The 124,757-nt window shown below is 42.4% G+C and overlaps 6 protein-coding genes across 11 annotated transcripts in view; 4 read left to right on the top strand and 2 right to left on the bottom strand.

The window, feature by feature from the left end:
• Positions 1–3,728: 3,728 nt before the first annotated feature.
• Positions 3,729–7,638, bottom strand: vgll1 (vestigial like family member 1). The gene is made up of 4 exons (XM_083785328.1): positions 7,408–7,638; positions 6,468–6,687; positions 5,009–5,410; positions 3,729–4,671 (listed from the first exon to the last, which is right to left on the bottom strand). The coding sequence occupies exons 2-4, from the start codon at positions 6,664–6,666 to the stop codon at positions 4,640–4,642; spliced, it is 633 nt and encodes a 210-aa protein (XP_083641454.1). The 5' UTR covers positions 6,667–6,687; positions 7,408–7,638; the 3' UTR covers positions 3,729–4,639.
• Positions 7,639–12,495: 4,857 nt separating this feature from the next.
• Positions 12,496–88,384, top strand: LOC310873910 (matrix-remodeling-associated protein 5). 2 transcript variants are annotated; one of them, XM_083786494.1, is made up of 18 exons: positions 12,496–12,561; positions 12,843–13,215; positions 50,504–50,641; positions 51,246–51,373; positions 55,670–55,799; positions 57,926–58,164; positions 59,135–59,286; positions 64,175–66,910; positions 67,650–67,927; positions 70,414–70,726; positions 71,235–71,429; positions 77,563–78,081; positions 78,579–78,750; positions 80,190–80,450; positions 80,654–80,780; positions 81,708–81,788; positions 82,376–83,522; positions 85,119–88,384. In XM_083786494.1, the coding sequence occupies exons 3-18, from the start codon at positions 50,555–50,557 to the stop codon at positions 85,670–85,672; spliced, it is 7,119 nt and encodes a 2,372-aa protein (XP_083642620.1). In that variant the 5' UTR covers positions 12,496–12,561; positions 12,843–13,215; positions 50,504–50,554; the 3' UTR covers positions 85,673–88,384. The 2 variants fall into 2 exon arrangements, with proteins under 2 accessions (XP_083642620.1, XP_083642621.1); XM_083786495.1 differs by lacking the exons at positions 12,496–12,561; positions 12,843–13,215 and adding an exon at positions 42,488–42,645.
• LOC310873231 (E3 ubiquitin-protein ligase TRIM35-like) lies at positions 72,395–73,831 on the bottom strand (the record flags this gene model as incomplete). Its single annotated transcript, XM_083785566.1, has 1 exon — positions 72,395–73,831. One exon carries the CDS (start codon positions 73,829–73,831, stop codon positions 72,395–72,397), a length of 1,437 nt encoding a protein of 478 aa, XP_083641692.1.
• A 1,067-nt stretch (positions 88,385–89,451) lies between the features above and the next one.
• On the top strand, positions 89,452–100,005 carry rab33a (RAB33A, member RAS oncogene family). 3 transcript variants are annotated; one of them, XM_083785253.1, is made up of 5 exons: positions 89,452–89,567; positions 92,851–93,419; positions 96,757–96,897; positions 98,665–98,745; positions 99,768–100,005. In XM_083785253.1, the coding sequence occupies exons 2-5, from the start codon at positions 93,015–93,017 to the stop codon at positions 99,990–99,992; spliced, it is 852 nt and encodes a 283-aa protein (XP_083641379.1). In that variant the 5' UTR covers positions 89,452–89,567; positions 92,851–93,014; the 3' UTR covers positions 99,993–100,005. The 3 variants fall into 3 exon arrangements, with proteins under 3 accessions (XP_083641379.1, XP_083641381.1, XP_083641380.1); XM_083785255.1 differs by having other exon boundaries at positions 89,456–89,567; positions 92,895–93,419; XM_083785254.1 differs by lacking the exon at positions 89,452–89,567 and adding an exon at positions 92,452–92,510.
• A 6,398-nt stretch (positions 100,006–106,403) lies between these two features.
• Positions 106,404–120,281, top strand: guf1 (GTP binding elongation factor GUF1). 2 transcript variants are annotated; one of them, XM_083785502.1, is made up of 17 exons: positions 106,404–106,672; positions 106,892–107,003; positions 107,353–107,501; positions 110,295–110,375; positions 110,888–110,965; positions 111,093–111,176; positions 111,987–112,051; positions 112,303–112,440; positions 113,143–113,282; positions 114,163–114,286; positions 116,175–116,307; positions 116,854–116,997; positions 117,160–117,293; positions 117,520–117,621; positions 119,324–119,443; positions 119,880–119,916; positions 120,020–120,281. In XM_083785502.1, exons 1-17 carry the CDS (start codon positions 106,478–106,480, stop codon positions 120,149–120,151), a joined length of 1,968 nt encoding a protein of 655 aa, XP_083641628.1. In that variant the 5' UTR covers positions 106,404–106,477; the 3' UTR covers positions 120,152–120,281. The 2 variants fall into 2 exon arrangements, with proteins under 2 accessions (XP_083641628.1, XP_083641627.1); XM_083785501.1 differs by having other exon boundaries at positions 112,237–112,440.
• Positions 120,282–121,451: 1,170 nt separating this feature from the next.
• The window catches only part of pigg (phosphatidylinositol glycan anchor biosynthesis class G (EMM blood group)), a 91,904-nt gene continuing 88,598 nt past the window's right edge, over positions 121,452–124,757 (top strand). For both annotated transcript variants that reach the window (XM_083786067.1, XM_083786066.1), the window contains exons 1-2: positions 121,452–121,859; positions 123,814–124,019. In XM_083786067.1, coding sequence (XP_083642193.1) covers positions 121,706–121,859; positions 123,814–124,019 — 360 coding nt within the window. In that variant the 5' untranslated portion in view covers positions 121,452–121,705. The remainder of the gene's footprint in view (positions 121,860–123,813; positions 124,020–124,757) is intronic.

The raw sequence follows: 124,757 nt of genomic DNA, 5'->3' as shown, positions 1-124,757 counted from the left end.
GGAAACTCCTCCCTGTCAGGTGTAAAGGAGCAACTTGGACACTCATGCATGAAGGAAGCATGAGTTCAAGTCCGTTGCTCTCCCCAGGTTGGCGGAGGGTGTGTAGAGCCCAGGATCACGTTAGATAATTGACACAGGGGCGAAAAATGGGTTACAAAAAATCGTGGGATATAAATTTAATTTAAAAAAAGAAGTGAGTCAATTGGGTTTGTGGAGAGAGGGTGCTTAGCCCCCCCTGGAGCCATCCGAGAGAGAGAGAGAGAGAGAGAGAGAGAGAGAGAGAGAGAGAGAGAGAGAGAGAGAGAGAGAGAGATGCATGCATGGGTGTTTATAGGCCTAAGTGGTGCGAGTGTGCACATAGAGATCCTGGCTAATACCACAGTGAAAGTTACAGACATGAGAGTTAGAATGGAGCAGGAATGAAATCCATCATTCTGGCCAAGTGCCAGCTGAGCCAGACAGCTATAGCACAAGTGATAACTCCGCCAGATTGTTCTCTAAACGGATATTGGCTCACATGGCCTTGGTGTGTCCTGAACGACACAGTGTTCCGCCTCAGTCTGTCTCAAATTGCTTGTGTCCTGAGGGATCAGTTTTCACAAAGGTGCCCATATGCTGTGTTAATTGCACACACAGTGATGTGGTTGTTATGAGCAATCTGCCAATCCTCTGTTGTTGTGATACTAATAACTCTCCTCTAACCTTGGGCACCACCACCATGTCAGCGTATACGAGTAGCTGCACGGAAATACTTGGTAGTTGAAGTATAGTATACTGTATAGGCAGAGGTGGACAGTAACTGAATAAATGTACTTAAGTACAGATTCTGTACTTAAGTACGTTACTGTCCACCTCTGACTGTAGGTACAGTGCTGGGATATGGGTTAAGCCTCATGCATATTACAACAGTAACACTGTCCAAATATCAGGACCAGGAGTTGGTCTTGGTTGAGGGATGTTGCTAAAACCCTGGTCATTTAGTTCAAATTGGTAGTTGTTTTCCTTCGAGTTAGAGTCATGAATGGAAGAATGAGCGGTATAATTGGACTAAAGAAAGAGTGCTGGTGTAACCATTTGGATTCAAACATATACAACTCCACCAAACATGTTTTTTAGAATCTCTCTATTGTAACCAGAAGAAACTCATTATCATATTGAATGTGGTGAAAATATTATGTCCTCTCTCTAAGTAAATATTCCCAATATCCCTCTCTACTATTTTCCGTCCCATTCTCCCTCTCTCTATCACTGTCTTTCACCCTCCCTCCCATCATGTAGACAATATATTATGCACCATGTATGTTCATCATATATGTGCCCACATTTTAACATATTTGTCCCCTGCCTTTAATTTGCAGTGATTGTGATGGTTGTGGTATTGCCTTGTTCTCTTATTGTTTCTTCTGAAGTTGGACTCTACTGCAGTAAAAGAAGGGCGTCACTATTATAAAGTTAGATAAAATGCCCCTCTGGCACATGTGTTCACCAAGACGGGTCAGGTTGTGGCCTCCTGGTGGCGGTGTAATAGGCCAATGTGAAAAGGGTGCCATTTCTTCTTAGTCTTGGATGGCAATTGGATGATTTGAGGCATTTTGTTCTAAAAATGTGTTTTGCACAAATCCATCTGTTGGTGGCGCTATAACAGGCCAATGTGAAAAGGGTGGGATATATTTCTCAGCCTAATAGGAAAGTCATTGAAAGATTTCACGTAAATTCCACGCTGCGTTCATGATTTGAGGCTTTTTGTTCAAAACGGGACAATCCTGCAAACTTTGAAAGCCAATGTTAGCCAATTCGGATGGAATATGAAATATCGGACAGATCAGTCTTGAACACATGACTATAGAGTGTGTAATGATTTATGGGATTTTTGGACAGAATCTGGAGGAGTAATATCCAAAAATGTGTTTTTCAAAAGTCAGCCTCCTGGTGGCGCTATAACAGGCCGTTCTGGACATTTTGGGGCAGAGGTTCATTGTTGGCATCCAGGGAGTGTCTGTGCAATTTGGCATCGACCGGGTTAATGGTGCCGGAGATTAGCTGGTAACAGACGGACGGACACACACACACACACACACACGCGGACGGAGTGCAAAACATACTCTCTCCCCATTCCTTCGGCCTGGTGGAGACAATAAACCACATTTAGGCTTGTGGCCATGGCTGCTCGAGTGTTCGTCCTCCATATGTGTCATCATGTGTTACTCAAGTTGACAAGGTTTGTTTCTCCAGGAGTTCCTGTGCTCTGTGAAAGCCCTGTCTCTATATTCTGCCTCCATTTTCTTTCACTCCATGTTCTTCTTGCACTGCAACTTGTTAATCTGAAAACTTGTTTTGAAAGCATGAGAGGGTAAAGTGACTATAGGGAGTGAATGGCGAAGAACATTAAGATGAGTGAGCAGAGGAAGTGTCTGAGTACACCCATTTACACAGCGAATCTTAGCTGGACTGTGTGGTGTTAAAATGGACAGAGCTGAGCAGAGTGACGTGCTAGCTCTAATGGCCCTTCTTCTATAGTAGTTAGTTGAAAAACAACTAGAAGCACTGGATGGGTATGTACAAGATTGGCCTTTTCACACAGGAAAGGCACCACATATGTGCCAGATAAGTAACATGAATGAATGGGGCTTCATCATTTGTATGAAAAGGAAAAAAAAGTGTCTTTATGTTGCGTTGGGCAACCATTGGCTACCAACAGTGTTGGTGTATTGTACACATCTTTAGAACTCTGCTGGATGGAACGCCATTCTAACAAAATATATGACCTCGACCGTGAGGTGCAATGCATTGCACATTTGTCCATCTCCCATACAACAGGTGTTCAATTAAGTTGAGATCTGGCTACTGCAGGGTCCATAGAACATGATTCATTTCACATCCTTTTCATACTCCATGATGCCGTGGACCTGATGCCCTGTGGACTGATTCGTCATCATGGAAGGGGCCACTCCCACCAGGATAACCCCCACTAGCATACAGCGTTCAGGCCCCCTCACTGTAGGTGTCAACATTCAGGCCTGTATCGTTCGCTTTGTGTGCCCCAGTTGCACTCCACCTGCAGAGAATATGGTGACTCATGGTGCTCTGTGCTCATGGTGCAATTAAAAAGCAAACGTTTCGGTCCACCATGAGCTATATGCTATAGCTATAGCACTGACGAAGGTCTGAGGACCGAAACGTTTGCTTTTTAATTGCACCATGAGCACAGAGCACCATGAGCACAGCATGATAAAATAAAATAAAAATATATTTTTCTAGGTGTCAGTCTAAGGAGTTTTATTTCTTTTTCTATACGGTGAGCGAGTCTTTTCCAGTCAAAGTTTTCCTTATGTTTTTGAGACCACCGCTACCGTAGTTAAGTTTGAAGAGAAAAAAAGGACGAAGAAAGGCGCAACAATTTTCTCAGTGCTTCATCTGACAAGATCCCATTTTGCCACATCTCTGTAGCGTGTAGACCAGATAGTGCCTATATGGTTTTTGCAACGCCGCACGCTAAAATGTGCATTTGTCTTTGTAATGAGGGGTCTATCTATGCACTGCAATTCTATTTTAAAATCCCTCTCTGTGTTCAATAGTTGTTGACAGGCTTTTCTTGCCAACAGTCCTGCATCAACAATTCAACATTCTCATTCATCTGTTTTTCCATAGCCTAGTACATACTGTATCACACTAATTCATCACCGTCATCGAATGTGAGCTTTTCTAAATGCATCATGTCACTTTATCATGGATCCAAAATTGAGGTGAGCCTGCTCATCATTTCAAGGCATGCTACAGTGCATGATACTATCTTAATTGCTTACATTTTCAAATAGTATACATACATGTATGGAAGCATCTGCATTCGTTATGTTTCTCCACTCATTTATTCATGTCTTTACCATATCACCTGTCATCTTGGTGTCAATGTTGGCCACTGGATGTCAGTATTGTTGCATACATTCTGGGTAGTGATTTTCTGTTTGCTAATCTCTTACAGTTTATTATATTTGACATGTTTATTTTTTTTGCAAAGTCCAAGCGCAGAATTACACAATAACTATCATTTACACATATATTTCTGGATAGTTAGTTCACCTGCACACAAATATCTTCACAGCAAAATGAAAATAATCCAAGTTGTGAACTCTAAACTCTAAACATAGTTTCCCTATATAGGTTACTGTACACATAAGAAGATTTCATGGTATTCTTTATAACTTAAAAACACTGTACTAGCTATATTGATCTGTAAACGGTTGTCCCTGCTTGACTCACAATAAAATGTCCCTTTTCAAAATCTGCGGCGCACATATTTGTAGGAACAACCTGCATGACTGTAGGCGTCACTGAGGCTTTACGGGAGTAGTGAGATAGTGGATGAACAGGTTTGTCAGAGAACACTGACAACAGCTTCTCTCAGAGGCTGTTTCCAGCTGTTGCGTGTCAAGGTACTGAGGTCATTTCACCGAGACATGGAGCAGGCAATGGAAGAGCTTCTTCCTTGTTCTGAGAGAAGAGGCGGTACTTGTTTGGCAAGAATCCGCCCAAAGCTATACAAGGGTGAAACAGCGAGGCACGTGGCCCCTGTGGCGTCTGTAGCCAGGTGTGATGGGTTGTAAATGTCTCTCTCTTTGTCTCTATCCCCCTGCAGCCCCTCTCAGTACCAATACAGGTCCTTCTTGTCTCGCCCTGAAAGAAGTGAAACAAGTATGAAGAATTTTAAAATGGAATGGAACCCCTCTGGATGAACTTCAGTGGCGTGGACAGACATTTAGAGGGGCAGGTGCTCAAGTGGAACCGTCCGGTTGCCTTAATAGTGTGAGATTTATAGATTTTGGGGCATAAATAATATATTAGAATTGATCAATGTCACCATGGTCCACATACTGTACACTGTACAAAAATGCACCCCCTAGTGTCTATCTGTGCACGCCACTGATGAACTTAACAGGAGCCTAAACTCAACATGGTGAGAGTGAGCGTCTTTGTAAACCTTTGGAACAAAATCTGAGTGAGTCGGACCTACCGGTTTCAAAGCCTACAGCCGGGTCCACGGGATCCCTGTACCCTGGAGGGGCCGTCGTCCAGCTGGGCAGCAGGTCTGTCTTGGAGCCCGAGCCCATGCTTTGGCCCACCTCCGCTCGGTCACTGTGTAGCAGGTTGAGCAAAGAATTGGCGTACTGCTGTCCAACTCCGCTCAGTCCGAACCCTTCGGGGGAGAGGGAGTACGGCATGGGGGACAGACCTGGATGCCTGGTGGGGAAGGAGGGCCAGGGGCCGGGGAGGTTGTCCGCGGGGCCAAGCGGAAGGACAGAGTGGGGCTCCTTATTGGGGCTGCTCAGCTGATGGCTTCCGGAGGCGGACTGAAACTGCGCTTCGGAGTATGAGGTGGACGGAGCAATGCTCCACTGGCAGGACGTTGCTTGTTCTGGAAGGGAACAGAGAAAGGACAGTAGTACTGTATAGTGGGAATATGATCTGTTGTACTCAGTGGTGGAAAAAGTAGGCTACTCAATTGTTTTACTTAAGTAAAAGTACCAATACTGCAATTTAGAACTAGTTTAGAAAGTAAAAGTATGGAATTGAAAATGTACTTGAGTAAAAGTGGTGGACAGGTCAGGAGGAGCCGGGATTGGAACCGCCGACCCAGGGATCATTGGACGACCTGCTCTATCTCCTGAGCTACAGCCGACCATGCCTGTGGCTTCATTTAGCCTCAAAGGAAAAAGACTACAACGGAGAACAGTTTATAGCTCACATGCCTTTTTTGTGCTTTATCCTATTGACAGATCTGTACTGTAAATATGCTATTTTCGTGTACAGGTCAGTCAGACAGACAATATTGTGGGCTGTTGTAGAGACAGTGTTAAAGTCATTAAGTACATTTACTCAAGTACTGTACTCTCTTCAGTATTTCCAAATATTGTGCTTTTACTGCACTACAATTATTTGAAAACTTTAGTTAGGCTACTAGTTACCTATGTATATTATTAATATTATAAAACATACAGGCCTACATTAACCACTTCAGTCCTATTGGCCATTTGAAAATACCCGACCTTTGTAGATCTGCTATTTTCTTTTTTTTTTTAAGATATTTCTTTGCGGCTTACGCCTTTTATTGATTTTTGAAGGGACAGACAGTAGGCTGACAGGAAACGGGAGAGAGATGGGGGGATGACATGCAGTAAAGGCCGTGTCGGGTCCGGGAGTCGAACCCGCGGCACACTGCGACTTGATTACCAGTCCGGTGCCCAGACCGTTACGCTACGGCCTGGGCCAGATCTGCTATTTTCAAAGATCTTATCTTTTTAATAAAATTATAATTTCTTTATTTTATAAACTAAGGTTTCAATCAAGGGTACACTTTACCAATACCTTTGTGCTTTTACTCAAGTATTTTCCGGGCCTACATTCATTGCAGTATTGGTACTGTAAAACATGCGAGTATAGTACAGTATGTGAGTTCCACCACTTGCACGCACCTGTTTTGACAGCCTTGCGGTTCTTTTTGCTCCTCCCCGGGGGAGCTCCAGCTGCCTTGGCCTTGCAGGACTTGCTGAGGGCGCGGGTGAAGTGTGCGTCCACCATGCTGCCTATGTCCCCCTGGAAGTATGTCAGGACGATGCTCTGGGAATGGTCCTCCACCTTTACCGTTATGGGGTTCCCCGAGTGGTCTGCCATATGTCAGCTCTCACTGGGAAACTAGATTCAGATAAACAGACACAAAATGTTATATCAAATATAAAGCTGATAAACTCTTAAAATGTAATAAAAACATTCATTAAAGAAATTTAATAAATAAGGTTCAAACGAGAACTTCTTGGTGCGTTGATGTTTTGGTCTTACACATACATTTGTATACGAAGAAGACATTTCACGTACATGTTTCTAACGTTTATAGATGATTTATATGGTTACAGAACTACTTATTTTCTTGTTGTTTTGCAAAGCACCCAAGTGACATTTTAATTCAGTAAGTTCACACAACTTAACTCTGTTACCATACTGGACCACTTGGAGGCATGCTCATTTTATGTGGAGCCACACTGCAGATTTTAAAATAACCTTACATCAAAATCAAAGTTCCTTTCTGTGTGGGTAATATACTGACTGATTCCCTCCCGGAATCTGACACAATTCATGAACTCAATCTATTCTAGGACAGAGGTACGTCCGTGGCTATCTGAAAACAAGAGAGAGCTGCAAATATTCCTTTACAAATATGAAATGCCACAACATTGTTAGTTATATTTAAGACATATATTGTGTTGTTCAACTACTGTACATCTAGCTATATCCATTGCATGGTGCCAATAAAAAGTTATTCTACAATGGAATTATCACTTTCACAAACACATTCAAAAATCAACAGTTTATGATTAGTATTAGGCCTACATAGTAAAATCGTCAGTGTTCCCTTACCTGACCAGGCAATTTCTATTCAAGGATGACCAAGGACCACGTCCTTGGATTGACCAGCTGATCAAAGCAGGTGTACTTGCTTACATGAGCGAGAGCCAAAATTTGAATAAATGTCCCTTGACTTCGACGTGGACATCAATCGAATCCATTAGATTGAAATAATCAGTTTCTGTCTGCGTTCTTTCCTCTCCCTTCCTTCAGCAGACCAGACCTCGGTTGGTTGAACCTGCACCGTTCTGGCCAGACTGTTTGATTTTGCTAGACGTGGAGGGCGTGATGCTTCATGGCAGGTATGAACAGAATGCCACCCAGCCGGTTCCGCCATGGCAGAATAACCTGAATGACACCTTATAAAAAACCCTCAGTGTCACACTGCCATAATGTTATGCTCTGTTTTACAACACTGACTGAAGAGACTCAGTTACAATAGCGTAGAAAATATTTGTATTATTTACAGAGGAAGCCTTTTTCTAACTTACAATTCCTACTGTGTTTGGTATTCACTTGATGATACTGGACGTCAGATAAAGAAAAGAATGTGTGTGTGTGAAGAAATAATTATACGTACTTACACCAATTTGGACAATGTTTGGTCTCTATCCTATTCAGTAAAACAATGTGGTAGCATGTACAGTAAGTTATAGCCACATAACTTGCATTTTCTTTAATGTAAATCAATTATTAGACATTTGCATGTCTAATAATGAATACCCTAATAAATGTGTGATGGGATGATGTACATTTGCACATAATGGAATTTGCACATACCATCCTAACAATTAGGAGCAGTTTTTTTTTGTTCAGTATCTTGCTTAATTACACTAGGTTACTACACTACGCCAGAAGATTGTAAATGACCTGGGGGTTGTTCCCAAACAGATCTGTACCTCCTGAGCCACAGTCGCCCATATCAAACAGCAATGTAAGACAATGTTTCCATGAAAATGATTTGTAGTTTTTACGCATATGAACAGACGCCTTTAAATCATTTGAAAACATATGTTTAAAGGATCCACTCCTTTAAGGAGCCACTCAAAATGTATTTTATTCATAATTATCTTTTATTTTTTACTAAACCAAAAATAAACTGAAGCTACAAAGCAACTGTAAGCAGACTTGATGCTCAGTGAAATGTAACCATGTGCTTGTGTTGCAGAAAAAAAACATACTTTTTCTGTTGATTTAAGATGGTAAATGCTAGCTAGAGACATGAACCTTCAGGAATACTGTGTATGTGCAAACTCAGACTGGGGAAAACTTTCCTAGTCAGCCAGATGGTAGCGCTGTTCAAATGTTCAACTATATATCTAAGTCCTGCACCATTAAAAAGGGTATCTTTGAAAAACAAAGAAAAGACAATGGTCTGTCCTGATGAAGGTCTAATCGACCGAAACGTCAACATTTTGGCAAGTGTCTGACAGTGTGCGGGACCGCCTTCTTTGTTTTTCACCCTTTTTAATATATGCTCTATTGCCCTACGCACCTGTCACTAGCCTTCTGATGTGTGCATCGGCCTTTTGCTAAATTAGTCCTGCACGATAAATGCAATTGAGATGAAAATTGGTATGCATATTAAAACATGTAATTTTGATTACAATCAAATTAACATTATAAGGCTGGGCGGGAACCCCTTTTGGTGTTAGCATTACGTTATGCTTTAGCTATTAAAAAATATCAGATCTACAAGCTCATAGCGCGCCACCGAGTGGCGCGCTACGAGCTTGTAGGTCTGCTATTTTTGAAAAATCGAAGAACGACTGACATAGAAACATGGCTTTTTCAGAAAACTATCATTTTCAAACAGACATTTTTAGAATCTGATCTTGGGTCAGAATGGGTTAATCATTCCGGCAGTGCTGTCAGTGCTGAATCGGTGGACAAGTTGGAGATCTTCCTGGTGGTGGACAAGTTGGAGATCTTCCTGGTGGTGGAGGAGTTGTTGGAATCCATGGAATGGACTAGTTGGTTGTGTTTGGATCGCCCTCCCTGACTCAAAGACTGGCTCCAGCCTGAATACACACAGGGGACATAACGACAACGATTCACCTTGAAAACACTGTGTGATTGTGGCCTGGGGTTATTGTAATTAGTACAATTGAATAAGAACTCAAAAATGGGAACTCATATCTCAGGGGAGTTACTATAGTAGCACAATGTGCCTGCATATTCGACCCTTTGAAAGGTCACATTCCATTCCTAGATGTCGAGAATTTTACCTGGAACAATCTGTATGTCATTACAGCAGTTTGAATTCATTCAATATTCAGGTCAGGATTGTCGCAGGGTGCCCTTCCCATACTGCCCCAGGCAAACACAGTATACAGTAGGTACCTGAGTAGTCAGTCAGTCTGAACAGTATACAGTAGGTACCTGAGTAGTCAGTCAGTCTGAACTGGCCGCAGCACAGGTGGATTCTCCATTGTTTCCGCACGTTCTCTTTCATCAGACAGTGGAACACAAAAATAAAGAAACCTGAAATGCACAAGCATTTATAGCATAAGCATACTAGACTTCAATATTCACCATGAAGCAAACCAAAATATATCTCACTTCCCAACACATACACATAGTATGCAGTGTGCTGCAATTAATTGCAGCACACTGATTAGTGTTGCTTGATTGGTGTCACACAATGATAATGAGTTGAGTTTGGGGCTGTCAGGATTTAGAAGACATTTGTAGAATCGTTCAAAATGCTAGCGGCAAATTTGCCTTGAAATTGAGAATCATAATTGATTCTATATATTTTTTTACTTGATTCGTATTTGAGTAGGATATTGTGAGACTCTTCCCATGCTCTGCTCTTTACCCTGCAGGCTGTTGAGGATGGCAAACATGTAGAGCAGAGTCACCCTGACCGCGGCCGGCCCCTGGGCAAAGAGGGCCAGGGGCCACGTCAGTCCCAAGAGCACGGTGAGACCGGCCACCGATCTCAGGTGGTGGAGGAAGCCACGGCTTTTCCCCGCCGGATTGTTGGCCTTCATCCTCCTGATCTGCACCAGGACCACGACGAACACGCTGACGTTGCACAGCAGGACGAGCAGGACGTACGCCACCACCGTCACGTAGAAGAACGCGTCGTCATTCTGGAGCCAGCAGCTGGTGGGGATAGGAGGAGAGCAGGGGATGAATGGTAAATGGTGCATTTATATATAGCGCCTTTATCCAAGGCGCTTTATATGGATTGTGCATTACATTCACCCATTCACACGCACATTCACACACCGATGGCAGGTGAAACCATGCAAGGCAACAACTAGCACATCAGGGGAGCAATTAGGGGTTCAGAATCTTGATCAAGGACACTTCGACACTAACTCTGGGGGAGCCGGGGTTCGAGCTGGCAACCTTGCGGTTACCATCCAGCCACTCTACCCCTGAGCCACCACCGCCCTAAAACTTTCACAAGCTTTAATTTGACTCTGTTTTATCCCGGTCTCAGACACTGGAGAGTGCTTATTTATTGTTTGTGTGGAACCACCTGGCTTCGAACCCCACGTCTCCCCGGCATAGACCCCGGCATTCAGTCAAAGGGAACCCCCCCTGGCCGAGGGAGATATGTATATTCACATTCACTGTCTGACTTCTCCAGGGGGTAACATGAACCCAGTTGAGCCCACCTGTATTTGAACCCTGATCTCTCATGTGGGATAAAACGTCAGCCGAAAGGCAATTCCCCATGGCTACGACTGGGCTATACTCTGCTGCATTCACTTATTTGCTTGTTTGATCAATAGCTTGAAATACAGACAACAGAAGCATAGTTGGTCCATTTCTACATCCAGTGTATTACTCTAATCATGCAAATTAGTGTCATTGCTTAAGTCATGAAAAATATCCAACCTGTTTTGGTCTTAGTCTTAATTCAGAACTGGAAGTAGGTGCATGGTCTTGACTATAGGCCAGCTACAGTATACTTACAGAACTGGAAGTAGGTGCATATGGTCTTGACTATAGGCCAGCTACAGTATACTTACAGAACTGGAAGTAGGTGCATATGGTCTTGACTATAGGCCAGCTACAGTATACTTACAGAACTGGAAGTAGGTGCATATGGTCTTGACTATAGGCCAGCTACAGTATACTTACATAACTGGGAGTAGGTGCATGGTCTTGACTATAGGCCAGCTACAGTATACTTACATAACTGGGAGTAGGTGCATGGTCTTGACTATAGGCCAGCTACAGTATACTTACATAACTGGGAGTAGGTGCATATGGTCTTGACTATAGGCCAGCTACAGTATACTTACATAACTGGGAGTAGGTGCATATGGTCTTGACTATAGGCCAGCTACAGTATACTTACATAACTGGGAGTAGGTGCATGGTCTTGACTATAGGCCAGCTACAGTATACTTACATAACTGGGAGTAGGTGCATGGTCTTGACTATAGGCCAGCTACAGTATACTTACAATTGTTCTGAGCTTTGAAACGTATGAAGAACTTCACTAGAGTTGTGTGGCACAGCTTGACCATAGACATCTTTATCTATGATTAATACCAGGATGACGATGACCAGCGGAATACCTGTGAAGACACCAGAAAGTACATTTACTCAAGTACTGTACTTAAGTACAATTGTGAGGTATTTTTTACTTTTAAGTATTTCAAAATGTCAATACTTTTGCTTCTACTCCACCACATCTCAGAGGGAAATATAGTACCGGTACTTACTCCACTACCATTATTTGAAAGCTTGAGTTACTTTGAAGTAACTAGTAACTAACTTCAATATAGGTCTTTCACTTAGTATTCCTACATTGATACTTACAAAAAAATGTGAGTACCTACTACCTACTTCTTCCACCACTGGAAGACACACTGTTTCACTCAGATTGCCATTGCTCTGAGGAAAAAGGTTATGATTTGCTGTCTTTTTGGTCCATGACCAGCTCCATTCAGTAAAGAAACATTGTGTTGCTTTTTACATTTGTATTTCTGTTTACCTTAGAAGGGCTTTGAATACTTTATTGTGAAGGTGGCTACCAGTGCCATTATTCTGAAAACTCTTTGTATTTAATGCGAGTCACTTCCTGTTTGCACCATTTTGATGCAGCAGTGCACACACTGCACAGAGAGCACAGGCTGTTCAGAGCTGTGAGCCTAGAATCCCATCTAACACACATGGAAGCATTTTAGAGGCAATGCCGTAAGTTGTGGTGTTGTTTTCAGTTATGTTGACTTTCTGTACAACTTTGTGACTTTTTGTACATGTTTATTTGTAAGAAGAAAAGTTATTTCTTTAACAATGTTTGCTGCTGTTTGGTGTTTGCAGAGCATAGTAGCCTAGAGTGCACAGGTGTAGGGCATCCTGCTAATTGCCTTGATTTGTGTGCATGTATGTCATTTAGCTACTCACCTGTTTTCTTTTTACTGTGAAATGATGTCGATTAAGAACAAACCCTGAATGTTTGTATTATTATTTTGCAGTTTTCACCGTCATGTTGATGAGGAATTAAGAGCAACAGTAAATGGTCCACAAATTCAGCTGAATGGAACCAACCCATCCTGGCCTGTAACTTACCCCATCCCAGGGCACAGAACTTGAGCATGTAGAATGGCACATAGACATTGAAGACTTTGACGAGGGCGAAGTACATGTGGACGGCCTCCACGCCCATCCAGGTGAAGGACGCCAGGAGGAAGTAGTGGAGTGTGGCGGCGGTGAAGATGCACAGGCCGTAACTGGGGAAGGACGCGAGCCAGGAGTCTAGCAGGAAGACCATGTTCAGACCCAGGAGAGCAGTGGACAGGTTGATGAGGATCTTTGAAGGATAGTCCCGACGCAGCTTCCTACAATGAGGTGAGAGCCATACAGAAAACACAGTTAGGCCTATATATTTTTGAGGGTATTTGTTTTTAGTTAAACAAACATTAATAACGCCATTGATAATGGACAGAGTTTAATGTTTGTTTAGTCACTAACAAACATTAAATGCCATTAACAAAGAGTTTTTAATGTTTGTTTTATCTGTTTGTTTTACATCAACATTACATCAGCTAATCATAGCAACATGAGTTAGACTTTAATATATTAGCGCCCCTCACTTCACACAGGTGTGATTTTTGAGGGGCCGTAGCCTCTCCTATATACAGCTTTAATGTTTGTTTTTCAACGATGCTTGTTTAAAACACCATAGACAATGAAGAGAAATGTTATGTTTGTGTTGAGGACTAAAACAAACATTATGTTGTAATTTATCATTTATGTAAGATAAGAGCGCCCCTCACTTCACACGGATGTGATTTTTACTATAACTACTTATGCGCTGTTTTATAGTTTGTTGTATGACAGTGGCATAAGAAAATAGCAATCATCAGAAAATAGCAATCAATAGCACAATCACAACACACGTGTTGTGATGTGGTGCATTGTGAGCTTGTGTTTTTAGAAAATCTGTGTTCCCTGTATGACGGTACGTATGTATGAGGTACGAGGGACGTGGTTATATTGAAAAATATGTGATTATTTCCGTTGAGTATCACAAAGAAGTACAGCATATACAGTAGAGACAGGCAAACGGTCAAATAAAATGGGTTAATTTGAGCGTTCGAAAATACGTATTTGGCTGTTGTGTCATACAGTATATTGTATAATAAAGTCTTTGCTCGGTCGACTTGACTTACTCAAAGGCTATGTACGTGAGCAGAGTGATCGCCAGGAAGATGGAAGACATACCACAGCCCACATAGGAGATCACTGTGAGGATCTCCTCATCCTTGTCACTGAGTGGCTCCCCAGATACATCCTGCAACAGCACACAGTTCAAATAGTGCCTCGTGACATTCAAATCAGTGGCGTGCACAGACATTTAGAGGGGCAGGTGCTCAAGTTTTTTTTTTTGCCAAGAATTGAACATTGTCACCATGGTACACTGTTCAAAAAAGGTGGTGCAGAGAGCACTGATATGAAGGGGCATAGTGTTCATGTTGTAGCAGATTTAGTTTAGTAGTCTGTTGAATAAAATGTCATTACATTTTTGTTATATTTTAGTAATCTGTAATGCTTTAGTTTTAGTCTAGTTTTAATCTAAATCTACAGTTGCTTTAAGTGTATTTTGGCAGGCCTTGGTGGCAGATTTTTCACTTGGTATGCATGCTGAAAATAGCCAATCTACAAGATTGCAACACGTTGTGAGCTTGTAGATCTGCTACTTTCAGAACACCTGAGCACAACCAACGCTAAAATAACCTTTTCATCATAGTTTTAGTCGACCAAATTTACACGGCAGGTGCTTAAACTCGACAAAAGGGCACATCCGCGTGCGCCGGGTTTTAGTGTGGTCTTTTTGTGGGAGTCCCTCGTGCCATCTCGCACCAGAAATGCATTAGTACACTTGGCTGGCGTATCTGTCCGGGGAACGGGTTCGGATCCCGATCTGGACGACATTTGCTGAGTGTCACTCCCTATCTCTTTCTCTCCGCATTTCCTGCCAGATACAGATGCAACTGCAAACTGTCAATAAAGGCAGAAAAGGCCAGAAAAATACACAGCCCTCACGTCCAGAGTCCAGAGCAAGTTCATATTCACAGAAATGTTACTCAACTCAACTTTATTTATATAGCACATTTATCATGACCAGGTCAACCAAAGTGCTGTACAGGTTAAAAGAAAACAAATAGCAAACAATGCAATATAAACAAACATCTAAAAACATAAAACTTAAGCAGGCATTTGAAATAAAAGCAATACAATATAGACTTTATTGGCTATTTCCCCTACCATGAGCCCTCAATGAATTGCATTGAATTGAATGGAAATTAAATGGGGCTATGGGGTGTTGTGCTAATTCTATCAAAATAAGTAGTAAAGTGTGCCGCTTGGGATATTATTTACAATATGAAGAGAGGATATATACAAAAATAATTTAGCAATGGAAATAAGCGAATTAGCACAACACCCCATAGCCCCATTCAATTCCCATTCAATGCAATTCATTTAGGGCTTATGGTAGGGGAAATAGCCAATAAGGAGCTTTTGCACAAAATAACACCTGGACCTCTTTGGTGGGGACGTAACAATTAACTACAAAGAAAGGTAAGAAAGCCTTTTTAGTATGGAATTCTCCTTTAAGCAGAGATTTAAAGGTAATTATGTCAGCTTTGAAAAGGCAAAGTATTCCAGAGCCTGAGGGCAGCTGCCGCAAAGGCCCTTTGATCGTTTGTTGGTCACATCCAGCTTTAGCTGGTCGGCCGACCTTAAAGCCCTATCTATATACATTAAAATCAATGCAGAATCGAACCGGGAGCCAGTGAAGCGAGGCTAGGACTGGAGTGATGTGCTCATAGGCGGCGGGTGCGTTTTACCTTTGGTTAGGCTACAGAATTGCGTTGGGGGGGAGGGGGGGGGGGGATTGTCCGCCGCTGCAGATTTATTTATTTCCCAAATGGTCTAAAATGAGTTACTTAGCATACTTTTACCAATGAATTAGCCTATACACAGACAACGACTGATCAGCCTATTTTGGACGATATGGGTCTTTTCTCGAGTCAGTGTGTAGTCTCACTAGTCTGTGTAGATTACCCGGCGGTGTTGCTGCCCCTCCCGACAGTCCCGGCTCATGGCTCTTCACAGACGGCACAGAGACAGCAGCCACTCCGCTGAACGTGTCAGTGTTGCTGCAGTGGTGTGAACTGTGAACCGTGCGGGCACTGGTGGTGCTGAATTCTGACAGCCGACTCACAGGAGTCACAGCTTCTTCTTCTGAATTACTTTATCTTTGCCTTGATAAATATGATGTGCTCTCGCTTCTTAGGTCCATATGAGGAGACGGGGCAGCTGCATTTTGGATCAGCTGTAAGCGCATCTAGATGAGATGAATGCGTGGATGACCCTCTCCAGGTCATTATGGGAGAGATATGGTTTCACTTTAGCTAGCAGTCTAAGATGAAAAAAGCTGGTTTTGACGACCAAGCTGACCTGTTTGTCCAAATTAAAGGCTGGCCACTAGGGGCAATATGTACAGTATAAACAGGATCAGGCCCAGGATCGAGCTCTGTGGGACTCCACAGGTGAGAGGGGCTGTGTTGGATGAGAATTCCCCGAGTTGGACGGAAAAGCTCCTAGCAATTAGGCATGGAACCATTTTAATTAATTCCTACCCAATTTTCAAGGCCGTGAGGTTCAGTAACACCAGGACCGCTGGGCTACCAGAGTCAACAGTTAGGAGGTCGTTAAAAACTCTTAGTGAGTGCCGTTTCCGTACTATGACCTGTTTAAAACCGGACTGGAACTTTTCATTAAAAACGGTTAAAAACGGTTGGGAGTTGTGCATAAACTGTCCTTGGGGTAAACTGAAAGGCTTTCTTGAGGCTTGAGGCTTTCTTGAGGCTGCACCACGGCATGTTTAAAAGAAAGTGGGACGCATCCTATTGCCAGGCATTTATTAATGGCTGTTATAATTGTGGGTCCAACTGAACTCAACTTGAACTCAACTTATACATCCTTAAGGAGGCGAGAAGGAATACTGTCGGACGGGCAGTTTGTTGGCCGAAGGTGACTGACTATATATCTGACAGTGCAGAGACGGATATTGGATCAAACCTATCGAAGGGAGCATGACGTAAGGATGGCATGGGCAAGCAGGTGTGTGGGCTGACCTGAGGGTTGAGATTTTATTGATAAAGGGAATCAAACGAATTAAAAAGAAATTGGGGTTTGTGGCATTTTTTTTTAACTAAAGTGGAAAAACATTCTTGTTTTGGCACTGTTGACAGCTGTCTGATAGTCTGAGAGGCACATATGGAGCTTATCGGCCAACCACTTCCTCTCTGCTCACCTGCGTGCCCGTCTGAGAGCACGGGTTGAGTCATTGAGCCAAAGTGCTTTGGTGAGTGATCCTGAGGGGGGCAACAGTGTTTAAAACAGTGTTTTAAATCATCATCATTGTAAAGGGTGTGGAGCGGTGGAGCATTAAAAATGTCAGAAGTGTGATGGAGTCGAAGGTTTAATTGCACGCAAGTGGCGTGCGGGGGCCGGATGATGTGAGCTCTGAGCAGGGAATAGAGACCGTGAATAAAATAGGAATGTGGTCGGAAATGGTTGTCGAAAGGAGGGACAATACAATTGGGGAAACAGTTAGGCCATGGGACAGAATGAGGTCCAATTAATCAGTTTGGGAACCCCTTTTGGTGTTTTAAGCAGTATGTTATACTTTAGCTATTGAAAAATAGCAGATTTACAAGCTCATAGCGCGGCACCAAGTGCCACGCTACGAGCTTGTAGATCTGCTATTTTTGAAAATCGTGAAAAATCTTTATATATATATTCTTTCACAGCAAACCTTTTTAACTCAAATCTTTGCTTCTGGGGGGTCCCTGGGACAACATATTTTCAGATGGGGGTCGGTGGCCAATTTCATATATTTTTTGTGGTCCTGTGCATGGAAATGTTTGAGAACGACTGACATAGAAACATGGTTTTTTCAGAAAACTGTCTGGATTTAGAAGGCATCGTCCTCAGGTCTAAATGGGTTAATAATAGTCTAGTTTACGATCTAGTACTCAAACACCAGAATGATCTGTTGACATACAGTATACAAGAGTGGTCTGTATATGACCGGTTGTCTCTTCGATGGTATATTAAATCAGCAGCGAGTACGTGCAGCTGTGTGAACGAGGCAAACTAATGACTCACCAGAAGCACACCAAAGTGTGTAAGGTGATTACAGTGACAGCTGGTCTCATAAGCAGAGGTGTTCTCCATGCTACATCCACTGCTGTTCCAGCCTCCCTGGCTACCTGACACACGCACACACGCACACACGCATGTGCGCACACGCACACACACACACGCACACGCACACGTACACGTACACACACAGGGAGACTCACAGAAACACAAACATGCACAATTGATGAATTCCACTGCTGCTGTAAAAATAGAGAAATGGAAGCGCTGCATGCAGGGATCTGTTTAGTGGCTCTTAGATGGGTGCTCTTTGGTAATACAGGTAGAACCGTATATAGACAAAAAAGGTATTTTTAAAAAAGGAATCCAAGGCACTTGAAAAAATGTATATAATTTATTGATGAGTAAGGCAATTAAAAACAGGACCTACTGTACGCGTAGGTCCCGAAAGGTCTTCGTCAGGGTCTATCTCAGATAGACGTGACGAAGACCATTTGGTCGAAACACGTAGGTCCTGTTTTTTAATTGCCTTGCTCATCAATAAATTATATAAATATTTTTTCACCAAAGACGGAGTGCCTTGGATTCCTTTTTTCTTTGCAAGTCTGCAATTTACACCTTGGAAAAATACCTTCTTTTTCTATTGCTGCTATGTTTGCACACCTCTCGCTGTACCAAACCAAGAACCTCAGAACATCTTTAGAACCTTAATTTAATCTAAATCCCTATTTGTAATTATTCATGCAAAACAGTATTTACAGTACAGTATATGCGTGGTATGAATGAAAGGAACTAACCATGTTTTAGAAAGTCCCAGAACACACACTGCACCTTCTGGTGTTTCTGTGAGGGGAACAGGACAGTTGTATTAAAGCAGTATAGTTCACCCCAAAATGACTTTTTTTTCCTATGGATTACTCACCCCATGGAGACTTGAATTCATGGATATTTTATTTTTTGTCGCATTTCTTCCCAGTGGTTCCCTATGGAAACACAAAGGAGGGTCTTTGTGTCTCCATAGGGAACTGCAACGTAGTTTAATGCAATCAGATTTCTGATTGAATGTATGGGCTGTCAAGCCAGAAAGTAGCTTTTTGCTTCACGTGCATGGGGGGGGGGGGGGGGTTGCTGCTCTGTATGATGCAGTGCCGCTCTGGTCTTTATATTAGTTTCACCTGAGCGGGACGGCGATGGCTGAATGTCACCACCACATGTTGCCCCTTGTTGAGGTTGGTGACACGGCTGTTGTTTATGCTGGCAGATACTATGCAGGAATTCAATGTCCAGTTGTTCTCGGGTGTCTTACTTATCTCTGCGTCCTGTTTAAAGACAAGTAGTAGTAGGTGAGAAGCCAGTTGTAGCAGTGCTGTACACTAGCGATATAAATGGTACGACACCCATTAAAATCCTAAATGTAAATTTCACTCTAAATTAAGGCCTATACAAATCCTGACCACATTTTGGGTCCAATTAATTGCGAGAATAGCGTATGATATGTTACGTATATGTTCCATTAATAACTAAAGTAACAGAATTGATTATGCTGCACTTCACAGTACTCGTCGAGTGCTGGCTCCAGGAGCTTGTCATAAAAAAGTCAGACAGACCAGACAGACAGACAAAGCTGTGCATGTGCTATTCTAAAGAACAGAAGAGTATGCATAATTTATAAGCAGAACGCGTACATTAAAGAGATCCTGTCTCCCATAGAACTGGAACTGTACACGTGCTCTGTTTCCAACTCCAGGCTGGAGGAAGTCTTGGAGCACAGGTGGCAGAGAGATGGTTGTTACCGTTTCAGGGAACGGTTGGCTCAGAAAGCTATCATTGAGAAAAATCTGCCGGGGAGGATGGGAAACGTAAATGACAATGCCACATTGTAACACACAAATACATATCTTTATATATATGTCGCACAAAAAAATTGTGTGTGTTTGGCGTTGACCAGTGACCACTGTCTGTGTTGAATGCTGAAGTGTGACAGTGTCTCTGTCTTCTTGAAGCTCAACCTACCATGATGACCCCTCGAGGCCACACAGCCTGTTTCACAACACTGTGTCAGGTATATAATCACACTGGCCCTGCTTATCTATCGAATCAACCAAGCAATTGTTTACACAAAGAAAGTGGCCCAGAGCATATATATAATCTGCTTGCACATTCCACCTTTTGCAATTTGCATCACAAAAATATGTAGGCCTACTCCTGAAGATTGACTGTTGTATAAGCATATCAGAATGTTCTGGGTATCTCACCTCAGGCTCAGGTGAAACGGAGGTGACACCAAAAGTGAGACCTTTGAACTGGTCTGGATTCACATTGATCATGGACATTGCTAGCAGGGGGACGGTCACGTTGGCCGACTCTTCTGAGAATTCCATCATGTCTCCCAATTTTTCTGTGAGATTCAGGATACTTTTTTGCAACAAACATACAACAAACAAAGAAATGAAACACGGATGCATAGGACGTAGGCTACAGAGCAGACCCAAAAACCCAAACTAAATAAAAATACTATTTTTCATAAATATATATATTTATGAAAAATAGTAACAAAATTTGTGTGAAAATATGTTGAAATAATGATAATAAAAAGGAAACGAAAAGCCACAGGCTAAAAAGTTTGGGAACCGCTGGTATAGACTAGACTAGCGGACAGGATTTAAATCAGGCATATTAATTGAACCCTCTGCCCTCACTTGTTGGCAAACGGAGCAACATCAGTCTTAGAAGCCAGGATGTCGCCAACGATATGCACTATGTCTGTGCCGAGGGTAGATGTGAGGGGGCCGGCCGCCACCACTTGATCCAACTTCCCCACCACCGTCTGCAGCTGGGAGGCAGATAGATCCCCCTCGCCTGCCCCAAGCTCTTCATTTATGAGGTCCTGAATCATGTCCACAACTTCGTCCACATTATCTGGAAGAGACAATAATGTGATTTAAAATAGAGATTCCTCCTTCCTCCTTTCCGACTTTATTAACTTTTTTGCAGTCGAAACAAGGAGCGAAGAAAAAGGAGTTGTTGAAAATAACTTTTCCCGCCCATCTATCATCTGTTGTTTTCAAAAATGTCTATTTTAAAAGATTTTCTAACTGTGTGCACACAAAAAAGAAATGAATTGCAGTGGTCAATGTTAAATGGTTATCGATGTTGCTCCTTACCAGCCGTGACACGAATATCATCCAGGTCTGAGATGGTTTTGATTGGATTGCATTCTCTCATGTCTGGCTCAGCCCAGCTGGTTGTTTCGGTATCCATGTGCAGCTTACTGCAGAGGACAGTCATAGGGAAGAACAGGAGCAGAAAATGAGAGAGAATTTTTTTAGGCTCCTCACCTGCCAGTGAGGAGCCCTCACCAGGAGGACATAAAGCCTTCGTCCTACTCCTCCCGCCCAACACTCCCCGCTGACGGGTGCCACTGCCACCCCAGCCTGTAGGGTTACGTGCAATGACCAATATCGCCCTCCTCCCCCCGAACGGGGGCCAATTGTGTTCGTATATATGTGCCCGACAAAGTCTGATGCGATATAACACATTGTTCAATTATCTAAAGTCCAGTAAGAGGCTGTACACAGAGATACAATGGAGCCTAAGACATGGCATATTTATTGTCCCTGCATAATATCAACAGCAAATGAATATAAATAAAAAACAACATACATGGGGCTCCCCAGCAAACGCAGCGGCGCAGCTCTTAGGTGTCCGGAGAGATTTCTCACGTGTATCTCCTTTTCCGCACACTATATGGAACTGTGCTTGTCTGTGACCTTGCCACTTTACAGCTACTGTCAACACTCTTTTAAATAATGGTTGATGCTCTAAAGGTCTTTTTACCATCAAAACCCACAACCTCCGAGGGGCATGGTGGCACACTCTGTACTAGTGCTGTCGCCTCACAGCTAGAAGGTCCTGGGTTCGATTCCCACTGGGAGACGCTGTGGGCGTGTTCTCTCCTCCGCGTCATCAGTGCCCATACCCGAGGCGGGGTTGGCGAAAGGGCCTTTCTGTGTGGAGTTTTCATGTTCTCCCCGCTAGGGTAGGTAGGCACCCTCACCAAAAACATGCAGTAATCCTGGTCTCTAAATTACCTCCCCCTGGCCAGCCAGCGCGCCTGATGGAGGGGAAAATAACTGGTCGGAATAACATGTCCTTCCTCGCGCTACGTCTGGCCGGGGAAACTCTCCCCTGTCAGATGAAAAGAAGCAGCTTGGACTCCTCATGCATAGAAGGAAGCATGAGGTCAGTCCGCTGCCCTCCATGTTGGCAGAGGAAGTTTAGCGCCCAGGATTACATTCGATAATTGACACTGGGTGAAAAAATGGGTTTCAAAATTGTGGGATAAAAATAAAAAAGTAAAAAACAAAAAAACACAACCTCCGTGGTAGGCAAGACGATGCACAGCGCCACCCAAGCGCCAAGCTTTTTTAACCACAATTTCATATTATATTAATTTCTTCTTTCTTAACTTGAATGTGACTATATTTTTTTACAAGAGGACGTAGAATACGCACATCGACAGGTGGTGCTGGGCTAAAGAGACTTCAGTTAAAAGATGGATAGAGCCCGCACACCATTTATTTAAAGTACAAAAAAAGAGTTCTTTAATTAATTGCTATCATTTTTTACAAACCATTTCTCACAATCCATCTGTCAAATTGGATCAGACTCCTACATCAAAGAGTGTAAAAGAGCCCAGATGATTTGATCTCTATCGCTGTACAATTATATTTCCGTCTTTGCTGAGCAAGGTCATTCTACCTCCAGTTGGAGGATGAACAAGCACCTCATCTTAGCAACATTTACAATCAAGTGATTGTATTGGAGTCTTAATAAATGTCAGACAGTGCAATGTTTCACTACACCAACATGAAATTGATTCTTGTTATCGCCCGGACATTGGCACTATCTGAGCGATATTATTAATGTACAACTTGTCAGACGTGATATAAGGATAACCCCTTCATTACAGTAATGATCAATAATTCACTTTAAAGGAAATAGATTTTTTGCAGAGGTAGTCACTGTGCATCCATCAGTGTTAGACATGCAGGGATGAAGCTTTTGTATAGGGTGGAAGGAGTGGGTGTATTACGCTAGTATTACATTACTGTTCTTTTTCATATCTAGCTGAACTATTTCTATGGAAACGGGTAACTTCATGATACGCAAAACATGTCTCCGTGACTCCTCCTTATCGTCTATGACATTTGTTTACCGTTGCCCTGTATTGCTGATGTTTCTTGTTTTGTTTACTTCTTCTTTTAAGATTTATTTGGGGCTTTTATGCGTTTATTGATAGAACACCGACAGAAAATGGCAAGCTGTCAGGCTGGCATTGCAGCCTAGGGGCCACTTGAAAAAAGCTACACCCATTGTGAGCTTGCGTAGCTTGAACCAGACAGTGGCCTTGTGGTTAGAGTGTCCGCCCTGAAACTGGGTGTTCGGGGTTCGATCCCCGGGCCGGATCATACCAAAGACTGTGAAAATGGGACCCAATGCCTCCCTGCTTGGCACTCAGCATCAATGGGTTGGATTGGGGGTCAAACTAAGGATTCCCGATGCTGCGGCTCACCGCTCCAAGTGATGGGTCAAATGCGGAGAACACATTTCTCTGCGGTAACGTGTGTGACTAATCGTACAACTTTGACTTTGTAGATCGGCTATTTTCAAAACATTTATACATTTTATACATTTGAAAACGTGTGAAACAGGACATTCTGCATAATGAGTATACTTTCTACTTTTGGTACTTTAAGTAAATCTTTATACCAATACTTCTACTTAAACCATTTAGGCCTGACGTCGAAATAATTATTTTTTTATTCTAATTTCTGACAGTTTTCTGATTAACCTCATGTTTCTGTATCAGTGGTGCTCAATATTTAATGTCAAGGACCCCAAAAATGATATGTAATTGGCCACCGACCACCATCTGAAAATATGTTGTTCCAGGAACCCCTCAGAAGCAAAGATTTGAGTTAAAAACATTAGCTCTGAAAGAATATATATTTAAAGATTTGTGCCATATTTTCACGATTTTTCAAAAATAGCAGACCTACAAGCTCGTAGCGCGCCACTCGGTGGCCCGCTACGAGCTTGTAGATCTGCTATTTTTCAATAGCTAAAATATAACACACCAAAAGGGGTTCCCGCTCCAAAATGGGGCATTTCTACATTGATTGCAGTATTGATACTTTTACTTAGCCTAAGTAACAAATGTGTGTATGTTTCCCGGCACTGATTCCATGTACATAATATATGAGAGAAAGAACGACACATTTTTGGGTAAATGTTGTCTTACAAGTAACACAACCAAGGCTCGGGCCGCGGCCCATAATGTAGAGCAGATGATTCCCCCTCATGTGGTCTTTTATCAAAACCTTGAGGTAAGATGAAGGTATTACTGTCTCACCATAGCCTGTAGGCTCTCTTGGATCTGGGACGCACGCACCCCATCCTCTGCTCTTGCTGCGGAAACGATTCAGGCCATTCGTATAGTCCATAGATGGTCTCTATGGGGTCGCTTGGACAGTTGCCGGGCACTACATAAGAATAAATACAATTCACACAATGGTGTGAAATGTATTTCAGAGAACAAAAGCATAAATTTCTCTCTTTAATCTGAAATCTGAAATTGCTCATCTTACCAATGTGCTTGATGGTCAGCTCTATTATTTCAGTTAAAGCAATGCCATTAATGTCATACTTTGAGGCCAATGCATCAGTAATGAGGTCTACAGTTTCCTCAACAGCTGGTTTGTTGTCGGCTTGAACATGGAAGATGCATTTACATCTGTTGATGAAATACTGGGTTAATTGTTAAATAACGGACTTGACTGAGTCAGAGTGATTGAAGCTAACACAGAGCTTTCAAATGGTGATACATTTGACCATATTCACACAGGCCATTTTGCTCATACTGTACTTCATACTTCCCAGTTCCCACCCTCCAAGTATTATCAAAATGGCCACGGTCTGAATGTGGTCAAATACATGCACATGATGCTGTATGACAATGAACAAATGTTATTATGAGGAGCACCTGCTAATGGTCGGTATTATCTTCAGATTCAGTACAGCCATGGTACCATTCTGCTCCAGTGTTTCCTTCAGCTATTGCCCAAAGATATAACACAGCATAAGCATTTAGCAGTGAATGAATGCCTTTTTAACCCATTGAAACCTAAGGTTTATTCAGTTTTCTGAAAAACATTGTTGCTAATCAGTGGTTCTCAAACCTTTTCATGTCAAGGAAAGAACCTAAATTAGGCCTGTATTTAATTGGCTGCCGACCCCCATCTCAAAATATTTTGTTCCATGACCCTGATAAGTAAAGATTTGACTTAACAATGTTAAAATAGTTATACAAGCTTATAGCACCGCACAAAGTGACACGCTATGAGCTTGAATATTTGTTTGTAATATATTTTTGTATAAAATAACAGTTGTTAAAGTGGTTAAAATATAAAATGACAGGAGCGTTCCCGGTTTTAATAGGTTAAGTATGTTAGTGCAAATGTGTTCAACCTCTTACCCATTTCCTAATGATAACCCTGGGATTTTGGGGAGTACCAGTCATTCCCACGGTCACATTAACCCTGAAGAACCTATCTGATGTGACTGCACGGGAAGGAGACATTTAAAAGACATATTATCATTAACCCGACTAACCGCTTAAACCCTATATAAAATTCAGGCTGTGTGATGATAGGTTACTGACGACAAGGTTACAAATGGAATTTAGTCAAACAATCAGTCAAACAATCTCTAATAATCTCTATCTATACAATCTCAATCTCTAGTATTACAGCTAATGAACCACACATTAGTTACCAGAAGTGGTACTGTCATTGAGAGGAAGCAGAGGATCTTCCGTTGTTGAACTGTGAGTGGGGCCAGATGGCGTGCCATGGCTCGTAACTAATGCAGGATGAATTTCATATAGATTAATATGAGAAGCCCCAACGGCACTATTTCTGTTGTAATCCTTTGGTTAATGTTTTGATAGTCTCATATTGTGGTAATGCAACGGTATAGTCACAATCGCATGTAGATTTTCTTTGCTAACCTGATATATTGCTGCCTGAAGTGGGTCGTGGGTCAATTTGCACAGCTGGAAGGGCCTCTGAAAAGGACACAAAGAAGATTTCAGACCTAGGTAGGGGGGGGGGGGGGTGTGTGTGTGTGTGTGTGTGTGTGTGGTGTGATATTAGGAACTCATAACTCTACATATTTCATGTTCTTGGACAAATGTACTCAGCTGTTTATTCAATAGGTCTGGCTGGCTGGCTTAATTATGCAAGTCAGTTCGTCTCCAAGGCCTGTCTTTGTTCTACTGATATGAGCAAATGGTGCAAATGGTTGATCAATGGGTAAGCATCTCGTCTTCAGAGAAGCAGTGAACACGCCTACATTCTCACCTCTGTCGGTGAAACTGTACTTAATAATACCATTACTTTGTATGAGGGTCAGTCAGTCAGTTGGGTCTGCCCCTGCGTGAGCATATGCTGTGTGGTGCTGTGCTGTACTCTGAAATAAACACCAAGGAAACATCTCATCTGCCTGTCGTGCCGTGTCACAACTTTCTCCGGGGCTCTCCCAGTTTTAACAGTATTTCGTATAATAGGACTATAGAGTGTATGCCTGGTATAATACCAGATACTACATGTGTGTGTGCGTGTGTGCGTGCGCACGCGCGCGGCACATGCGCTATACTCACCAACCGGCTGTACACTGAGGCTTTGAGGGAATGCCTCGAGGGTGTACGATGCGTTGGAGAAGGCATGACTCAGTTGCTCGGAGATGTAAGCCTGAACCTCTTCAACGAGAGTCTCTGGATTCACAATAACATAGACCTCACTGCTAAAACTATGGACAGTCACATATGACAGAAAACCAGGAGATTGAGCTCAGTCAAAGCGCGTCTGTGTTTGCATAGTTTACTACATTAATATATATATATTTGTCCACCAGGATGGCTTTGGGCAGCAGCCATCAAGAGCACCAAGTCAAATAATCTATTCCTGACTCTTTTGCATGTGGCTCAGCTGTGTGAAGAAACAGTACTAGCTTGAATTAATCTTACCAGAGTTTAAAGGTGGAGTTCTTTAATTCCCTCGATTCCTGGAACAAACAATTATACGGTCATACCTTTTTTCAGAGTTGTATGCTTTTCTTATGCTTGTGTTTATGTATAGCATGTATTGGCAATAATTGCATCTGACCTGGAAATCATGTAATGTCCTTTATCTATAAAAGAAGAACTCATCACTTGTTCTATTAGTGGCTACCATGTCTTTGTTTTCAAAAGCCGGTAAAAGTACTGCTTACATTTTTCAAATAGGATATTGCTGCCTCTACCTGCGGAAAATCAAGCGCTCTCTTAATAATGTACAATAATGATGTACCTGAGCTTGCATTACAACAGTATTATTACCCTCCCAGCAGGTGTGGCTGTAAGACAACACAGATAACAGAGATTAACACAGTAGACTAATTTCCTCATTGTGCTCATCACAGTATACCATATGGCCACATACACAGCACAGCAAATCAGCAATGAGTCTGCAAATAATTCAAATTTAATTCAAATGCAAACTATCTGCTGGCACACACAAAGGTGCACGCACACGCACACACACACACGCACGCACACACACACACACACACACACCTGAGTTCCAAGAGGAATAATGTTACCTTTCTTTTTTTTCTTTTTTACTCTTTATTTTAGGATTTTTGAATATGCAAGACAAAAAAGACAAACAAGACATACAATAGGACAGAAACATCAATATGTTACCTTTCTGATGACACAGAAACATCATGCGTTGAAATGTTTTGAGAGAAAACGCTCTCGAGCTGATGGAAGATGACACAATATGCAACTCATTTGAATACATCTCTGCAATTTCTTGACTTTAATATCAGTCACTGATTTTTATTAACACAATGACAAATTGAACTGGTCATGGTACTCTCCATACCCAGCTTCTGATGATTGTCTCCAGGGATATGATGGGTGTTACAGGCTTGCGATGATGCTGTGCAATGGACGCCCGCATTCTTATTTTGTAGAGCGGCCATTCTGAAAGAATTTTGCAGAATTTTTTTCAGATACAGCAAATTGAATGTAATGGGTTGGGGGCATAATGTGCAATATTCCCCTGGGGAAGTAGTTAGATAAATTGGTTTGTTCTGACAGGGACATGGTTCCTAAACATACACCCCCACATATGTTCCAACTATGCGGTAGGTTATTTCCCTGTAAATGCTGAAGCCTCATTTTGTCAGATGACCCTGTTGCTCACCGAAAACGATTTATGACACGTAGCCTGCGGAGTTAGTTCAGTCAGTCACACTCGATGGAGTTCATGCCGTGCTCAAAGGCGCATACTATACTCAAGGGGTTAACATGCTGCATTACTATGTGGGTGTATTCAGTGTGTGCAAGACCCACAAGTAATTCGCTGATGTGGCAGTCAGCTGACCAATTGGGCGGGCTACTTAAGCTCACTAGTCTGCATGCTCTTCCTGCCTTCCTTCTGCTATGGTTCCTGGTTGTTATGTGATGTTTGCTCCCACCACCACCCCAGTACCAACGGTGGGCTCTGTTATGGGGGTTGGGGGTTTTATTGTAGTAATCTTATCTATCTCCCTGCTCTAATGTTTTATGTTGGTGCTTAATCGGGCCGAGCAGGGAGAAAATCCAGCAGAGCCGAACGCCAAGTCAAATATCATACATGCACACTTGTATTCTCATTCTATAATAAATATTGGTTAAATCTATTCGTGAGTTGTCTGACTGAATAAATAAATAAACTAGATAAAGTGCCAATCGGCACAGGTCTCCACCAGGATTCTTCCTCAGCCTAGTGGGAATATGCGTGCACAGGGCGACTGTGGCTCAGGAGGTAGAGCAGGTCGTCCAATGATCCATGGGTCGGCGGTTCGAATCCCGGCTCCTCCTGTCTACATGTCGAAGTGTCCTTGGGCAAGACACTGAACCCCAAATTGCTCCCGATGTGCTGGTTGGTACCTTGCATGGCTTCCGCCGCAATCGGTGTATGAAAGGGTGAATGTAATGCACAATCTATGTAAAGCGCCTTGGATATTTTCCTTGGCCTCTAGGGAGTTGGCATACAAAGTTATCCACAGATCCGTGCAATCAGAGGTAAAAACACTTTTCGGCCAGTTATAGCGCCACCTTGAGGCTGAGTTGAAATTGTTCATGTGGCATTTCGTCCTCGGCCTAGTGGGAATGTGCGTGCACAATTTCACGGAAATCACGCGATGTGTTCATGATTTGCAGCATTTTGTTTGAAACTGAGCAGTCCTGTGAATTTTGGAAGCCAATCTTAACCAATCAGGATGGAGTGTGAGAAATCTGAAAGACCGGTTTCGGTTTGGTTGAATGGCTCTAGAGAGACTGTGTACCAATTTGCGTGATGTTTGGATACAATCTGTAGGTGTACTGTGCAAAAACTTGTTTTGCACAAAGCGGCCTCCTGGTGGCGCTATAACAGGCCATTCTGGAAAGTTTGGGGCAGAGGTTCATGGTTGGCATCCAGGGAGTGTGTGCGCAAAATTTGGCATCGACCGGGTTAACGGTGGCCGAGATTAGCTGCTCACGGACGGACGGACACACGGACGGACGGACGGACACACGGACGGACGGACACACGGACGGACGGAGTGCAAAACATACTCTCCCCCATGCCTTCGGCTGGTGGAGACAATTATGGTTTATTTTTACCATTATGTTTCCAGATCAGTTCAGTGTATAGGGAGACAGGAAACCAAGGGCAGAGCTAGAGGAGAGACATGTGAGGGCAGAGGTTCTCAGTCATAAGGGGCATTAGGTCTTTGCACTAGCGGGCTGATTTTCTCTTTATGTGTCCTATGATGAATTTGCCTATAAATTAGGTTTACGGTAATTCGGTGTACAGCTCAGTACAGACTACAATAAATCAGAGCTCAACATTGGAGCGTCAGAATGAAGGGCTAAAAGGGCAGCATAATGAAGCAAGGCAGAAAGTGTATAGTCATTCACCACAGCGAAGCGTGTTGTCAGGTCGAGCAGAGCATCTGTCACTGTGGTCCCAGTGTTGGTAGTCCCATCTCACCACGTCTCCATCTGCACAGCTGTGTCCGTTTACTTCCTCAGTGCTCCACTCTCTGGCCCACATCCTGAACCTGCCGATCTCCCCGAGGAGGCTTGTTCCGTCCTCTGGTTTCAGATGTCCACTCTCCACGTTGTGAGACATCCCCAGAGTGAGGGTGCCGTTTTGGGCCAGCCACAGGGGGGACGTGGCATTCAAAGGCTTTGTGTAGCCGGTTCCGTTGACGTATAACTTGAGCCGCTGTCTTTGGCCGGACCACGTAAGACATAACGTATGCCAGACATACAGCCGCAGATCCAGTTTCACGGACCACTGTTCCCCAAATAGGACTGCCACCACGTTCTCATGGTTGCCACGCAGTCCAAGTTCAATGCGACTTTCCCCTGGACCTTTGTAGACAAAACCAGTCCACGATGTAGTTAAATTGCGGCGTAAGAGCACACAGACCGTCAGTTCCTCTAGTGCAGGCACTGCAACCTGTGGGTCCAAATGCCACAAACATGATCGACCATTGAACACCACCTTTTCACCCCACAGACTGGGCCTGGCAGAGAGGGCTGAAAACGGCACAGAGTTATAAGACAAATGATTTACAGCTAATTGTGAATGTGCTGGAAATAGCATTACCCTTATTTTTTTCTATTTTGGTCAACATTATTACTTATTGTTTAATATTTAATTGTTTAGTAAATTTAACATCTATAAAATCAAGAATATAATATTCAATAATGTGTAATTACAAAACATATATACATATACCTGTGCCCAGAATACACAGAGAGAGTGGTATATAGAGGCAGATGAACATCGCAAAGGGGTTGCTGACTGATTCCATGTGAACTCTAACAGATAAAAAAGGGAGAACTGATTAACATTGGAAGGAATAGGGAACGAATGTAAAAAATAATACAAATTAATTTCCTAATTTGCTGTGCACTAAAGGTACGACTTACCAGTGTCACGGCCCCTCCCCTGACCCAATCGATCTGTAGCTTAAGAAATAAAAGTATTCCAACGAACGGCACGATCCCTGCGATGCGGAGAGCGCTCATATGTATGGGGCTCCTTCTCTATAAGCAGACCTCCCCGCCCTGTCTCTTTTGTAACCAGAGTTACTCATTAATCACTGGCAATAAACATAACTAACATAGGACCCATGACGCTAAATCCATTATTTCAGTCATTTCATTCTTCACTGGCAGGTGAAAATGTAACTAAGTGACCATGTTGTTAGAGCCCAAATCAGGTCAAATGGACACTAACATCAGGTCAAATAGCCTATATGTCACAGCTATTTGACCTGACTGTGTCTAGTCTGAGTATGCCAGTACTGTAGGCCTAGTTCTATGTCTTATATTAAAAGAAGGAATGCCAGCACTTGTCCTTTTTCACGTTTATTTACCTCTTCTTTAAAATTTTATCCCACGATTTTGTAACCTGCATGAGTGTCCAAGTTGCTCCTTTACACCTGACTGGGGGGAGTTTCCCTGGTTGGATGTATAGCGCGTGGAAGGAACACGTTATTCCAACCAGTTCCTTTCCCCTCCATCAGGCTGGCCAGGGGGAGGCAGTTTAGAGACCAGGATTACTGCATGTTTTTTGTGAGGGTACCTACCCTATACGCCAACGTACGCGTTTTGGCCAGATGGGCCTTCCTCAGCGTTGTCTAGTTCTATGTCCTGACTTGGGCATGTCATAGGTGCAGATTAAAACATTTCCAAACACAAAATCATTGTATTCAAATTTCAAGCATTTTGTCAAATGTAAAATTAAATGATTTACAAGCAATTGGCTATATTTTTCAAATGTGTCATTGAGTGATTAGCGGGACATGCATGATGGGACAAAACAAAAACGATCTTCATATTGACACAGCACACAGGTGTGACACAACTGCAGTCTGGCAGACATCATTAAGATGACGTTTCAAAGCAAGAAGATAAGGACAAGGGCTCTGATGCTGCTTATATACAATCAGTACATGCATACAGTAACTAAGATTATTAGCAAACACAAGCCTTATTTGAGTTAGACTGTGTGTGTGTGTGTGTGTGTGTGTGTGTGTGTGTGTGTGTGTGTGTGTGTGTGTGTGTGTGTGTGTGTGTGTGTGTGTGTGTGTGTGTGTGTGTGTGTGTGTGTGTGTGTGTGTGTGTGTGTGTGTGTGTGTGTGTGTGTGTGTGTGTGTGTGTGTGTGTGTGTGTGTGAGAGAGATATGGCAGGCTGCACAGATAAATGCAGTGTAAACAGCTGTGGTTCAGAATGAGGCATCACTGATTGCTACTCAAAATACATTAGCTTTCCAGTGTGAAACCAAACCCGTCTGCTGAGCCTGTGTTGCTTGGTCCTACTCCTATACAAGATAGGCCTATATTCAAACCCCCTGGTTGGGTTGTCAGGAAATGTGCTTTCCTTATAGGAATACTTCACCCCTGACTGGGTCTACTAAGGGTCCAGGATTAACGACAGCAAAAGCATCAAACTAGACCTGTGTTCCACGGAGCACAGGTTAGGATGGAATAAGAAATATCGGACAGATCCGTCTTGATCACATGACTATATATAGAGAAATACTGCGTACCGATTTTTATGGACGGACGGACGGACGGGGGCGAAAACATGCTATCGCCTGGTGGAAAACACAAATCCAGCTCTGAGTCTCTTGTGTCCGGTTGTACTCATTATTTCTGAAACACGTGCATTTTCACTGAAACTATACCACTTAAAACACTTCTGGGATAAACCATCTCATGCACTAATCGCACTAATCTGACAGTACAGAGCTATACACTGTCGGCACTACCTGGGCGACAGTGGGTGTGCCTGTGGACTTCAACACAGGTGAGTTCAATTGCACAGACATGCCAGGCATGTGTGTCATCACCAGTGCATTAGATTGTTTTACTGCCATGTGTTAAAAATAGTAAGGTTTATGTGAATATGTGGTGTTTTGGAGATAAGGAGGATGTGGACCGTATACAAGACACTTGCATTACCTGTATACTATGAGAGCTAGCTATGTTTTGTTGATATGATTCGTTTATTTGCTGTTGCTGCCCCCTTATTTTCTTCAATTCATTAAATATTTGAATACTTGATGAACTATCCAAAAACAAAGCCCCATTCACTGTTAAGGAATGAGACAAAAACTATAAACAAATGGTAAAATGGTGCATTTATATAATATAGCGCCTTTATCCAAGGCGTTTTACATAGATTGTGCATTACATTCACAAACTATAAAACTATCAAATCTAGGGCTTCACAGGGTGAGTATTGATATATTTTAGTATTATTATTATTATTTTAACTACTTTTCGATAGCTGTACACCAGCCATTAAATAGCCTATTTAATTATCTTTCTAGAGACTAGCTAAACAAGATTAACTTTCTTACTGACCTGATGAGAATGGGTGAAATTCATTAGGAGTGCTTGGTTATATGCACATTGTTCGGCCTCCATTCATTACATGCAGTATCAATGAACAATAAAACGTGCAAGTCCAAACTCAATTTTATTCATCATCAGACATAATGGGAAAATTAAACACAATTGTCGTATGTAACACTGTGTACATTTTATCATGACAATATTTATTCATCAGTGTGGTGCTAGTCATCTTCTCTGTGGTTGCCTGCACTTCCCCTTTCCAGGACCAAATTAGCCATTGGCTGTGGCCCAGGGGCCCTTGGCTCTCAGGGGCCTTTTTGGGAAACAGACTGTGCAGTACTGGGTTTGAGGCCCTGATAAGGGCTCCTGGGACTCTTCATTGGCCGTTGATTCTGTTAAATTTAGGTAAAAATTATGATTATAAAATAATAATTTAAAAAACGGGGCACAGGGTCCCCAAAGAATTACCGGCCCTGGGTCCCTCATAGGGGTTAATCCGCCCCTGCAACTCCTGCTATCTTATCTGCTATCCATACACTAGAAAACAAAAAGGAGAAAGTAGGTACAGTATTTCATAATGTCCAGATACACTGTTGCTGTGACTTGTTGCCTCATCCTAGCCCACCCTAACCATTTGAGTTACCCCATGACCTTTTGTTTAGCGCCACCCTGAGGCCCAAATGTTAACTTGATACACAAGATATGGAAAATTGCAGGATGAGCCCTACTGATCTTGGCTTCAAGTGACTCTAGCAACAGCCCTTAGGATTTGTAGGCTACATATTGCACTCTGGTGCTCCTTTACTAATATGAACCAACTAGGTAATACATTACTGTAGGCCTAGTATTCACGTTATCCATTTATTTGGATATTTTCCAAATAACTAACTTTGCCATCTGGTTTATGGTAATCCTCCATTAGATAATAATTTGGTACTTTAATACTTTCCTATTATATTTGATTGTCATCTAATGTCGTAGTTGGGTAAATATCACTATCCATTCGTTTTTCCTACTTAACAATGCTTGATGAGATTACCGCATCCACTTAAATTCATGTAAATAACTACAACTGGTGATTAGGGCTTCTTTTTGAAGACCCAGAATGTCCTATCCGATTAGTAAAAGGTGTTTTGAATTGAGTATGGACAGTGGACACTGACATTTGTGTAGCTCTCTACTACCACTCGGTGGTCACACAGTAGGCCTACAGTGCCAGTGCCACTAACCTCGCTGTGCAGGGTTTCCACCTCGGCGGAAAATCCCTTGCAGTCGAGTGAGTCTATAACCTACTGACTATGGATCATTCATTGATAGCCTAGAGGGAAAACATGAAGGGAGAGACAGAAACATAGGCCTACCTAGTACCTACTGCTTAATATATTCCTCTTTTTTTCTTTTCTCTTACTGTTTTTCTCGTTTTACAAACGGGACAAACAATACAAACAAACACAAAATCATTAATACAAACATGTTAATATTAGGCTACAAAGATGTGTAATTCGCTACACTTGCCATTTTGGTTGCAGTGTCCAGTCTATTCCACTGGGTGGCACGAATGCATGTAAAAGTTCACTTTTATACAGTTACCTAACCAGAGTCCTTAGGACCACTTCACCACTTTTCAACCTATCTTCATATAATGGGTCCTCACTAATAATCTTGAAAAGAATGGCGCAATTTGTTTCTACTCTGTCTGTGTCTCATAGGAGGGCTGTGGGCAGTTCAGAAACCGTCTTCCAGTGACATCATCAATGGGGAATACAAGCTAATAAAAACTGCAGGCTTTCTAGGCCTGAAAAGTTGCAATGCGAAAATGGAAGCCATGAAAATCTAAACATTTTTGTAAAAATAATCTGCCTAATGATGATATCACTGGAAGATGGTTTCTAAACTGCCCAGTGCCCACAGCCCTCCTATGAGACACAGACTGAGTAGAAAAAAATCGTGCCATTTTATCATGATTATTAGTGAGGACCTATTATATGAAGATAGGTTGAAAAGTGGTGAAGTGGTCCTTTAATTCATACAGACACATCAGTGGTGTAAAGTAAATTAAGTACTGCACTTAAGTAAAAATGTACTACATCATGACAAACAAAAAAAACATTACACACAAAAAACCCATGGGAAAGTGCTTCTTGTCCTAATAACATCATTAAAATAAGCTCTGGTTGCAAAAGGGGTGAATTGGCCCTTTAACTAAAACATTTTAACAGAGAGATAGCGAGCGACATGCAGAGAGAGAGAGAGAGAGAGAGAAAGAAGGGGGGAGGGGGGAGAAGAGAAGAGGGAGCAATAAGGGTCAATCCTACAATAATCATAACTGATTCAAAAGCTGGCCCAACAGGTATTTGTCATCTCTCCGTCTTCCTCTTTCTTTCTGCTTCACTTTCTCTACATTTCTCAGATCCTTATACTGTAGGCCTGTTCTGAGCATTGAGCTATATGAGTCCTCTGTAAATGTATATCTTGTATGCGTTTACTCCTGTTCGCGAATGGGTGTGCCTGTTCGCGTGTGTGCGTGTTTGTGTGTAATGGTTAGACCAGATGTCCCCTACAGGTCTACCAGTACACAACACAACCCCACATAGACGGGGTCAAATCCACACACACTGTGTGTGTGTGTGTGTCAGCGTGTGAGACAGCTACACCCGAGAGACGCGATGGGCCTGATTTATAGGTATCCCCTTCCAGACACCACCGCCTTCAATCCCCCCCTATTCTCTGTCTGTCTGTCTGTCTGTCTGTCTGTGTTGGACCTGTACAACCCATTTTTTCACCCAGTGTCAATTATCTAATGTAATCCTATACCTGGGCGCTACACTTCCAATGTTTCCCCGGCCGGACGTAGTGCGTGGGAGGAACACGTTATTCCGACCAGTTCCTTTGCCCTCCATCAGGCGCCCCGGCTGGCCAAGGGAGGTAGTTTAGAGACCATGATTACTGCATGTTTTGTAAGGGTGCCTACCTACCCTAGGGGACACGGGGAGAACATGCAAACTCCACACAGAAAGGCCCTTTCGCCAACCCCGCCTCAGGTATGGGAACTGATGATGCGGAGGAGAGCACTTCTAGCTGTGAGGAGACAGCACTACCGACTGTGCCACCTATACTATTGTTTTTTAAACCTTATTCGTGGTTAAATTAGCACAGGATTTGGGCGGGCGGGCGGGCATGAGAACTTGAACTCTCCTCAGTATTTGTGTCAGCTTGTCGGCTATTCTGCATTGGAATGTGTTTATGAACACATTTCAACTGCTCTCTTTTTTTGTCTTTTACTCTGTCATTCTCTCATATCTCCATCTGGAGATACAACAGGTAATGTTAAGCATTCAATCAAAACCTCTTCACAGTGCCTGGCCAGGAAACTATACAATCTTAAAATGTTCAGCAAAGCTCTAATAAATACTTAAATGCATGACTGGCCAAATTACAAAAAGTGCAAATGTTCTGTACTGTGCAAATATTAATAAGGGCCAAATATAGGTAGGACCGACCTCTCTGTTACAAGTCACAATGTTATACATTTTCAGTTAAAAAGTAACGACTCATTATAGTAATATTTTCTGTGCCACTGAGTTGTTCATAGGAAACCTGAGATATATAGCAGTCAGGCAAAATGGAATCCACCTCGTTTGTATGATTGATAGATCGACACAGGTGAATTCCAATGGCAACCGGTTCACCCAAGTTCACCGCAGCATGTCCTCTTATGGGCATGTCAGGCAGAAATAAGGAACACTATTTAAACCTAGTATACTCTTTGGCAATTTCCAAAATAATTTGAACAGGGTCTTTGACTTTGGTCCAAATAGGACAATCTTTGAGAACCTTACTGTTCAAGGGGTTATGTCTTGGCGTATTTCCTGTATAAAGAGTTCTACAGAAATGCCAAAATTCGAACACCATTATGCTCAGAACCATGATCAGAAATCATGATGTTTGGATGTTGGAGACTGTGCTATACTTGCTGATTAACATTTATGATAATTTAAAGTTTGTGGCCCGAAGTTGTACATTTCCATAGCTATGAGATAAGCATGCATGGGTGTTGGTGGCTGACTGTATTTCATCCATAGCCAGCCAGTATGTTTTGGCCCTAACCCTCTAAGACCCAGCGTTGCTTTTTAGCAACAATCTTATTTTAATTAATTACTAAATTATTATTATTTTTTTCTGTTCTTTTTTCACCTAAACGTCATCAGTGATGTTCATTGCAATGCCATTTCAATGCCATTGGCCATTTTTTAGTCTTAGTCCTAGTAGTACAAAGTAGTAGTAAGGTTGAAATCAATTTTTTTCAAGTAGAAATTAATGCGGGTGTTAGAGGTCTAAGGGCCAAATCTATTCTGTCAAGAATCTGTCTCTACTTGATTTTTTTTGCATAAAGGACCGCAGTGGAAATTAGAAAAAGTGCTCCTCGGAGCACAGGTCTCCACCAGGTCAGGAACACCAGCGGTCAACCCTTAAAGCACACTCCTCTCTGCTGGGCAACGAGCGATACAAAAACAAGAAGACTCTCGTCATAACTGCCAGTTGCAGCAAAGAGACTATGGGTTTTATCTGATACGGCTTTATGTTGCAGCGTACTAGACACTAGATGTGTTTTATCTCCCATTAGAGGCGCTAGAGACAGCCAATCATGAAAAAGTGTCCACTAGGTCTCACTAGTCTCAACCTTGACAGTTTAGCCAGGTTGCACCTGGCTAAAAAAAGGATTCATGAAGATCAATTCAGCTGCAGACCTCCTGTTCTTGTCTGTTCTCGTATAGCCCTGTAGCTGTCTAAAAGACTAACTAGCTCCAGAAGTGTATCTTGTCCATAAGCCAGGAGGAGGATTTCCCTGGCCTGTATCGTGGTTATATTCTCACGCCATTACTGTACATGCACGCTCCATTACACGCTCAGCTATTGTGATCAATCCTATAACGTGAAAACATGTGAACGCCATGTTTTTCCCATCCATTTTGGAGGTGTGTGTGTGTGCAGCTCCGCTTTTAGGGTAGATCGAATGGTGTCGCCGCACAGGGCCTTTTTTTTATTTTTTTAGAAACACTTTCCATCTCAGAGTCAGAGCTAAAATAGGCAGGGGGCGATTATTAGTGCTATACACACGGCGGCTAGAAGGCCCGAGAGTTCTCCCTGAAAAATGTCGCATCGCAGATCGCAGCCCGTTCCGTCGCAGTTGATTTTTCACCTATTTAAGCTGCGCGTCGCCTCCCCTTTCCAACCGCCGTCACTTCTTCATCCTACCGTTTAGCGACGCGTAAACCTCTGTGTGTGTGTGCGTGTGTGTGTGTGTGTAGCGTCGAGTGAAGTGAAAAGGTATGCTGTCATGTAGGACTGTGTGTGTCTTTCAGTCTCTCTCTGTCAGTCCAGTCAGTCAGTGTCATGATTTCACAATTTTCTAATTGAATTTTGAATTTTGATCGATCACAAACTGTCTGCAGGCAATCAAGCAAATCAAGCAAATGTGATACTTAATATTTATAACAAATAACAGCAACACAAGCAGCTGTTCATTTTACTTTTATAACCAGTAATTTGAGCTGCACTGCAGGGCAGACTGGTTGGGTGGTGGTTTTATATCAGTTATGATCAGCAACAGGTTTGTGTTCCATTGGTATTCGTTGTAGAGTAATATATAGACAAGTTAAATTGCTCATATAGATATTAACTATAGCTTCCTTACAACAAATAAAATAACACAATGTGGAGGACCACAATCTCTGCATTCACACTGTTAAGCTGCTAAATTAGGCAGTGCATGTCAATTTCTTACTCATTGGAGATGAGAACCTGGCATAATATTTGTAGGAAAGTGAAGACAAAAGTAAGTATTAATTAATTAATTCAAAAATGTGTTCCCCCCCGACATCTCGCACGGGGCCTCGCATTTCTCCCAGACGCCTCTGTGTGTGTGTGTGTGTGTGTGTGTGCCTCCGTGCATTTGTGCACGCATAGTTGATGAAAACATCAAGTAAAAGTACAGTAAGCATGTATATGTGAGTGATTCAGTGCTGACTGACTTCATATACAGTAGTTGGTAATACAGTTCATAAAAACATGTAATCAAAAGCTATAGTCAACCAAGTGCACAATCTTTATGAATTCCCTCCAAGCTATTATCACTAAAAAAATAAAGCGAAAGTCAGTTTAGCCACTGGGAGAAAAATGTGGAATCAAAAACAAGTTACTGCTGAAGCAAAATGTCAAAACAATGTGCATTTTACAGTCTCTTGGCTGTGTATGAAGTGATATCCACAGATGGGTTTTAGGTGAACTGAAGTAAAGTCATGACACAGATGGTAGATTAGATTTCCAGAAAGCTTCCAGACCATTGCTGTCAGGGAACCTTTAACTATTGATATAAGAGTCAATATATGCATGGATTATAGCTGATTGTAGCCATTCACTGTTGTGGCTCGGCTCTAGGCCACAACAGATGAAGGGGAAACCAGGTGTCTTACCTCTGACTCCTCCAACCAGCATTGCAATAGAGAACGCAGCAGTGTCAAAGATGGTTGATTTTTAGGAAGATATATATAGGCTACCCCATCCTGATTGGAGAGGCAACATGGTAGACAAATCCTGGTGTCTGAGGGCGAATCTCACGAACGTCCTATACTGACTGGTGCTACTCCCGTGAGAGTATATTGCTGGGACAGAAAAAAGTAGATTTTCTCCTGATTTGTGTCTCTGAAAAAAGCCATTTTAATATGACAATCTAGTGACAACTAACCGCGTTAAATGGTCAGGTGGATGGGCTAGGAACACGTTTGAGGTTTCCAATGGGCTGAGGTAGCAGGACTATACACATGATATTCGACTGGGTTGAGGTATAGTGGACAATACACATGCGATACGACAAAGGAAAGACAAATGGAGTGCGCATAGTCCGTTAAAGGAAACTTGGCTTAGTGTTCCAGCGACTGAAGAAGAGAAGAGTGCGTGACAAGAGCTGAGGAGAGAAACCGGAGCTTCCACCAAACTTGCTCTTTGCTCGTATCACTTATAACAACTCATCACAGCTGTGCAATCTTTGTGCCATGCTGATAATCCCCCTGGTTCAAATGTGGCACAGCCCACACTGGATTATCAGAGGGAGAACAGCTAGATCCTGAGCCATCTCTTCTTGAGTTATCAGTCAAACAGAATCGGGGTCGACTAACTAGTGATATCTGATATTCTCGTGCTTTTAAAATGCTAAAGTCACTATAGTACTGTACCACCACAGACAACTGCAATCACTTCCAGATAGATAGGCAAGTGCACAAAGTGTGTGTGTGTGTGTGTGTGTGTGTGTGTGTGTGTGTGTGTGTGTGTGTGTGTGTGTGTGTGTGTGTGTGTGTGTGTGTGTGTGTGTGTGTGTGTGTGTGTGTGTGTGTGTGTGTGTGTGTGTGTGTGTGTGTGTGTGTGTGTGTGTGTGTGTGTGTGTGTGTGTGTGTGTGTGTGTGTGTGTGTGTGTGTGTGTGTGTGTGTGTGTGTGTGTGCACATGCATGCACACAAGTACATCTCTGTGTCAGAGAGAGAGGATGGCACGGGAATGCCAGAGATAGACTGCATGCCAGTGATTATTTTTGGCCCATGCCAGTGGCACCAGTCATCATCATCATCTGAGATGAGCTGTTGACAGAGGAAGGTGGATGAATTAGAGCTGAGAATGAAGGAGGGAGGCCAAAAATGGTAAAGTGCTGAATGAGGCAAATCTGACAGCAGTACAAAAGTATGGATTAGAGGAAAAAAATGAATGAAATCTCTGTAAATCTGGGACAGTAATAACACAAATATGTCATGAAAGGTTCCCTATGAGGCAGCTTCTCAATACAGGAATGTTCCCACTGGAAACCACTTTATTATTATTATTTTTGGTCACTTAGTTCTTCTCAACCTGCGGGCCGGGGGTCCCAAACTGACAATTTCATGACATTTTATTTTTGGAAGTACAGTAGGTAGACAGGAAAAGGAGAGAGAGATGGGGAGTGACACGCAGAAAAGGCCGGATTCTTCTACTATTATTCTTCATTTAATGCTTTCTTTCGTTTTAGAGATTTTTGCCACTGCTCTAGAGGGGGAGTGTTCCTACTGGTTGCAAGCTTTCATTCATAATAACTTGATGTCATTCACTTGGTGTGAATATTAATAGTGGACGTGAGCTGACATGCACCGCTACTGTAGTAGCCTAAGGTATGAGTGCATGCTGGCTAAGCATCAACTGTTCTGTATGCACAAGCTGCAAAGGTGTGTGTGTGTGTGTGTGTGTGTGTGTGTGTGTGTGTGTGTGTGTGTTGCTTCCTGGAAACGGCAGATCTACAAGCTCACAGTGTGTTGAGTAGGGAGAGAGAAAGATGAGATCTCTAAGCCAGCTAGTCTTCAATGTTTTTAATCACTTAAACCCTGTAAGCTTCAACACTGCCTCTGTTCTACTCGTTTTCCCTCTAGAGAGAGAGAGAGAGAGAGAGAATAATGGAGGGGTGAATGAGGGAGAGTAGGTGTAGGAAGTGATGAAGAACAGCATTCCTCCTTGCAACGGCCCTCTCTCTCACACACGAACACGAAAACGCACACACCCACGCATGCACACACACACACACACACACACACACACACACACACACACACACACACACACACACACACACACACACACAATATGCATGCATATTCACATGCACACACACACAGGAAGAGAGATGGAGAGGTGGGGAGAAAAAAAAGAGTATAAATCTGAGAGAGAGAGAGAGAGGTTGATCTGAAATCCAGATGCCTTGAGGACCAACAGTGGGTCAAACTAATGCACACACGCTGCGCACCCACGCACGCACGCACACAGACACACAGACAGCTCACACAAACAGCGCTCTCCATCTCCAATCTCTCTTCACACAGACCAGAGTAGTGGTGGCTGCACAAGTCAGCAAAAACAATCACAGGACTGAAACAACTGGACTACTTTTTATATACCTCTGTTTCTTGTAAAACTCTCACTTTCCACCTCCCAGTTCTCATTACAGGACTCGTCATTGGAGTTCTTTATTCATATTTCTATTTATATAGGCTATCTCCTTTCTGCAGACATTTTCAGGTGAGTTTCTCACTGGTTTTTAAATACTCCCAGATGTTGAAATCACAGTGCATGTGAGGTTAAACCGTAGTTCTTCTAAAAGCTTGAGAACATTGCTACTACAGGATTCCTTAAGTTGTGAGATATGGATTAGTATTGTGTCCATATATTGAAGGAAACTTGGTATTTCTTGTCCATAGGCCTATGAATGATCTAATCTAACCACTTGTTGAGTCATTTTCTGTGGAAGCTAAAACAAATCACCACCAGTTGTTGTCTTTATGCTGATAAACTGCCGTCAAAGTGACAATTTTCTGTCCGGTCTCACTTAAGAGCTAATTTCACACTCACTGTCATGTAGTGAAGAATGTGGTTTGTGTCCATGTTATTGATTGATGTGTGCTAAAGTGGAAAATAAGATCCAGCCACACAAGTGAGATGTTGGATATTTTGGCTGCAATCGCGCTCAAACAACTAAAGGTCTGCTTTAGTGGTTCTTTGGTTTTCGTTCATCCTTTTTCTTCTCAGATAGATTTAGAGCTTTTGGCACTGCATGCAAGGTCGATACAGCGCTGCAGATAAAAACAGATTTCCACTCTACAAGTAGATTTTGGAATGAGAAGTAGTAATTTTTTATTTTCCCCACTTTTGAGCGAACTCTCATGGGACACCTGAACTTGCTTCATTGCATGGTAATCTACCATGCCACACTGGCAGGGAGCTCCTCATCTGGAAGGCAATTGAAATCAATTTCTCTGGTTTAAAAAATATATATACAGTATATTATGCAAAAAATATGAAGCTGGCTTCAAGAAACAACAAAGTATATAGTCCAAAATGGTTTAATCGTGAAAGAGACATGTTTACTTTGAACCTGAACTGTAAGTAAGTAATTAAGGACAACGGAAATGCTGGGAGGTCTTTCTGATGTTATGTTGTTGTTGGGGGTTAGCGTATACATTTGGGGGTCCTTGACATGAGAATGTTTGAGAAACACTGCTGTATTGTCTGTGATTTCTGCACTAGAGTGCATGTACTCAAGTACTGTACTTAAGTACTTTTTTATTTCATTTGATTTCTTTACTTTGCTTGAGTTATTTCCAATGTCCAATACTTTTACTTCTACTCCACTACATCTGATAGGCAAATATTTATTTAGTTTACTTGTTGCTTTGATTATTATTACAAAACATTCATTAAACACTTTAAGCCTATATACGTAACTTGCCTACCCCCTCTGGTTATTTGTTTTTCTCACTGGTCAGACTGAATTAAATACATGTATTTCCTCTCGGAAAATGAAGACTGTCCCATGCGTTTGATATTCATGTTTATGTTACGTACAGTACAGTAGCTCTAGCAAAGAGCAGTTTTCAACCAGTGGTCCTTGAGGGGGGTTCCAGGTGGTCCCCAGATAAATCATGAAGAGTTGCTAACAAAATGTACCGTCAATCCCTCATAGATCTTTAACTCTTGAGAGCATAAAATTAGGGTCCATTTACGCCATTTATTGGTTTCATTTTACGCTTTGACTCAAGAGTAAGAAATTATTGTAAAACATCTGCATTACTTAATTTACAATAAGTCTACACAATTACAGAATGTAGATGAAATGTTATTTTGATCAATGCCTGTTGGTAACGCCTAATGGTTCCAACATCGGTGCAGCATGGAATTGTGGACAATATCCAACAACAACATCATATATACATTTGTCTTCTTTTTGTCTTGTTTTGTGTTCTTTAGTGGTCTGTGGCTCAAATGCAGAATAAATAATGGCCCTTGATAAAGGGTATAGCAAAAAAGGGTTGAAAAACATATTTCTATAAAGGGTTTGTTCAGTAGCAGGTGTCTGCTCATCTCTCCAACTCTTGAGTAAAGGGAACATACATGTTCGGGTCAGACTATAAAGGGAACTCACGATATAGGAAATAAACCAGACTTCACTTATACCTCCTTTAATTAAAATAATCACACCCGTGTGAACTGAGTGGTGCAACTCCGTGTGGGGGTCCCCGGTGGGTCCCTGGAACTTCCAGACCCACAGGAACTCGCCCAGGGTGCCGGCCCGGTTCCGGCGATCCGCCCCGCGTCGACCGTTTCGGAATTAGCAGACATTAGCAGACACCTCTCCCTCTCTCTCCCCCTCCCCCCCTCTCTGTGTAATTAGCAGGCAACAGTGCAACACTATCTCTCTCTCTGTTAGCACAACAGCGCCACTTTTTCCCCTACTGGTACTCTAAACATAGGGACATAGGGTCACGTGTACACGTGGACATACAGGTAGGGACATTGCTGTTCCTTGGAGTGGTTGCACTGTGGTCTCCCTTTCAAATATTTTATTGAAAGTGATATTTTATTTTACAGACGCACGCACACACGCACACACGCCGCACACTGTGCATGCTATCGTGGACATCAGCATGGGAACCATGTGTGAATCATTGCAGGTTGCCTGTCCTTTCTGTACATGTGTTATCTTGAATCGGGCAGCTGTGGTCTTGGCTGCCGGTGAGCTTCATCTTTCTGACACAAAGATGTATTGGCTCTAACGCTGATGCACTTAAGACACAGCCTGCATGCCTTCCCTGCCCTCCCTTTCCCCTCCCGTCGTGCATTCAAAAGTTTGCTTGAATGAGAGTACAAACGTATTGGCATCAACATAATTATGCTTATCCACATAAGTACTCATCATTATGCAGATTATGAATTAGTAAAGCATTCTTGTGTTCATGACTTTAGTGCAATGCGCTGTGAGCTTGTATATCGGTGATTTTTGCTGAATGCTCACTGCCAGAATAGGGATGCTGGGGTTCAAGAGGTTAACTGTGAAGTATTTTCAATCTGTCCTAAATGGAAATGGACATTCTGTCAAGTTTTCCCTGTAACATATTGTATATCAAGTGGGGAGATTTACATATTTACGTATCATGACATAGATGTAAGGTGTAATGTAATGCCCTGAGCCAAAAGTTGGAGAACCACTGGTTTAATGTTGCAGCTGGTAAACCACTGAAATAAAAGTGTCAATGAACACATGAATATGGTTATTCCAGGCAGAGGCTGGACACCATAGCACCACATAATTTACCTCAGTCAGCTGACAGACTGAGAGGCCAACCAAGTGATTTGTTACCACTGGAGACTTAGCTCTTCTCTTCTCTTCTCTTCTCTTCTCACTCCTTTACACTCTCCACTGTGTTGACATAGAAACCTGTTGAAGTCATCAGATATGGAGATCAGAGGTTCTGAGCTAACTACATGACACCATCTTCTGTTCTTGTGACACCTACCTTAGCATAATTAAAGCCATTCAAAGGCGGTAGTTTTCAAGACATTTCAGACGTTTTGGAAGTTTTGCATGGACCGACTGACATAGCCCTCCTTTGGTACTAGTGTGGGGAAAAAAGGACCAAAAGTTCTAGATAATGACGCTGCTGTTAACTAAATGACTGCTAGCAATGAGTTCCGCAGCCAGCGAGCCAGATATGTGTGTGCATGCGTGCGTGCGCGCACATGTGATTCATCTGTCTGTCATTGGCATGATAATGACATGATTCCCCAGGTCAGATTTTAGGGCAGCTTCCCTTCCTCCACGCACGCACGCACGCACGCACGCACGCGCGCACACACACACACACACACACACACACACACACACACACACACAGCTGCTAGGTGAATTAGTTCCTCATTGAGGAACACAAAGACAGACATGGAAACCAGACCCTCAAACTGGCCTCTAATGGTTTCTAATAAGTGTGTGTGTGTGAGAGTGAGCTTGCGTGCGTGCATGCGCGTGTGTGTGTTTTCCCTCGTCTGTATGTGGTTGTAATAAGATCGCAGACATTTCAGAACAACAGGCCAAGCCACCTGGCCTTGTAGCAAAAGTTGTATACATATTTCACCCTATATAACTTTTTTGCAAGTCCCTGAAAAGACGCAATGTGATTGGCCAGTAGTCACTTGAGAATTGGTTGGTGATTGTCCTTCCGCACTTCCGGCGCACGTCCGCCCTCCCAACGCGATACAGGTCGCTCCAATGAACTGCAGCAGCAAATGAGGCATCTTTTTGTGTATCTATGTAACACCATGCCAAAAATCTAAAACCTGTTTGCCTAATTCCCCCCCAGCAATATCTCTCAACACCTTGCTTACTCACACTAGATTACTCTCGTTCCTTCTTTCACTCTCGAATTTCTCCTCATAATCTATGTCCTTCTCTCTCTCACACACACACACACACACACACACACACACACACACACACACACACACTCACACTCACACTCACACTCACACTCACACTCACACACACACACACACACACTCTAATTGCATGTGCAGGTGTACCAGCTGAGGTGTATGATGCCGTGATTTTCTCCCCTTTATTTTTTATGTGCTGTATTTTGCAAGGCATTATGTTAATGTTATCTTTCATCACATCCAGCAGAAGCGTGTGTGCTTGGAGGGAAGCAACCTGCATTCGGGTCATCCCCGTGCCAAGAACTATCACAGTGCTGAAAGACACTTTGATTAAATACAGTGAGAAACTAGCCCTTTGATGTTCTGTGCAAGCAGGCTACACCTGTAAGTTCTCTGTGTAAGCCTGATAATATAGCCTACTTTGTATGATGTACCGTCGCCCATAATCCATGATCTCGCCCTAGTTGTTTTCCACCGACCTCAAGCCGACCGCTATAGGTGTGGCCGTTCTTGTATTCTTTATTATGTTTTACTGAGAATAAGGTCAGAAATAAGTTTAGGGTTAGGCATAGGTTTACTGGGGTTAAGTTTAGGAATAAGGTCAGGTTTAACCGTTTAAGCATAATTTACTTAGGTTACTTTATACCAGGCAGCTAGAACAGTTCTGCCAGCTGTACGCCCGGAGCGAGTTGGTAAATGGGCGACTTGTTTGGTATTCGCTTACTTTGTCTTACAAAGAAATTTAATTGTCAGTCTAAATACACACTTATACTTAGATTTCGTTTTTATCGTTTATTTTTATCACAAAACATCACACTGTAATCAAACATTTCTCTCTGGTGGATCGAAAAGGCATAGGCTGAAGCTCAAAGCTTATTTATGCCTATCCATGTGTTTTAATTTATAGCATTTACAATGTTCGTAATGAACAAACACAAAAAAAAATCTTTCAATACTTCATACATATAGACACACACAAGCACACACAAACCTAGATTATACTGTAGAATAGATATACAAACACTCACACACAGCCAATTACATTCACCTTTATGTCGGTTTGTTTACTATTGTTTAGCCTGAGCTTGTTAGGTTTTTGGTCTAGAGGGGCGGGGCGCGGCTGAGATTTGCGCACGCCCTGATTGGATCTCACCGATCTGTCCGTCAGCCCTGGCTCCTCCTCTCCCACCCTAGTACAGCGCTACGTCACATCATTTGGAGCGACGCCCACTCGGAAAGGTTGACTTCCACTTCTAGCCCAGAGCAGCCAATGCGTTCCCCCAGGCTTTCATTTTTTTCGCCGACAAAAATGAAAGCCTGCATGGGTACCGAGGTACCTGTTGTTGAGTGAGAAAACAATATTGCACATTAAAGGGGAATACCGCTCATTCTCAACATTGTACATTAATATAACTTATGTTGTGGAAATAATAAATTCCCCCGCCACCATCTTCTATGTTTAGCCGTTTCTAGAACTTGGGGTCATGTGATCAGTGACATCACTCATAGACATAGAAAGGTTAACAGACACCTCCTTTGCCGCAACTGCGAGATTACATCAGAGAGTTGGGCTAAAAGATACAGGCTCAAATTGGCTGAGGGTGGCAATGGGAGGAGATAAAGGGAGATAAAGGCAGTAGGGGTGTGAGCTGACCTGAGGGTGGTGATTTTAGCAGTAAAGTAAGTAAGGAAATCTTCACAGGAGTGGGCTCAGCGGGGATTGATGATGGAGTTGAGAATGTTATTTTTGGAGACTAAAACAGAAATATAGTTGGTCTTGGACAATTTGACCGCATTCTGGTAATCGGAGAGACAGCCACATAGGATTTCAATGGAGATCTGAAGTCTATCCTTCTTCCATTTTCTCACAGCGTGCCGGCAGGCGCATCTGAGAGAACGAGTGGAACTATTGAGCCAGGGCTCTGAAAGTGCTTTGGTGCTTTTAGTCTTTAATTTAAAAGTCTTTAATTTAAAAGAAGGAACGGAATCCAATCTTATGGAGCATGTGGCATCAAAGAGGCGATAAAGTTCCTCAGCGCTTATGAGTGCTGTCAGAAGGATAAGGAGGGGAATTATTAAAAGTGAGGGAAAACTGGGAGGCCGTTGTACTGTAGAGGTTATAACACGCTGATGGCGAGCAGGGGCACAAGGTTTGAGTGGCAAGCAGGGGACTGAGACCGAAAATAAAATTGGGAAGTGGTCTGATATAAATTTTATATGTATTTTATATGATATACTGAATGATGAGCAGATGTCGCTGACAGAGATGGAGAGTCCATATGATAACATGCATAGAATAAACTCTATGCATGTTTGTTTCAGTTTCTGGGACACGCGTCATAACATCAAGCTGGCTGTCGGTAACCAGTAACGCCTAATGGGGTTTAGGCGCTACAGTACTCATTAAACAGAATGTCTCATTTAAAGTTTTTCAAATGTTTAACATATTTTGAAAATAGCACATCTAAGCTCACAATGATGTGTCTCATCGCTACGCATTGTATCCTTCACCCTGTCAAACATTCAGTCACTCGTTAGATGACGAGCCAAGGGAAACGCTGTGGATGGTGTTTTAATTATACAGCAGGGTGCAGCCTCTGACATGATTGCCGTGGCATTTAAAAGCACGCGCCATTGACGCACAACATGGGAGGCAAAACTGTATCCAGGCCCGGTAGCCTCGGAAACCCAGATGTTTTTATTTCCAGGGAAAAAAAAAGTCTGGGACCGAGTCCACTTCAATTTGGCATAGAGTAGCGCAAACGTCGATCACTCTCTGCTGATTTCTGATCGTCTGCACCTTTGTTAAATTGACGCACACATGTACATGTACGCACACACTCCTCTCTCTCTCTGTCGCTCTAATTAATTAGTCTGATGTCGCACAGCTGCGTCATGAGACTAATTCATTAATGTTTTCTATGCCTATGCCATAGAAAACATAGGTGGACCCCAGGCTATATGTCCGGTGGACCGACCTGTAGTGGGCCGGCCCGGTGGCTTGTGGTGGGCCGGTCTGGGACAAATGTTATCTTGTCTGTTTCACGGTATAGTTGTCTGTAAAAGTGGTGGTATTAAGGGCTTATAGTATCTGCGCTGTTTGTGGTGGCCAGTATGGGCCAAATTCCGCCAACATATCGGGGCCGAATCTTTGTCTCAGTCCAGCCCTGACTGGATCCGGAGGTTTGATGAAATACATTGGTCATTGGACTCAATGCCAATGAATACACACTATTTCTGAACGATTAACGTCTTTGTCAGTTAATCGGTTCAGGAATATAAAAAAAAGACATAAGACAGGTTGTTTTCGAATCCCTTGTTTTTTGTGCTAACTATATTTTTATTGAGGCATCTAAACAGTGCCAGTTTCAGGCTAACTAAGACCTAGACACAGAACATACTGAACATAGAGTTACAGAAAATGTAAATCAGGCAAACAAAAACACCAAAACCAAATGAGGAAGTAAATGTCCAAAGTTCAAGGAGTGGGCCTGCAGTACATCAATGCAATATAAATATCACACCTGCTCCCTGATAGTCTTCTGTTGGGAAGTTTAGAGCCGATGTGTTCTGGTATACTATATGGACACCTATACCGGATGACAAGAGCCCTACTGTACGAAGCTCAAAGTGTCTTTCAGGCTTTCAGTCTTGCCTTATTCCCTTTCCTCAGGTGTGATGATGGCGTGAAGGAGCGCTGGTCCAGGCCGCCATCCATCCAGTCATGGCTTTGTGGTGGTGTGGCGTCCTCCTCAGCAGGCTGGGGGCGCTGTGGCTTCCCCTGCTCCTCTCGCTCCCACTTTGGCACATGGTAGGTGGTCTACATTATGTCTACAGCAGGGTGCATGGTTTCTCAAAGTGGGTGCCATGATGCAATTCCAGGGGGGACTGATAATATTTCCATCAGAGAATGCGTTGATAATTTTTCAATATCACTTAAGTTTAACCATTTAGACCCTCTATACTTAATAGAAATACATACCACAAAACCAAGTATTGATACTTTTACTGAAGTAAAACATTTGAGTACTTTTTCTTTCCCACCACTGATGGATATGTCATTACCAAGCCCCCAGAGCGGCTGGCCAAGTTGAAGCCACTGAGACGTAGTGGTCAAAGCTGGAACTGCTAAACTGCATTTAGCATGAGTAAACCCCGTGCAGCTGGGGTTTAACATGGATCGCTCGTTAGTACTTCCACATTTAACAGTCCAAATAAAAAGAAAGCGTAAGTAGAGCGCTCTTCCGGGTCTTTCAAACGCCACTGAGCAACTTCCATTGAAATTAACTGTGGGGGTGGGTGGGGCTGTCCGGTCTCTAGATTAATGAACTCTATGGTCACTACAGGTGAAAATGTCCAAAACGGTACAAAGTGTTCTTTTCCCCCTCCTCCTGCTGTGTCCTGTGGGTCTCCAGGCCCACGCTGTCCCCTCCTGCCCTCGCAGCTGCACCTGTCCGGGGGTCAAAGAGGTCCACTGCACCTTCAGGCATCTCACCGCCATACCAAAGACCCTGCCCAAGGACACGGAGAGAGTCAACCTGGGGTAAGAAACTGTGCTGATTTTGACAGCGAATTTTGATTTAGTTTGTCATATTTTAGTCACCTGAAATATTTTGGTCGATTCTTTTCAGGAATCACTGTTCTATTCTAATTCCTGTGCCCATGTGGTGTTGGGTGGTGGAAAAAGTACTCACATTTTCACTATTACTTATAGCTAAAGTATCAATATTGTAATGTAGAATTACTCCGTCACAAAAAGTCTGGAATTCAAAATCTACTAAAGTACAAAAGTATTGGTATAAAAATGTACTTAAAGTACCGAAAGTATAAAATACTCATTATGCAGAATGTCCCGTTTCACTAGTATTCAAAATGTTTTGAAAATGTTTGATGTGTTTTGAAAATAACAATGATCAAAATCTACAAACTAGATACTATAAAGTTTTCAAATAAATGTATAGTGGAGTAAAAGTACAATACTTGGATCCGGAGATATGTACTGGAGTAGAAGTAAAGGTATTGGAAATTGGAAATACTCAAGTAAAGTACAAATACCTCAAAATGACCTTGTGCTTAGTTACTTTACACCACTGAAGCCTGGGCGCAGCCCCAGCAGCAGGTCATTATGCCCATGGTTGCTCAAAGGGAGACAAATCATTTCCACGTGGATCTTTACATCTTGGAACGGAAGTTTTCCCTGCATTCCAGGAGCATTACGGTTGTTCAGGGAAAAAGCCACAGCTGCTGTTTAAACTACTGTATTGTGAATGCATTTAATAATGAATTGCTATGGAACGCAAATTGTACCACAAACGGCAACCAACAACCAGCACCTGCCAAGAAGCATTTAGTGCTTAATGAGTCTTCACATCAGGCTTACTATTTGCATATGGTGGGAAAATGCTCTCGGTTCATTCTGTGTTTTACAATTAAAATGTACTGTAGAAAAAACTATGTTAAGAAAACACTTTCAGGCCCAGGCCGTAGCGTAACGGTCTGGGCACCGGACTGGTAATCCAGTCGCAGTGTGCCGCGGGTTCGACTCCCGGACCCGACACGGCCTTTACTGCATGTCATCCCCCCATCTCTCTCCCGTTTCCTGTCAGCCTACTGTCTGTCCCTTCAAATATCAATAAAAGGCGTAAGCCGCAAAAAAAATATCTTAAAAAAAAAAAAAAAAAAACACTTTCAAGCTGGTGTGGTGTTCCTAATTTGGCCATGTTATTACTGTATAGTAGATGAAGATTGTCAAAACGTCAACGTTTGTGACATTATAGTAAATCTACAAGCTCATAAGTCATAACATGTTGTGATGTGAGGCATTGTGACACTATCTGTAGTTGTCACAGAGTTGTTAAAACAACTTTTTATAACGTTGCATAATGCAGGGGTTCTCAACCTGGGGGTCGCGACCCCTCAGGGGGTCCCGAAATTATTTTGGAGGGTTCCGAAATTATTAAAAAATGTAAATAAAAAATTGCAACTGAATTGCTGGAAAAGGTAAATTTAGAGTTTACATAGTACACTTTTGTTAATGATCATATCTGGTTTCAGTATTTATTTATGATGTATTTTCTCTATTATTGAGGTTATTGTAGCGGTCATTTGTATTGGTGCTGGGGAGGGGGTTGCAAGACATGGCCAAAGCATTTTCCGGGGTCCCCAGCTAAAAACGTTGAGAACCCCTGGCAAAATCATGTAAAGAGCAAATTTCCACAAAAGCCATTTTACGTAATCATCACAGGAAACCATTATGTCCAAAACCGTCACTTTTCCAGAAATGAAATGAACCAATGTAGTTATTATTTAGTCATAAGCTCTTGTTTACACTGTTCATTATTTATATATAGTTGCAACAATAGCTCACTAGCAATGTGACCCGTTGCTATGAGCTGCACACAAATCCTTTGGGCTTTTCATTAGGGCTTGTATAGATCGGCTAGTGTGTGACACTGTCACACAGCGAAGAAGTGCATGAATCAACGAAAATAAACATAGAAAGTTGAAATGATAGAGATACAAGGTTTCTGCCTGTCAATGACGATATATGTGCTGACAAAGGCTTTTCCACAAGACACAAACCACCTCCATATGGACTACACTGTATGGAGTATTCTAGCTGATCTTTTAAACACGCAACTTGAGACAATTGGCAAGGAATTGAATCCAGGCACAGAAACGTTAACTTTACCCGCTTGAACCCCAGCAACAACATAAAAATAAATTAACCAAATATAAAACGATTCACATGACACACGCGTGTGTCGGGGGGAGGGGAGATATGGGGGGGGGGGGGGGGGGGGGGGGGGTGGGTATTGGTTGTGAGCTTGTAAATCAGCTATTTTTGGCGAAGGCATTTTGTGATGACTGAAGGCCATCATGGCAGCCGTGGGCCCTCCGTTTGGCCCTTCCCTGGGGGCTTGATGTCGCTCCAATGAACTGCAGCGGCCAATGAGGCATCTAGGTTTTTATATCTATGGGTAAAGAAGTTGGCTCTCATCACCAAATGGGATTAGAGAGCCCATGCCCTCTGGTGTGTTGGACTCTGTCTGAACCTGCAGTAAAGTCTCCCCAAATTATCCTGCAATGTAATGTTGTTTTTGGACCATACAAAAGCCTTTTTTTACCACTTCTGTAGATATCACACCATTCATCCATAATACATTTCCATTGTTTACATTCTAGCTGTATTGTATTGTCCTACCAGGGCACTTCCATTTAAAAAGGCACGTGCTCACATTAGATAAGGTCTGTTGTTCTACCACTGTACGGTGGTATTGATTTATAGTTGGTGGTGGTACACACATGTGTCCGGCAGCAATCCCAAATCTCCCACGTGTGTTCAATTGGGTATAGGGATAATAATATCCACATCCTGTGTTATGTGTTTCACCAGTTAGGTTTGAGGAATTCATTTTGCCTGATTCCCTTTAAAGGCTTGGCTCCCTATACTGGAGCAATCCATCATGGTAATGCAGTCCTCTGCATTTTATCTTTAACGATTTTCCATTGTGTCTCCGTTGTGAGGTAATGTATTTGCCCCGGGATATACTATATATTGTACATCTGACAAGGAACTGAAAAAACAGGGGAGTATAAAAAGGCATAGGTAACAGTTACAGGACACAGGTGAACTGATAATCAACACTGGGATAGGCTACAAGACTAAAAGGACACAGGTGGAGCAAACTAATAATCACAGAACTGGTGAGTCAGGTAACAACTCAGGGGACAAAACATCCTACTTTGAATGCGCCACGTCTCTGCATACGTGTGTGCGTACTGTACGTGTGTGCGTGTGTGTACGTTTGTAATGCACGTAACTCAACAAACGTTTTCCCCACCGACTTCACATTTGAGTGATTTGACACACGCGTTCCACACCCCCAACTCCTTTCACCTGGGCCAGGCTCTGCCAGTGGGCCTAATGAGGCCAACTCCTTTCACCTGTGCAATTTCCAGCCTCTACCTCAGCCAATTGAGGCTCAACCAATCAGGCTCTGCCAGTGGGCCGAATTGATTGCCAAGTACACTTTTCAGTTTGCCGTCTTCACACGCACAGGCACACAGATCTCCATGTGGGACACCGGCTGACAGTTAAAACGGGTGCTATGACAATGTATATCATATCAAACCCATGCATGACCTTAATTGCGCTCGAAAGGCGAGAGCTCTGCCGCTATACCCGCTACCCGGACACATACAATACGATACGATCGCAAACTATGTTAAACAACGTTAAACTCACTTCTCCACTCACTTTATGCACACTTTTATACCCTCTAGTCACATAACGTGCTAGTACCAAGTGTAATGGGAACCTTTTTGACAATTGATGTACAAAACAGTCTGACAGTCTGACTGTGTAAACCGACTGTGGCGTGGGTGGTTAAGTGTTGTCTTCGATGGTCCATGCATACCTTGCCTACGTATATGCGCTGCTTGTCATATGAGTCGTGGGGAGAGGGAAGCTCAACTCTGGTGTTTTGCTGTGCAGTTGCTTGCATACATGCAGATGTGCTGAACTGAGGATGTGGGGGGCCCATGCTGAAATCCTTCAGCTGCGTGAGGCAGAGCAGAGACTGTGTTTAGAGTTTTTCATCACGTGTGTGTGTGTGTGTGTGTGTGTGTGTGTGTATTGAAGTCACTGACCTTCTCCCCTCAGTCCCCTGTTACACGCACAAGTAGACCAAAGGCAGTGTTGAAGCTTACAAGGTTTAACTTTGAAGACTCCTAGCTGGCTTAGATCTCATCTCATCTCTCTCTCTCTCTCTCTCTCTCTCTCTCTCTCTCTCTCTCTCTCTCTCTCTCTCTCTCTCTCTCTCTCTCCCCTCTTCAGGTATAACAGCCTGACGGCAGTGGAGGGCTCCGAATTCAGGTCACTGCGACAACTGGAGATGCTCATGTTGCACGGGAATGACATCAGCATGGTTCAGCCAGGGGCCTTCTACCCCCTGAGGTCACTGCAGGTACTTACGTATATGCACATATCTTAACCCAGCTGGTATGTACTGTACATGAGGTCAGACATAAGGTGCATAAGGTGGTAGCACTCCATATATATTTATTTTCTTTTAAATCTCTGGGACCCCAATGCACACTGTAAAATCCTCAGTGTTGTGCTGTGATTCCTCCTCCCCTAAAACATGATCATCAGGTTCTATGATTATACTAGATTTAATTATTATTATTATTATTTTTTCAAATACATATAGAAGGAGAATAAAATCTGCACTCTCAGCAATAGTAGTCTTGTTTAATAATGATGAACAGGATCTGCAGCAGCAGTCAAACCAGACCGATGCGTTCCGGCACGCAGGCCTTCCTCCGTGTAGGAATTTACAAGCGGAAATGACATGATTACATAGAATTTCTGATTCATTGACAAACCATACAGCTGTGTCTCATTATTAAATGATTAATAATAAAAAAGCCTACAAAGTGGACGCTTTGCGGTCTCCGCACTGAAACTACCAAAGATCTCTGGCTGTATACTGGATTCAAATGAACATTGAGAGAGTGTGCAGATCATGCAGTGACCGTGAAGTGATGTTGCCTATATTGTTCTTTTGAGGAATGTTATGCCTTATGACCCTTTTGCAGAGAATTTGTTATGACTAAGTTTACAGGGGGGATGTATATTGTATAACTAAACAGAGGGGATGTAGTGATGTGTGGTAGGAACTGATAATGCACAGCGAGCGTACCGGACATATATCTATGTAACACCTACCTCTGAATATGCCGGTTCTGTAAACAACAATTCTCAAGTAAAGTTTCAGTCCAGTCTTAACAACCCACTGTCTTCTTTACACAAATAACACGAGATCTACTGAATGTGTCAAACTGACATATTGAGCCTATTACACACAGTGTGGCTTCCCTCCAGTAGGCTACCTTGACATTCAATAGATCCTGTGATCTTCTGTGGCCAGATGTAATTTCTTGGGGTCTAGTAGGACTATAGTAAATAATAAAATAATAAATCGCTATAACATTTAGTAATAAAATACATATTTAGCCCCATGCTCGAATGCCCCCACCCCCCTGTCAAAAAACAGCTAAAATCCCTAAAACTCTTTTACTTTCTCTAGTAACATGAACCGTGGTTGAAAAAAACTAAAGTTGTCCTTTAAAACATTTTTATATAAAGAAATGTCATTTTAAATGTAGAGGAAAAAAGGCATTTCGTGACCCACAAATGGGTCCTGACCCACTGTTTGGGAAACAAGACCCACTGTTTGGGAAACAGTGGATTATACTGTACCTACTGTATACTCAAACTCTGTTGACACACCTGTGCTGCCAGAGCCTGATGTTGAGTTGCAACAAACTTCCCTGGAGCAAGTTACATAATTCGACACGTCAGTTGATAGTAGATGTTGGAATGGAATCATAAAACATTGCCCGCTTGGCCCGATAAAAACCCTGATCAAATGTTGTCACCGTCTTTGAGAGTCTGAGAGAGGATACAGTGATATTGGTCCTTTAAGTGTAAGGTGCCCAAAAGGTAGATCGTGATCTATACCAGTAGATCACAAAGGCTGTGCAGGTAGATCACATGACATGCCCCTAAAAATATATAACTTAAATATAAAATATATATATTTTTGGCATCTGCCACTTGAATTAAGGTGACTTGATTGATTGACAAAATATAATTGGGCCTGTCAGCTCAAACCCATAATGAAATACTTGCACACAAACATCAGTAGCATTACAAGGTTATTAAAAATAAAATAAATCACACCTGTGTGAAGTGAGGGGTGCTCTTATCATCGTACTTCATCATGACGTAAATTAGACATTTTGCCGATTTGCTCAGACACTATGATGTAACATTCTCAATGGGAATGTAATGGTTGTTTTAGACGAAGTTTGTGACCGCATCAGCATTCCAAGCTGATGCGGTCTTTCTCTTCCTAGAAAGCATGCTGATAGAAGCCACTGTTACAGTAGACAGACGTCTTCTCATGAGCATTGGTGAGGACCGATCATATGAAGAAAGATTAAAGTTTAAAATGGGTGCAGTATGCAGCGATCGATCGATTGATGGATTGATTGATTGATTGATTGCCTTTTTCCCTACACCCAGATCTTGAAGCTCAGCTACAACAAGCTAACGACGGTGAACGCGGGTCTGTTCGAGGGTCTGGCGGGTCTGGTCCGCCTCCACCTGGACCACAACCTCATCCACTTTGTGGAGCCGTACAGCTTCTCTGGCCTGGCCTCCCTTAAGCTGCTCCAGCTGGAGGGGAACCTCCTGAAGGAGGTCCACCCCCACACCTTCATAACGCTGTCGCTGCTCGGAGCCTTCTGGACGTCTGGCCTGAGGTGAGGCACCCGCTCTCCAATGCCATCAATGCCTTGAAAAAGGGACAAAATCATGTTTAATCAGAGCATTCAATGTGCTCCAGTAGACGCGTCTATACCGACCTATACCAGATCTCAGTAGGCTGCATTCTGTGCGGTTGATCACGGCTACCAGCGACGACGTGCATTGTCAACTGACTACGTGGCCGGTTAAGACTGATATGAGGTTAGGGGACTTACATGGCTGGTTAAAACTGATATGAGGTTAGGGGACTTACATGGCTGATTAAAACTTATATGAGGTTAGGGGATTTACATGGCTGGTTAAAACTGATATGAGGTTAGGGGATTTACAGTACATGGCTGGTTAAAACTGAAGTGAAGTCTTACATCTCTCATGAGAAACAAGTTGAACTACATGTTTGAACCATTAATGCAAAATAAACCTAAAAGAAATGTCTGAAATTCATTCCTGTTTGCACCAGCAGAAGAACATCACTTTGAAGATCTCATGATCACATTTTATTTTGTCCGTTACTGATTGCAGTGTTCTAGACAGATCTTGGGAATATGTATTTAACACATGATCTTATAATTCCACCTTCAGTAATATCGTTTTTTTTTTTTTTTTTTTTTTATGTTCTGTTTATTCATTTTTGGTTTTTTACAAATATAGAAGTAAATTGAGAAATAAAAACAGAGTGACAAATACAAAAAAAACTAAAACACACACAATAACAAAACACAAATTCCAAATCAAGACAACCAAAGAACATTCAAAACACAAAACAATAAAAACAATATATAAAAAATATATATAAAAAATATAGTCCAATATAGTCAATATACATAGCAGATCATGGTCACAAACATCATCCAGACAAGACAGGTTGGCCAGTCAGGCGACAGTTATTCAGGTTCAATCGGGGGCACAAGTTTAAGGCGGTCCTTATAGTAGTAATATAGTTAATTCTGTATGATTCTTCTCCAGGCACCTCCATCTGTCAGACAACCTGCTGGAGCGTCTCCCTGCCGCCGTGCTGCAGACGGCCCCCAGACTGGAGCTCCTCTACCTGCACGGCAACCCCTGGTCGTGTGATTGTCAACTCCACTGGCTGCTGGAGTGGAACTCCAGGCACGACGGTATTTGTTAAAGCCTAATTTATGCTTTGTCGATTTCGCAACGGCGGTTTTGCGCCGGGGCAATAGCAGACCAGCATGAATTAGACTTAATAAGGCAGTGACTCTCAACCTTGTTAATTCCAAGGATCCCCCAGGTTTGATATGCATATGGCTACTTTTGTCAAACCTCTGGGACCCCACTCGTGACTTCGACATACGCTCAGGGCCAGTTAAGACCAACCCGTGGCTTTGACATACGTGGCCGGTTAAGAATAACCCGTGGCTTTGACATACGTGGCCGTTCAAGACTATTTCTGTCTATTTCTCTCTGTCTATCTCTCTCTCTCTCCCTCTTTTTAGGCCGCAGACCTTCGTTTGAAAATGTGTTGTGGCAGGGACCCCAATAAGGGCCTTTCTCGGCCCCACCCCTCTCCTATTTGTTTATATTGTGTTTAGGATCCAAGATGGCCGCAGCACCATGAGGGGGTGGGGCGGAGGTGACCGGGTGGGGTCGACATATGCCCTTACTGGGCTGCATTCACACATTCAAGACACCTGTCTTGTGTTTGTCTTGTGTCTGTGTTTAATGGCCGCTCCAATGCATTTCCAATGGAAGCCCATATGGTTTGACCAAACATTTTCAAGGTTCAAAGTTCAAGGTTGTCTTTATTTGTCTCCCTTGGGAGAAATTTGTCTTGGAGACAGAGTCACAGCTGCATACAAATAACAGACACGTTCACATACGAAAAGGAAAAAACACCATGAAACTCCCAACATACACAAAACAGAGATATTGCACACATTCCCTTGATAAAGTGCAACTAGTCAATAAAGTGCTTTTGGCAATCCCTGAATCTCTGAGTCAGTAAAGTGCATTCGGCAACCTCTGATTGAGCATTTTGATTGACAGGGGAACAAAAGAGTGTTTAAATCTATTATACACATACCGTGGAGTTCTATACCTCCTACCGGATGGCATTAGCTTGTACTCTCGGTACAACACATGCAAGGCCATGTTTGCTAGCCTACTTATTTGAGATTTGTACTTCACAGTTAGATTGCCAAACCAGCTGGACATACCGTATCTTAGGATTGACTCTATACTAGCTCTGTAAAAGGTCAACATGATATTTACACTGACTCCAAAAAGCCTAGTCTTCTGAGAAAGTGTAGACGCTGGTGTATCTTAGAACACAGTGTTGTAACATGCGTGTGCCAGCTCAGGTCCTCATCGATCTGTACTCCCAGGTATTTATACGAGGGGACCTGTTTTATGTTACGGTCATGGACATTAATCATACTGTGGTCTCCTATGGACCTGGGGTCCACTATGACCTCCTCTGTTTAGTTTACATTTATTTTCAGATGGTGTAGATCACACCATTCTATAAACTTGTTTACTCCCTCTGTATGGCTGAGGATGTTATCGCTCTTGAAGTATCACGGTGTCATCTGAAAACTTGATAACAAACTAATTTGGATGTGAGCTGACACAGTCGTCCGTATACAAGGTAAACAGAAAAGAGGAACTGACTGTTCCTTGGGGCACCCCTGTACTACACAGTGTCTCCTCTGAGAACACGAAGTTAAATCTCACCCTCTGTGGTCAATGGGAAAAAAATACCATTTTATTATAAAGAAACACATTTAACTGAGGTAATTTACGCAACAGAAAGTCTGGATGTATAGTATTAAAGGCCGAGCTGAAGTCGATAAAAAGTAATCTGGCGTATGCTACCTTACTCTCCATGTGTTTCAAAGTGAGATGAGCTACTGTAGATATTGCATCGCATGTACTGCGTTTCTTAGAATATGCAAATTGATACTGGTCTAGTCGAGGTCCTACCTTCTTTCGGAGTTCCTCTGTCAGGATCCTCTCCAGTGATTTTACTACATTAGATGTTATAGAGACAGGCCTATATTCGTTATTCTCTAGTGGACATGCTTTCTTCGGGATTGGGACTATCACTGATTTTCTCCAAATCACAGGCACTGTATGTGAGTCTAGTGACAGCTGGAAAAGCCTGTGCCAGGCTGGGGCTAATTCCTCAGCACATGTTTTCAACAGGAAAGCATGCATTCCGTCTGGCGCTGTTGCTTTATCGGTCTGTATGGTTTTAAACACTTTACAGACGGTGTCCTGATCATCCTGTCATTAACAGCATCACAGTTCAATTAATTAATCACCTCGTAGCATCCCTGAGAAGTATCACATTCAAATTACATAAATAAATGATTAAGCTCATTCGCTCTGGCGCTCTCATCTAGAGCAAAGATGGGCTTCTTCATATTAGTCATCTCCCTGATGGAGTCCCAGAGTCTTTTTGTGTTCGAGTTGGCCAAGTCCTGTTCCGCTCGTTCCTTAAACTTCTTTCTGGTTTCTCTCATTTGTATATTCAGTTCCTTCTGTGCAGCCTTTAAGGCTGCACAGAAGGAACTGAATCCTGATCTGATGTACAGTATACACTCCTTGATTTCATTCGTGAGGTATGGTCTATTATTATTAAACTTAGTTATTACTTTCTGTGGCACTATCATTTCAACACAAAAATAAATATAAGCTGTAATAGCCTCGGTGGCTGTGTCAATGCTATAGCATCCTCAAAGAAAATGTCCCAGTCAGTACATAGGAAGCATCCTTTTAGCTCCTCAGTTGCGTCCCTAGACCACACATTTACTGTCTTTTTTACCGGTTTACTGGATTTAAATATGGACCGGTACGTTGGCATGAGATAGACAGTGTTATGGTCGGACATGCATACAGTTCTATGGTCGGCTGTGCCGAGTGGGGGCCTGGCCCTGGCTGTGTATGCTCCCCTAATGTTACCATAGCACTTATCCAGGATTTTATCCTTCCTTGTGTTACACTTCACATACTGCTGGAATCCTGGCAGAAAGGTCTCCAGTTTGCAGTGGTTCATGTCGCCCAGAACCAGCATGGTCGTGTCTGGCTTGTTCTGTAGGTGCTGATGCACACAGTCAGCGATCCGACTCGCTGCTCTGGTGGCGTTAGCATCTGGTGGAACATATACGACACAAATATGTTGGAATGCTCTCTTGGCAGGTAGTATGGTCGTAATGTGATGCATAGCAGTTCAAGATCGGGATTGCATATCTTGTCTCTGACCGCAACATTACAGCACCATTTGTCTCTGATGTACACAGAGTCCTCCCCCTGTTTTCTTTCCGGAGCTAGCCCGTCTATCAGACCGGAAACTCTCCATTTCTACCAGGCTATCCGGTATATCCTCATTGAACCACGTTTCTGTGAAAACTAGCAGCCCTGACTCGCGTTACTCAAAGCTGATTTTGTTTGATGGGGGGGAGGGGGGCAGAACACATCCATCAAAGCTGTGTACAGACACAAGTCGGGTGTCAAACACAAGGGATGTGGCTTGAATGCAGCCCAGTGAGGGCATATGTCGACCCCGCCTGCTCAACTACGCCCCACACCCTCCTGGTGATGCAGCCATCTTGGATCCTAAACACAATATAAACAAATGGGAGAGATGTGGGGCAGAGAAAGGCCCTTATTAGAGAAGATGCTTTTTAATGTATTTTAATAAGATCTAGTACAGGAGTCTGTATTGTAGGTTCGGAGAAGACAAGTCCCCCCCCCCCCACCCCAATTAGAGAAGATGCTTTTTAATGTTGGATAAGATCTAGTACAGGAGTCTGTATTGTAGGTTCGGAGAAGAGAAGTCAATAGACATGCTCTCTCATCCCTGGAGGTTTCCCTGGAACCAACTTGGAGAAGCACTACTCCAGGCAATCTGAGGGGGTTCATTAGTTCACTGTATTAAACCTGCTCAAAGATCAACATTTTCAACATGTATAGCCCTATGGTTTAAATCCCTCGTTCATTTCCCAAAATGTCATTGAACGTAATTTGGTCTACAATGTTTTTTTGTGCCGTAACGCGGCAGCTATGAAGAGTCGGTAGAGGCTCAACTGAATAACGGAGGATTCTTTTTCAAATAGGACTATAGGTTTGCATGGTGTTTACATGGTGATACATCAATGCATAAATCATTTGTGGTAGGGAGGGAGGGAGATGTTTAAGAAACAACATCGGATTCATCTGATGTTTGGTTGTGTTAACGCAGCAGCACAAAATGATGACCATATATCCCGGTAATGGATAACTAGGCTTTAGGCGAGATTGTCCTGTGCAGGCAAAAACATAGGAACAAGGAAGGACAATAGGAACCAGCTTGCAACAAACTCTTAAAAGGGTTGTAAAATGGGATATTACGTGTGTGTGTATATTGCACATGCAATAATGTGCACAATGAAGGGAAAGAAAATCAGACCTACAGTTCTAGGACAGAACGTTTTTTAATTATTTCCACACAACAGCTCTAAGGTATATTAATGACATAGTAAAATGTTATTGACCGGTCTCTACTGCACAGCTCTTTTTTGATGACCGGCTCTGCCTTTTGTTTTTCTTTGCCCTTTTTCTTTTGCTGAGTCTGCAATGGCCATTATGCTATGCATGCACTCAAAGTGAAACCATTTATCTGCCTGTGTTTTGTTATGTTTTAACATATCAGCCATAATCACTTCCACATGTTAGATGTTTGTACCAGTATAACAGTAATGATAATACATCATTATGTTTATGACACGCTGAAGATATAGGTGGGTTTGAAAGCCAAAACACATATTTACATGAACACATCACATGAACTACATCTGAACTCAGATTTAGAAAGAGGTTAACACTTAAGATCTTACCATCTTAAGTATTCTGTTCTGGACTTTTATAATTCTCAGTATTCGTTGATATTCACGCATATTTCCCTTACTCACAATCTGTTCTTATTCTTCCCTCCCCTGTCTTTCACCACTTCTGACCATTCCCTCACTGTTTCTCTCCACCTCTCTTCCTCTCTCTCCCTCTCAGGGGTGATCAAATGTAAGAAGGAGCGTGACCCAGGCGGTTCCATTGAGACGTGCCCCCAGTGCACCTCTCCTCAAGCCCTGAACGGCAGTGCCTTTCTAGAACTGACCCCTGAGAAGTTGCCCTGTGAGCGCCCGGTGCTCCGGTCCCCTCTCAAGCAATGGGACAGCCCCGTTTGGGCCGAATCCGAAGTGGAGCCCGATCTCCCGTACACCCGTGATCTCGAGAGGCCGCTAGGCCACCTGACTTTTGTTCTCTCCGACAGCCACGGGAACAGTGCCAACGTGGCGTGCGACGTGCGCCGGCCCGGTGAGAGCTCGCCGATCACCTGGACAGAGAGTCCGCGGACACCCGGGGAGGTGACTGTCAACGCGTCCCTGGTGACCGTCCTCGAGTGTGAGATTGACCGGGACACTTTGCAGAACCTGTGGCGGCTGGTGGCGTACTACTATGAATTCCCAGCGATCTTAGAGAGAGGCTTGCAACGGGGAAATGCCACCACCGGGGCCACCTATCAGTACGACCAGGCCGTCAACGAGAATTCCCCTTACTTCACCGAATTAAAGGGTCACCTAATCGCCGAGCCCTCGTGGCTGCTCCAGCCCAAAGTCACCTTGCAGCTCAACAGACGTCAGACCACAACCAAGAAACTCGTCATGGATTTCACCACGCTAATCTCCAAGCAGACCAGCGGCCGCGGAGGACGGGAGGATGACAGTGACGACACCGCCTTGTCCTGGGCTCTGATTCGCAGAGGTACGGCAACGCGGGTAAAGGCCACCCTTGAGGGCTCAAAGGTCAATTTAGAATGCGAAGTCATCACTGGAGGGTCGGAAGTGAAAGTGGAGTGGATGCTGCCAGATCTGTCCATGCTTGAAGATGCCAATGATAAGATGGAAATATCTGAACGAGGAGAACTCATAATTCTGAATGCCACCGCGTCTGACTCTGGCCTGTACCACTGTCTTGTCAGAACCAAAGCTGGAGTGGACTTGGTTCCTGTTCGGCTCACTGTCAAAGAACACTTACTCATCCCTACAGCTTTAAATGGGCAAAAAATGATTGTCGAGAAAGGACACTCAATCAGTCTTCCTTGTGAAGTCACCTCCGCACAGCCCAGTAAAACGATCTGGTACCTGCCCCAAAATCAGGTCCTTCTCCCTACGCAACAGACAAGGAGGGCAGAAGTGTTCGTAAATGGGACTTTGGTGGTAAAGAAGTTGACCCAGGATGATGCTGGGGAGTATAGCTGCATGGCGTCCAACCTGTATGGAGTGGACATGTTGTCACACATGATAGAGGTCACCAGGGAGAAAGAACCTGAGGTTCAGGCCGAGAGCGGGCGGACAGTCTTGTTGGTCGGCGAGGAAGAAGGTGAGGGATCAGGGGATTTTCAGGAAATCAAACCACCATTTGCTAGCCAGGCTCCTAAGAGGGCAGGAACACATCAGAGGACTCCCGGGGGGGTTGTGAAAGGGAGGAGATTGAAAGATTCAAAGAGAAAGCCTAATATGTCTGTTAAAAACGTAGACCCAGACCGGTGGGCACAGATATTGGCTAAAGCTAATGCTAGAGTGACCACTGCTCTGCCCACAGTGCAATTGCTAACAGAGCCTAGCAGTTTAATGACTACTGTGATGGAAGAAACCACGACTCCCAAACCTACAACTGTTATTACCAACGCTGTTACCACTCATTTAGCTCCTACTACCAGCCTTGATATGACTACCAAACCACTAAGAGTAAGAGGTCAATCTGAGGAGCACTCGAGTTCCAAGCCTGCTTCTGGTTGGCCAAACAGGAGAAGGCCACCTTATAGGCGCAGGAGGCCATCAATGAGAGGCGTCCCTCCACACTTAAAACCCTCCCACCCGTCATCAAACAAGCCCCAGACGACTCTCCCTCAGCCCACCACAATGACAACAACCCCTACTACAACAACAACCACTACTACCACCACCACCACCACCACCACTACTGCTGCTACTACAGCTGCTCCAACCACAACGGAACACGAGGAAGTCTCCACTGAATATGATCAAACGCAGGAAGAGGTTGATTATGATGACGAGGAGTACGACGAGGATGTCGAGACTGATACATTCAACAGAGAAAGGGACAGAGTTGACGAAAAACCTGACAGAGGCCAAGGGTTTTTAAAAGCCACGGACGAGAGACAACAGCAATCTAGAACGGACAAAGAAGGGAGAGAGATGGAAGCGGGGAAAGCCACAAAGGAACAGGTAACAGAAAGCCAAGTCACCCGGCATACGACCCGAAACAGGCCGCTGCCTTTTCCAGAACCTCCACGAGAAGACAAAACCACAACGCATGCCGTAACATCCATTTCCAATGCCGTTCCTTCGCAAGAGAACGTCCTGAGGCCATCACACACAGATGGAGACAGAAAGAGACAAGAGGGTGGGCATGAAGAGGAGAAGGAGAGAGAGAATGAAAAGTCTAAAGTAAGGGCTCAGACTACCGCTTTCCCCGGGAGGGATCCAATTCACCCCTGGCTCCACCAGGACAACCAGAGAAGAGGGCAGAGCCCCTCATCCAGGCCAGCACTCTCAACCCCGGACAATGATGGAAAGAACAAGAAAGGGAAGGGAGAGGAGAGGGGCGGACGATTTCCTCAGCTTTCCCATGTCGCCCCAACTCCATACAGGCCTTCCACTCGTCACCACCACCGCTACCCCTTCTTGCCAGGTCAAAGGACGTTTCCTCGTCCTGAACAAGGTAATCAAAATGTCATGGGAAAATATTTGATGCAATATAGGAGAGGAATGTATTGCTTTAAAAGGATTTACAGAGTTGATTTTTACAGCAAATTTAGATTTTAGTTTTAGTTATAGTCTTTTGAATAGTTTTAATTTAGTTTTAGTCACATTTTAGTCACCTGTAATGTTTTAGTCTTGTTTTAGTCGACTAAATAGCATAAGATTTTAGTCGACTAAATCTACAGTTGATTTAGTCGACTAAAATGTATTTTGGCGGGCTTTGATGCTGTCGTAATGGCTGATTTTACACTTGCTGAAAATCGCCGATCTACAAGCTCACAACGTTGTGAGCTTATAGATCTGCTAGTTTCACCATGCAACCAAGTGTAAAATGATGTATACTGGATCTCTTGTCCATTAGTCTCTTCCTAACATTTTAGTCTAGTTTTTATTTGTTGACGAAATTGTCAATATATTCAGTCCCAAATTGACACAAATTCACCCACAGACCCCATTAGAAAATATATGCCAAGGACCACCATGAGAGAAGGCTCTAGCAGTGATTCTCAACCTGTTTAATTTCAAGGACCCTCAGTTTGACATGCATTAGTCGACGGACCCCCATTTAATGGTATTTCTATTCTCGGACCCCCAATTTATATTGTAAAATCAATGTTAATTTAACTCCCCCCCCACTTTGGGAACCTGTGTTACAGTACAAAATAAATGTATGTACAAGACATGTTCTCTTGACCTAGAACCTGGGTGGGTGCCTGTTCCCACCCACCAAACGTGGCTCCAACCGCACCTCTGGGGTCAAGGGTCACGGGCCACTAATAGACCAGAGATCACAGCGGAGACGGTGAGGCCCACGGCCGGCGGTCCCAGGCGCTCCGGATTTGAACCCACGACTCCGTACCCGTCGCATCATCGCTATCACAATGTTGGCGGGGGGGGAGCACATGTGATCCCAGGCAGTAAGAGCTCAACCAGGGACCACCTGCTTCTAACCAAGCTGCGGAACAGATATAGACAGGTATGCCTTACTTTACTGTGCGTGCAGTGGCATCAATTCAGCAAAAGCTAAGGTATGGCAAGGTCACGTGACAGCATTAATGTCAAAGGTCACCAAACCCAAGTGCTGTCTTACCTTTTTTTTTTTTTTTTTTTTTTTAAGATATTTTTTTGCGGCTTACGCCTTTTATTGTTTTTTTTTAAGGGACAGACAGTAGGCTGACAGGAAACGGGAGAGAGATAGGGGATGACATGCAGTAAAGGCCGTGTCGGGCTCGGGAGTCGAACCCGCGGCACACTGCGACTGGATTACCAGTCGGGTGCCCAGACGGTTACGCCACCGCCTGGGCTGTGCTGTCTTACCTTAAGATGAACTTGAGCTAAAGGATAGTCCCTTGAGTTGCAGCAACTCATTTTTAAGGGGGTCCTCAAATTCTGGGCATCTGTACTAATCCATGCACTGAACCGGGGAATCTACCATTTTCCAAGATAGTGGGGATACAAGTGTTGTGGAGAATATGCAGTCATTCGTAATTCCTTATTACTTGCGCAAGCAGAGCGCGCAAGTAATAGTTTCGCCCGGCTCGTATCCACCGTCCCAGCCAACCCGCCACTTTTGATGCGTATGCAAATAAAACAGCAAATTGTGCCTGATTTGCTTGGACCAGATTACATGGTGTGTATATGTATAACTAGCTCTCAATGTTGACGTAAGAAATATGTGGATTAAAGCACCCAATGCCAGAGTGTAATTGGTTTTCGATGGTGACGTAATGACGATATGTTTTAGTGTTGGGAGGATTAAAGGTAATGCTCCTGTGTATACATGTATGTAATCTGGTCCCAGCAAATCAGGCACAATTTGCTGTTTTATTTGCATACGCATCAAAAGTGGCGGGTTGGCTGGGACGGTTTTTGGCGCAAAGTAACCACAGTATACCGCTAATCAACTTACAAATTACATATATATAGTATATGTATAACTAGCTCTCAATGACGATGTAAGAAATATGTGGATTAAAGGACCCAATGCCAGAGTGTAATTGGTTTTCGATGGTGACGTAATGACGATATGTTTTAGTGTTGGGAGGATTAAAGGTAATGGTCCTGTGTATACATGTATGTAATCTGGTCCCAGCAAATCAGGCACAATTTGCTGTTTTATTTGCATACGCATCAAAAGTGGCGGGTTGGCTGGGACGGTTTTTGGCGCAAAGTAACCACAGTATACCGCTAATCAACTTACAAATTACATATATATATAGTATATGTAACTAGCTCTCAATGATGACGTAAGAAATATGTGGATTAAAGGTCTCAATGCCAGATATGATAATAGGAGATTTCAATGAAGACCAATATAGTGAGAAAGGTAGAAGTATAAAGACCTTCATGTCAAGATTAGGCTTTAAACAATTAAATACAAGTCCAACTACAGATTACGGAAGTATTTTAGATCATGTATATTTTAACAAATGTGAAAGTATTATTACAGAAATTGTTAAGTTAGAGACACATTACTCTGATCATGATTTAGTATTAATATCACTATAGTCCAAGATGAAATACATTTAAAACAATTGACAATTTACAATAAATAATAAAATAATTATACTGTATAACATATTTTAATTCAGTTTATATACCTTTTTTCATCACATATCAATGATTTATTCTTCTTTGAAAAACTAAAAAGGGATCCAGAATATTTCTAAATTGATAAAACTGTATTTCTTATATAGATAGAAACTTAATAATACTAGGTGTTTACATGCATAAAGTAGGTAGGTAGCAAATAGTTACACCTAATAATTAGACATTTCAAACGTTCCTTCACAGAGATACTGAGATTTGACAGTTTACAGCGGTCTAAAGTACTTGCGCGCTCTGCTTGCGCACTAGTTGGCCATTTATAGCCTACTAGTGTGCAACAAGCAAGTATGCACTCGACAGAGTGCAGTTCTAGTTTGTGTCTGCGGTCACTTTGTTCTAATTTGCATTTTATTTATTTTACAGTAATTAATCGACGCAGAGAGATACATTCATGAATGTATTTTCAAGAATACATTTTATTATATAACTTAGATTAAATTATTTTATTACATAATTGACACCTGTGTGTGCGTGTGTGTGTGCGTGTGTGCACGTGCGCGCATGCGTGCGTGTACTTGTGAGGGCAAAAGGATTTGGGAGTTAGTTTTGCAATTAGGAAAAGTTTGGGATTATAAATTGCATTTATAAATTAACTAACCTAAAATGTTGATGTCCTCATAAGTATAGTAATAGTGTGTCTGTGCGTGCATGCGTGTGTCCATGCAGTCCAATATTTTTGTGCATAACTGTGATTATGATGACTGTATTGAAATAGCAGTGCAAGGCAAGCCATTCATTACCTGTAAATGCGTCTTTGGAGTCCTAATATGGCCATATATACACAATACGCGTGAATTCAAATCCTAACGATGAAAATGTGAATTGTAATTCAGATGGATGTGTGGGTCATTTCAGGCACAGCTCGAACGCATCGCTCAGCTAGGAAGGAGGGTGACATTCCCACTGACTCCCAGGCCTAAGATGAGCTACCCCCACTCTCCATCTTCCAACGTACCCGTTCCCCATGTTCCACCATCACCCACATCCTATGCACCCAAACCAGCAGCAGCCACCGTGTCCCACACCTACACCCCGAGACCTCCACAACGTGCTTTACCCACCACATCATCATCACTGTTGTCGTCCTTCGGTCTTTATCCAACGGCTTTTCCCCCCCGCCCCTACACCACACCTGCAGTAATGCACGGCGGTCGATGGTCCAATGGAGGTTAGTAGTAGTAGTACCATGCTAACAAATTGCCTAAATGCTGCCATCTGGAATTTTCTAATTGACAAAGTTAACAGATTCACATTTTACTAAAGTAAAAGTATCAATTCTGCAATGTAGAAATACTCATCAACATGTACTTAAAGTACAAAATATAAAAGCACTCACTATACTGATTATATTAATCTGTTTAAAATAGCCGATCTACAAGCGACGCATTGTGAGCTGGTACATTGGCTATTTTCAAATGGCCAAAATATGTACATACTGTAGGGCTGATAGTGGTTTTGTAATAATCAAAATCTTCAAACAACTAACTAAAGTTTTTCAAATAATTGTAGTGAAGTAAAGGTACAATATTTTCCTCTGAGATGTAGTGGAGTAGAAGTAAAAAAGTATTGGAAATTGGAAATGACAAATACCTCAACGTTGTATTACAGTAAAAGTACTTGAGTAAATGTGCTTAGTTACATTCCAGTACCACTGTGTGTACCTAACGTTCCTGCAGGACGTTCCAGCTCCCGGCGACCAACCCCTGCGCCGCCGTTCCCAGGGCTTATGGGAACAGGAGGCGGAGTTAAGCCCCATATCACCACGGTAACCAGGGCTAGCGTGTCAGTGCTGGCAGAAAGCGATGTGTTCATGTCCTGCGAGGCTTCAGGAAACCCCTCCCCGAACCTGGCATGGACCAAAGTCTCTACAGGTGAGTAACTACCTCTGGCGGCAGTGGCTCAGGGGTAGAGTTGCCGGTTGGGAACCTGAAGATTCCTGAAGGTTCCCAGTTTGATCCCGGGCTCCCCCAGAGTTAATCAAGTGCTCAAGTGTCCTTGAGCAAGACTCTGAATCCCTAATTGCTCCTGATGTGCAGGTTGGTGCCTTGCATGGTTTCCTCCACCATTGCTGTGTGAATGGGTGAATGTAATGCACAATCTATGTAAAGCGCCCAAGCCGCTATATAAATTCACCATTTTCCATTTATTTTACCATTTACCTCCCCTGCATCGACCAAAGTCTACAGGTGAGAGATAAACTTTCCCAAATAATGGGCTGTGGCATATGGAATGTCAGAACAGGTTCTGACATATGTACAATTGTCCATATATGGAGATCTAAGGCTTTGAGGTTTGAGGTCAGATGTAGAGTTGCTGGCTAATATTGATGGGAAATGCACGATTCCATTAAGTATGCCTGGTTTGCCTGGTGGGTGGTGATGGGTGGTGATCCACCTGAACTGAAGCCGCTCCCACAGCTGTAGTTGTATGATAAAGAGGGAGGGGTTAGGGGAGGGGCTGATAATGTGATGTCACTATATTACTGTTTATTTCATTGGCCCGTTTGACTGTCAAGGGTTCAGCCTCCAGGAAGAAACCCTAAATACAAAGTTAATACACCATTGCACATAAAAACGACTCCAGGGTGTCTAATGAAGTACTGTCACCTCATAGACACATGAAAAACTGGAAAAATACAAAAATTGTGGCACTCCATCTTTAATCGTTAATCATTCAATCTGACAGTCCATCTCTCCGTCTGTCCTCAATCGTGATTCAACACGGAATGATACATTAAAGAAATTATTGTCAATGTCAATTCAATTCAAACAACCTGTCATAATTAGTTCTTATCACCATGGAGAGTTTAACAGGGTTTTATTACATGCCATACGTTCTAACTGTGGTCATACAGAGTGACATGGATCTTCCCCGGTAACACCTTCAGAGACATATCATCGGCATCCTCATAATTGCTAAAGACCGGAAACAACCTCCCTTTGAAGGTGTGTGTGAAGGTGTGTATGTGTGTGTCAGCATCAGGATCAGAGAAGGACAGCACTCCTCGGTTCCAGACCAGCTGGACTCTGATCCTCCGGGGTTTCTGCCTCACCGACAGAACGGTCATGCAAGTTAAAGCCCCTAGGCCTGGCGAGTAGGCAGCTCTGTATTCACCTTGATAGAGCTCTATCTGCCAGTATCTAGCGTCGTTTTCTCCCTGTGTCGGGTGAGACTCTGCTAACACACCCACTGTCCAGTTTTTATTGTGTTCGACCTCAACATCCCAGCTATGAGTCCCTGAGTTAAAGCCCTCAGAACCCAGGACATAGTCATAGTCCAAAAACCTCTCTGCGTTGACAGGAAGCTGCTGCTCACCTCCATGTCTCACACTGGTCAGATCATCAGACAGGATGTATTCTGGATGTGCGGTGTTGGGGTCCAGGATCACAGGAGTGTAGGAGACAATGTCCTTCATCTTGTCCCAGACTTTGAAGGCCAGGTTGCCCAGGTGTTTGGCCTCATTCATCAGTGGTCCCGAGACCGGCTGTGGGTCCTGCAGGGTGAGCTGGATTCCCTCCATCGTGGTCTTGTAGTTCTGCAGGAACGAGAAGTAGTCGTCGGCTCTCAGCTGGTCTTCTGTGGCTTTGATTGCATCAGAGAGGGTCGCCATGTCTCTGTTCAGCTCCTCAATCCTCTCCTCTATCTCCAGACTCTTATGTGCCTCTTCGACCCTCAGAATGGCAATCCTGGTCTTCTCTTCCTCTCGTAGAAACCGATGAAGGTTTTTAAATTGTTCCTTAATCTGTCTCTCTGTGTTCTGGGCCTGAACCTTGATGTGTTTTTCTGTTTGGTCATAATTTTTTTTAACTTCATCAAAGTCCTCCAGTTGCTTCTTTACAGGCTTCAGTAATTCCTGGACTTTCTGTTTGCAACGAGTCAACGCTTCGCCCACGGGTAAGAACTTGTGTCCGGTGTGTCTTTCTGAATCCCGACACACGAGACACGCCAGCTGTTCATCGTCCAGACAGAAGAGCCTGAGCTTCTCCCCGTGTTCGTCACAGAAGACCTCTGAGCTCACCGAAGAGTCACTCTGGCGTTTCTCCTCCACAAAGTTCTCACACAGGTTCTTTAACACCAAGTTTGTAGGAGGATTGCCACTGGAGGATGTTGTTTTACAAAGAGGACATCCGTGTGTTGGTCTCCCTGTCCACCATTCCTGCAGACAGCCTTTGCAGAAGCTGTGGCTGCACGACAGCAGAACAGGATGTTTAAAGATGTCACGGCACACAGGACAGGTGAGCTCCTCTTCCAGACGAGCCAGACATGAAGCCATGTTGTCTGCCGTTATCACTCTTCTGACGTGGAATGTTCACTGAGGCTGTTACAGCTGGAAGACAATTCAACAATGATAACATTATGAGTATAGTAGTATTAAGGCTACTTCTTCTAGTTATACAGTAGTTCTCCACCTACCCGGCCCTCAACTGCCTGTCATGGTGTCTGAAGCAGCTTGTGTGTTGAACAACATCAAGTCCACTAACACTTTACAGCTTTACACACTGAGTTGTTTATTAGAGATGTTAGTACTGACTGTGCAGTAGCCTACCAGTGAGAGTGATAGTAGTGTCTCAATTAAGTTCAACAACTACTACTACTAGTTTCAGCAGTAGCAATACTGTTGAGTTGTGGTGATGGCATTATTAGATCAAATGTTTTAAACCTGTACGGTATGTGAATACTTAACTGCATCTGATGGGCAGCTGCATCACCATGAAATCACATTTGTATAATATAGGAAATCATTCACTCAAGCTATTCACCAGACAACCAGCCTGTTTACATCGATGTTTAAATCAGGCAATCTCTAGTAAACATACAGTAAACATGCCGACACTGAGCAAACATGTTGAAGATTGCTGCCCTGCTGCTGCCGACCCGTCCATCTGTATTAATAAAGTTTAGCACTAATTAATTATCTAGCAGAAGGATATAGGCCTACTTCCTCCTGTAGAGCTAACTTCATGCTGGCACAGACAAAAACACCACAATGAAACAGTATTCAAACGTACCTGCTCGAATGGAATAACTTGAATCCCTTCTTGACTTGAATCCGTTGTCAATAGTGAGAATATTCAATTCACTTTCTATCTAGCAAATCTTACTTAATGCATGAACCTTAAAATAGAATCACCAGAGTGAGAACCAGACGTGATGTGACCCTAGAGAAACACCTTTCTTCCAGCATGCAGGATGATTCATCCACCATCTTGCTACAAAATATTTATACACAACACAGAAAGGGGAGGAATTAGATCTGTGAGTGACATGACACAACAATAGCCTCTCTTTGTTAAAAGCACACTGATTAAATCAAGTGCAGTCAGTTGACAAGGCAGCCATGATCAAAGGCCAATTGTCCTTTTCTAATTAATCATTCAATATACATATATTCTTCAACATAAAGGATTTTCAGTCAATTCAATCTGGTTGTTGGTAAAACTGAGAGACAGCAGGATGCAGAAATAACAATGACTTATGCTATTGAATCACTTTATGTAGCCTTTTGTGGCTTATTTCTAACCTAAGATGCTTTCAGATACATATTTTAGCTTGCTGATTAAGTTTAAAATGACTAATACACTGTCAGATGTCATCTTGAATGAGATTAATGAATGAGTAGTTCTCTAATCAAAATCAGCTGTGCTGATGGAGGAACGTGCAGACGGTGCACAAATGGGACCGGGCCGCGCTTCGTCATCACGCAACACGTTTTCGTTCAAAGGAAGTCATTAAATTTAGATTTTTATGGGCTGTTGATGTTAACGTCACCAAAGACCAGCTAGAGGACCCTGGCACATGAAAGAAAACGCCCAGCAGGGCAAACTCAAAATCTGATTGGTTAACACATTTGATGCTATGAAATGGTATACTCATCCAATTAAATATTTTTTTTGTTATCAAATTCTTTCATATTCATGACAAAAACAGTACAATTAGGCTATAAGTATACAATAAGGATGTATACTTCAGTATATATAAAAACAGGATGTACTGTATTTATATAGTTAAAGGAAAATAAGAAACAAAACACACACACACACACACACACACACACACACACACGTGTGTGCGTTTGTGCGTGCGTATGTGTGTGTATGTATGGTGCTCACTGCTCATGCATGTGTCTGCTGTTTCATGCTGGACAGGGGGACATTAGACAAGCTCCGCCAGAGGATTCCACACATAAACCTTTACAACTTGAGACTAATCACAACTCCTCTTTGTTCTCTCACACGTCGGTGGTAAATGTGTTTGCTTTCTGTGTGTGTGTGCCTGAAACTGAAAGGGATTCACTGCTTAGGATGATTTAGTATGACTGTTATACTGTATGCTATCTTCCGCTGCTCCCCTCTAGCCAGCTATATCTGCAACAGTCTTCATATTCAACAGAGTCTGCATTTCAAAATCAGAATCATCTTTATTGTCACTGTAAAACAGTGGGTACATTTTGTTTTTGTGCAAGCTCCATTGTTTTTGATAGTTTCCAGAAAATAGAAAGAAGGGTTGTGTGTGTGCGTGTGCGTGTGCGTGCGGGCTATAAGGTTTTCTGGTTAGGGTACATTTCCGAAGTTAAGGATATCTTTAAAATATATTTTTTAGTTTTTAAACAGATAGCTACACATACTGTAGGCTTAGACTCATTTGGTTTCCAGTAGAAGTTAATTATGTACATGACTGCAGCAACTGCAGCAGCACGGAAGTTAAGTGGGTTGATAAGTTAAGTGGGTTGGTAAATGACAAGTTTCAAGAGCTTCTGAAATAAGCTAATAAGTTTAACTTGGAACTTCTTTAGGAAGGAACAGAAATCTACGTCACTTTATCTGTCCAGCTATTCCAGCTGGCAGATTGGTCACACTGCATGGGGGAGGCAAACTGGAGCCGAACGTTGGATTGAAGTCAATGAGAGCCAGGTGGACCAGCTAAGAACACACCATTTGTGAATGACTGCGATCTTTGTAAAATAATCGTGAAAAAGAAAACATGTCATATTTTCAGCTGTCAATTGTTTTTGGATTTGCACACTATATCATTTTATTGAGGTATCTAAGGAGCACAGAGTACATTTCGCCTGCCAGGCCAGAAACGATCATGCGTTGGCACAGATACCATTACATAGCGTGCACATTGAAAAACAAGTGATCAGAAAACAATGTGTGATTATTATCTTATTTTGCGGATTATCTGACCCAGGTTGCAATCATTCAAAAACAGTGATAATAAGCCGGTCCATCTGGATCTCACTGACTTCAATGCATTCCCTTGAACTTCCGGTTCCAGTTTGCCTCCCCATACTGAGGTACACAATACACATGTCTGGTGTGGAGTGCTTCCCTTCCTTCGTAAAGATGGAGTGCTATAGTTTTGAATGTACCTTTTCTAAGCGGCTTCCCATGTGTATTGTGGCGCTAGCCCCTCCTATACACAGGTTTAATGTTGTTTTGTAAACGCATTGACAATGAATGGAAAATGTACATCATAATGTGCCATTTACGTCATATTGTCTCTTTATTGTTAATGGTGTTTAATGTCTGTGTTTGCACCAGTTGTTTTCACATCACCTAATCAACATGAGTTAGATTTTAATATATTAGCGCCCCTCACTTCACACGGTTGTGATTTTTGGTTTCTTCCTGAAAGCTGAAAACCTTTGAGTCAAAAGGCCCAATCGAAATACACCTTTAGTGACACACTAAAATCATCCCCTCCAATAACCACTCCCCAACCCCATTGCCATTTTCATACAACTACAGCTGTGGTGGGCTTCAGTTCAGGTCAGGTGGGTTGTGCTAAGGTGCTACCTTTATGAACTGGTGGCTGTGGCCACATTATCCACATAGTAACATAATTTGAACACTTTCTGTACACCTTTTTGAAGTAGTATAATCAATAATACCTGATGATCATGTTTCTGTCTTTAAATACAACCTTGACTGCGAAAGCCTTCGAAAACTGTACGTCTGTATCCAGAGACTACTCTCACATCCCTCCATTCCTTTACCCTAGGCGCCACCATTCCTGCCAACACCAAGCATGGTCTCCGTTTTGAGGTCTTCCAGAATGGGACCTTCGTCATCAGAAATGTACAGCTCCAGGATCGCGGTCAGTACCTCTGCACGGCCCAGAACCGCTTCGGATCGGACCGAATGGTTGTAACGCTGGCCGTGCAGACGCAGGCCCCCAAGATCACACCTCCCAAGTCCACAGAAATGGCAGTGTACTTGGGGAAGAGTGTCGGTCTGGACTGCCTCGCTTCGGGGAAGCCACCGGCGCACATCTCCTGGATTCTTCCTGACAGAACGTTCGTGCGGGACGTCGGCGTCGTTCAGGTGCACCTCTCCGCTCTGTCTCTGCTCCACAACGGGACCCTCCGAATCCAGGCGGCTAATTTCTCCAGCAAGGGGGACTACAAGTGCATCGCGAGCAACGCCGCGGGCGCCGACACGATAACCTACCATCTGCACGTGGCAGCGCTGCCTCCGAGCATCAGCGAGGGCGTGATGGACACCGTGATCATTCAGCCAGGTATGACTGACTGACTGACAGACAGACAGACAGACCTTTATTGATCTCATGGGAGAAATTCAGCACTGCAGTAGACGCAGGACATGCAGATGCAAGGGGAAAAAAAGATATACAGCTATCAATTTAAAAATTAAGAAGAAGAAGAATAGGCGTAAACAGCTACAGGGATCTAGAATAAAATACCCAAGACCAATGGAGATTCAGAGTAATGAACAGTCAATCCACAGTGTAGTAGAGTGTATACAGTACAGTATGAGTACGTGTATACATACATATCAACCGGGGATCCAAATGGACCCTTACGGGTAGCCTGCCCTACAGTATGTAACTCTGAGAGTGGACAAATGTAACCAAATTGGTGGTTCCATTCATACACAGTTAAATTAACAAGTGGGGGCCTGTGGATTAATAATGCATACAGTATCAAACCGGGGGGTCCTTAAAAATTCAGAACGCTGAGAATCACTGGCCGAACCCTTTACCTCTTCTATAACCAGGGAGGAGTGTGTATGTCCATTGCTCTGCCAAAGGCCAACCGGAGCCTGTGCTGAAGTGGATGCTACCAGCAGGGGTGGCCGTGAAGCCGTCCCAGTTCCTGGGTCGCAGGCTCTTTGTCTTCCCCAACGGGACGCTGTACGTCAGGAGCGTTACACCGGCCGACGCTGGGAGGTACAGGAGGAGTCACCTTATTTACTTATTACTTGTTACTAGAGGTTCAGGACACTTTCTGCATGGAGTTTGCATGTTCTCCCTGTGTCTCCTATAGTATTAAATGTTATTGTCTTTTTTTATGTCCAATGTATTTGTATTTACTTCATAAAGTTAACATAACTATAACTAATTGTCTCCACCAGGCCGAAGGCATGGGGAGAGAGTATATGTTTTGCACTCCGTCCGTGTGTGAGTCTGTCTGTGTGTGTGTGTGTGTGTCCATCCGTCTGTTACCAGCTAATCTCCAGCACCGTTAACCCGGTCGATACCACATTTTGCACACACACTTCCCTGGATGCCAATGATGAATCTCTGCCCCAAATTGTCCAGAACGGCCTGTTATAGCACCACCAGGAGGCTGACTCGGACTTGTAAAACACATTTTTTTATATTACCCGCAAATCGTTACACAGTATCTCTATAGTCATATGTTCAAGACGGATCTGTCCTGTCCAATATATCATATTCCATCCTAATTGACTAACATTGGCTTTCAAAGTTTGCAGGATTGTGTGTGTGTCCATTCGTCCGTCTGTTACCAGCTAATCTCCGGCACCGTTAAGCCGGTCGATACCTTCCCTGGATGCCAACTCTGCCCCAAACACCACCAGGAGGCTGACTTTTATAAAACACATTTGTTGGATATTACTCCTGATAAAGTTCCCCGAGGAGCACTTTATCTAGTTGCATTTGAAATTAAATAAAAAAATTACTTTTCGGGATTCCAATTAAAAGTAGCAAAAATAATTATTCGGGATAGCAAAAATAGTTGATCTACAAGCTCAAAACTCGTCGCAGTTCGACACATTTTGAACATTATATGCAATGTGGCCCTCTGGAGTGAGTGTGGAACTATAGTGGCCCTCTCCATATTCAAAGTTGCCCACCCCTGCCCTATAGTGTAGGTACCCTCACAAAAAACATACAGTAATCCTGGTCTCTAAACTGTCTCCCCTTGGCCAGCCGGGGCGCCTCATGAAGGGGAAAGGAACTGGTTGGAATTACGTGTTCCTTCCACACGCTACGTCCAACAGGGGAAACTCCCCCTGTCAGGTGAAAAGAAGTGGCTTGGACTCCTCATGCATTGAAGGAAGTATGAGGTCAGTCCGTTGCTCTCCCTAGATTGGCAGAGGGAGTGTAGCACCCAGGATTACATTAGATAATTTACACTGGGTGAGAAAATGGGTTACAAATCGCAGGATTCTTTTTTTCTTCATGATTCATGAGTTTTTTTAATTGGTTCTTTATGAAGACATTTCATGCCATGACTTTTGTACTTTGAGTAAAATGTTGAATACAGGACTTTTAACAAAGTATTTCTAAATTGCATTATGTACTCTTCCAAGACTGGAATAATTACCTTTTAAATCCCCCGTCTATCTACCTTTGCCGTCTAGATACGAGTGTTTGGCCACCAATCCGGTGGGTGTCGCTAAGAGAACTCTCCAGCTGGAAGTGCGAGCGGATCTGTCGCTCCCCGCCATCCCTCCTTCCAGCCGCTACGGCGATGGCGGCGTGCCGCCACGGCCCTCCCAGCACCACTCGGTCTCTGCTATGTACGGATCCACAGTCTACCTGCACTGTCCTGAGTCCACTGGCTCCACGAGAGGGACCGTCTGGCAGCTACCCTCCAAGATCATCATGGAGCATCGGTACAGGTAAGAGCCCACAGCTGTGTGTGGGTGTGTGTGTGTGTGTGCGTGCGTGCGACTGACTGACTGACTGACTGACTGACTGACAAGCCAAATTCATAGCAGTTTGGGGGTCCTTGATTCCTTGGCATGAACAAGTTTGAGAACCACTGGTTTAAGATGTCAGATATGTGTTTCCACCTCCCCTTCCTCTGGCCTCTCTCTCTCAGCCCACAGAGACCAGTCACAGTGTTTCCTAACGGCACTCTGAGGATCTCACAGCTCACAGAGTTGGACGGTGGAAACTACCTCTGTGTCTTCCAAAAACCCAACGGAGAGGACATGGAGCTCTTCCAGGTACAGTATAGGAATAGATCAGGAATTGAATGGAAGGTGTTTTGGGGGGGGGGGGGGGGGTTATTTTCTCATTTTGCCCTTAAAATCCCAATGTTACTATACGCCAGGGTTTCCCAAACTGTGGTGCGTACGGTGCACCCCTTGTGGTGCATGAACGCCCTCTAGGGGGTGCGTGACATGAAAAGGGTAATGGCGGTTTTATGGTGTTATTTAACACAAATGGCAAAGTCCAGTAAACACTGCTGTAAGGAGATGTATAGAGCAGCTGCGTGTCTCTCAGTGCAGTGACATTCCACGATTATTTCCATCCATCCATCCATCCATATGAAAACATTTATCATTTTTAGCCAAATACAACGGAACTGAACGTTGGGGGGTGCGTCAGCTAGGTCAGGAGGTAACAGGGGGTGCACGGCCAAAAAAGTTAGGGGACAGCCCCGTCAGTGTACTCTTTGGCCTGCAGAGTACACCTTTGTGATCACTGATCACATTCCAGTGAACTTCCAGTTCTACGCTAAACGCTAAAGGGGTTATATTAATGACATAATTCAATGTTGAAAATAAATGGTATACCCCTTTAAAGTGTAATTAGAGGTTTGGGTTGTGTAGTAACCCTGCAATAATGTACCTCCAGATATGTTCCATAGTCGGTGTGTTGATTGGAGAATGATATTCCAAAATGCTCTGGTGTGTCAAAATATTTTTTAGCACATCAATGAACACCAAACAGATTCAGCCAATATTAACTTGACATTCCACTGTGCAATAGATTGGCTGTTTTCGCTATAAATTCATGTTTAGATTTCGACTTGCCCATTGGCCTTTTGAAACATTGTACAGTACATTTGAAATAGGGTGTGAATTAGTTTAACTGCAGTGATTTGTTTGCTCATTCAATGACCTTCTATGCGTTTGTTCTGATGTGAGGTGGAGGTTCTGATGACCCCTCCAAGGATTGAACACCTGAGGACGCCTCAGGCCACAGTCGCCTTCGGACAAAACTTCCAGGTACTCCATACAGTATATCAGCCCTTTACACTTTGTCGTACAATGCATAGTTGATAGCTAGTCTTGCGTAGCCAGACAACTATTCCACAACTTCCGAATGCTATAGAGTCTGGAACTACACCCCCCGAAATCTGAGTAAGGAAGCTGCCATTTCCATTCACGAAAATATATTTTAAAATATCTTTACATTTTATTTTTGTATTTCCTTTTCTGCTAAGCAACAAGCTATATGCTTAGGTGATTTCTATTTATATTAGGATAAATTTGTGCGACTGTAAAGACGAAAGAGAAGTGGGGAGGAGTCTCCACGTCCGCTTTATCGCTTACTCGTGATAGAGCTTCCGTTACTCCAGACTGCATGACAGAAGCATTTGACAATTGCGAGAGGCAATAGTCTAGTTGATAGCCGATCTACAAGCTCATAATGCAAAGCGATGAAATGCATTGTGAGTTTGTAGAGCTGCCATTTTTTTTGCTGTTTTTGAACAGCAAAAACTTTTTTAATTGTTTCAAAACATTCTGCCCAAGGCCATAACACACACAGATGAATTCATACACTTTTTTATGTTTCCTTTCCCGGTGTGTAGGTGGACTGTGTAGCGACAGGACTCCCTGACCCAGAGGTTTCCTGGAGCCTCCCAGACGGAACCTTCATCAACAACGCTCTCCAGTCGGACGACAGCGGCCTTCGGAACCGCCGCTACGTCATCTTCGGCAACGGAACGCTGCTTCTCCAGCAGATGGGCAAAAAAGACGAGGGCGACTACACCTGTTATGCCGAGAACAAACTAGGCAAGGACGAGAGAAAGGTGAGCGTCAAAGTGGCACCTGACGTCCCGAAGATCAGCTTCAAATCACAGTCACTGGTGACAGCGAGGCTGGGAGAAGCTGCTAGGCTGATTTGTCACGCGTCGGGGGATCCCAGACCTCGCATCGTGTGGATCTCGCCGGGAAATGAAGTGATATCGGCCTCGTCGGATCGCTATCAGGTTTTGCACGACGGCATGTTGGTGGTCAAGAGGGTGACACTTTCCGATCAAGGGAATTATGCGTGTGTGGCTCGAAATCCGGCCGGCGACGACATTAAAAACATGCAACTGGAGGTGGAGCCCCAGGAACCGCACATCGACGGAGTCCGAGGGGAGCACGCCACAAAGGTCCTGGCTGTAAACTACCAAACGACGATGCTGGACTGCAGAGCGGAAGGGAAGCCAGAGCCAAGGGTCTCGTGGGCCACACCTTATGGTGTCTCACTCCCGACCCCCTACCTAGGTGGTCGCTTCCAAGTTCACCGGAACGGGAGCTTGGAGCTGAGAGGAGTGAGGAAAACAGATGCCGGAAGGTACGCGTGTCTCGCCAAGAACCGCCTGGGCGAAGCGTCTCTGTCGGTCGAGCTAGAGGTAGCGGCAGTGGCGGAGAAGCCGAGCTTCGTCACGCCCAGTATTGAAATCCTTCCCATCAAGCTAGACAGCGGCGAGCTGACGCTGGAGTGTCCCGCCCGTGGCAAGCCGCACCCAGATTTTCTGTGGATCCTTCCCAACGGGAAAGAGTTGACCCCAGGCGTCACTCTCCAGCGTTTCACCCACCACCCCGGAAACGGAACTCTCGGGATTTCCCAGCCAGTCGCGAGTGACAAAGGGGTGTACAGGTGCGTGGCGAAAAATGTTGCGGGACAAGCCGAGAAGCAGTATGCCCTGGAAGCAGGAAGGAAGCCCGTGATCAGAGGAACTCCAGGTAACTTATTTTGTTCATGTTTCACACTTGCATACTGCCAACAGTTTATCTGACAATCCAAACTAAAAGCTGCCCCATTGATAGTGTCACTCACTTCAATTCCTAACAAGATACAGGTTTTCACCGTGGGACCTCGTTCTTCTCTCCACGACCCGCCTGTGCCAAAACGAGGGACCTCTTTCTTTAATTTCATTTAATCGAGTAAAATAAATAATAAATAATATATATATATACCGGTGTGTGTGTGTGTATATATATATTTATTTATTATTTTTTATTATTATTATTTATTTATTTTGCTATTACTCACATGTTAGACAGCCTCCACACAGATCTGACTTGCACGCAGCCGCGCACACGCTTAATAGTCCTTTTTCTCCTCAAAATGAGACAAACTGTGATCTTTGAGACGTTATATAAGTCTAAACTTTGATCACGCTAAGAAAGCGAAACCATTCCACTCCGATGCATCGCCTGGAATGAGAATCTGGATCAAATATGGACGGCTATCACTTCCGGGGCAGGCGGACGTGACCCGTCTTGTAAGCTCATAGGGCGGATATCTATGGCACTGGCGCCACGTTCTGGCTTCTAGGGGTATCGTGTCATTGTGTTAGTTAAACTGTTCCTCATTTTGATGTGGATCCCCTGGCTGGCTTCCTTCCCCGCACCCCAATTTCGGAACCAGGGTTTTGCGGGACACTATCAATTGTCCTGAATTTGCTGTTGTTTGTTAACTGGGCCCTGGTTGGTTATAGCCTGGTTCCAGACAAATCTGGTTGGCCGTCACCATTTCGGCCGTGAATTGAGTGGGGACAGACTTAATCTGCCTGGGCAATTGCAAAGGCAGATGAAGGCTGGCTACGCGAAGCTACCCATTAGCTACTACCAGCAGCTACTCTTCCTGGGATCCAGGAAGATACATTTCATTATATAATATGAAAACATTTTACATATTTGTATATGGTGTTAGTACAACATTTCATAAATATAACATCTAAGTGATATCTCAACAACCATAATTAAAACTTTAAAAAACATTAAATATTGTGCAGTAGGCCTATGTGTTAGCCATAATCAAAAAGCAGATTCCTTGAGATATTTCTTTAATTTATTTATTTTTGATCTGATTTACTTGTTGCCTGTATGAGTTGAGTGGTGATGGAAGACTATGTGGCACTTTCATTGCTCTATACATTACTGTGTATAGAGTGTGTTGCATTACATTAGGCAAGCGTAAAGAGACCTTGTGATGAATGTCTGGTGTTGCAGGTGTGTTCATCAGAGCTAAACTTCAGCCTGCGATACAGGACAGCCAGGACTCTAGATGAAATAATGCCTCTGTCAAACACAGCAGGGAAATATGAAGTCTATCCTCCACCAAAGGGCAGAGCAGAGCTTTTTTGTGTCTGAAATGTCTTTATTAGGAACAATCCCTGAGTTGAACCATCTCATTTTCAAGGGGGTCCGCAAACGACATGGTTCATCTCAAGGGATTGTTCCTACAGGATTTGTTTTGCTGTGTGAATAGGATCGGACTATATTATCAACAATTGTCATTGTCATTGTTGTTCCCATTTCACACCCATTGTCCAGGTGGCATTAGGATCGCGTACGGCCAGAGCCTGACCCTGCCTTGCTCGGCAGACGGCTGGCCACAGGCCACCGTCACCTGGACCCTGCCCAACGGCCTCGTCATGGACAGACCCCAGACCGTTGGCCGCGTCTCCTTCCTCGCCAACGGGACGCTCCAGCTCAACGAAGTGGCCACGTTCGACAGGGGGACGTACTCGTGCAAGGCCTCCAACGCGCTGGGCTCGTCCACGCTGGCCTACCCGGTCGTGGTCATGGTTTTCCCACCGCGCATCACCAGCGCGCCGGCCTCCGTCACCAAGGTGAACCGAGGGTCGCCGGTGAGGATACAGTGCGTCGCCAGCGGCATGCCCAAGCCGGACATTTCGTGGACGCTGCCCGGACGCACCACACTGGTGCCCCATAACCGCTTCTCGGCGCAGGGCGGTATCCACATGACGGAGGAAGGCAGCCTCGTCATACAGCACCCTGTGCTCACGCACTCTGGGATTTACAAGTGTAACGCTCGGAACGCCCTCGGAACGGACTTTAAAGCCACATACCTGCAGGTGAACTGACATTGACAGACAAGGTGAAAAAGAGGTGTGCATACATAGCTGAGTTGCATAGCGGATGGCCTTTCATGTGGACTGTGTGGGTGGTGTGTTTTAGCCCACGGGCACCTCGAATATCCTCAGCTCGAGACCCAAAAGAGAAATTTGGTGTCCCCTCCCGGGACCCAAACATACGAAAAAATGGTAATCGATCGGTACGCAGGTTTGGTCATTTCAAACAAGATTTCAAATTTTATTTTTTATTTTTCTATTAATGCGAGAAAAATGGCTTCTATTATAGCTTGCCGTTTCTATTGGCTTGGATTCCCCATCGATAATGTCTCTGGTAAGTGGGTTCTTTGGCACACACCGAGTAGACAAATCTCGTAATGAGATATTTTCATATATATGAAAACATGACCTCATGTTTGGGAACCACTGTTTTAGCCCACATTTGTTTTGGAATATTCAGCACCCTCTGATGGACAGACATTTTACAGACAGGGTGACATAATCTTGTGCTTGGAGTACATAAGCAGACAAACTGACAGCGTCTTTCTATTAGGGTGTGAAATTTGCCACAAGCCCCTTAGAAGGGTCTGGAGCTGACAGCCAAATTCCATTACCCAAAATCTCGGCCACTCGCTCACTCACACTCGCTCACTCCAGCATGGCGGTGTTATGGTGAAATTGGTGACCTGCCGAAATATGTGACCATCTTGTGGACTTCACGTGACTTACATGGAAGTACTTACGTGGCCTAAATACCGCTAGGTTGAACTCTGCTAAACAAACTGCAACGATTTACATTCGGAAACTGATAGATTATGTGATTGTCTACACGATTGTCACATATTTCACCGTAACACCACCATGGTGGAGCGACAGTGACTGAATGTGAGTGATCGAGTGGCCGAGACTTTGGATATTGGAATTTGTCTTATGGCCTTTATTATTTTATGGACCCCCAGTTTGATATGCCTTACGTCACGGATCCCCATTTGATATGTTTCCTATTCTTCTTCTTCTTTCTTTCTTTTTTTTTCTGCAACCCTGATCTACACTGTAAAATCCTCCTTAATTTAAACAAACATTTGTACAAAATGACAACCCCCTATAAAGGGTGAATCTTTTAGCTGGGGTACCCATGGAACCCCCTCAAGGTCCCCCAAAGGTTCCCCAGTGCTTTACACTATACCTACAGTTGCCATGAGAGACTCTCTAGAAGAGTGTTTAAAGGACAACTTTTTTCCCCCTGTCAAAAATAGCTAAAATCGTTAAAATGAAAGAAAGCAGCAAATGAACAAAATGTAACGCTCATCTTTTACTTTCCCTAATAACAACCTACCTTAGTTGAAAATAACACAAAGTTATGGGGATATTACAGACACATAAACATTGTCGACAATGTATTTTTAACCATTATAGTGCACTTTACAAGATGATTGTCCTTTTGTGTGTGTTCTGTTTTCAGTGTGAAAATAAAATACGTTTGAGTTCGTGATATTTTTAATCAACTTAAAAGTGTCTTAAAAAAATCAGATAATTTCTGTGATACTGTGTGAGAAACTCATACACAATGCCTACAATTCAACAAGAAGGAAAAAAACATATTCGACAATAGGCTAAGGCTATACAACTAGTCTAAGCCTTCTTATTTGTGATAAGACATTTTCAGTAATGTGTCAAACACTCAGCCTACATATTGTGTTCTATGAATTAATGTTGGAATAGGATTTGATTCAGAATCTAGCAGTGGTGGAAAATGTACTCACGTAAAATGCAATGTAGAACTACTCTGTTACAAGTGAAAGTCCGGGATTCAAAATGTATTTGAGTAAGTACAAAAGTATTGGCATCAAACTGTACAGTATCAGTACCAAAAGTAAATGTACGCAGAATGTCACTTCAAGTATTCAAATGTATACAAATCTTTTGAAAATAGCAGATCTGCTATTTTTATATATAGGGCTGAAGTGGTTAATGTATGTTTTGTAATAATAATCAAAATCTACAAAGTAACTAGAAACTAAAGCTTTCAAATAATTGTAGTGGTGTAAAAGTACCATATTTGTCTCTGAGATGTAAAAGTACTGGAAATTGTAGTACAGTACAGTACAGTACAGTACTTAAGTAAATGTACGTATAGTTACTTTCCACCACTGGGAAGTCAGTTAAAGCATTGTAATGAGGTCTAAAGAAAAAAAGGAGGAATTCTATTTGTATTTTGTTAACTTTGTGTTGTTGGTTGGTGAAGAGTTTGGATCAAACTAATGCAGTTGCAGGGGTGATGGAGCTGAATAACAGGACCCAACATTGTACTGATAGAATCAACTTAACCACATGAACCCTAGCATGCCTTGACATGACGTCATCAGAGGTGACCATTTGGCAAAATAAGCGGACATTCAGCAAAAAAATCTACAAGCTCACAGAACTTGTAGATTGGTTATTTTCGGTGAAAGTATTCCGAGGAAAAACAGGATGGAACCTATTAACCTTCTGTATAGTGTTAAGTTGAGTTGAGGCAAAGTTGTTCCTTCGCAGACTCTATTGTGCTAATTATTATGGGCTTCATAATGGGTGGATAATATGGTATATTACTTGTGTTTGCATACAATTTGCTAAATCTACTATATGCCCCATATGCCTGAGGCTGGCCTTGAGCAGGCTGCGGCTCTGTCGAGAAAATACTATTTATGCTGTCTTCTGTCATGTCATTTTTCTATTAAACACATATCAAAACACTTGTTTAATATGTTTCCTGGCGACACCCACAAGGATATTGTATTCCACTATATGCATTGCAATACAGTACAATATACAGGTATGCAGTGGATGGAAAGTAATTAGGTACATCATTTACTTACCGCTACTTAAGTACAAATATGAGGTATTTGTACTTTACTTGAGTAATTCCAAATTCCAATAAATTGTACTTCTACTCCATTACACATCTCTGATCCAAATATTGTACTTTTACTCCACTACAATTCTTTGAAAACTTTAGTTACTATAGTTACTTTGTAGATTTTGATTATTATCACAAAACATACATTACCCACTTCAGCTCGGCCCCTACAATTCGGCCATTTGAAAATGAAGCTTGTAGATCTGATATTTTCATATGATTTTTGAAAATGTGTGAAATTGGACAATGCACAATGAGTAATGCAGTAGTGCATTTTGAAACCCAGAATTTAACTTTTTCCGCCACTGTGTATGCCGCCTACGTATGTGCGTTTGTTATTGTACAAGCAGTCAAATCCTACAAACGGAATGGACCCGTTTGTTAAGAGTCCATTCTTGCTCTCAGATTTAAATCAACACCAGGGAGAAATGCTGCGCACGCATTTGTTCGCCACGTTGGAGTGTCCATTTGTGTTTGTGTGTTGCACACGTTGTGAATGCCCTCCACTAAGGCCTTGGCCTTCGCACAGAGCAGGCTTTTGACTCTGGGTGGAAGAAGGGATCTTTGTCAGACACAAACATTGGGACTGTTCGAACGCACACACACGGGGAAAGAACGTGTGGATTGTTCCGTGTGTCTGTGGGTGTGAGACTTGAGCTCCCATTTAAAACGTTGTCGTACGACGGTGTCACGTGGGAGAAACGCCCGAACTACAAGGTCACGACGCATCGCATCGCCAAGGTGTGTGACCTTGTTGTAGATCGGATGTTTTCGGGGCGCAGTGACACCATCGTACGGTGGAGCTATAGAGGAAGCAAGTTAGTGTATGTGTCTGAGACGGAGACTGTTGTGTGATTGTGTGTGTGAGTGGGTGCATGCATGTGTGTGTAGTGCTCGTGCACACGCGTGTGTGTGTGTGTGTTAGGATTGTTCCACAGAGAGCTAATCAGAGTGGCAGACCAGCCACACACACATTCCCTCAGCATCTCTTCTCACAACACAACCAGGGTGAGTGAACGATTGTTTTTATATCCATGCTTAGCCGATATAAATACCTTTTGTAAAATTAAGATAATAAGCAGGGTACAGTATCTGCACATTTCTTAAGTACAAATTGAAGGACTTTTTAAGACCAGAACAGGAAAAGAAAAACATAACAAAATAAATCCACAAACAGCCATACAGCTGCGGATGGGGATCATTCATTTTTTTTTTTTTTTTAAGATATTTTTTTGCGGCTTACGCCTTTTATTGATTTTTTAAGGGACAGATAGTAGGCTGACAGGAAACGGGAGAGAGATGGGGGGATGACATGCGGTAAAGGCCGTGTCGGGTTCGGGAGTCGAACCCGCGGCACACCGCGACTGGATCACCAGTCCGGTGCCCAGACCGTTACGCTACGGCCTGGGCGGGATCATTCATTTTGACATGAACAATACTACTACTACTATAATAATAATAATAATAATAATAATTGATATCACTACTTTTCTATTATTTGGTGGAAAACAAGGGTGGTGCCGATGCGACACATGTGAGCTTATAGATCTGCTATTTTCAAAAGATTTGTATACATTTGAACATTTGAAATTGGACATTTCTGCACAATGAGTATTTTATTGGGCTATTTTGATGCCAATACTTTTAAGTGCATTTTTAATTCAGAGTAGTTTTATATTGCAGAATCGATACTTTTACTTAAGTAGAAAATGTGAGTACTTTTTTTTTCCCACGCAGTGGAAATAAGTGAAAATAGCAGATCTAACAGATGTGTCGCAATGAAATGCCTATGAGCTTGTAATGACACATTTGACTATTTCTTAAAGAATAAAAATGTATGAAATAAAACAATGTCAGAAAGGACAGAAATGGCCTGGCAAACAATTTTGTCAATAATTTACAGTCCCACATATAGGCTGTATTATAATGTCCAAATAGAGAAATTAACACTTGAAGTACCTTTATTCATGTTGAAGGTGAATCATAGCACTTTGATTATGCTCTGGCCTGCCATCTAGTGGCAGTACTTGCCTGAATTTACCTGATATTATAAATTTATAATGGTCTTAGTTCAAGCGTTTTTACTGTCAATGCTTTTATTAAAGACAACAAAGTCTATTTAGTTGGACTGGAATGTAAAGGAAAAAAAAAAACCCTCTCACATATTAGAAGGACAATATCAATGACTTAAGTAGCCTGTACTTATATTTCAAATGTCCACTATGTTTTACTTCTACTCAGAGGCAAATATTGTACATTTCCACTACAATTATTTGAAAACTAGTTAGTATAGTAGTTATTTTGTAGATTTTGACATTATCCATGCACTTCAACCGTCCATTTGAAAATAGACAATCTAGTGCAAGCTCACAATGCTATTTTCAAAGATCATTATACATTTGAAAACTTTAAATGGACATTCTGCACAATTTCTACTTTTACTTTTGGTACTTTAAGTACATTTTGAGGCCAATGTTGTACTTTTACTCAAGTTAATGTTGAAATCCGGACTATTACTTTTAACAAAGTATTCCTATTGCAGTATTGATACCTTTACTTAAGTAAAAGTTTGAGTACATTGTCCACCTGCACTGGTCAGGGAACAACAATGACTGACGTGACCAATGACTCTTTCTGACAGACCCTCACTGTGACAAGCGTAAACAGAGATATGTCACATTGCATCATTACATGTTAAGTTGTTTTTTTAAACAAATAGCAATTCTTTGCAGTCACTTTGGGACAAGTGGCAGCATTTTTATACTATTTAAATATAGATTTAACATCTGTTTAAAGGTAGCAGCTCTGTTTACATGTGCAAGGTCCAGCGGTATAGGCTACTTGGTACAGATAGTATAGTCCTTAGGGTGGTTGTATTCCATTGGCTATCCTTCTTTTGTCACAACAGTTCACAAATGCTGCCATGTTTGCACATTGTTGTATTTCTCTCAATAGGTATGGAGTTTTTTTGTTATTGGTCATAGTTTCAAACTCACGTTGTGTGTGTGTAATCTGTGGGAACTATGGGCTGTATTTTGCGTGTCTTAAGTACCAGGTCTTATTCCCTAACTTGAGTAAACTAAAGACCTAGAGGCGTGATCAATGCCATTTGGCTATTCTGAGTGGCCAAAGAGCATTGATCACACCTCCAGGTCTTTAGTTTACTCAAGTTAGAGAATATGACCTGGTACTTTACTTATAAGACACGCAAAATACATGTCTGATGTCTTGGTATAGTGGGCAGGTGGTCAGAAAGTGTAGCTCTGTTTCCACCACATTTTGTGTGCAATGGGTGCATATAATCTGTCTTCCCTTCATCCCTTGGGAGCAGGGTCTGTCTGTGGTGGCCTTTCTCTATTGCAAGGCTGTGTTCACTGAGTCTGTCTGTACCAGGTCTGTCAATGCTTTCCTAAGTTTGGGGTCTTTTACCGAGTTCAGCCAATGTATATTCTCTTTTAGTGATATAGCATTCCATTTTACTTTGGTTTTGGGTAGTCTCTTTCCAGTATGCTAGGTAGCTTTCTTTTTGTTTTCTTATAATCTGGTTGCGTCCAATGGGTTTTCCGTCTGGTGGTTGTGCTTGCTTGTGCCCTGGACCAGCTGACTAAGGGGGCATCCCTGTAGGTTTTCCCTAAAGTAAATCATGTGGTCAGGTCTGATCCAGTGATCCTATGGCCCTGTCGGTCTACGAGGCTATATGGAATGTGATTATGATGTGATCAGCTGGTCAAGTCACATGACAGTGTGACGACCAAATCACAGAAAATTCTACCCCAGTGTGAACTGTCTGTCTCCCAACCCCCCAACCCCCCCCCCCCCCCCCCATCTCTCTCTATACCTGTGTCACAGTAGAGCTACCTCATCACAATGTCACCTATTCTCTTCTGTTTCAGTCTTTCAAGCAGAGCTCTCTGCATGAGCTCCGGCAGAAAATCTAAATGATGCTATTGTGTGAGTTTTAGTATAGCCAGTGTGTGTGTGTGAGTGTGTGTGTGTGTGTGTGTGTGTGTGTGTGTGTGTGTGTGTGTGTGTGTGTGTGTGTGTGTGTGTGTGTGCGTGTGCGCGTGTGCGCGCGTGCGTGCGTGCTATATTAAAGTCATCGCATGTCAGTGATGTGCACATACTGTATAGGATAGCCTAGCCGTTCGGCCGTTCCAACATGTGTCCTAACTTGAAGTCGTCACCAAATTATTAATTATTCGTTATGCTAAGTCTCCAGAATGATATTCTTAATGCTTTCTTCTTGCGTTGTTGTCCTCCCTTTCTCTGCCTAACCGCTTCGCCTTGAAAGAATCGCATCGCCGTTTATACTGCATCTCGGGTTTCCTCCACCAGTTCATCCATCCACTTATCATCCTCGGACCCTCCCACCTGCCACCACCACCACCCCGGTGTACACACACACAGTGTCACACACGCACTCTGCCTGGCGCAGCATCACTCCTGCCCGGCATCATGACCAACGATTCCCCGGAGGACATCCTCATCACCTCCACCACCGAGGCAGGAGGAGGAGGAGAAATACAACGACCCAATGACAATGTCACCATCCTCACGTCCTCCATGGATCTGACGAGGAAAAACACCCCCACGCGGAGCACTAATGCTCGGCCGAGCAACAACAACGACATCGGCGGCGCTGGATCCGGCAGCCTGTCGTCCTCCATGGAGCTGAGCGCGTCGCTGGACACGAGCATCCAGACGCGCATCTTCAAAATCATCGTCATCGGCGACTCCAACGTGGGGAAGACCTGCTTGACGTTCCGCTTCACCGGGGGGAGCTTCCCCGACAAGACCGAGGCCACGATCGGCGTCGACTTCAGGGAGAAGGCGGTGGAGATCGAAGGGGAGACGATTAAGGTAAAAACACAACACAAATAACGCGTAGAAGAGAAGAATGCCATGCACTTTCGCTTCTTTGTTTCGATATGAAGTAATTCTGCTGTCAAGTGTCAACCAATTCAACCTCTCCACAATAGGCTAATAAATAACAAAATTATGATGCAAATCAGCCTTTGAATTTAGGCTACCTTTCTATTTGCCATGGCGGTTTCATGATTGTAAACAGTAAAGTGAATGGATAAGGATAAAAATATATCCAAATAAATCCAAGCTCTATGGGCCATCAGGCCAGTGGTTCTCAACCTGTGGGCCGGGACCCACTGGTGGGCCGTGCAATTGCAAGTGAAGTGCATGGCCCAAAATAATTTGTCAAAACAATAATAGGCTCTCCTCTCATGCAAGTAAATTGACAATAAAGTCACTATACCAACTTTGATGATGTAGAGGCAGTATTGCTTTGTTAGAGCAAGGTTTTCTTACATTTCTGAATGATGTATATTTTTAATTTCCTGGAAAATAAACATTTTGGAGAAGGTCGTTTATATATATATATATAAATTGTAGTTGTAGTTAAATTTAGCCATCTGACATGTTTTGGTTTTAGTCAAGTATTAAATATCAGGCAATGGCATAAGTGTATTAGTCAACTAAATCAATAGAACTAAAACATGTTTTTGGCAGGCTTCAATGGCGTCGTAATGACTGTATACCTACCTGCCTGCCCGAAAAAGCAGATCTCACAAAGCGACAGTAGTCACTCCCTAACACGTTCGTCTAGTTTTGATTTGTTGACAAAATTGTCATCATATCTTAGTTTTTTAGAAAGTAACACTGACCGGAACACGATTGATTGGTCATTAAAATGAACATGCTCTGAACATGCACAGATTTCACACACACATACATGCATGCACAGACACACACACACACACACACACACACACACACACACACACACACACACACACACACACACACACACACACACACACACACACACACACACACACACACACGAGTATCGGCCTGCCCTATATAGTGTATAAGTCTTGTGGTTGTTTAATGATGATTTTTATAGTATCTGACTCCTTGCCGAGCTGCCTATATACTGTATGTAATAAGTCTGTACTGTACTGTACTGTACTGTACTGTACTGTACTGTACTGTACTGTACTGTACTGTACTGTACTGTACTGTACTGTACTGTACTGTATGCACAGTGACAGAAATAAGCTAAAACAACACGTTTTATTTACGTAATGCCTCTGTGGGGGGTATTTATATGCAAATAAATATCATGACCAATGTCATTGCAAGACTAAACAATGAACATCAATGATGATGAATGAAAAATATTAATTAATTCATTAAAATAATAAATAAATGTTATAATAGTACAACCGTGGGTCTTAGACATGGATGTTTCAGCCCGGTATGCAGTAAAGGGCCTTCATTAGACTGTAATTCTGTTTGTATGAAATGATTCAAGCCATTCTGGGCTAAACTAAAGCTGACTACAGAGCAGTGTTGCCAGATTTAGCAAGAGAAATAAGTAACCAGGTCTATGAAAACAAGCCCAATAGAAGCGACTAGCTGGCTGGCTATACAGCTAATTGAAAAAAGCTGATCTAAATCTGACAGTGTCAGGCGTGAGATTGTAGATCAGTTAGCCTGTCATTAAAATGATAAACAAATAATAATAATATTTTTTTTAATATTTTCCAAGCGACTTTAAATAAAAATAAGGCTGGCAAACATGGCAACACTGATACAGAGATATCTTTGATCCAAGTCCCATCAATGCAACATTCAAACGCCAATGCTAATTAGCTCGCTTCATCCCTTTCAAATGGTAACACTAGCTAATTGAGTCATTGGTCAGACAGAGGCGGATTTGAGGATGGAAGGTTCACATTAAGTCAATGTCGACTAGGGCTGTCACATTCATGATGTATTTACTTGACAATTAATTTGTTATACAACACATTACAAAGAAAATAAATGGTATACAAACAGTCACTACGTACTACTCAAACTCAACTCAAAGTATATTTTATGAAGCACATTTAAAATGACAGAAGCCAATTAAAGTGCTATACAAGCTAGTCTTGCGTAACTATTCCACAATCTCCCAATGCGAGGCTGGAACTACACCTCCCGAAATCCGATTAACGGATTACGTTCACAAAAATATATTTTAAAATTATCTCAATTTTTTTTATTTCCATTCCACTTATATTTGGTTAACTGTGTGCGACGAAACGAAGGCTTCACATCTGCTTTCTCCCTTAATCATCAAAAGAGCTTCCGTGCTCCAGACTGTATGACCGGAAGCATTTGAAAATTGTGGGAGGCAATAGTCTGGCCACGCAAGATTATATACAGGCTAACAACAACAAAACAAAAATGTGGGGGGTCCGTGTGGGGGGTCCCAGGAACATCCAGAGCCCCAGGAACGACCCAGAGCTCGTACTGTATAGTGTACTTGCTGTGTCCAAAACTCTTACATGTACTTCTCACGATTCATATAAATTAAATAGAAAGAATATATCCGAAAACCAAGTTTTGAGCTTGTAGATCGGCTAAGTTTGCTACATTTGTGTGGCACTATTGTATTTTGTGCAGGACGTTGCTGAAAATGAGCACTTGTGCTCAGCTACTACCCTGGGTAAATAAAGAAAAAAAAATGACGAAGTAATACATAGGCTACCATTCGCTAACAAAAATGTGACTGGATAGCCCTTTGTCCATGCAAAGTGATCAAACATCTTCTGTTTCTTTTTGTTGAATTTCTAAAAGAGATGCCCGAAAAAGGTCTTTGACCGAAACTAAATAAAGTGCGCATATTGCAAGTGCAGACAGTGTGCGGGTCTTTGTGCACTGTATGTGCATTTTGTCAGAATGTCTAAAAGAAAAAAATCTGTTTAATCTTTTGAAAATAAAATTATAAAAGAAAAAATAAATTGCTGTAAAGGTATAAAAAATAAATCGCTATAGACCTAGAGCATTCAGCACGCCTAACCCGTGGAAAGTAACTGGGTAAAATTAAGTACTGTACTTACATTTTTTAGGTATTTGTACTTCTATACGCCACTACATCTCATGATCTCAGAGGCAAATATTTCACTTTTACTCCACTACATTTATTTGAAAACTTTAGTTACTACTAGTAGTTACTTGATTGAATTGATAAGTCCCGGAAAAGACACGCTGTGATTGGCCAGTAGTCACTGTGAGTGGCAGCGGCGCAGTGTGCCTTCCGTACTTCCGCTTGACTAACTCCTTACGCTGGAGACACATCCAATGAACTGCAGCGGCCAATGAGGCTTTTAATATCTATGGTCTCCACCTCCAGGTGCAGGTATGGGACACGGCAGGCCAGGAGCGCTTCAGGAAGTCAATGGTGGAACACTACTACCGCAACGTGCATGCCGTGGTCTTCGTTTATGATGTCACCAAAATGGCCTCCTTCCGCAACCTACAGACATGGATACAGGTTAGTCGAATTTATTATAAAATGGCCTCCTTTTGTGCTGGTTCTGGACAACCAGCAATCCGACAGACTTGACACCGGGCACTGCACTCCCTGTGGTGGTGTGGAACGCGTGTGTCAAATTCGGTGGGGCGAACTGTTGTCGAGTTATGTGGATTACAGACGTACGTACACAAGTAAACACAGAGACGTGGTGCATTTATATTAGGATGTACAGTACTAATAATTCACTTATGTTACTGTAGGGGTTGAAAAACTCAATAACATTACACAACATTGTGACAACTTGTGGGATGTGAGCTTGTAGATGGCTATTTTTCGCCACTTGACACTGTTGCACGACAAAGGCACTATTGATTTGTATGAGCTACACAGTACCTAGATACAATTTTCTTGAAATTATTTGGCAACATCTCATATTAGCAGAGCCTACATAGTCTGTTCTCACTCTGCAGGATTGGGCCAGTGACCGAGTGAACCAGTTTCAGTCGCAAACCTGGCTGCTCAATGCTCTAGTCTCAGAGCTACTCTACTGCTGTCTTGAAAAAGACCCCTCACTACACAGCAAATATGCTTTGTCTCAGAATTAAAAAGCTGCACTATTCTACCACGGATTTGAACTAGGCTTCCCGGCAAGACACTTTTACCATTGAGCTAATAGAGCCTGCCTGCATCATTTAAAGATTCGTGTCAGATCCTGTGTCTTGGTGAGCCGTGACGGGACGTCACAATCTACAGTAAACATCTCTATGAGAGCATACAGGGAGACTAAATGCAACCACCCCAATTGTATGAAGTTATATATGTCTTAACATACTGTACAAAAGTAATTAATTAATTACAAAAGTTACATTGTGCCACTTTAAGCCCCATATAAGCTGTCATGTGACAAATGGCGAAAGTAGCTGATCTACAAGCTCACGTGTCACGATGCAAGTGTTACATATTCTGATAGTAAATATAAAAAATGTAAATGCTCAAAAATGTTTGTTCGATAACAGGTCTCTCCAGCTCTTTAACCCATTCTGACCTGAGATCAGATTCATACGAGGTTTCCACTGGACACACACTGGTCTGATTAATAAACAGAAAATATATTTTCAGGTCAGGAAACCAATTTCATCCAACCAGGGGGAAAGGCGTATAAGTGACTAACAAGTGGAATGAGGACACAAAGGAATGAGCAGACAAAATTGGAACTGGCACACTACGAAATTTAAGCTAATGAATGGGTACTCTGTCCTGATTAGCTTAAATTGGCAACCTACCTGGAAATTTATTTCTTAAATGAAATGTGTTTCTTAAGCAGCTGGAGAGATGGGGAGATTCCTGTTACTGAAAAAAAGAATCCAAAGAATATCTCTTACCCTATCTTTAATCCATTAATACAAGGGAAACATCAGTGTCATTTTAGATTTACTTTAACCATTATTCCATACTTTGACTATTCAAAAATAGCAGATATACAAGCTCATAGCGTGTCACATACTTCGTGGTGCACTATGAGCTTGTAGATCTGCTATTTTTGAAAAGTTGTGCAAATCATTGAATATATATATTATATTTTTAAAGTGTTAAAACTTTTTAACCGTGGGGTCCACAGCCAAAAACGGTCCACATTTTGTAGTATCGGCCTCATGGGTCTTAATGGGTTAATAAGCAAATTGTTGTTGTTGTTTTTTAGTTTGTTGTTGTTTTTTAAAGGAACATAAAAAAGTTCTCATCATGTGTAACGTGATTGTTTGTTCCGTTTGTTCCGTCGGGCTCCAGGAGTGTAACGGTCATCGTGTTTCGGCATCGGTACCCCGTGTCCTGGTGGGAAACAAGTGTGACCTCGTGGACCAGATACAGGTCAGCATTTTTTTTAATGATTTGTGCATTTAAAAACTGTTTATTGGTGACTGTAACTATAATCTAGCTGATCTTGAGGCCTACAAAAACGGGGGGAAAAAACTTTTTTTCTTTCTTATCAACTAGTCAACTAGTACCAACAAGGTCAACTAGTGGATTTACTAGTCGACTAGTTGAATAGTCGACTAGTTGCCTTCCAACCCATATAACAGCAGCACTCACTCAACGTATCCACCTTGTTCACCTGTAACCTACAGTTAGCAAACAGTCATCAGCAGTAGTATTTTTCTGTTCAGAGTTTGTTTTCTCTCGCTTTCCAATCATAATCATTTATGACACTGTGGTATCACTAGGTTTAATATACATATCTCGTAGTATAACACACTGGTTCCCAAACCTTTTAGCTCAAGACCCCAAAAAGATATTAGATGTTTGACCGGGAACCAAACTAGTGAAAATAGCTGATCTTCAAACTCACAACGCGGCGCTTCGTGCCACGTGGTTTCACAAGCTTGTAGATCGGCTATTTTCACTACTTCTTAAATATTTGTTTTCTAATTCATGGAATTTTCTGTGATTTCTTCATGAAATCACTGAAAAATATTTATATATTGTTTTATTTCTTTATAATTATATATCTTTAATAAAAATGTAAAACAAAATCTTTACAACCAAAAATAAAGGGACGCATACAAATGTGTCCGTGACCCACAAATGGGTCCTGACTCCTGACCCAGTGTGTACAGTGGCATAACACAGCTTCTCATGTATTAATGCTTAAGGTTCCACAAATAGTACATTAAATTCAAATATTCAAATATTGAAAATATTACATTACATTGGCATCAGCACATTGCTGACATAGTTTACTTTAGTTTAGTTGAAAAGTAATAGTGCAAGTTAAAACAAATCCAGGATATAAAGTCCAGGACTTTGTGATCCTCTTGCACATAACTTCATGTGACAGTCGTTTACATTGACATAAAACAGCCCTAAACATGAACTTATACTGTGGAACTCAGGTGCCCTCCAACATGGCGCTCAAGTTCGCCGACTCCCACAACATGCTGCTGTTCGAGACGTCGGCGAAGGACCCGAGAGAGAGCCAGAACGTGGACTCCATCTTCATGTCACTGGCCTGCCGCCTCAAGGCCCAGAAGTCCCTCCTCTATAGGGACGTGGATAGAGAGGACGGCAGAGTGAGACTCACGCAACAGACTGAGACAAAGAGCAGCTGTCCTTGTTGAGGAAAAGGAGGAGGAGGAGGGAGAGAAGAGAGGATTAGCCATCCATGCCTATAAGAAAGAGTGATAGATAGTGGAGAGAGAGAGAGGGAATAGGGAAAGTGTTGCTAACGCAAGAGACACACTGCTGTATTTTGCGTGTCTTAAATACCAGGTCTTATTACTTAACTTAAGACCTGGAGGCGTCTTAAGTTAAGTAATAAGACCTGGTACTTAAGGCACGCAAAATACAGCCCTTAAGAGCTAATGGCCTTTATGGGAGAGAGGGAGGAGGCGAGTGACAGGACCAGGAGCCTTACCCCTTATGCCTAAACCTTTTTTTTTGTATGTTTTACTATTTTGTAGAAACATTTTAACACAATCCCCGCCAGGATTCATTAATTAATTCACCTCGTATTGCCAGGGATTTCCCCCAAAAACCTGGGGCTGTATGTTATGTTGACTAACTAGTGTGTGTGTTGTCGCATATCATGTCCGGTGCTGCGATGAGAGCAGAGAAACTATGATTGCGAGGACCACAGAATTGACTATGGGCCGTGGATTGAATAAACCTTGTTTTGACCAGGAATTCCTTCTGGGACAAGGAATTGGAGATGAATGCGAATGAAAGAAACAGATGGCCGCGGACGTGTGCGGCGATCAAGATGGCACGCAGCACGCTACAGTGTTGTTGACATCATCCCCTAGCAAACCAAGACTAACGTGAGTTGCATTATCGATCAAAACCACTATAAAAGAACCAATTGGCGATGGGTCAGATTAATTCAATTGGCGTAGATCTACACCAAAGGCAGGGAATTTAAAATAGGATCTCGAATAGTCGATCTACAAGCTCACAATGTGTCCATGTAGATGGGCCAGTTGAACTATACATTCAGGCATAAGGGGTAAGGCGGAGCACAAGATAGGGCCCCATGAGCCAATGTCTGTTGTGAAGGATGAGGAACAGGGAGACGAAAAAAAGATTTAAAATCAACAAACAGTCAAATGTAATATGGAGGAGCTAGGAGGAGAGAGAGTCAGTATTCACATGGCAGTCATCATAGTGGGATTTCCGACCCTCTGGTGTGACGTTAAGGGAAGAATGACTGATTTGTCAATGTAGTAAATGATGAAGCTCGTGCGAGGATGGACACCTGCTATCCATGTATATATATATGTCTGGAACACAGTAGTGCAGGGAGTTCCCAGTTTTAGCAGTATCTTGTTGGGACCAAGGCACATGGGTGCCATAATGGGTATCCTCACCAACCCATTATGGTGGTCCAGGGTATTTGTCCATTACGCCACGTTTCAATGTCACATAATTCTGCCTTCATGATGCGGACCAACTATATTTTATGATCACACTTATAATCCTCAATGGGCTTATATGCACACAGAATAACTCTTTCTACTTCCGGGCTAGCTTCCGGGCCCCTTCCCTACTTCCTTCACAGGTGTTTCCGATGCTAATAATTAAGGCTCTGTTCCATTTAGTGGGGAGGCATACTATGGTCCGACAGAGCATTGGTTCGACATGCGTCCGCACCTCGGACTAGCGCCTGCTCCCGTGCTTGCGGTTATGGTTAGGTTAGGGTTTGAGGTGGGTTGTCGTGTTTCGGAAATTCGGACCAATGACTTGTGTGCATATAGAGCGTCGCAGTCCCGCCCCCTATCAGGGAGCAGGAAATGATTCCCCATTAATTTTCCACTTAGACATTTCAAAATGTATTTATTTAAAGACCTTTTAAGCCTCGTACAACTCGAGTTGTGACGAATCATGACAACAAACACACTTTTTTTGTTGTTTTTCTTCTTTGTAATTATTTGTTCGGCCCAAAATGATGTGTTTGTTGTCGCAACTCGAGTTAGCTTTTTCCGTGGCGTAATCGTCTTTAAATAAATACTTGTCTATGAGAAAAATGAATGAGGAATTGAAAGGGGGCGGGACTGCAGCGCTCTATAGCCAATTCCTGATATCCACATTGTGTTTGTCCCAGCTAGCCAATCCCAATCTGTAGTCTATATATAGCTCACTGTCTTATAATAACAACAGCGCTGATTTGAGATACCCGTTGTGGTCAGTTGACCATAGTATTCATCACAAGGTCAGAGAAGTCTAAAATCACTACTGTTTTTGCTGTATTTAAACCACTTAAACCCTGGCTTATACTGTATCTACAAACACACAATGCGTCGCGACATGGCCCAGAATAGGGTTCATGTATTTAGTAGTTGAAACCTGAGCTGCTTTCGTTTCGGTGGCAAAGTAGTATAGATGCAAAGAAAATGCTTGTAAGATGGATGGGGAGAGACAGATGATCTAAATCAATGTGAGCTACAAGTATCATGACAGAATTCAAGAGTGGAGAAACGGCACTCATCTGCGCATCGTCCTAAACATTTTCTGCCGATGTGCGTATTTAGAGTATGGCCTTAATGTACAAAAATACAGCTTAAGAACAGACGTTGCAGTGGAAGACCATGAGGGCTAGACTTCCTGGCAACACAACAGCTATAGTTTCTTTAGACAGCATTTCAGATATTGATTTGGGAACAGTAGTATAGTCTTACCCTTATGGGGGAAGCTACTCTCTCTCTTCTCAGCTGCAGGCCAAGGCCTCCTTTTTCTCATCTAGGCTGAGTATGAGCTCAGTACACCGGTAGTGTAGGTTAGTGATTCTCAAACGATGCATTAGTCCGCGGACCCCTATAACTCAGAGAGTGTACAAAATGGAACCACGTGTACAGACCTATGTATAAAGGGTCCATTTGGTTCCTCCTAACTATCAATCATTTTAACTGGGATCCCACTGGAGCCCCCACCGGGACCCCTGGGGGTCCCCAGATCACCACGTTGAGAACCACTGGATTAGATCACCTGAACATGCCATGGTGGTGGATGTGGATGTGGAGTGGAGAAAGACTGCTGCACATGGGAATATATCTTACCCTCCGCTTGAATTGAATGGAGAATGTCTGTTCTCTCCCAGTATCTGTGTACAATAAGATAATATGCAACCATTATACTCTCTCTCAAGCCATCCTATAGTGACAGCATTGGACCCTTCACGCCGTTTTAAGATGTCCGATAACTGCGGAAGTGCCGCTCTCAAACCCAAGACGCAGAAAGGGCTCTGCTGAAAACCCTGTTAAAATGACGGACTTGAGCCACGGGAGCACGGGTCATCAATATATCCGTACACGGACAAATGTGTCCATGGCAAAGACTTGGTCTTGTCCATGGCAAATTTTAATATAATGCTCTTATATCATAAGACCCAATTCCTGAATGTCAGTCTCCAGGTTTTCTTCAGAATATGTATGACACTGATTTACTATGGCACATTAGGCCGGGCGTCCAACTAGTACTAGAACTAGTGGTTCTCAAATGTTTTATTTGCAAGTACCTTAACTCTGAGAGTGTACAAATCCATCCATTTGAACACTCAGAGTTACCGACTTGTTATGGTAATTCAGGGCTAGTTCTGAGATTGTACAAATGAAACCAAATGCCATTTGGTTCCATTTGAACACTCACTTTGAACACTACTGTAGCTCTATTTGTTTCTCATAATTATTATTGTCCTCGCATTTTGTATGTCCGTGGAAATAATTTAATTTTGACAGAAATGTCCACCAATGGCCGACATGGTGATGACCCCTGCATGAGAGGCACCGGCGAGTGGCCTGCTATGCGAGCGAGTCACCATGGTGAATGTTTCGAAGTCAGCTTCAGCCGTATAGGAATAAAGAGAAATAATGTTTTAATCGTCAGCATGCGACGTTAAGGATACCCCCCGAAACGTCGTGGCGTAAGGTCACATCCATTCTCATGTTGTCACCCGTTTCATGGCTTGAGAGTGAGAATGCATTGTAACATGACATATAATATAATGTAAATGAACACATTCCTTGTTATACTAATACTATGCCACTGGAAGTGGCGATGAGAATGAATAGTGACACACATCTACGTTAAAAGCTTGTGGGCCAGTATAACTGTTCTTTCTGGACTCTATACTGCCTCAGATAGGCTAGGAGAAACTATGACCCCTGTGAAAAGAATGGACACATCTTTACACAAACTTCTACACCTGTCCTACACTGTCTAATATGTGTGAAGGGACGTTGGCAGTTGTTATTCTTCTCTGACAGTCTGCGTAAAATATGTATCCATTTCTTACAGTATGACTGATGCTCAGATTCCATGTTCACCACTGTTTAAGAATCGTTTATTTCAAATAGCCATTCAACCTGGCATGTACTACAGCTGAGCCTCAACATCAAAACATGAACGCAATGAAATGTGACTCACAGGGTTGTGCATATATTTAGACATTTTCCGTTTTTCTGGAAATTCCAAGTAGGCCTATTTCTTCCCAACTACTGCCCAACTATACTGCCCCGTCCTTTCTTCTAGGTTAGTTCATTGTTCTTCTAGGTTAGTTAATTCATAACACTTTAGGATGTATTTGTCACTTGAGTTGAAGAGCCACTTGTACGGTAAGTAAAACAAACTGTATTGTAAACCAGGGGTGAGATCGGCGTGAATTATAACTGTAGGCTACTTATTAACTGTCCTGTCATGTGTGTGTATATCCACCAATGTTCTGCTGCAGGAACATGTAACTCTGAAATAACAGACATGAACATGCAAATCAACACTCATTTCTGCTTATTTTTGGTGCACTTAAGAAGGTTGCAACGGTGTTTTGTAAATTATTGATGAAAGTGATGGCCAGAGTATGACCAACTATATTCTATATTCTCTGTCATAGCTGACACATCTACAAGCTAAAGAATAAGAGTAGGGGCTATTGCGTCGCCCCTTACCAATTACACATATTTGTCATGTTTTACTATTTTGAAAAACCTTTTAAAATAGTTCAAATAGCCGCTCTACAAGCTCATAGCGTGTTGATACACAAATATGGCAAATACGTTTAGGGGTAAAGGGCGGCGCAAGATAAGGCCCTCTATTTTTTCTTCTTGGCAAGCAAATACAAATCAATAAAGCTTTACTCCTGCAGCAACCATCTGATCTGATCTGAGCATTCTCTATTCACTGTCATTCTATAAGCTAACCTGTTGTGCCGAGTTGGGCAAACGCCAAACGGTGAAGGACATGGGGACTGATTTGTCAAGATCTACAAGAACTATGTATTATGTATTAACACTACAGCTATAACGTGTGTGTATTATATACTGCAAATCTGGTGCACTCCCAAGTCAAAAGATATATTATTAGTCTCATAATGTGCCTGCGTTTTCCTTCATTAACCTACCCTAACCCTGCATAATAATGCATTTATAATTGTATAATTTCTTAGCATATTTATGTATTATTTAAAAGCACCAAAACAGATGTGCTGATTGTGTTAACCTTGCTTTCAACTACCACCACTGACTATAAAACTATACATTAAATCATAATTTCACATTATTTCACACTAAGGTACATTAAAAAAGAGCATTTTTCACAGCATTCCTCACAGTATTTATTATAATTATGCAATAATTATTACTTATCAAACTCGCTGGATGTTTGTTGTTTCCTGCTATTTGAAATGTATATTTTACCCTGCTCTGAAAGTTAGGAACAAATATGTCTAGTCTGTCTCCATGCATATATTTTGTATTCTGTTTTGGGTTTTTGCCTTTTATTGTTCATTTGCCATCATCTTTTGAATAACCCGCCTTTTTACTCTTAAAGGGAAGCCTTTGAATGTTGGTCTGTTATTTTCTCAATTGTCACAATGATAGAGGCAACAAGTTCATTAGTTCATCAGGTAAAGAAATAATGTTTAAAGTTCAAAATCACTGGTTATTCCGGCCTTAAGCAAGCCTTAATGGAAGTATTACTTATTGTGCCCATGATATCATGCTGTTATAGACAGTACCATACGCTCTGTCATACAACGTAACAACGGTATTGTGTAAAAATAGCAATATACAACTACAAGCTGCTATTCATCCGTGAAACGCTGTGATATTGTATGTTGCCTATTTTTAGCACGTGACACCGGCCTATGATCAAATATAAATCAGAATCAGCCATTACTGTGTTCATTTCTTTTCTATGTAGGCTCTTTTTTCAATTGTATTCTATTGCCTGTTTGAAATGTAACATGGTTGTTAATGTCACAATGTTTCAAAGGCGTTTCGAATAAAGACATTGAATAAGGTTATCTGAGGTTGATAGCTTTTATCATCATCCTGATGGACTGTCTATCAGACTTCAAAACGTCTTTCAAGTTTCAAGTACAGTAGTAGGCTATGCTTCGTCATTCTTCATATCTGTAGTTACAGAAACTAACCACAGGATGGCGACAAACAACAAGAACTCGACTGAGTCAAAGAGATTCTATAGTCAACCACATTTCCCAGAATACATTGCTCGTGACCTGTCACCCCAAAATGGCAGCCTTCATGCAGCTCTTGGCGTTGGGTTCTCTGGCTCTGCTCTCCTTTTATTAATCTGCTGATCTCAAGTTTTATAAAACATGTCACTTTGCATTTTGAATCGATGGTACGAAATGCCAATTTTGAGACGTCTTTTAGAGTTCAAAATGTATAGAAAGAAGCTTCACAGCTATAACACGACCCATACAATGTTCAGACACAGATGGATAAAAAATCTACCAATATTCTCAAGCAGATTCAAACTGATACACAGTGATGCAACACAAACACCCAAGGTAAGGAACGCATGAAGTTCCTTATGAATTAAATGTTGTTAATGTATAACTAACATTATTGTAATATTATATGCAATAAATGCATATTGACAGAAACATCCAATATCAGCACAGATGAGTGATAGAGAATATAAAAGACTAAGCTAATGTTATTCAAAACACAACATATGTTTATTTTGGTTTCTTCTATGCCAAATTGTGGCACTGTTTACTTTGTAGGATGCTGTTGACCTGTCCAAGTTCCCTGTTGAAAGAATCAGGAATTTTAGCATCATTGCTCATATTGACCATGGAAAAAGCACTTTGGCTGACCGACTGCTGGAAATTACAGGTAGAGGTTGTTCAGAATCGTTTGCATGTTGGGAAAATGCTATATACATTAAAAAAAAATAGCCGATCTACACGCTCAACGTGTCACATTGTGACAGAGCTTGCAGACCTGCCTTTTAAACATAAAAAAGATCAAATATGACCCAGCCCCATTTTAGCCTAGGCTTAGTTCATTATTTATTTAGATTTTTGTCAGTCATTTCTTTGTAATGTATATTTACGTTATTTGTCTGCCCTGTGCAATTTTTGTTAACACAGATTTACACAAATAAATCGATAGTCACACTTAATTGTATGACATTAATCGTCAAGTAAACTGTCAAGATGGTGACAGCCATATCTCTGAACAGGTGCAATATCAACGACTGCGAAGAACAAGCAGGTGCTCGACAAGCTCCAGGTGGAGAGAGAGAGAGGTATAACGGTTAAGGCCCAGACGGCCTCGTTGTTTTACAACCACCAGGGTCAACAGTATCTCTTGAACCTTATCGACACGCCAGTAAGTCAATTGTAATAAGTCTCTTATTAATCTATATCTGTCTTTCCTCTCCTAAATTGTTTAGCTCATTGAAACCGGGTCAGCATCTGTGTCATTTTAGATTTCCCTTTATACTTTGACTATTCAAAAATAGATATACAAGCTCATAGATCGTCACTTCGTGCCACACTACGAGCTTGTAGATTTGATTTCTTCCTGTTGTACCTATTGGATGTTTCTTGATGCAGGGTGCTTGCACACGGCTTGAAAGTCGATTCCATAGTTGGACGACTATGGAATTATGAATTACTGTTTTCCAAACCTGGAGAAATAGGGAATTTTGGTGACAAAATGCACAAAAAAGTATTGCAAAAGTTCAACAAAAACAAACACTGCCTTATTTTCAAAACCTGAAAATTGTCCACATAAGCACATAGTGTTCATTGTGAATTTGTTATAACTGCGTGGATGCCAGCTTTTAATCAGTTTTCTGAAAAACATATGTTGTTATACCAGTAGTTCAAAAAAAGTTTTCATACCAACGTCCATTACGACCCCAAAATTATATGTATTTGACCACCGACCCCCATCTCAAAATATTTTGTTCCAGAGACCCCCAGAAGCAAAGATTTGAGTTAAAATGTTAACTTTAAAATGATTTGCAAAAATGTTGAGCTGATAGTTTTGAATAGCAAGTATAAAATATCGTTTAAATCAAAGCTAAAATGACATATGGGTTAATCTGGGCAACAGTTCTAATTCAATAAAGGTCTGCATAGTATAATTATTGCATTTAGTGAAATTATGCAATGGTTACATTGTGTCTGAGCCAGCACGCCCGGTAGAAGAAACTAAAAAAGTGTGAACATGAGTTGTTTTTTCAAGCTTATGGCTCCAACACCACAAATAAAGTATTAACCCATTAATGAGGCCGATTCTACAAATGCCTTTTAAACCCATAGTTCATATATATATATATATATATATATATATATACACATACACTGTATACACACTGTATATATATCGTTTTTAAATAATAGTACATGTACAAGCTCGCAGCACAGGGTTAAAATCTCAACTGCTCTTTTAACATACAGTATATATATTTTAATGGCCGTGGCTAGCAATTCAGGGAGTGGCACCAGGCTACCTGACTCCACTCCAACAAAAAAAATGATACTGTATACAGTCTTGTCTCAGAAAACAAAAAACAAACATATTAGAATTTATATTTGCCTTGATAGGTACAGTGATTGGACGGGAAAGGGGGAGAGAGATGGGGAGTGACACGCGGCAAAGGCCGTTGGGCTGGCTTGGCAGCCTAAATGTAGGTGCCCAGACGGTTGAGCTAACCTTCCGGGCGTAACGATACATTTTAACAGCGATACGATACATATCACGATACATGGTTGACGATACGATACATGGACAATATTGGTTCATTATGGTGATACGATATGATTCAATGATTTGAAATCGATACAGTAACTATTTAAAATACATTGACATTATTTTAAACTAAGTAATTAAACCCCTCTTTTTCTTTTTTCCTCTAAAAATGGCTAAATACCTTGCACAAAAATGTAGTGTTATTTGCAAAACTATATGATACGATACATAGTCAATGTTGCTGTTTTCATTCGATATACTTCGATACTATATCGTTACACCCCTAGTAATAAGTTTGTTTAAAAACTGATTCACTTAGGGTTTTCTCTTATAAAGATTCAACACAGTAGCTTTATATAATACTGTTTATTATACATTATATAATAGGCCAAGAATTGATGTACAGGTATGTGCCAATACAGTATGAACAAAACCAGGTTAATCATCCTCCTTTGACATTAGTTCTCATAAACTACAAAAAAATATTCAATCCTTTTTGGATTGTTTATTGTTTGATTGTTTATTTTCTTTATTGTCTCCACCAGCCGAAGGCATGGGGAGAGTATGTTTTGCACTCCGTCCGTCCGTGTGTCCGTGTGTCCGTGTGTCCGTCCGTGAACAGCTAATCTCAGCCACCGTTAACCCGGTCGATGCCAAATTTTGCACACACACTCCCTGGATGCCAACCATGAACCTCTGCCCCAAACTTTCCAGAACGGCCTGTTATAGCGCCACCAGGAGGCCGCTTTGTGCAAAACAAGCCCGGTCGATGCCAAATTTTGCACACACACTCCCTGGATGCCAACCATGAACCTCTGCCCCAAACTTTCCAGAACGGCCTGTTATAGCGCCACCAGGAGGCCGCTTTGTGCAAAACAAGTTTTTGCACAGTACACCTACAGATTTTGTCCAAACATCACGCAAATTGGTACACAGTCTCTCTAGAGCCATTCAACGAAACGGGTCTTTCAGATTTATCAGACTCCATCCTGATTGGTTAAGATTGGCTTCCAAAGTTCACAGGAGTGCTCAGTTTCAAACAAAATGCTGCAAATCATGAACACATCGCGTGATTTCCGTGAAATTGTGCACCCACATTCCCACTAGGCCGAGGACGAAATGCCACATGAACAATTTCAACTCAGCCTCAAGGTGGCGCTATAACTGGCCGAAAAGTGTTTTTACCTCTAACTTTTTCTAGTTGCAATTGTAATGTTTCATTGCCTGTAAAACATGATTTTTTTGTTTTGTTGCATTCCTAAGCCAATAAATGTATGACCAGAGACTCTTCAAATGATTGGCTCAGGAATGCAAATACAAATGTCCATGAATTCAATGCTTAATGAGGTGTGTAATTGATATAAAATAAGTCATTTATTTATTAGGTGAACTACTCCTTTGATACATATTTCCTCTGCCCAGGGTCATGTTGATTTCAGTTATGAGGTGTCCAGATCAATTTCTGCATGTCAAGGAGTTCTACTTATTGTTGATGCCAACCAAGTAAGTGCTATGTCCTCAATATGTTTGGTGCTTTATTTAGTTGTTAATTAACCCATTTAGATCTGAGACTGATTCTAAACAAATGTGCTTCTAAATCCTAACAGTTTTCTGAAAAACCTATGTTTCTGTCAGTGGTGCTCAACCTTTTTCATGTCAAGGACCCCCGGAATTATCTGTATTTGGCCGCGGACCCTTATCTGAAAATATGTGGTTCCATGGACTGCCCAGAAGCAAAGATTTGAGTTCAAAACGGTCGCTCTGAAATAATTTATATGTTTTGAAAAAATAGCAGATCTACAAGCTCATAGCGCGGCACTCTGTGCTGTGCTATGAGCTTGTAAATCTTAAATGTGTTTTAACACCAAAAGGGGTTCCCGCCCAGAATAGGTTAAGAATTGAATTGTGGGATAGTGTTGTGCAGCCACTCGTGCTCTGTTTTGTGCTCTCTCGGTTGATTGATATGATAATACACAGTACTTTTGCTAACCATAATTATTTATTGACATGTGAAGGGCATTCAGGCACAGACGGTGGCTAACTTCTATCTGGCTTTCGAATCTCAGCTGACAATTATCCCTGTCATCAACAAGGTACACTCTAATATCCATCTGCCATTCCACTGGCATTCAGATCCACCAGTGATTAGATTTTCAATGGTACATTTTTTGAATAGAGGCAAGTCATTAACCTAATAACCCCTGACATTTTCTTCTTCAGATTGATTTGAAGAACGCTGACCCAGGTAGGGTCGAGAAACAGATTGAAAAGGTGTTTGATATTCCATGCGAAGAATGCATCAGGGTGAGTTTGAGTATGCACAAACACAAGTTAATTCCCCTCATTCACTATTAACTTTCCCCATTTGTAGTTATTGATATCAGTAAATCAGTCTTTTCTCCAGGGACTATTTTCGCCAATACCTTTCAAATCAATCTGTGCTTTACAGTGCATTTAAATGCAACAATAGCGTAACTTTCACAAATACTTACTGTGTAGCTATATTTAGCGTATTGCGTACAGAAACCACTGGTACGTGTACCTGTGCTGGTACTCGGGACATGTCCCACTGAGAATCTATGACCGTGCGTCACCAGGATCAATGATAATAATAATAGCTACTTGACTACTAGTCAACTGTCTTCCTTGTTTTGGTACCGTGATGCGTGACTGCGACGCACCCCTGCCCCCCATGCTGGGGGGTGGGGGTGCATTTTATGAACTGTCAGCCGGTCCTTGGTAATAGAAAGGTTGGCATGGGAACCCCTGGCTTACAGTCTATCTTGAAAAGTTGAACAAATGAGCAAATGAATGGGAATCAGTGGATTCCTCGAATATCAAACGAACCACAGTATGCTCTGGAAAATGGTTAGCCTTGACATTATTGTACTGTTCAATAGGTTAAACATGCAGACTGCTGGTATGGTTCTTTAGGTTCTAATTTACAACTTTTACTAACTGTAATCTTATTTCGCTGTGTATCATTGAAATGTTGCTATGTTGTTTTTTGCCCCTTTCAAATTTTCGGCTCGGCTTGTGTTTGCACTGTACACTGCCATAACATGCAACACGGTTTTAAGTTTTCTGTGTAATAACATTGATTACATTTCTAAGATTTCAGCTAAACTCGGAACAAATGTTGAACGAGTACTGCAAGAGGTTGTCCGTAGAATTCCACCGTAAGTATTGCTGATTTGCTTATTTATTAAATGCTGTAATGAATGGTTTTACTGACTGAAGATGGCCTTAGTGCTGCATCATTTCTTTCTTATACTTTGTTATGCTCTTTGTGATCTACATTTTCTGCAGTCTTTCAACTTTGAACATGAAATAATTTTTGTCCATAAAATTTGTCCATTCTCAGACCCACTGCTAGACGTGATGAGCCGTTTAAAGCTCTGGTATTTGACTCCAATTTTGACCACTACAGAGGTGTGGTAGCTAACATTGCTGTGTGTGGAGGCCATGTCAAAAAAGGGGACAAGATTGTATCAGCGTACCTTGGCAAAAGCTACGACGTCAATGAGCTGGGCCTGCTCCGACCTGATGAGTATCCAACGGACGGGTTGTAAGTAGCTTTTATCCTCTTTTCACTTTTCTTATTTAGCACATTCTCATCTCTTAATCCCAAACCACACCAATGCATCTCCTTGCAACTTCTATTGTTGACAATGGTTCCAAGTAGTTGCATGTTGCAAGGAGTTGCATGGCGGCTTTAGAGTTGACACTCTTGACATTATCAATCACCTCGTTAAATATATATTATTTTGTATTATTGTCCTAGAACTGACATTTCGTCACTGCTATTGCTACAGTATGAACACCTTGTTCAATCTATTTCTTTCTTTCTTTTTCTTTCTTTCTTTCTTTCTTTCTTTCTTTTTTTCTTTCTTTCTTTCTTTCTTTCTTTCTTTCTTTCTTTCTTTCTTTCTTTCTTTCTTTCTTTCTTTCTTTCTATCTATGTTTTATTCTGCTAAATACCTTTTAGGATGTGCATTTCCAGTTGTTGGGTCAAGTTGGTGCTCTTCAGAAATCAGGGTTCTAAATTAATTCTAGCCAAATAAACCAGGCACAATACCACTAAGAGAAATAACTGAGTTCATTGAATTGTGTAATATTCTAGAGCAGTGGTTCTCAATGTGGAGTCCAGGGACCCTCAGGGTTCCTTGGGGGGTTTTATGGGGGTCCTTGAATTTTTTTTATTTTTTATTATTGAGAACCACTGTTCTAGACGAGTGTAACTCACTTTCGTGTCTTATGTGATGTGCAGATATGCTGGCCAAGTGGGCTACATTGTAGCAGGGATGAAAGACGTGAAGGAAGCCCAGATTGGTGACACTCTTTATCATCAGCACAATCCAGTCGAGTCCCTTCCAGGGTTTAAGCCTGCCAAAGCCATGGTGTTCGCTGGTGAGCAGAAATGGTTGCTTGAGTTCCACTTTTTAGAATTGGAGATCAATTCACTGTGTTTGTTAATTTACCATACACTCCAGAGAGACTGTCATGTGCAAGATCAGAGTAAAGTTTTGGCATGAACACTAGTCAACAATAATGTCAGCCATGGTAAAAGGTCTCATAAGTAGAGGGCAAAGAAGACAATGCATAGCTGTGGTTTGGGCGTTACAATAATGAAACCAATCACCGTGCCACATGCCATTGCCTTTAAGAGATCCATTATTCGTTGCCCGTTATGCCCAGTGCTATATTGCTTCATAGCCTATGCTCACTGTGGTTTACCCAACTTCTAGACCAATCAGTGAACGGGGTGATGACTCCAGAGTGAAAAGACTTGTCTGATGTGATAGTAAAAACAGACAGATGGGTCTGTGTCCGCGGTGATAGCTGATCATCACAGCGACTGACATAATGGTGTAGTTTTCCAACCCTTTAAAAACTACACCGCGGTGATAAGCTATCACCAAAAACTGGAGTATGTATGAGCCTTTATAGTCAGCCCTTAATGAATCTAGCCATGCACAAAGCTTTTTACACAAAGCAAAGCGGTTTACTGCATAACAATTCTTATTGTGCTTGTATTCTAGGCTGGAATAAAGGCTATAGACAGGTTGACATAATGTACCTCTTCAGTGTTTATTCAGTGTTTGTGTTGAATAATGGCTCCAGCGAGGAGCTGGTTGGCAGTCTGTACATTCAGTGGTTTGCAAATAAACATTGCATGGACTAATGGTTGTTGCTTATGTTCTCCCTCTGACACACAAACACGCGCACGCACGGCACACACACGACACGTCTTCTTTGATTCTTATTTTCCTTTTCTTTCTTTCCCCAGGGTTGTACCCAATGGACCAGTCAGACTATACTGCTCTTCGCAGTGCCATTGACAGGCTAACCCTGAATGATTCTAGTGTCACAGTGCAGAGGGACAGCAGTCTGGCTTTGGGAGCAGGTTGGAGGTTAGTAGGCACACACATGCAGCACACATGCAGCATATCAAACACATTTCAGAATAGTTATACACAGCTCTTATGTTTTTTGTACATTTTGCAAATGGCTTAGAATTTGAGTTGACATGATCTTTTTATTATGACTAGACTTGGGTTGCTTAGGACTTTGCCCATATATGACTTGGGACCTATTTACTCGATTGAACAAAGCTGACATGTAGTCTCATCTTTCTATTGTACTTCATACCAACTCAGGTGACTAGAAATTAGATTGAACTTGGAACGATGCAAGTTGGAAATGCAAGCCCACCCAGTTACTATGTCTGTCTCCCTTTTATGCCCATATATGGAGATTTCTCTATCTGTCTTTCTGTGTCCTTTTATTCCTATATATGGATTTCTGTGTCAGGCATGCCCAAATATGAAGCGTTAACTTGTGATGTCAGAACAGGCCATATACTGTAGGGGTGATCAGGTCCAGAACCCACGGGCATTTTGTGGCAGTTCTGGACAACCGTGGGTCCGACTGACTTGACACCGGGCACACTGACCCTGGCACAGGCCTGTTGTGGCGATATGGAGTCTGGCCCAGTCAGAGGCCTTTTGTGGCGGTCCACACCGTGCACTGCACTTCCTGTGGGGGTGTGGAACGAGTGTGTCGAATTTGAAGTAGGTGGGGCGAACGGTTCTCGAGTTACGTGGATTAAGCCAAAGGGTCACCATGCAACTCCTTGGGTCCAAACGGTTGCAAGGAGTTAACGCTAAAACCGTTTTGACCCTTCACTGTGGTTTGGGCCATTGAATTCCATCCATTGAATCACTAGGGTCAACGTGGGTCAACGTGCAACAAATGAAAAGGGAAGTGATGTGCATATTTTACTATAGTTTCAACGTGCAACAAGACATATCACACCGGAGGGACAATGCTAAAACCGTCTTGACTCTTTGGTGTGGTTAGGGCTTAAGAGACGTACAGAATACAGACGTACAGTGACTTGGTGCATTTATAGTTAGATATTGCATTTTGTTAAATGTACAGTTTAAAATAAAAGACAACTCATTCATGTGGAGTTTCTCAGTCTATTCTTGTTTACAACAATGATGAGCTGGTGCTGCTGTAAATGCAGCATTCTTTCAGGTTATGGCTCCGTTCAGGTGTCACAGGGGTAAAGTTTCTGCCCATCACCGTGGTTTGACCCAGGCAGGGAGGAGGTGATATCTGTTGCTGCACTAGCTAATTTCTAGGTTGACGAGGTAGCCTGTGTTCCTCTGCATAGCGTTACAGCCTCCTGGCATTTTTATTGATTGATTGAAATATTTATTAACAGTTTGTAGAATTTACAGTACATTTTAAGCACAAACTCAATACAAAGACTGTTAACTGTGAGTGGACGACCCAATTAAGCATTACACTTGTTTACAACAGGGTCCACATTGTTCAATTCAGCAAAAACTCATCACTGTCAGGTGAAAAGAAGTGGCTGGTGACTCCATGTGTATTCGGAAGAGACATGTTGTTGTCTACACCCTACACTACTGTACTCTTGGGTTAGATTGGTAATGATTAAAACGAAATGGAAGAAATACAAGACGAGGTCTAATATTGGCATGGCTTCCCTGTACACAGTATGTGGAGGCCAGTCTGGAGCCGTACTCCATATTTGCGATGGCTGACCCCTTTGCTGCCATGCTGTATAATACGTATGTGGGACAGGGGACATGCAGGCTTTCTGATTTATTGTTGGCATTGTATGCTTTATTTCAGATAGGACAATGATGAAGGAAAATACAGACAATACAGGCTATTTGCAAACCAAGTATGAATATCAGTATTATATATATATAATATATATTGTAAGGCCCCCTCTTTATTAAGGTCTTTTGATTCCCCTTGCAGAATTGGCTTCCTGGGTCTTCTTCATATGGAGGTGTTTAATCAAAGACTAGAGCAGGAATATAATGCCTCTGTCATAGTAACAGCGCCCACTGTACCCTACAAGGCTATCCTGTCCTCTGCCAAACTCATTAAGGTAAGAGCCAGTTTCAGCTCGTATTGTGTATATTGGACAGCAACAGTGATATCAGACGCTACACTTTTTCGACTAATTTACAAGATTGTGGTTAAAAGGGGACTTCTGCCAGTTTTATAGCATGGTTCGTGTTTGAGAAGTGAAAGCCTGTTGAAATTCTTACTTTAATCACATTTTTCTATCTTAGTCTGAGGTAGCTTTGCTGAAGGACTGGCCTTTACGTTAACCACTAACACCCTTTATACAGTACTTTGTTGATTGGAGTCTAGACTTGCAGGTCTATACTTGAAAGTTCTCTTCTCTTTTTATTTCCCTAGTCTACACAAATTATGAAAATAGCTAATCCACAATGTCACAACCAATGACTCAGTCAGAATGCGGTGCGTTGTGAGCTTGTAGATCTGCTATTTTCACCTATTTGCGCTGAATGTTTGCCTAATTCGGACATGCCTAGGATTGGGACCCTTGACTTTAAGTGGTTAAAAAAATTAATCCAATATTTTAGCTTTAAGTCGTGTGCTTAAATAACAGAGGTTATTCTTTTAGCATCATGGCAGTGAGGAGATCACGATAGTCAACCCTGCTCAGTTCCCAGACAGATCGGTGGTGTCAGAGTATCTGGAGCCCATGGTGTTGGGGACTATCCTTGCTCCAGACACTTACACAGGGAAAATTATGACTCTCTGCTTGGTAAGCTCTATACTTTCTGTTTGCATTGATGTGTCAGCTTCCTTCTCATGTGAATCTGAAAGAAATGTATACATACATTTTTGGACAAATACAAACTCAATATTGATGGATGCAAAAACATATAGTCTTAGTTACATACTTGATTTTGTTTTTGTCTCAAAGAACCGCAGAGCGATCCAGCAGAATATGGTATACATCGATGACCATCGTGTTATGATGAAGTACCTCTTTCCTCTAAATGAAATAGTAATTGACTTCTACGACCTTCTCAAATCAATGTCATCGGGATACGCCAGGTAACACTAAAGATTGTGCTATAGCTATAATCTGCATTACACAAACTATGAATTAGTGGGATTTTTTTATGTTATATTTAACCCTAACCTTTTGATCATCTCATTCATAGTTATGTGCGCATGCATTTCTACTTTTAGAAGATATTCGTTATATTTGTCATTAGTTTAGTTTTGCAGTTAACTTCTACCTTCAAATAGGCCTGATTTTGTTTTTTATTCTTCATAGCTTTGACTATGAAAGTGCTGGTTATCAGCCAGCTAACTTGGTTAAAATGGATATTCTGCTGAATGGTCAGCCAGTGGAGGAACTCACCACAATTGTGCACAAGTAAGTGTCAAATAGTGGTATTTGTCTTATGTGTTGTACAATATCACAGTTACTTTCTTCGGACAGTCTTTTCTCAGCCTGTGTTACTGTTGTGTACTACTGCTTTTACATGAGTGAGTGATACATTAGACTCTTGAATCTTAAATCTATCAGTGAACCATATAGCAATCAGTTCTAATGTGATTTATTAATATCACAAGCTCCACCAACGTAATTTCATTAGTGAGATGGATTAACTGATGTATATTGTATGGCATAGCTATGACACCATTCATTGACTTGGGTCATTGAAGGGTACAGTGTTTCTGAAATGGTGGCTTCCACTAGTCTCACATAGCCAGACAACTCCACAATCTCACAATCTCCGAATGCTATAGAGTCTAACTACACCTCCTGAAATCTGAGTAAGGAAGCTTCCGTTTCCGTTCATGAAAATATATTTTAAAATATCTTTAGAGCTTATTTTTATATTTCCATTCCTGCTAAGCAGCATTAGGTGATTAGAAGTGGGGAGGAGACACACTTATGCTTTATATTTTACTCATGATAGGGCTTCCGTTGCTCCAGACTGTATGACAGAAGCATTTGGAACAGTCTGGCAACGCGAGACTACTTCTTTGCCAACTGCCAACATGTGCTATTTAGACCTTCTACACCTAGCTAACTGCACCAATGGCTTTCTGTTTCAAAGGCTAATCTGTTCGGTCAGATACCAACTAATGTTTAATGTTATGGTCATAATATATTGTTTAAGTTTAGGTATTGCATTTTAGCTAATGGCATTTTAGATTTTATGTTAGTCCCTCCACGCGCCGGATGGCACGCCTAGTACCGGCAGAGTAGTTCTGGAGCAGCGGATTGTGTGTCCCTGGTTTTTCCCTAAGGGACTGATCGAGGGTAGCTACTGGGACAGAAGTCGGGACTTGATCACCCTGGCTGGGTCACCCGAGTGAGGGGTATGATGTTGGAAGACCCGAAACCCCGAGGACCTTGGGACTGAGGATACGTCCCAGTTCCAGTTGCATCCTAGCGATGTTTTTTAGTTCTTAGTTTCTATTTATAGTGACTCATGGGAATAGACTGTGACAATGGTTGGCAGCCGGAATGTAGACGGCAACCTGGTAAGCAGTTTGGGTTAGCGTTCGCAGTGAGGAGGACGCCCAAAAATCCCACGTGAGGCCTTTAGGAGGGCCATTCAAGCCGCAAGTGGAGCCTGCGGCACCACTGTTGCCTTGTTGGTGGAGCCTGCAGAATCCACCACTCCCGAATGAAGTGCCTAGTCCCTCCACGCGCCGGATGGCACGCCCAATAAATAAATATACTATAAAAGACATTGACACAGTCTGTAACATGGAAGTTCAAGTATGAACATGTGGATTAACAATACATTAGACCCAATGTATTTGTAATTGTGACCTTCTCTTCACTTACAAAGATTACTATTGTTTTACTTTATTTTTATTTTTATATATACCGGTATATATAACTAGAGAAGTTACAGATGTAAGTGCTCTTGAGCTAGGCTGGCCTTAGCCAGACTGATAACGTGGATTCACTCACATGTTCCTCAGAGCAACGTGTGAGTGAATCCATGTTATCGGTCTGGCTAATGCCAGGCTACTTTTAAGCAGCATTGAATTTGAAATTCCAAACGGCCAACCCCTTGCTATGATAAATACATGAGTATATACTTTGATTACAGAGAACGGGCGTACATTGTTGGGAAAGCCTTGTGTGAGCGCCTGAAAGACGCCATTCCAAGGCAAATGTTTGATATTGCTGTACAAGCAGCAATTGGGAGTAAGGTTCTTGCTAGAGAGACGTAAGTACATGGTTTGGAATTGGGTAAAAAACAAAACTACACTATACTGTAGCACACAATAAAGTCAGTAAATGTCTCATTGATGCGTCAACATGTCAAGATGTGTTGAACTTCAAATGGTGTGTTGAGTGAATTTTGTTAAATGAGATGTATCATTTCAATGAGCATTGTGAAACTGATATCTAGTAACAGGTCACTAATATCAGTGATGCAGTAGGATTGAAACTTCAGTAAATATATACTTTTTTCTACTTGGGCACCTTTAATATAAGAAGCTTCAACTGTCTGAGCTGCTCCAGTATCTTCTCTACATAATGCTTCTCCTGTGATGCACCAGGCTTGCATACGTTTGGCTGAGCTGTGGCAGTTGACTCCATTTCTTCTCTACTCTGTCAGTTCCCTTTGATGTGATGTATTTGATGCATGTCTCTTTCAGAATTAAAGCGTACAAGAAAAATGTCCTTGCAAAATGTGTAAGTAGAACATTCTTCTTGAAAGCTTTGAATCTTTAACACCACAAGTTCCAAACAATTAGCAGATGCTATAATGGTAACACTTTTTCTTTGTTTTCTTTAGTATGGAGGTGACATCACACGGAAGATGAAATTACTGAAAAGACAGGCTGAGGGTAAAAAGAAGATGCGGCTTATAGGCAAAGTGGAAGTTCCCAAAGACGCCATCATAAATGTTCTGAAGACAAAAGACTAATAGAAAAATATTTAATGTTGCTGTTATTTAAGATGATTCGCTGCTCAATGAGTCTTTGTTATGAAAGACTTGTCTGATGGATGAATGAATAATGCAAAGATTATTCAATGAAATAAAGTGGTTACTTGTGCATTGGTTTTAAATACAGTTTTTGTTAATGGCATGTCCCACTCACTAGGACAGTGGTTTTCAACCTTTAGGCCCATTATTTATTCGGCATTTGAGCATGGACCACCATTTGATGACATTTAGACTCAATATTTTGTTATCGTATAAGATTTTGTCCACAATTCCATGCTGTATTGATGTGGTACCATAGATCAGATAACAGGCAAACGTTGGTCAAAATAACAATTCTTCTACATTCTCTTAGTGTGAAAACTTCTTGTAAATTAATAATAAAATAAAAGTAATGCAGATGTTTAACAATAATTGAGAGTAAAATGAAACCACATGGACCTGTAAGGGTCCATTGGGTTGGTTTAATTTAACATTTAAGAGTTAAAGATCTATAAAGGTCCATTTGGTTACCAGCTGAGGACCACCTGGAGACAGAATAAAGCTGTAACTTATCCTGTTCTACTCTGCTCACAAGAGCTGGAGATTTTTCCACTGACGTATTAGAGCCTGCCAGGCCAGCTGTTGTGCATGGGAGAAATAGGAAAAAGTTATGTTATATTGTACATACTGTACCATACAGGTGGGGAAAAATATATTCACGCTTTAATATAATGATGCAAACTTTGCAAAGCCTGCATTACACAAAAAGTGAGTTTCAGGACAGTGAAAGTAATCAACCTGTACATTACGCACAACAGCCCAATAGATGGCAGCAGCTGGCAGCTGAAATCATTTTAGAATCTATAAAGATCATTTCTCTCGAATAAGATTATTCCAACTATCTCTCCTTTTTAGTCTCTAGCCTCAGGTTTTACAGGGCAGGAGTCATACCATGATACCATCTTTTTTGTATTATTTTTGCATAATGGTGCTATACATTACCACGGCACGCATGCACTGTACAGTACTATTTTTGGAACCTGTTAAAGTAGATCGATATCTCATCGATCATCTCACCCATTTTTTCATTTAGATTTGTCGTGACGTTTAAGGTAGGGGGATTCCCCCTGCCGTACACTGGGGGGGATCAGTGGTTTTATAAGAGTAGAGAGGAAACCCTGGCCTAAGGCGAAATGGACACAGTGGCCGAATTTGGTATTGCAGCTCGTCAGGTTTTATACCTGGTTTGATTCTAAAGACTACCCGTAGTTTCCATAACCCGGAAACCTCTCATAACAACACTACTGCTGGAGATACAAAGTGCCGACGAGCAGAAATGTGATTTTATTTGTTGTCTGCTTGTCTGTATTGCCGAACAAGCTATAATAAAAAGGCACTCCATTCTATTTAAGTGCGTCCTGGCGTTGGACTATGTCTCTTGTTTCTGAAGTTGTATTTTGGCCAGCTATATGGCGGATAGCGACCAGTCAAGCTAGCTAGACTATATCTGTTTGACGCGGGTAGGCTGACTGACGCCACCACTCAACCAACAAGATGAAAGTGCGTTCGTCAGTTTTTGCCTCTTTTATTCTTATATTTGAGGTGTTCGGAATTGCCCTCTTTCTAAGGGGATTTTTCCCTGTTCCTGTCAAGTCCTCTTTACCATCTAAGAGCAAGCTGTCAGATATGCCAACAGAACCATCGACAGGTAAGGACGATCGATAGTCTTTTTAGGATGTTTCCGCCTGTGTGTGTGTGTGTGCGCGCGCCAGGGTCAACTCAGGGCTGGCAACACTGGACTGAGAATCCAGGGGGGGTGTGTGTGTGTGCGAGAGAGACACAATTTAGGCATTTAGTAGATTGAGCGATTTACAATAAGCAAAAGTAAATAAGTAAGTAAATACATTATACGTAAGTAAATACATTATACATAGAAATAGTCAGTAAAGTGTAATACTAAGTAAGTAAGCAGTAAGTAAAGTATACAATACATGATTAGCTAAAACACTTTTTAGTTAATTTTTACATTTTGGATAAAATAGCCAATTTTACATCGAGAACTGTGGTGACTTCCCAGATGCTAGCCCCTCTGTTGTTACATACAGTTGTTACAGTATTTCACATACCAGAGCCATAGAACACCTAGCCCTCCAAGCAGAACCCAATTGTACTGAAGTTTCTGAAATTTGTTAGACCCAGACCATGGGGTCCTGTTCCAGCAGTATCCTGCCACCTGGTACGCGGACATACATAAAACATAAACAACGTAGATAACGCTCTTTGACGACTTTTTTTCGTGTGAGGGCTTCTGAATCTGTGAAGTATAAGTACCCATTTTTAATCTTTGTTTGACCGATTTGGTCGCTTTGATTCTTCTCTTCCTTCCTTGTTTATTGACACCTCATTGTACCGCCTATCTGGCTAGCTAGTGGCGCTATAGCTATGACAGAGCAGATCAGAGGCAGGGACGTAGCCGGCACAAGCCAACCGCACACCGGGAGGCGGTACAATAAACGGTAAACAAACAAGAAGAAATAAAGCGACCAAATCGGTCAAATCGGTCAAACAAAAATACTTAACGGCTTCCGCGCCACAGGAGATATTCGCAGCGGTTTGTATAGGTACTTATAGTTCAGAATAGTATAGTATAGTATAGTTTCAGAATAACTCAAACAAAAAAAGGCCGTCAAACGCCGCAGATACGATGTTACGGAGCATATTTATGTCCGCGTTCCAAAATTCCCATACGAAAATATAGTTATGAACAGGGACCCTACAATAAAGCGACATCCAAATTTCAGAAAAGCTTTATGGAGGGTTCCGAGAGGGGCTATAGAACACCCTGGTTCAGTTCTGGTTGCTGCGCAACATGCGCAGCATTAAATGTGATAAATGCTCTGTTTGTAAACAAACTAAAAAATACATAACAGAAGGAGACACAACATTACACAATTGCACACATACAGTAGTGTGTGTATAATCTATAATCTAACCTCTCACAGTCACTGCTTCTTTCAGAGCCTCGTTCAACATTTTAGTTTATGCTGGTACAAACGATTTTTTAAACCTATGTACTTACACTTTGGTTCAAACTTCACCTTCTCTCAGAGGGCAGAAGTACAAACTCAATTCAAAACATGGGTAACATCACAGACAATTTTTTGAGCCTGTTTTAGTGTAGCCTGCTTATAAATAGACTGCAGAGAGGGGATTTGTCTCACCCCTATGATCTTCCCTGCAGTCTGCATCAATCTGAACAATTTGGACCTCAGTTGCACTGAGAGATTACCGAACCAAACTGTGATGCCAAATCTGACCAGGCTTTCCAAGACCGCTCAATAGAACACTAACATACATTTTTGGTCAACTCCATGAACCCTGAGACGTCGAAGGAAGTACAGTCTTTGCTGTAGTTTACTACAGAGACTGTCGACAGTGACAAGTTAGTGAGTTGTCAATCCAATCCAGGCATATAAATTGTCAATCAGGCATATAACCACACCCATCGCGTAGAAAGGTCCAGGAAAGAGCTAGTCCCACCTAGTGCCCACCTATCCTGTATCCTTTAGGATTCTTCATACTGACTATGACTTCATGCATGTATAATTCTTCTCTGGTCATGAAATAATAAAATTGAGTGAAATCTTTGAAACTCATTTCAGGGGTCTCCCACAACTCATCTGAGCCGCCTCAGCCCATCTTTAATAAGGTGGTTATAATGTTAGTTGATGCTCTCAGGGAGGACTTTGTGTTTGGACCCAATGGACGGACACACATGCCATACACCAGACATCTGGTTGAACGGGCCTCCACGCACAGCTTCATAGCTAAAGCAAGAGCCCCCACTGTTACCATGCCTAGAATTAAGGTAAGACTGTACGGTATGTATAAGATGTATAAGATTTAAGATGAATAAGACCGCGGCCCAGGCCTTTTAATTTTGGCTAAGGAGTCAATGCTTGTCATTTAAATGTATCAAGTCCTCTTAAAGGTAAGACTGTGGCCTCATTCACACGTACCAAACAAAAATGTTTGGTCAAACCATGTGACTCCCATTGGAAAAGCATTGTGGTGGCCCAAAAAAACGACCAAACATTTGCTTGATTGGTGTTTTATATGTGTGAATGAGGCCTAAGTGGTGATATATAGGTTAAATAAGCAATCATTGCTATAGGCCCTATAGAGCGTCTCAGTCCCGCCCCTTTTCAGAAAGTATTTATTTAAAGACGTTTACGCCGCGGACAAAGCCAAACAAACAAAAAATTTCGGACTGAACAAATAATTAGAAAGAAGAAGAAAACGGCCTGGCGTCGTCATGAAAGGGGGCGAGACTGCGACGCTCTATAGTACACCTTTTAAGTGAGGAAAAAGTGTAAATGAGCAATGATTGGATTGCTTTTAAACAATTCCCTTGTGATATTGTATTGTCAAACCTGCCCTATTAAATGTTTCATGGCATTGCATTGCTTAAGAATAGAATTACATAATGCAAGGCCATGGTGCTTTTTAATGGTCTCTTGTGTTTATAGTTGACATGATCTATCCTATCATCATCATCCTTGTATTAGTTGGCAGATGGACATTTGGCATGATTGTGAATTGTAAA

Source organism: Protomyctophum parallelum (genome assembly GCF_964188405.1).
Source record: "Protomyctophum parallelum genome assembly, chromosome: 16".
NCBI classification, from domain to species: Eukaryota; Metazoa; Chordata; class Actinopteri; order Myctophiformes; family Myctophidae; genus Protomyctophum; species Protomyctophum parallelum.
Note: the sequence above shows the minus strand (reverse complement) of the source record. Positions and strands in the feature narration are given on the sequence as shown.

What these genes read in the sequence shown, in the direction of transcription:
- vgll1 (XM_083785328.1), bottom strand. Translation starts at nt 6,666, where the DNA reads ATGGCAGACCACTCGGGGAACCCCATAACGGTAAAGGTGGAGGACCAT. An exon ending in CCGCAAGGCTGTCAAAACAG is followed by an intron (nt 5,411 to 6,467) that starts GTGCGTGCAAGT and finishes GTTCCCTTCCAG; the next exon opens with AACAAGCAACGTCCTGCCAG. An exon ending in GGCTGTAGGCTTTGAAACCG is followed by an intron (nt 4,672 to 5,008) that starts GTAGGTCCGACT and finishes CACTTCTTTCAG; the next exon opens with GGCGAGACAAGAAGGACCTG.
- LOC310873910 (XM_083786494.1), top strand. Translation starts at nt 50,555, where the DNA reads ATGGCTTTGTGGTGGTGTGGCGTCCTCCTCAGCAGGCTGGGGGCGCTG. An exon ending in CGCTCCCACTTTGGCACATG is followed by an intron (nt 50,642 to 51,245) that starts GTAGGTGGTCTA and finishes GTGGGTCTCCAG; the next exon opens with GCCCACGCTGTCCCCTCCTG. An exon ending in GTTTCCTCGTCCTGAACAAG is followed by an intron (nt 66,911 to 67,649) that starts GTAATCAAAATG and finishes CTCTTGACCTAG; the next exon opens with AACCTGGGTGGGTGCCTGTT.
- rab33a (XM_083785253.1), top strand. Translation starts at nt 93,015, where the DNA reads ATGACCAACGATTCCCCGGAGGACATCCTCATCACCTCCACCACCGAG. An exon ending in TCGAAGGGGAGACGATTAAG is followed by an intron (nt 93,420 to 96,756) that starts GTAAAAACACAA and finishes CTCCACCTCCAG; the next exon opens with GTGCAGGTATGGGACACGGC. An exon ending in ACCTACAGACATGGATACAG is followed by an intron (nt 96,898 to 98,664) that starts GTTAGTCGAATT and finishes GTCGGGCTCCAG; the next exon opens with GAGTGTAACGGTCATCGTGT.
- guf1 (XM_083785501.1), top strand. Translation starts at nt 106,478, where the DNA reads ATGTCACTTTGCATTTTGAATCGATGGTACGAAATGCCAATTTTGAGA. An exon ending in ATGCAACACAAACACCCAAG is followed by an intron (nt 106,673 to 106,891) that starts GTAAGGAACGCA and finishes TTTACTTTGTAG; the next exon opens with GATGCTGTTGACCTGTCCAA. An exon ending in CCGACTGCTGGAAATTACAG is followed by an intron (nt 107,004 to 107,352) that starts GTAGAGGTTGTT and finishes ATCTCTGAACAG; the next exon opens with GTGCAATATCAACGACTGCG.